The following is a 141,578-nucleotide window of genomic DNA, read 5'->3' as shown; positions in this document are numbered from 1 at the left end:
TTGAATGAGACAAAGTAAAGTATCCAACAAGATCATGTACCAAAAGATTTTCTCAGAGGGGCACCTGGGTGCTCAGTGGGTGAAGCATCTGCCTTCAGCTCAGGTCAGGATCCCGGGGTCCTGGGATGGAGTCCCTGCTGAGCAGGGAACCTGCTTCTCCTTCTCCCTCTCCCCAGTCCTGCTTACTCTCTCATGCTCTTTCTCAAATAAATAAATTTTTTAGGAATGCCTGGGTGGCTCAGCGGTTGAGCATCTGCCTTTGGGTCAGGGTGTGATCCTGGAGTCCTGGGATCGAGTCCTGCATCGGGCTCCCTGCTGGAGCCTGCTTCTGCCTCTGCCTGTGCCTCTTCCTCTCTCTGTGTGTCTCTCATGAATAAATAAATAAAATCTTTTTTTTAAAAAAAGGATTTTTTTGTATATTTTTTTATTGGAGTTCGGAATGAAGAGAGACAGAGACCACTATCTATGTCCTAATGGGGATTTTAACCTAGTTTGGAAATGAAGATGTGTGGACAAGATTATATATACTGAGAATCAATAACATAACAAGAAACCCCAGGAACTGTAAAATGAGGTAGCCGAGAAAAATGGGCACACAATCTGGAAAATAAACTGTGGGCACGTGATAAACGTTTCCATTCATTCATTCATTACAACTCAGCCCTTGAAATCTTACTGTCTTTCACGTTATTCAGTGATTTGGTGCATGTTTCTCTTCCTACCATTCTCGAAAATATTTAATGTGGGATACGGCATCTTATTGAAAATCACATTAATTTCATGAACCAAAAGTGTTGTGTAACGCCGACATGCAACAGTAAGTGGGCAGATTGCATAGAAAGACGGAGGGTTTCTGAGTCACCTGGGGTGTACAGCTTGGTCCCCTGGCTCTCCACGATCCGGATCGTGGCAGGTGCCGTGAGATGGTGAAGCTTCCAGCACATGCGGGCTCCCTGCCTTCTTGGAGCCAGCACCCTCGGCCAATGCTGCTCCATGCCTGGGTCTTGTGCATCCGCCTCGGTGGCCGTGCTGTCAGGACCAGAACTGGCAGTGCCAGGTGGCAGCAAGTCAGCAACGTGGCTGTGGGTGGGGGTCACTGACGATCACTGAGGTGTGGAGGGCAGAGCATGCCACCCCATTAGCTGTGCAAGTCCCTCAGAAGAATGGAGGATTTGATGGGTAAGAATGTATTGGACCCGAGGCCAACTCTGACACCTGTGTGTGTGCACTTGTATGTATGTGTTAATGTGTGTACTTATGTGTGTGTGTGTGGCCTGTGCATGTGTTTGTGTGTAGCTTTGAGCATGTGTGGGGATCTGTGCACACGTGTGTTCCCTGTGTGTCTGTCTGTATGCACATGTGCACCTGGGCATATGTAGACATGGGTGTTGTTTGTGGGGGTATGTGTGTGTTACGTGTACATGTGTTTGCATGTGTGCATGCCCTGGTGGGATGAGGGGAGGTAGAGGCCACTAAGCTGCCCACAGAGTCATATCAAGGGAGAACGAGACTGAGTCCAGACAGGAGATGTGGAGCACAGCTACGGCCTGCTTTGACCTTGAGGACAGACTTCCTTCCACTCAACCTGCAACCAAAGCTCTGTCCCAACACACAGTGGGGCAGGTCACATTCTACAAGCCATTCCTGCTCCAGTCTGCTCCACTCACACCCCTGTGAGCCTCCGAGGCTTCTGTGTAAAGGACACAAAGCCAACGGTATACCCCCACCCATCTGGGTGGACTAACCTTCCGTACCAGTGGTGAGAGACGAGGGCCGGTAGAGGAAGCGGTCCTCTGGCACCCCATCCTGGCACCTCAACCCTTCTCCAGGGGCCCCGATCCCCTTCCCACAGCAAGGTCATCAGGAGGACAAGTAGGGTGGTGTGGATCCCAAACGCTGGGCATCTGTGCTGGCCACCACCACACCACCAGGAGAACGGGAGGGCATGTGTGTGCACGTTCTCCAGCTCACTGAGCCCAACCTAGAGCACGCCTCAGACCCTCAATGCGATGCTGTCCACCCTCCAAACCCACACTCTCTGGTGCTTGCAGAAACGTTACAGCTTAAAGACAATTTCCTTCCTTGGGCCTCATTCTGGCTGAACAAGAGGAATTATTTTCAACTGACCATGTCACATTTGCTTGATTTGGGCTCACATATTTCTTATCTACCAATAACACTTAAAATAAAATTTTCCCCAAACGTGCGTTTCCCCACACCGTCTTCCAAGTACACTCCCACAGGGACATGTGGGTGGCTCAGTGGTTTAGCGCCTGCCTTTGGTCCCAGGATCAAGTCCCACGTCGGGCTCCCTGGATGGAGCCTGCTTCTCCCTCAGCCTACGTCTCTGCCTCTCTCTCTCTGTGTCTCTCATGAATAAATAAATAAAATCTTAAAAAAAAAAAAAACTTACCAAGCACACTCCCCGCAGTATCAACAATAACATATCTCGCATCAGATCTACACAACAGTGACAGCTCCCCTGGTGGAGACACGCGCTGGACACGCATGGGCATGAGGCTCAGAAGAGTGGCCCAGCCGGTCAGCGCAGAGGCCGGGGCTGGAACTTCGCATAGGCCAGGGGCAAAGTAAGCACTTGGGAGCCCCGAGATCTGCTCATGGTTTCTCATCACAAAGGAGGTGGAGCAAAAGCGGACAACTGTGAAGAACAGGAGATAATAAATGGAACTCTCTGGGCTGATGAGAATAATCACCAGGGTAAAACCCACGCTGCAAAGATTAGTACAGAGCACGCTAACGATGCGCACATTTGGGTTCAGAAGGCTGGACCAGCGAGCAGCAGGAATGGGGTCTCGAGTGCGGATGTGCAAGAGGCTGACTTGACTGGGAGACCAGCTCCCTCCTGCCTCTTGTCTTTCCTCCACCACCACCACCACCCTTCTCTCCTCCTCTCCCTTTCCCCCTCCTCCCCCTCCTCCCTGTCTTCCTCCTCCCTCCTCCACTTCCTTCCCCTGTCCTCCTCACCAGCACCAAACTTTCAATGCGAAAATCTCTGGCTGCCTGGTTTGTGCCAAACAGTGATGAGAACTCATGTTAGTTTAACTTTGAAATAAATAAATAAATAAATAAATAAATAAATAAATAACTTTGAAGCCCTGTTTCCTGAAAGTTGATTATCTTTTTTTAAGATTTTTTTTGGGGGGGGGGATCCCTGGGTGGCGCAGCGGTTTGGCGCCTGCCTTTGGCCCAGGGCGGGATCCTGGAGACCCGGGATCGAGTCCCACGTCGGGTTCCCGGTGCATGGAGCCTGCTTCTCCCTCTGCCTGTGTCTCTGCCTCTCTCTCTCTCTCTGTGACTATCATAAATAAATAAAAGTTAAAAAAATTTTTAAAAAAAAGATTTTTTTTTTAAACTTATGATAGTCACACAGAGAAAGAGAAAGGCAGAGACACAGGCAGAGGGAGAAGCAGGCTCCATGCAGGGAGCCCAATGCAGGACTCGATCCCGGGTCTCCAGGATCACACCCTGGGCCGAAGGTGGCGCTAAACTGCTGAGCCACCCGGGCTGCCCTTTGAAAGTTAATTATCAAGGAGAGGGCACTCACATGTGATCCTGTAGAGCAAGGCGTGCTCCCCAAGGGGCCAAGGCCTTCCTGTCTCCCACCTGTGGACGACTGCTCTGTGTCATTTGTAACTCCTGGCAATTAGATTTTTTTGAGATCTTCCCTTAACAGGCTGCTTTCAAAATTAAGGAATAAGTAGGTAAGATGGGACATTACAGTAAAGTCTGATCTTTTAAAAAATATAGGAATATCTATATCCAAGTGATAACTTTGAAAATAGACCCAGGTACTAGTTCCAAGGAACCACCTATCGTGTGACTTGTTCTTAAATTCCTAACTGCCTCCCCAGCCCCTTGTGTGTTACTAAGATCTTCTTTCTGGTAGCAAACCTTAGTCATTCCAGGGTAAATTTTATTTTGAGGAAGGTTAAGTCTTTTTAAAGGTAAGTGTGGTGAATAAGGAGAGTGATCAAAAATAAGAATTTGTGGGCTTAAAAAAATAAAACGGGCTAAAAACTGAGGTTTGCTTTCTTACATTGTTCAGAAATGGGGGATCCCTGGGTGGCTCAGCGGTTTAGCGCCTGCCTTTGGCCCAGGGCACAATCCTGGAGTCCCGGGATCGAATCTCACGTCAGGCTCCCAGCATGGAGCCTGCTTCTCCCTCTGCCTGTGTCTCTACCTCTCTCTCTCTCTCTCTCTCTCTCTTTCTCTATGTCTATCATAAATTAATTAATTAATTAATCTTAAAAAAGAAAAAAGAAATGGATGCAAACTGCGATTTATTTAAAATATGTATTGGGGTAGGGGATCCCAGGGTGGCTCAGCGGATTGGTGCCTGCCTTTGGCCCAGAGTCCTGGGATCGGGTCCTACGTCCGGCTCCCTGAATGGAGCCTGCTTCTCCCTCTGCCTATGTCTCTGCCTCCCTCTCTTTCTCTCTCCCTCTCTCTCTCATGAATAAATAAATAAAATATTTAAAATATATATATATATATGTATTGGGTATCCACTAAGTGCAAAGACTATAAGGCTGAGGGGGAGATAAAAGTGATGAACACATGGTTTCTCACTAAAATTCCTTGTGGCCTAGTATCTGTTGGGTGATGAGGGTCAGGACACCTGAGAGACAGAGCTGTGGGGACGAGCCCGGGACACATGCCGGCCTGGCTGGCAGGGAGGGAGGGTCCTGTGGAGAAGCAGACGTGTGAAGATCTGAAAGCAATGACGAGCAGCAAAGAAACAACAGAAGGAAAAGGCAACAGAGAAATAGAAACAAAGCAAACCATCTTTGTAATAAGGGCTAACATCCAAAATATGTAAGGAACTTATACAACTTACAGCTAAAACCCAATCTGGGGGCACCTGGGTGGCTCAGTGGTTGAACGTCTGCCTTTGGCTCAGGGTGTGATCCCGGGATCCTGGGTTCAAGTCCCACATCAGGCTCCCCACAGGGAGTTTGCTTCTGTCTCTGCCTCTCTCTGTGTCTCTCATGAATAAATAAATAAAATCTTTAAAATAAATAAATAAATAAAATAAATAAAAAATAAGATAAAAAATAAAACCCAATCTGATTAAAAAATGAGCGGGGGTGGCAACTGAGTTGTTTAGTCTATTAAGACCTTTGGTTCAAGGGACACCTGGATTGCTCAGTGGTTAAATGTCTACCTTTGGCTCAGGGTGTGATCCTTGAGTCCCGGGATGGAGTCCTGCCTCGGGCTCCCTGCATGGAGCCTGCTTCTCCCTCTGCCTGTGTTTCTGCCTCTCTCTCTCTCTCTTTCTCTCTGTCTCTCATGAATAATAAACAAAATCTTAAAAAAAAAAAAAAAGACCTTCAGCCCCCAGGTCATGATCCTGGGGTCCTGGGATAGAGTCCTGCATGGGGCTCCCTACTCCACAGGGAGTCTGCTTCTCCCTCTGCCCCTCGCCCCTGCTCATGTTTTCTCTCTCTCTCTCTCTCTCAAATAAAGAAATAAAATCTTTTCAAAAAAAAGGGGAAAAAAGACATTGCCTTTCATAGAGACAGAGACAGAGGTAGAGAGATATAGACAGAGATAGAGAGACATGGAGATAGACAGATGGAGACACAGAGACACAGAAACTTGAATACATATGATTACACACACAGTAATGTACATGCACATGTACACACCTACTCATGTACATGAGTGTGAGTTGGGGATGGCGTCCCAGCTTCACAGAACAGTACCAGTTGGGTTCGAGTTCTAGTGACTTCAGTGGATTGAATTTCAGCCAGCTACGAGGAGCAGGAGACAAACCAGCTGCCATTCTAGAAACCACACCTTGTGCATGTTCACAGCTGGAACAGGGTCAGTGTGTGGGCAAAACCAAAGGAGGAATGGAACCCTCAGGCCCAGAGGTCCCTGAGCCCAGGGGGCACAACCACGGCCAGCTCCTCTGCCATTCCCACCCCTGATCCAAGGACTACACTCTCTCCTCCCTGCATATCGTCTGCTATTACCACATGACTATTGAATTGACTCTGTGCTGACAGGGAGATCCATCAGGCAACAGTCAGGATATTTTATCTTGCGATGGGCTGAAGCCAAATTCAAAATGGCTTGGGTGGGACGCCTGGGTGGCTCAGTGGTTGAGCGTCTGCCTTCGGCTCAGAGCATGATCCCGGGGTCCTGGGATCGAGGCCTGCATTGGGCTTCCCTAGTGGGAGCCTGCTTCCTCCCTCTACCTGTGTCTCTGTCTCTCTCTCTCTGTGTCTCTCATGAATAAATAAAATCTTTAATAAATGGCTTAGGCTATGTAATCCCAAAGTCCAGATGTGAACATCAGGCATGGCTTGATCCAGGTGCTCAGTATCATCTGGAAATTTGTCTATCCCCTTCTTTGCTGTCTCTATGTAGGCCGTGTTTCTAAGCTGGCTTTCTTCACATGGCAGCAACAATGACCCCTCGAAGCTTGGGGCTCTCATGATGCTTTGTGAGTAGTACATCAGAAAAAGAGGGGATTTCCCTTGATAACTCCTAGCAGATTGGCCTGAAGTGGAAAAAGGAGCTCAGGGACCAGGTGTTCATCCTGTAAGCAGAGGGAAGTAGAATCTGAGAACATGGAGAGTCAGCCACGCATGTGTCCCAAGCACATGACATCCTGCACCCAGAACAATCCTCTAAGCATAGGCCCTCACCGATGCTGGACAGTAATCTTGGTGAATGAGTTTGAAGAACACTCTTGTAACACAGGATGTGTTTGGCGGGGTGGGAGTGGAGGAGTGATCTGAGGTGGGTCTCTGCCTCCCCTGCAGAAAGTGAGGGACCCTGCACCCACTTGTCCTACATATGGAGGCACCCCAGAAAGCACCGGTAAGTCACTGTCACTGCCTTCCCTGGCAACTGGAGTTTCATTTCCAGTAGGTGCACCCAGACTCTGGCCCAGCACCCCACTGCTGACCGCATTTGGGTAAAGGGACCAAAGCCGACCCCGTTGGCCACTGGGGTTCCGCTGGCAGGGAAAGTCTTCCCCAAGGAGGAGTAGATTCCACAAGGAGACCACTGTCGCAGATTCTCCCCAAGCTGAGGGCTGCGATCATAGTTTATGTCCTAGGGCCTCAGTGTCCTCACCCGTATAGTGGGATTCTGGGCTAGCCCGGGGGTCCCACGGAAGGAGAGCAGCCCTCACCTCCCTCAGCTCATGCCCAGGACACACAGAGCTCGCCAGCGACCCCACCCAAGGATGGGCCGCCCTCAGCGGAGGCTCTCAGAAAGGCGAGGATTGGTCTAGAAGCTGCAGAGTTGGCACCTTTTACCCATGTGAGAGGCCCATCTCTTAGAATGCTCATTCTGGGATCACAAGGTCTAAGATGTCCCCCATGCATTGTGTTATACAGAGAACACGCTTGTGTGGCTGAGAACACGTGCACCCCTCACGCCCTAGAACACCTCCCTCCCTACACAGTCTGGATCTCTCGCTCGAGCACCCTGCACCAAAGAAAGACACTCAGGGCTGTGCATGCTGTTCTATTTCTTTAAGCTTTAAGAATGAGGGTTTGTGGGATCCCTGGGTGGCGCAGCAGTTTGACGCCTGCCTTTGGCCCAGGGTGCGATCCTGGAGACCCGGGATCGAATCCCACATCGGGCTCCCGGTGCATGGAGCCTGCTTCTCCCTCTGCCTGTGTCTCTGCCTCTCTCTCTGTCTCTCTCTCTCTCTCTCTCTGTGACTATCATAAATAAATTTTAAAAATTTTTAAAAAAAGAATGAGGGTTTGTAATGGATGATTGTACTACTCTGGCGTTCATTCTGCATATACCACCTGACATGCCGATGTTTGCATTGTACACAAGCTTCTCTCCGCAGAACGTAACCCCGGCGCTTTCTGTGCCCAGTTGGCCCTAAAATCGCCATCCCTATTCAGGCAATGTATCCTCCTCCCACAAACATCACAACTCTCATCAGCACAGAAGAGACTTTTAAATGCAGAAGCGGGGCGAGGGGAACAAAGCTTCCTTTAAAAAATCCACAGTGGTTGGGACCCCTGGGTGGCTCAATGGTTGAGCATCTGGCTTTGGCTCAGGGCATGATCCTGGAGTCCCAGGATCGAGTCCCACATCAGGCTGCCTGCATGGAGCCTGCTTCTCCCTCTGCCTGTGTCTCTGCCTCTCTCTCTGTATCTCTCGTGAATAAATAATCTTTAAAAAATCCACAGTGGCAATGATGACATTAGAACTATTTTGTCTTTTCACCTAAGACCCCTTCAATTACCTGACACCTGCATAATTGCTAAGAAACCTTTTTTTTTAAGATTTTATTTATTTCTTCATGAGAGACACACACACAGAGATAGAGAGAGAGAGAAAGAGAGATTGAGAGAGAGAGAGAGAGAGAGGCAGAGACACAGGCAGAGGGAGAAGTCAGGCTCCATGCAGGGAGCCTGATGTGGGACTCGATCTCGATCCCAGGTCTCCAGGATCAGGCCCCAGGCTGAAGGCGGCACTAAACCACTGAGCCACATGGGCTGCCCGCTAAGAAACCTTTTAAAAATGAACCTCGGGGATCCCTGGGTGGCTCAGTGGTTTAGCGCCTGCCTTTGGCCCAGGGCATGATCCTGAAGTCCCAGGATCGAGTCCCGCATCGGGCTCCCTGCATGGAGCCTGCTTCTCCCTCTGCCTGTGTCTCTGCCTCTCTCTTTCTCTCTATGCCTATTGTGAATAAATGACTAAAATCTTAAAAAAAAATAATATAAAATAAAAAATAAAAATGAACCTCATGCCATTGCACGTTTCCTGTGGCTCAGAGCATGGATTGTTCTAGTTCTTCTTCCTCCAACTGGGCTCCCACCACATCTTGGGACCTCCTGACAGACACCACCGCTGTCCTGACCACCCATCCGCTCTGGGTTCCTCTCTTCATGCATGTCTACCACTCAGGGCCTTGTTTGACTCCCTGTTGTTCCTACAGAACCAGGCTCCAAAGCCTCAGCACACTCCCAGCCTCTTCCACACAGGCCTCTGATGGAGCCTTTTGCCAGCACCTGGTGACAGCATACATCTATCTTCTCTGGGAAGGCCCTCCTACTCCCATCTGTGTGTCTTGTCTGTGAAGACCAGACCAGCTGCTTGCTTGTCCTGGCTGGAACATGTGTGACATGTGCTCTCTCTGCTAGGCCAAGAGTGAGAATTGGCCTGGTGCCTGGCACAGCGATGTGTGGGTTTGTCTCTATTTCCTGTGTGACTTTGCCTCGGCCTCCTCGAGGCAGTTTCCACACCTGTGAAATGGAAAGGATGATGCCAGGATGATGAGATACCCGTTTCTCAGTTTGAGGACGAACCCCTCCGAGGTCACAGGTCCAGGTGAAACATGGGCAGCGTGGAATGAACGCTCTGGTTACCCACAGTTTCTCAAGACTGTGACAATGTCTCCCTTTCAAGCACCCTTTGGAGTCATGACGACTGTGTACAAAGGAAGGTGACCAACGTGCTTGCTAAGTGACAGATGGCCTTATCTTTAGGCTCCAAGAACTCCACGTTGAACCTCCAAAGGAAGCAAAGCTCTGCAAGCCCCCACGGGTCACAGGGCACAGTGCACTGGGTGCAGGGCCTTCCAACGGAGCACGCACGCTGCCTTTCCACCTTCGACAAGAGGACTTGGCCCTGCCTTGCTGCAGGTCTTCTCTGAGGGTGGAGAGGAGTCCAGGGTGGCGGAGGAAGCACCTGAGGACAGAAGAGGAGTCAAGGACTTTCTGTAAAGGCCGAACCGACTCCACAGCAGAGACAGAGCGGCTTAACCAGGACCCAGGAAGCTGGAGATGTGGGCAGAGCCCCCCACCCCACCCTGGGGCCTCTCCTGGATCCTTACCTCCTCTTCTTACCAGAAAGCCCAACCCCTGAGCACCCCTGTCACGGTCCTCCTTCCAAACGTAGTTGCCTTCTGTTGGCGGGTTAGGTCTCAGCCTATGAACTCAGTCCACAACTGTGTCCAAAAGTCTCAGCCTCTCAAAGATGAGTGTGGACGTCCATCAGCACGTGCTGACATAACAAGATGATCTTCGGTGCCCACCTGTTGATGCGCATTATCGGTAAGGTTTACAACCTGGGGGCGTCAGGTTCAGGCTGATGCTGAGTGCGGGCTGACCCATCACCCCAGGAGGGACGGACAGCTTGGCACCTGGGGGGACACCCTAGGAGCTTCCAGGTGCACCTGTGTCCTGTGCGTGTGTGTGCACGTGCATGTGTGCATATGCATACGTGTGTGTGCCCTGGATGCAGCAGTGGTGTCTGGGGAGATGCCCTAGGAGCTTCTGGGTGCACCTGCATCCTGCGCATATGTGTGCATGTGCATGCATGTGTCTGTGCCCTGGGTGCAGCAGCGGTGCCTCAGGAGACACCCTAGGAGCTTCTGGGTGCACTTGCATCCTGTGAGAGTGCATGTGCACATGTGTGTGTGAACGCATGCACTGGGCAGGTGTGTGGGCGTGTGCATGTGTGTCTGTGAGTGTGTGCACTGTGGCGCCCCAGATCAAGAAGCAGAGAGGAAGAGAGAAGCCCCAGGGGTGGAAGCTGGAATCCCTCCGTCGTTTCCGTGGATTCACCAATACACCATCACCCACACTTCCGGCTGGGGCCGTGGGCCTCACAGGCACGTCCACAGAGGACAGGGGGCCCCACAGCAGGTCGGAGCCAGGATGTGCTCAGACAACGTGCAGAAGACGGAGCCGTAGTTGGCGCACCTGTAGGAAAGGTCATGCCACCTTCAGAGCTCAGGTGTTCATTCTGCTTTCACTGCATCACATAGAGTCCCCATGTGCCACCTCCTCAGGTGTCTGCTCCTTCTTGATGCCCTGAGATCCGCCGTGAATCAGGGGCCCTGCAGCCCCTTCTGTGGGACCTGCTCCTCTGTCCGCGCTCTTCACCTGTCAGACTCTAACCTTAGGGCATCCTACTTCACCCTCGGAAGCACGGACACAGGAGCTATGTACCCTCCCGGGTACCCCCTCCTATGTACCCCTCTTGTGTGCCCCCCTTCCGGGCTCCCCTCCCATGTCCCCCACCCAGGGGCCAGACTGGATCATTATGAGCTTCCAGTGTCCCCCCTTCTGTGTACCCCCACTGTGACCCCGCCTCCCGTGTCCCCTCTCCCATGTCCCCTCTCCCCCACGCAGGGCAGGGCTGGGATGGTGGCCTGGGTGGCGAGTGGGCCCTGAGGAGGGCCTGCTGCAGCCTCACACACGACGCTGTCTGGGCCTGTGGTCCTCTGCAGACTGTCCACTGGGAGAAAACACATCTGCTCAGACCACAAGCTCCTCTGAAGTTGAACCTGAATTTCTCTCCAGAGTTTGCTTTCCAAGCCACCCTTTTGGCACGAAGTGTCACAGCTGTGCTTTTCATGCAATCTGTGCAGCCAGGGAAGCATCTGGCTGAAACCAGCCACCGCACCACATCTCTCGGCAGGGGCGACACCGAGTGCGCTGGGAAGGCTGCCCTGGACCCGGCTCGGCTCTCCCCTGGAGCAGGGACTTCAGGATGGAGTTGATCTGGGTGCAAGACGGATCAACATTTTCCTCCACAGGCTCATCAGCTTAGGCTCACAGAACAGTCCTGGACACAGCTCTGTGCTAGCAAGGTGCGGGGCGCATGGGGCACGAGGGGGTAGGAGTACCTAAGGCCTGGCCCCCGTCACTAGGTGTGTGCACCTGCAGAAGCCCGAAGCCATCTGAGACAGTGGAACGGAACGGGGTGATAGTATTTGATAACAACCATAGTAGGTGGTTCCCCAGCAGTTCAAAGAGGGGCAAACCAGGGGCCCCAAGAACCGTGGCACAAGGTAGAAATAAGAGGATTCCCGCCCATTACTAAACCCCTAGCTGGGCAGCCCCTGTGGCTCAGTGGTTTAGCGCTGCCTTCAGCCCAGGGCATGATCCTGGAGACCAAGGATCGAGTCCCACGTCGGGCCCCCTGCCTGGGGCCTGCTTCTCCCTCTGCCTGTGTCTCTGCCTCTCTCTCTGTGTCTCTCATGAATAAATAAATAAAATCTTTAAAAAATACAAAGATAAACCCCTAGCTGGCAGAGAATCTCTACATACACCAAGAAAGACTCCATAACCCCATGGCTTTGTTTTTTTTTTTTTCTTTCTCTTTGATCGGCCCATAAATATGCAGACCCACTGATCTCTGCCTAAAACCAGAACAGAAATCAGACAAAAGCCCAGCATTCCTCTCTGACGATCACACACCTCCCTCCAAACTCCACTCGCTTTCTGTGACCTCTACCGAACTGTACGTTCTCTCTGGAACTTACCCTAGCTGCTTCCAACCCCAGGGCCCTCATGAAACTGCTCGACAAAGCATCTGTCAGCTTCCCATTGGCAAAACCCCACAAAAAAAATATTTTTATTTTATTTTACTATCTATTTATTCATGAGAGACACAGAGAGAGAGAGAGACAGAGAGTTCAGTTTTCAGTTCAGGGGAACTGAAAACTGGTCAGATTTGGGATTTGGGGGAAGACAGAGTCAACAAGATTGGTGGCTGGATTCAATGTGCCACATAGAAAAGTCAGATTTGCAGAAAGTTCCTAAGGCTAGGGTCTGCGCAGGTGCGATCGATGTCTGCAGTGCTGAAGGGAGCAGGGCAGGATGTCCAGCAGGAGGGGATGCCTGGGTGGCTCAGCGGTTGAGCATCTGCTTCAGCCCAGGGCATGATCCCTGGGTCCTGGGATCAAGTCCCACATCGGACTTTCCGCATGGAGCCTGCTTCTCCCTCTGCCTATGTCTCTGCCTCTCACTGTGTGTGTTTCTCATGAATAAATAAATAAAAACTTAAAAAAAAAAAAAAAGTGAGAGATGTCCAGCAGGAGGCCCCAGACAACAGTGGAGCACCAACACATTTGTGAATCTGTCAGCATAATGTTCTATTTAAAATCTTGGGATGGGGATCCCTGGGTGGTGCAGCGGTTTAGCGCCTGCCTTTGGCCCAGGGCGCGATCCTGGAGACCCGGGATCGAATCCCACGTCGGGCTCCTGGTGCATGGAGCCTGCTTCTCCCTCTGCCTGTGTCTCTGCCTCTCTCTCTCTCTCTCTCTGTGTGTGACTATCATAAATAAATAAAAAATTTAAAAAAAAAAAAAAAAATAAAATAAAATAAAATAAAATCTTGGGATGGATGCGATCACCTGAGTAGTGAGGTATAGAGGAAGATTGTGTGTTGCAGTTCTCCAGCATTTATGGGCTGGAGTAGAGGAAGCGTCAGCCAAGGGGCTCAGGACACAGATGGAAAACCAGAGAGCTGTGGTATCTTGGAAGCCAAGTGTAAAAAATAGTTCAGAGAAAAATCATTTTATTTTTTATTTTATTTTTTTTATGAAAAATCATTTTAAAAATTGCTTTCTGGGGGATTCCCTGGGTGACTCAGCGGTTTAGCGCCTGCCTTTGGCCCAAGGCGCGATCCTGGAGTCCCCAGATCGGTCCCACATCGGGCTCCCTGCATGGAGCCTGCTTCTCCCTCTACCTGTGTCTCTGCCTCTCTCTCTCTCTCTCTGTCTCTCATGAATAAATAAAATCTTTTAAAAATAAATGAATAAATAAATTGAAATATGTGGCATTTACCTTCTTTCTCTAAAAAATTTCTACTTTCAAAAAGTGAACATGAAAAAAAGTGAACATGATATAAAAAGAAATATATTTTTTTTAATTTAAAGATTTTGGGAAAAAATAAATAAATAAATAAAGATTTTGGGCAGCCTGAGTGGCTCAGCAGTTTAACGCTGCCTTCAGCCCAGGGCGTGATTCTGGAGTCCCAGGATCAAGGCCTGTATAGGCTCCCTGCATGGAGCCTGCTTCTCCCTCTGCCTGTGTCTCTGCCTCTCTCTGTCTCTCTCTGTGTCTCTCATGAATCTTTTTTTTTTTTTTTTTTTTTTTTTTTAATGGAAAACTTGGAAACTCTTTTTGATTACCAAAGTGCACCTTTGAAGTTCCCCCAAAAGTTCCGTTTTGTTCCCTTCTCCCCCCACCCCCCCCCCCCCCGGGGGCTGAAAAGGGACACAAAGCAGACACCATGTGGCCGGCCAGCCCTCTGGGTGTGGGGCTGTTAGTGACAGGAGGCTCTCTCATGAATCTTAATCATTTATTCATGAGAGACACAGAGAGAAGAGACATAGGCAGAGGGAAAAGCAGGCTCCTTGCAGGGAGCCGGATGCAGGACTTGATCCCTGGGCTGGGATCATGCCCTGAGCTGAAGGCAGATGCTCAATCACTGAGCCACCCAGCCGTCCTGAAAAGAAATAAATTCTTACTCAACATTCAATCAGCCTGGATCATTAGACCGTAGATTACACATGACACCAAAAATCTTTCCAAAACAGCATTTGACTTGAATTAAAACAGAGCGTTGAACCAGTTTGAACAAATTTGAGGGAGTAGTGTCCTTGCTTACACATAAACACACCCAAAATGTAAATAATAATAATATATTTTTTTTTTAAATAAAATAGGGATCCCTGGGTGGCACAGCGGTTTGGCGCCTGCCTTTGGCCCAGGGCGCGATCCTGGAGACCCGGGATCGAATCCCACATCGGGCTCCCGGTGCATGGAGCCTGCACCTGTGTGCAGTGTCTCTGCCTGTGTCTCTGCCTCTCTCTCTCTCTCTTTCTGTGACTATCATAAATAAATAAAAATAAAAAATAAAAATAAAATAAAAATAAATAAATAAAGCACAGAGGAGAGAAAGAAGGGGGAAACCACCCACACATTTCTATTTATCGATAGAATGTTCTGTTAAAGGAAGGGAACATTTTACTCAAAACTTCCGTTCTTTATTATAATGGATAGTCTTTGCAGAAAGCTTCCTTTGCCTGTGGTTACAATCAAGATGCTCTACCTCTCTAACCTAAAGGAGCACCTCATCATTAGCTAAAGTCAAAATACTTAGAGCTTAAAATGTTCCATGTTATGTCTCCTTATGGAAACTCCTTCTCTGGATGTTTGTGAAGGCTTGTGTATCAATGTTCAAGAGGCACACCATCTGCCCTGTGAACAAATATGTGCTACCTCTTCAATTTGCCAGAAAACTTCAATCAAAAATCATCCCTTTAAAAAAAAAATCATCCCTTTTTTCCCCCCTAGGAATGTTGGAAAATAATTAAAATTCATAAAGATGACAAGTAAGTATATATGAGAAGATGCTCCACATCACAGTTATCAGAGAAATGCACATCCCAACGCCCAATGGGAACGGCCAAAATTCCCAGCACTGACCATCAAGTACTGGCGAGGACGTGCAGCAGCGGGAGCTCCCACTCACCGCTGGTGGGAGGTGGACTGGGGTGGCCGCTTTGGAAGACAGTTCAGTGGTTTCTCAAAAACTAAACATACTCTTAACTTACAATCCAGCAATCATGCTCTCTCCTGTTTACCCAAAGGATTTGAGAATATATCTACACAAAACCTTCAGTGGATGTTTACAACAGCTTTCTTCATAACTGTCAAAATTCGGAAGTAGCCAAGATATCCTCCAGTAGGTGAATAGATAAGTCAATGGATTCATACAGAAAACAGAATTTATTCAGCTAAAAAGAAATGAGCTATCAGGCCTTGAAAGACATGAGGAAACTTGAATGTCTATCTCCAAGTGAAAAAAGCTAATCTGGGGACACCTGGGTGGCTCAGCAGTTGAGTGCCTGCCTTTGGCCCAGGACGTGATCCTGGAGTCCTGGGATCGAGTCCCGCATCGGTCTCCCTGCGTGGAGCCTGCTTCTCTCTCTGCCTATGTCTCTGCCTCTCTCTCTCTGTGTCTTTCATGAATAAATAAAATCTTTGAAAAAAGAAAAAGAGAAAAAAGCTAATCTGGCTTCTTTACATAATAAAACAACAGATTTCTTAATACTTGTTAGATGTATACGACAGGGATGCCTGGGTGGCTCAGTGGTTGGGCGCCTGCCTTCAGCCCAGGGCGTGATCCTGGAGTCCCAGGTTCGAGTCCCACATGGGGCTCCCTACATGGAGCCTGCTTCTCCCTCTGCCTGTGTCTCTGCCTCTCTCTGTGTGTCTCTCATGAATAAATAAATATAATCTTTAAGAAATAAAAAATAAATGTGTAAGACAATGTGGTTGAAAAAAAAAACAAAAACAGAATTAAACAGAAATGACCTCAGGGGCAAATTCCAGTCAGCTGAGGGTGTGGGTGGCTCAGATTCAGCAGGACCAGCTGGGCAGGTCAGCCTTTCCCCAGGACCCAAAGAACCAGGTGCCCTAGTCCTGAATCCCTGCTGCCTCGTGATGTGGTTCCCCAGAGCACTCTCCTAAGCACCGGTCCCAGGAGAAGGGGCTCAGAGGCAGCACCCCTGAGGGACCGTCCTGCCTGTGCCCCTGGCTCCATCGGGACCGCACGCCTGCCAGGCCCACACCAAGCCCTCTGAGTTCTGCCTCTACGCCAGAGCGTGACCCCACGTGGAAGCCCGTAATAGTCTCCTCAGCTGTAACAGTCACTGAAACAGTGACTTCTCTTTCTCCTCGAGATGGGCATGTTCAAGTAAGATTCATATTCAGGCCTCAGCACTGGCACAGATGCAGGGGTGGAGCTGGGGAAGTTCTGCTCTGACCCCTGTGCTCCTTCTGCAAGCCTTCCCATCTTGGCTGGAGTCCCAGGCCTCGGCCCTCTGGCCCCAGGCTCTTTCTCGGGGTGCCTGGGGGCTGAGGCCACAGCATCTCCCAGGCCCAGCGCACCCACAGGGTCATTGTAAGGGGAGGTAGGAGGGTCTGAGTGTAAGAAAGGAGATGCGTGGGGGCAGAGTCCAGAGAAAAGAGGTAATACTGCGCAGCTAGCTGTGAAGAGGGAGTGACCACCAGCCAAGGAATCAGTCGACCCAGAAGCCCAACAACTGTCAGGAAACAGACTCTGCCCTGGAGCCTCTGATGGAATTGGCCCTCACTTTAGGTTTCTGATTTCTGGCAGTATAATAAAATCACGTTGTTTTAAGCCAGTAATATTTGTTAGGTTTTTGGGTTGTTGTTTTTTTTTAAGATTTTATTTATTTACTTGAGAAAGAGAGTGAGCCAAAGAGAGAGAAAGAGCACAAGCAGGGGGAGCAGCAGAGGGAGAGGGAGAAGCAGACTCCCCGCTGAGCAGCTGAGGCTGACCCCAGGACTCTGAGGTCTTGCCCTGAGCCTCCCAGGCTCTCCGGTTCAGTTATTTCTTTACAGCAACAACAGAAGCCTGATCCAGGGCACATGTCATTCCAAATTTTCTCACTTGGTGGGGTGTGCTGATCCCTGCGGCCCACTCTACTCTGCAGGAGGGCAGAGCTCCCACTGCAGCCCTGAAACGTTGGAGCTCAGACTTCTAGAGAACTCTGGGTACCAGAGAGTCACACTGAATCAGAATCCAGTGGGTAAAAAAAAAAAAAAAAGAATCCAGTGGGTGATGACCGTGTGCCCTAGCGTGAAGCCCGCTTCTCCACCTGACGCAGAGGAGCGCGCTCCGGGGGGGGGGGGGGGGGGGGGGGACAGGTGGACAGGACGCGCGCTCGGCCTTTCCGGTGATGGACCTGGGCGCACGGTTCCCTAGGGAGGTCAGCGTCCCTTAAGAGAAGACTTGGGATTCCCGGGTGGCTCAGGGGTTGAGCACCTGCCTTCTGCCCATGGCGTGATCCTGGGGTCCTGGGATCGAGTCCCACGTCGGGCTCCCTGCATGGAGCCTGCTTCTCCCTCTGCCTGTGTCTCTGCCTCTCTCTCTCTCTCTCTTTCATGAATAAATAAATAAAATATTTTAATAGGGTGGGGTGGGGGGTTGCTCGGGGAGATGGTGGCAGGGGCTGTCGCTGTTAATCTCCCAGGAGGAGACACCAGCCTGGTGACCACCCCCACCGGGAGATCCGAGGCCCCAGGACGCGTGCACAGGTGCGCGCAGGGGCCAGGACTGCCTTCCGCCGGCCGCTTGGTGCCCGGGAGCCGCGGTGCGCCCACCCCCACCCCCACCCCCGGGAAATTCCGGGAGCCGAACCCACTGCTGGGGGCGGGGGGGGGGGGCTTCACGGGCCCAGGGCCCTGACCCTCCTGTCCCCTCCTGTCCCCTCCTGCCCGTGTCAGAGACGCCCGAGCCAGCGGTCTTGGGGCAGTCTACACCCGCTCCGTCCAATCCCGGCCAGGAGGCTACAGACCCTCCCGCAAGCAGATGCTTCCTCCCCGCCTCCTCCCGTCCCCCCCTCCACGCACGAAGCCCCCCCCCCCCGCGGACCCTCCCCTGCAGCGAGCCCTTGTGTGGGCCCTTCCCCATGCACCGACCGTCCCACCAACCCTGTCCCATCCCCCAGCGAACCCGAGCCCCCTGCACGGATCCTACCCCTGCCCAGGTGCACGGACCCTGCCCCCCTCCAGCCGCCCAGCAGAACCCCCCCCCCCCCCCCCGCCACAGCGAGCCCTGCTGCGGACCCTACCCCCCAGCGAACCCTCCCCCGCGCAGGGACCCTACCTCCCCCTCCCAGCGAACTCTCTCCCCCTCCTCCATGCACGGACCCTAACCCCTCCTCCAGCCGCCTTCAGCGAGCCCTCCTGCAGACCCTCCCCCACAGCGAACTCCAACCCCCCCCCCCCCCCCCCCCCCGCCAGCCAACCCTCCCCTGAGCACTGACCCTCCTGCGGACTCTCTCAGGGACTTTCCCCACCACCAAGGAACTTCCCTCTCCCCTCCCCCCACTTTCCTCCCCTTCCCTCCCCCACCCTCTCGCAGACCCTTACCTGCTCACCAAGCCCCCCCACCAGCGATCGCCCCCCGCCAGTACCCTCAGGCAGGGTGAGTACCCGCGATCACAGAGCGAGGCCACCTTCTAGCCAGCTCTCCAGCCTGTGTGCAAGGACACTGGCTTCATGCCGGCTGACCTCAGGACCTCTTCTCCTCCCAAAGGACCCCCGCTGACACCGGCGCCTCCGTGGGAGTTAAGGTTTCAAGGAAGAACTTGGACACAAGGTTTCAGGTTTCCCTGGGCCTGGGAACAGCCCTGCCTGGGGTGGAGGTCACCATGGCCCTCCCCTCCCTGCTGGGAGGACCAGTGGGCCCGGCTGGGGGAGGGGGTAGGTCTCCGGAGCCCTCATGGAGAGAAAGGAGCCTCCAGCCATCCTCCTCATTTGCCCAGAAGTCGGGCATAGGGTCAGATTTCCAGGTCTACACCGGAGGTGGTCAGCCCCTGAGATGACCCCCAGGAGCGCTGCCAGTGGGAAGGTAAAAGACTGACCTTCAGGAGGGAGCAGGGCTCCCTGTGAAGGACGCATGTGTGACTTGCAGACTCACCAGACACATCAACCCATCACACCCTCCCATCCAAACAAAGAAAAAGTGTCATTTGGGCTCTTTGGGGAATCCAGAACACTGAATTTTTTTTTTTATTTTTTTTATTTTTTTATTTTTTTTTGCTCCTCTGTTGGTGTGCAACAATGATACCTAGACTTACTGGGCTAAAACAACAAGCTTTCTTTGCTTACGTTTCTGGGCCAGGCTAGCACGGGATGGCTGGTTTTGAGGAGGTGGTGTCTGCAGGGGCTGACCTGCCCAGGTGGCCCCTCCAACCGGCTGTGGGACCCTCCCAATGCGGCTGGAAGCCTCCCCGGGGCCGGGGGGGGGGGGGTTGTCTGAGGACTGGGGCTGTTCCTTTCTTCTTTCCCAAACGGTCTCTCCCTCACTCTGCCCCGTCACAGGGGTGTCAGGCCTGACAAGGGGCAAAGGAGAGGCTGCTGTCCATGACTAAGGCTTAGCCCCCACGGGAGAACCGTCGCTTCTGGCGCACCTACTGGCTAAACAGGACTCAGCAACATCACGAGGACCACAGCTGGGAGCTTTATTTAGCTAAGCAATTACTGTTAACTCTTGCTTGAGGGCAGTGCTACAATCATACTTGTAAAGCATCCCCATCCTTTAGAGATCCTCAGGGTGGATGAAAAGATGCTCTGTCGGGAATTGCCCTGATCCCCCTGGGAGAGAGGGACACGGGGTGAGGACAGACAAGATTCACCAAGCTGTGTACCTGTCAAAACTGGCTGGTGGGCACATCTTTCTCTACGTTTGCATGTGTTTGTAAATTTCCATAGTACAAATTTAAAAACCAAATGCTCCCAAAGCCTCAGATTCATTTAAATGAGAGCCATGAATGGCCTGGCCTCTCCAGGGCTTCTGTGCGCTGGAGCCACTGCAAGAGTGACCTAAGCCGGACAGGCGTCTGGCGGTGTCCGCTGTGCCGCCATCTGCGGCCTAAAGCACTCAGCGGGTAGGAGGTGGAGGGTGGGGAGGTGCTGGGTCTGGGGACAAAGCTGCAGTGGCGTGGGATGTGTGCCCTGAACTCGCGCTGCAGCCAGCCAGGCCCTGCACTGCCAGCCCTCTGCGCCTCCAACACCCCCCCCAGCTCCCCCTTGGTCACGTGGCACCAGCCTTCTGGGCTTCTCTCTGAACTGCAAAGGAGACAAACCCTCTCCCTCCACGGATCCTAGCTCTGGCTCTTCCCTCTGCCTGGAAGGTCGTGCTCACAGACCTGACGTGACTCCATTCTCTGTGTGGGGTCCGCTGATGAGACGCAGCCCCTCAGGACTCCTGGACCCCACACTCTTCATATGCTCTTCCCCTCCCCCTAAGGACTCACCGCCCTTCCCCTCCTCCTGTGTGCCCCCTGGGAACAGATGCGCCCCGCCTTCTGCTTGGGGGACAGAGCCGGGTGGGGGCAGTGCCGGTAGGAGGGTGGGGGAGCATATTCTGGAGTCAGCCCTGCTGCTGCTTCCTTAGGGCAATATTCAGTGAATTCCCCTCCTACAGGAGAGGAGAGAGTTTTCCTTTATTTTTTTTTTCCTTTTTTTTTTTCCTTTTTTTGGAGAACAAGTGTGCAAAGCCTCCATAAGCCAAGGACAGATTCTCCGGTGGATTTTTCGTGTGTGCAAGCCCTTAGAAAGTGCATCAGGGGCAGATACCAGGCAGCCTTCCCTGAGCCTCTGAGTCCATTTGTCAACAACATGAGAAAGGGGAGGTGTGCTGCTGTGGGACAGAGGCCCACTGAGTCACATCGGTGCAACAGGAGCTGAGAAGCAAACACCCCAAAAGCCCGTGGGTCACTCGCAGGCACCCCCTGGCACCTCCTAGCAGCCAGATCCGTGATCTAAGAGCATGCTCTCCCTCCTCCTGACTGTGGCTGGCTGGCAGGAGACAACCTCTCTTCTGAATCCTGGCAATATTGGACCCGAAGGGAGTCTTCACTTGGGAATATATTTAGTTTTCATGGATCAGTCACATGTGTGTTTGCTCACCAGACCCAGCTGCTTGCTGGAACTATCAAAACTGTAGAAAAACCAAGCCCAAAACTCCTGCAGTTATTTCAAGTTAACAACAACAAAAAAAATCACTGGTCTATGTGCATGCTGTTTGCTTTAAGGAAAAGCTTGCTGCCCTTGGCAGAAAAAGGTGGCTAGCTATAAATGGCAGGGTACAGCAGCCTGAGCAGCGTGGGGGGTGCGGGTCACCAGCTGCAGCTCCCCAAGACTGGAATGTGCACACCTGCAGGAGGAAGTTCTGTTGTCCTGACCTTGAGCCCAGGACGGTCAGGAGTCCCTTCTGACTGAATAATCCTTGAAACTGCTCACTGGCCTGGAAAGAATGATTTTTTTCAGGCATAATTTGCTATGATACATGACTCGAAAATGTAATTTGCTGTGTAAACAGCAGCAGATCTGCTTCCCTTGCTGGCCTGACCGCCATCTGGACTGACTGGCCTTCCAGACTCTCTTCCTGCCATGACCCCTTCTTATCCAAGGGCTGGAGAAAGATTTAAATGTTGGGGAAAGGCTGGAGTCTGCTTGCAGAATGAATCTAACCCTTATTTAACCTGGGGGGCACTTGCCTTGGGGACCCCCAGCTGACACCTAAGAAGCTCCTGCCTTTGAAAAGGAGCTGAGCATAGACATTTTTCACAACTGAATTATCTCAAGTAGTCTGCATACTTCAGCTTACTAGTTCTGAGTCTGTCCTGCTTGTTTGGATTACATTGTTTCTGGGGCGAGCATCAGGGATGTACCTGTAGAGCAGCTGGGGGCTCCCACAGGCAGCCCTCCCTGTGCCGCCTCTCCCCTGTGTGGCTCTCCGTGGGCTCTGGAGTATTTCTTCCTTCCCCTCAGCCAGGGGGGACCTGCCCTGGTCCTGGCCACAGGCTCAGCCCCAGGGAGGGATCTGAGGGAGTGGTGAGCATAGGAACACATGCTTTGGGGAGGGCCAAGCTCATCCCAGAAGGTACAAGGCTCTGTGCAGAGGGCCGGGGGTCCCATCAAGCGACCCCCACACCACATTCAGGATCCAGTCCCTGAGCTCCGTGGGGCAGAGGCAAAGGGATTTCAGGAGCAGGAAGAAACATGCACAGAGGTGGAAACTAGACCTGAGTTTGAATCCTGGGTCTGTCATCCAGCACTCTGGGGAAGACTTACTCGGCCTTAACGACCAACAATTGTTTGTCACCATCAGATCTGTTTCCTTGAAGATTTGGGGATCTTTGATCATGGGTTCTTGTGTCCTTAACCCTCATCTGTGAGGATCAAGAGTTGCTCTACTGTGTTCACCACTGCTTGGGAGAGATTATAAGTAGTAGTTTCATTTCCTATACTGCACTTCATACTATGACATTAAAGTTTTTTTTTAATTTATTTATTCATGACAGACACAAAGAGAGAGAGAAAGAGAGAGAGGCAGAGACACGGGCAGAGGGAGAAGCAGGCTCCATGCAGGGAGCCCAATGTGGGACTTGATCCCCGGACTCCAGGATCACGCCCTGGGCCAAAGGCAGGCGCTGAACTGCTGAGCCACCCAGGGATCCCCTCATACTATGACATTAAAGAATAAAATGAATTAAACACAAGAGATTTACAAGAAAATATTTTGAAACCTTAGGGCTCCATCTCCTTAAGAAATTAGGTGAAGAAATACAGAGTAGGCAATATGAGGAATTTCATTGAAAACACACACGCACACACACACACACACACTCACTCTGTCTCTGTAGCAAAGAGTTGCCCTGTCTTTCTATTTTTCTGTGGACTGGGCGGGGTGGGGTATTCATTCTTCACTAGCTGGGTTGTCCTCTTCAAGCAATTTTCACATCAGGTGCTCAGAATGGAAATGTTAACCATGGACATTAGGGAGCCCTGCCTTTTTCTACGGATTCCCCCAAAACATTGGGCTCCTGTTACCAAGACCTAGGCAGACCTGGAGAGATTATTTGTGATCTCTGGACAGATGTGGTTAGAAAGCTTTTGTTGAGATTTGTCATGAAGGATATGGGGCTGCATTTGGTCTTTCTTTAGGGTTTTTTTTTTTTTTTTTTTTAAGATTTTATTTGTTTATTCATGAGAAACACAGAGAGAGAGAGGCAGAGACACAGGCAGAGGGAGAAGCAGGCTCCCTGCAGGGAGCCTGATGTGGGACTTGGCCCCGGGGTGGGACTCTATCCTGGGTCTCCAGGATCATGCCCTGGGCCAAAGGCAGACGCTCAACCGCTGAGCCACCCAGGAATCCCTAGTGCTCCATTTGTAATAGAAACTCCAGGGATCCCTGGGTGGCGCAGCGGTTTGGCGCCTGCCTTTGGCCCAGGGCGGGATCCTGGAGTCCCAGAATCAAGTCCCACGTCGGGCTCCCGGAGCATGGAGCCTGCTTCTCCCTCTACCTGTTGTGTCTTTGCCTCTCTCTCTCTCTGTATGACTATCATAAATAAATAAATAAATAAATAAAAGTTTAAAAAAAAATAAAGAAAGAAACTCCAGGGCAGCCCCGATGGCTCAGCAGTCCTGGGATGGAGTCCCACATCAGGCTCCCTGCATGGAGCCTGCTTCTCCCTCTGCCTGTGTCTCTGCCTCTCTCTCTCTCTCTCTCTGAATAAATAAATAAATAAATAAATAAATCTTAAAAAAAAAAAAAAGAACTCCAAGGCCAAAAAAAAAAAAAAGACCTCCAAGGCTCCTCCAGTTCCCTGTTCTCTCCCTACTTGAGCTGTAGTCATGAATACTTCCCATGATTTTCAAAATTGATTCCCCTGAAAGTTCAAAGTAGACAACATCTAAAAGGTATATTAATAGTTATTAATGCTCCTATTCCCACCACAAATTTTAAAGTTTCTCCTGAGCCCATAATGTGCCTGTTAAACTGGTAAATGAGTGGAAATGAGTAAGGGACAGGCAGGCCACAGAATCAGGCTCACAAAAATCCCAAAAATGTGCAGATGAAAGTAAACCAGAGATAAATAAACCAGATCATCCAGTCCCAGGTGCCAGAGGCGGGGTCTTGTTTTAACAGCTACTTGTGACCAACAAAGACCCTGAAAAGGAAGTAAGCCATTGAGGATGTCATCACTAGTTCTTACTCAATGGTGATGTCAATAGAGATGGTAAAAGGATTTAGGTTCCTTGGTTGGCTTTCAATAAAGGACCAACCCTACAAAACCCCCATGGCATCCCTGTCAGGATCCCCTCACTCTTGATAGCTCTCTTTGTATCCTCATTTAATAAACTTCTATTGCTTTACTTACTCTCCTTTGTCCGTGAGATTCATTCTTTGACTCCATGAGACAAGAACCAAGGTCTCCTGCTTCAGAGAGAGGAGTTCACTTTTTAAGATCAGACTCCTTAACAAAAGCACCTTTGCTGGGATGCCCAGGTGGCTCAGTGGTTGAGCATCTGCCTTTGGCTCAGAGTGTGATCCTGGCGTCCTGGAATAAAGTCCCACATCATGCTCCCTGCAGGGAGCCTGCTTCTCCCTCTGCCTATGTCTCTGCCTTTCTCTGTGTGTCTCTCATGAATAAATTTTTAAAAATCTTTTTAAAAATTTTAAAAGAAAAATCTTTGGGACGCCTGGGTGGCTCAATGGTTGAGTGTCTGCCTTTAGCTCAGGTCATGATCCCGGAGTCCCAGGATCAAGTCCCACATCGGGCTCCTTGCATGGAGCCTGCTTCTCCCTCTGCCTGTGTCTCTGCCTCTCTCTGTGTGTCTCTCATGAATGGATATATAAAATCTTAAAAAAAGAAAAAAAGAAAAATCTTTGGAGGGAAACAAAAGGAGCCTTTTTCTAAGGTATCAGGGCTTTTCTTCTCAGCTTCTGAATCAGGGGAAAGTATCTGGGATTCCCTCCCTGGGGTAAGGAGAAAGCTTGAGTATGGTGCTGAGAGAGTAATCACTTCAAAACTTTCAAAACTGCCTGCATCTATGCTGAAAAGAGGAAGAGCTGTCATTGCTGAGGAAGTGCTGTCCCTGCCTAGGTAGTGGGGCTGATGATGTTGGTGCAGGGGGAACAGTGCACACAGGGCCCTCAGCAAGTGCTCAGCACGCCCAGTCCTGTGTGCAGGCATCACCCTGGTCCTGGTGATGGACCAGGCATCGGGCTCACCTGGGCTCAGTTATCACGAGCACATAGCAAGGACTGAAGAATTCCAGAAAAGCTCACTCCTCCACCCGCAATGGTGCCTCATCGCACTCTGTGCTCCAAACAAGACAAGGACAGATCTGACTTCCTACCAGTCTCGCTATGACATTTCCTCCTGTGCACAGAATGGGAAATCAGCTGCCCTCACACACACAGGGCAGGGGACCTGGGCACTTGGGTGATGTTTGCAGATATTCTGGTGGTCCTGTTGGAGAGAGGGGTGCTACTGGCATCTATTGGGTGGCTTGACCTAGTCTTCCCCAGAGAGAGGGCTGTCTGCCCAAGTGTCAAAAACGTAGAGCCAAATGCACTCTGCCCTGGATCAACATTGTCCGATAGAAATATATGCAATTTAAAATTTTCTGGAAGTACAGTAAAAAAGCAGAAAGAAAAGGGTGACCTGATTTTATGACATATTTTATATAAGGCATAGATCCAAAATATTATTCTTTCAACATCTACTCAATCTCAACATTACTTTTTAAAGTTTTTCAGAGATTTTTATTTATTCATTTGAGAGAGAGCACACACAAGCAGGGGGAGGGTCAGAGAGAGAGGGAGAAGCAGACTCCCCACTAAGCAGGGAGCCCGACTGTGGGGTTCCATACCAGAACCCTGAGATTATGACCTGAGCTGAAGGCAGACACTTAACCAACTGAGCCACCCAAGCTCCCCAATCTCAACATTATTAGTAAGATGTTTTACATTCATTATTTTTTCTTTGTTTACCAAGTCTTTGGGTTCTACTGCATATTCTATGCTGACAGTTCTTCTGGGTTCAGACCAGCTGCATTTCCAGAGCTCGGTGGCCGCCCTCTTTTCTGGACTGCTGTAGACAGCGCAGCACGTAATAAGAGAACATCGACTGTACTCTGAATTTAGCCTTCTGCAGACATGGACAAGGACACCAGCCTCAGGGTTCAGTGACTGGGACAGGGTCTGGCATCAACCCACCCACTGAAGGCCAGAGTAGAAGGAAACAGCAGGGATGGGTGAATTTGTCTCTCTATGAGCCGGACGCCCATCGAGTGCCCTTAGACGTGGCCTCCCAGTTTGCCACATCTTTTTTAAAAATCTTTTTTTTTTTTAATTTTTTATTTATTTATGATAGTCGCGGAGAGAGAGAGAGAGAGAGAGAGGCAGAGACATAGGCAGAGGGAGAAGCAGGCTCCATGCACCAGGAGCCTGATGTGGGATTCGATCCCAGGTCTCCAGGATCGCGCCCTGGGCCAAAGGCAGGCGCCAAACCGCTGCGCCACCCAGGGATCCCCCAGTTTGCCACATCTGGGAGTGGCCCTCCCACACCCCCGCACCCACTCCTGCCCCCTGGAAGTGCAGGTTGTGAACTAGTGCCAGCCTCTCTTCCTTCCCAGCCAGTGGCTTCAGGGAGCCCTTTAGGCTCTGCAGAGGGTCCTAGGGAGGCTGAGTGCTTGGCATCCCACAGCAGAGGCCAGCTCCATTTTTTCTTTGTCCTGCTTTTCTCTCCTGTCTTCCTCCCCACCCTCATCATGTGCCCAGGATCACAGGTCACAAGACCTGCAAGCAAGCTGTCATCTGGCACAGGAAGAGCGTGTGGGCCAGGCTGAGGTCAGGAGACACATCGTGGACAGACAAGTGTGCAGTGTATCAGGAGATGATAAATGCTCATAGCAAAGGGAAGGGGCGAGAGGGGCACCCTCAGGGGCCTGCACAGCCAGGGGAGTGGGCGCAGAACCTGAGGGTCTCTGGGATTGCAGTTCTCCAGGCAGAGGGGAGGCATGGGAAGGTGTCCTGAATGCATTCCCTGTGCTGGAAGCATGGGAGGGCAGGGTAGGGGGTGGGGTTAGACCCCAGAGGTCATAGGGCTACAGGTCCTAGAGGGCCAGCCTGGCTCCCAGGGACTGTGCTTTTTGTTCTGAGATGGAAGCCATGGAGGGTTTTGAGGAAAGGGGAGACATGGTGGGACCTAGTGCTTGAAGGGCGGCACTGTACGGTCACACATGCTGGAAGGTGGAGCGGGAGATCAGGACAGGTGTGCACCCAGTGAGAGCCCATGTCCTGGGCTGGTGGAGGCAGGGCCAGGTGGACCGTGGAGTCCTTGCAATTCCTTCATGGACCAAAACTGGGAGAACGAGGCCTCTGGCCTGCACGCGACCACCCAGGCCTCCCAGGTTCTCAGACTGGCAGGTGGTGGGGCCCACAGATCCAGGGTCAGGAGGACATGGTCCTCTCTGGGCTGCCCCAGAGAGCCCTGCGGACACAAGGGTGTTCCCAAGACCAGGGAAACAAGGGGTTTCAGCACATGATGGAGAGCCGGCCCCGGTCAGATGCTGGCTGTCTTCGTGGTGAAGAAGGACGACCAGGTGCCCACGAGGTCCCATCTGGGTCAGAGGTGGTCACCGTGGCTTCGTCCACACCCATTCTACGGGACTGGGCAGCCTGATTCCGTGGATTCTGAAGGAACCAAGTGACAGAAAGGGAGACCAGGTACAGACGACCATTGTGGGGACCCAGGAGGACATGTGCTGTTCTCCCAGGGATTTGACCCTCGTGCGTGGACGCAGGAATGACCCAAGAACCAGGGAACAGTGAAGCCGTGTGAACAGCACTTCCAGGCCTGCGAAGGAGCAGATGGGGCAAGATGGGAAGCGACCCCCAAGCAGGAGGGGGGCCCTGTAAACAGTGTGGTGTTTAAAACAGAAGCTGGGTGTCGGCCCAGGAGGCCCTGGGAGCCCTGGGAATCATGGGGTCAGTGACAGGAGGGGTGATAGTGTCCCCAGTCAGAGAAAGGGGCAGCAGAGCACTGTAGGGTCACCACCAATGGCCTGTCAGCGAGGAGAGCCCCCTCCAGCCGCTGGGAAGCAGGAAGGGAACTTGCGGGGTGGGCCTGAAATGTGTCCAGTCCTTGGCTACTAATGAGGTGGAAGGAAATCCATGAATTACATATAAGGGCAAGTAGCTTAGAGACCCGAGCTTTGTGGGAGAGGACAGAGGGTCCCAGAGGCCAGAAGAGCCCCTGGAGGGTGGGTAATGGGGGTCACAGGGCGTGGGCCAAAGAGTGGAGAGGCCAGGCTTTGACAGGACCCCTGGGGAGGGTGACACCCGAAGGGCGACGTTGGGAGGGTTGGTTGGAAGGGATGGCATGGCCCCTGGAGTCCTCTCTGCACACCTGCCTGACATGAGGAATTACAGCAGAAGCAACCAGAAACCTTTCCCCCAGAAGCTCAATGTTTGCTGGACATTGATGTATCCATAGTGTTTTCTCCTTCATGTGCTGTCAGCCCAGAAGGACTGACGCTCTACTGCAGGACAAGAGAAAGGAGCCGAGGGTGCATGGGTGGCTCAGTTAGTCAACTCAGGTCATGATCCTGGAGTTCCAGGATCGAGTCCCCTATCAGGCACCCTGCTCAGCAAGAGTCTGCTTCTCCCTCTACCCTCACCCTATTCGTGCTTGCTCTTTCTCTCTCTGTGTGTGTGTCTTTCAAATAAATAAATAAAATCTTTTTTAAAAAGAAAGAAAGAAAGGAGCCCAGAGGAAAGGGTCCCCGCCCAAAGGAAGGGGTCCAGAGCCCCAAGAATGGCAGCAACGGTGGGCAGACTGCGAGCTGAGTTTCTGTGCCCTAAAACCCCATGTGGGCTGCTTGTCATTGAATTACCACATGCATGGCACCCTGTAAAGGAGTCGCTGCTTCACCTCCCCTGCTAAGTCCAACACTGGCAAATCTCCAGGAGGGGGATGGAAATCACTGGCAAGCAAAATGAGATCCTGTGGAGTCAGGAATATAGTTGAGTTTGAGAAGTGCTGGGGAGAAAGGTAACTAGGCAGCCCGGGGCATCTTGCAGGTAAATCATGACTCAGCAGCGTTAAGTTCCCTTCCCAACAGATGTAATGTGTAGATGGTTCAGTAAATAACATCAGTCCAGAGGGCAGCCTCTGCATATTGTATTGGAGAGTAGTGAAAGATGAAAAAGCAAAAGATGAATTAAAGCAAAGACTTTACATTCATGTATGCAGGGCAGCCCTGGTGACTCAGCGGTTTAGCACTGCCTTCAGCCCAGGGTGTGATCCTGGAGACCCTGGATCAAGTCCCACATCGGGCTCCCTGCATGGAGCCTGCTTCTCCCTCTGCCTGTGTCTCTGCCTCTCTGTGTGTGTCTGTCATGAATAAATAAATAAACGTTTTTTTTTAAATAAATAAACTCTTAAAAAAAAAGATTCCTCAAATACTGCATTGTTTTCAAGTCACTCTGCATGTCAAAAAAAGAGCTATATCTTGTCTTTTGCATAACCTGACTTTATTGCACTAGTCTTTCAGAATGTTATTGATTGCATTTTTTTTTTCCTTAGGGAAGATGCATAAGATGGCCTTTTCCAGCAAGTTCAGCCCAAGGTTGTACAGAAGAGTGCTTCCTGAGCAGTAATTTTGAGGCTATCGTCTTGCCAACCTTTTATTTGCTCTGTGGCAGATGCCATGTGATCACTGACCTTCTTAGCTCACGTAGTGTATACAGCCCATGCCTGGGACCTCTCGTCTGGTAATATACCCAGGTGATATTGTCACCAGCACAGACTGCACCCACTGCAGGAACTGCTCCCAACACCTCTCTCCAGACCCTGACTCCCATACTGCTTCCAGTCCCTTCTAGCCCCATCCTGCCCCACCCCTCTGAGAACGGTGTGAGATTTTCTGTACACCCCTTGCCCCACACAAACACAGCTTCTTCTGTTACCAATGGATCGTACATCTGTTGAAACTATGAACCTATGGTGACATAGTGTTATCGCCCAGAATCCATGTTATTACTATATGGTTCACTGTTGGCATTGTATAGTGTATGAGTTTCAACAAATTTATATTGACATGTACAGAGCACACATTTTTCATTTTTATATGGGAGAGCTTGATTTTCGTCTCATGGAGTCAAAGAATGAATCTCGCAAACAAAGGAGAGTGAAAAAAAAAAAAAAACAAAAAACAAAGGAGAGTGAGTAAAGGGATAGAAGTTTATTAAGTGAGGATACAGAGAAAGCTCTCAGAAGCGAGAGGGGTCCCTACTGGGTTGCTGCTGGGGACTTGTACGCTTGGTCCTTTATTGAAAGCCAAGCAGGGAACCTAAGTATTTTAACTATCTATTGATATCTCCATTGAGTAAGGACTAGATAATCTTTTTTTTAAAGATTTTATTTATTTATCTTGAGGAGATGAGGAGAGGTGGGAGACTCACCTTGTTGCAGATCACTCACTCCATTGCTGTAACTTTACTTTATTCACTGTATTTATGTAAGCCTTGCAATGTGGGTGTGTGAGGTTTCTAGCTTTTTTTTTTTTTTTTTTAAGATTTTATTTATTTATTCATGAGAGACACAGGCAGAGGGAGAAGCAGGCTCCATGCAAGGAGCCCGATGCGGGACTCGATCCCAGGACTCCAGGATCAGGCAGGCCCTGGGCTGAAGGCAGGCGCTAAACCACTGAGTCACCCGGGGATCCCCAAGTTTTCTAGCTTTATTCCTCACTCATATGTTGTGTATTCTAGGTTTAGCAACTAGCTTTGCTTGCATGTTGGTTGGGGTTAAGCTGAATCTGCACATCAAATTAGGAAGAATTGTCAATTTAAGAATATGGAGTCTGTGGGTCATGAAAAACAAACATCTCTGTATTTTATCTTATATATTTTTTTAAGATTTTATTTTATTCATGTGACACACACACACACACACACACACACACACACACACAGAGGCAGAGGGAGAAGCAGGCTCCATGCAGGGAGCCCGACGTGGGACTCGTGGGACTCGACCCTGGGACTCGACCCCAGGCCTCCAGGATCACACCCTGGGCCGAAGGCAGGCGCTAAACCATTGGGCCACCCAGGCGTCCCCCTACTTGTCCGTGTTAATTCAGATTTTGTTTGCGATCTTTCAGCAGGTTTATGATGCTTCTGAATGCAGATTTTTACAGATGTTCTTAGGTTCATAACTAAGGACTTCAATTTGGGGGAGGTCAAGGGGACATCAAAAATGGCGTTTTTCAACCTTCAAATTCAATCGTTAATTACGAACGTGTGGGAAAGCAGCTGGCCCCTATAAATCGACTTTATACTTGGATTCTTGGTGTCCCCAGGCGCGGCGGTGGGAGCACGGGGCGCTGGCGGCCCTTCACGCTCCCGGCGGCCAGGAGGGGGCGCCAGGCAACCCCGAGCGGGGGGGGGGGGGCTCCGAGCTCCTGCGCTGCGCCCCGCGCTCCCACCCCCACCCCCACCCCCACCTCCGGGGCCGAGGGCAGCGCATGCGCCCTCCGCGGCGGTGCGGCGAAGGGGGGGCGTGCGGGGCCCCCGGGGGCCGAGCTCGGGCGGGGAGCGCGCAGCCTCGCTCAGGGGCGTCCCCGCGGGGGTCACCGCCTGCGCTCCCACGGGCCGGGTAGGGGCTCCTCCCGCCCACCGCTCGGGGGGCCGGAGGCGCGGGGCGGGGCGACCCCGCGGGGGCTGGGAGGAGGGTCGGGCGGGAAGGGTTGGGGCGGGGCGGGGCGGGGAGGGGAGGGAGGTCCGCGGCTGGAGGGTTAGGGGTCCCGGGGCTGGGGGCGGGCGGACACCCCGTGGCGGGGAGGGTTAGGGGGCGGGGGGGTCTGTGCAGGGGTGGGGGGACCGGGGGTGCAGGGAGGGGGGCTCCCTGCAGGGACTGGGAGGAGGGTCTAGCGGGAAGGGGTCGGGGTAGGGGGGATCCCTGCGGTCTGTGGCAGGAGGGTTAGGGGTCTGTGCAGGGGGTGGGGGGACGGGGACCGGGGGTGGGGGCGGGAGGACACCCCGTGGCGGGGAGGGTTAGGGGGCGGGGTGGGGCGGGGGAGGGTCTGTGGCTGGAGGGTTAGGGGTCTGTGCAGGGGGTGGGGGGACGGGGACCCGGGGTGGGGGAGGGGGGAATCCCTGCGTTCTGTGGCAGGAGGGTTGGGGGTTCGGGCCGGGGTGGGGGGCCCGGGGGTGCGAGGAGGGGGTTCCCTGCAGGGACCGAGAGGAGGGTCTGGCGGGAAGGGTTAGGGGTCGGGGTAGGGGGGATCCCTGCGTTCTGTGGCAGGAGGGTTGGGGGTTCGGGCCGGGGTGGGGGGCCCGGGTGTGCGAGGAGGGGGTTCCCTGCAGGGACCGGGAGGAGAGCCGGTCCCGGGAGGGCGGGAGGGCTACGGGGCGGGGGCCGGGGGAGGAGGGAGGAGGGAGGAGGGAGCGGGGCAGGGAGGAGGGGGGAGGCAGGAGGCCAGCGGAGCGGGACCTGCACCCGCGCGAGGAGAGGTCGGCGCCGTCCGAGTCCGCCGCGCTCAGGAATGTAACCTTTACCCGTGAAGGTGGAATTTCCGGGCCGGTCCTAGGAGGTCCCGACGGACCCCAGCCTCCCCTGGAGGCAACTTCGCCTAACAATGCATTCCTTGCTAATGAATTCCTTGTCTCTTTAATCCCTGGGCTCTGCCTTCTAAAACCTTTCTCTGGTTTAGCTCGGGAGAGCTCCCCTCTGCTTGCTGGGCTGGACGCTGCGCCAATCCACAAACCCGTTAATAAAGCCCATTTATCCTCGAATTTGCTGGATTGAAGGCTTTTTCAACATGTGAAAGAGAAATGGGGCGTCTGTGTATTTGCTTCTCCTGGTTCTTACGGATTCATGGTCTTACAGCTCCTAAAGTAGCTGAAAAAACGTGTACAAACATTTGAAATTCCAAAGTTGAATTTGTACCCAAAACAGAAGTATTTCCAATATCTTTTCTTTGTTGTTTCAGATTCAGAAAGAATATTCTTAAGTTTTGTAACAGTTTTAGGTGCATCTAGCCTGTTTTCAGAAGTCACTCTCTCTCCTTTGCTGTAAGGAGAGGGACAGGCCTAAACAGCACAGAACTTCATATATTACCAGAATTTCTCCCTGGAGAATTGTAGTAACTATTTCCTCTTTGTTCAAAATAACATACCAGGCTGGTAATTTGCGTTTTTTAAAAAGGCCAAAATGGTTTTGATTTCCGCAGTGTGCACTTCCTTTTTTGAGATTCACTACATTAGTACGTTTAATTTCTGTGAAAATTCTTCTGGTGGTGATGTGTAGCACAAAGCAGAAGGAAGGTAGATCCTGCAGCCCGCTGCCAAGTCTGAGAGGTGGGCTGAGAAGATCCTTCTCCAGGAAGCTCCCAGCTGTCTTACCGTTAATGCAGCGCTGGCGGGACCAACGGCCTCAGACTGACAATAACCAGGCCCCCAGGACCCTGTGAGTCGTCTTTTGCATACAAAAGCCCTTTTGGAAACTTCCCCTGTGTTTACCTTCCCCCCACTCCATGGTACATAATCAGTTTTTAATAAAACTGATGTGGTTTTGGGGTATTGGGGTCTGGAGCTGACAGCCAAGGAAATTCTTCAAAGGTCTTTGGTGCAAAAAGGTGGTTTTATTAAAGCCTGGTTGGGGCGGGGGGTGGAGCAGGACCCGTGGGCAGGAAGAGCTGCTGGCCCGAGGTTGTGAGGGTTGTGAGGGTGGCTGATGATCTCCGTGGGAGCTGGAGGGTGGAGGGGGGGGAGCGGTGAGGACAAAGGGAGGTTTCCAGAAGGCTTTCATATGTTAAGGAGGACCTAGGAGACACCGGAGGCCTGCCTATTGTCAGGCTGAGGCTGTTTGTCCCTCCAGCGAGGCATCTAAGTGAAGGCAGTTGGGAGCTTCCTGGAGGAAGGTTCTACTCTGCCGGTCTCAAGTCTTTGTCAAGGAAGGAGCTGCAGGTTTTAAGGACATTTAATTTTATTTGCATTTCCTTCTGCTTCTGTCTCCCCCACATCTTCTGTGATCTTAGGGCTCCAGGACATTGAATCTATGGGTCTCTGGAAGTCAGGCTACTGATAAGAACACTTACTCCTTGTAAATCACTAAGACTGGTCCAGTAGAGGAGATTCCTGTCCTGCAGGACGGTGATCTCTAATCACTCAGCCATTTGTTTTTCCTTCCCTTAATTTTAGGGCAGCCAGGAATGCCTGAGGAATGTCACACACATCCCCCCTGGAGGGAGGGAGGGTTGAGGGTGTCAGCTTATACTCTGTCCTCAGCCTGCCTTCTCCTTCATGAAAACCACCTTTTTGGCACTGAAATCATCTCCATTCTTTCTTGACCCCTCGCTCCTGGATCCCACATCAAATCACATCAATTGTAAAGCAGGACATGAAACTCCACAGTACTTTGAAACTGTCTAATGGTTTACAAGAAAAACACAATCCTAATCATAACCAGACCTCCAAGAACCTATAGACTCAATTTCCTGCAGCCCTAACATCACCTTCATCTCCATAGGACAAAAGACCCTATATAATCAGTCACTCCTCACAGGTTCGAATGAAGCTCTTTGCCCTCAGGTCCTGTCCCTGGGCTTTCATAAAACCACCTCTTTGCACCAAAGACATCTCAAGAAGTCTTTCTTGACCATAGCGCTCCACGATCCCACATCAAACTTCTTTATTAATATGTGCTAATTACATTTAGAAAGAATAATGGAGTTTGGGCAACAAAATGGAATTGCAGATCATAATTGTGATTTACTTTTTAAAATTTCATTTATTTATTTATTCATGAGAGACAGAGAGGCAGAGAGAGAGGCGTCCCAAGATTCCTAATGTTTTTACAAGAATGTTCTTCCTCAGTCAACGCAAAATGTATGTATATTTAATTCACTTATACAGTCCTGAGATCGAGAAAATAATCAACCCTAATGAATTGCATTAACATTCAATTTTTCATTTATTGGGACCCCTGGGTGGCTCAGTGGTTGGGCATCTGCCTTTGTCTCAGGGCGTGATCCCATGTTGCTGGGATCAAGTCCCCCTTTGGGCTGTCCGCATGGAGCCTGCTTCTCCCTCTGTCTCTGCCTCTCTCTCTCTCTCTCTCTCCTCTCTCTCTCTCTCTGTCTGTCATGGATGAATAAATAAGATCTTTAAAAAAACAAAAACAAATTCTCATTTATTAAAACACAACAGATATTATTTCCAATTTATTGATAGTTTTAATCTACTCAAAATAACTCGAATGTTTATATGCAACCCTTTCAGTTCCCACTCTTCTCCAGCAGCTGAAAGAGGGATGCAACTTTGCAAATAATGTTCACATTCAAATATGTGAGTCCTTAAATATGAGGTCTTCTTGAACTAGCTCCTGTATCTGTCTTATTCATTTAACCAACCAAAAAAGAAACATTCAATGAAAATATCCTTTGTACTAGTAGCTGCGTGTGCTCCCGGGGATGTGGAATAAGACATTTATAAAACGAAAACAAAAATACAAAAAACACATCTATCCTCCTTCAAAGACTTCAAAGATTAGTGGGGACACACAAAAAATTATAGTACCAGTGATAATTTCTACAATAAAAATATATTTGCAATTCTATGGGAAAATACAAGAGGCAATGGGCCACTTTATAACAAAAACTGATAAAGGGGAGCCTAGGCGGCTCAGCCGGCATCTGTCTTGGATTTGGATTTGATTCCAGGGTCCTGGGATGAATCTCAAGTTAGGATCCTGCTCAGGGGGGTAGTCTGCTTCAACCTGTCCCCTCTGCTCATGCTCTCTCTTGCTATCTCTCTCTCTCAAATAAATTTTAAAAATCTTTAAAGAATAATAAATAAAAATAAAAATTCCTTTTGGATTTTATTGCACAAATAAAACACAGGTCCCTTTTTATCATTAGCTACAATCTTAGCAATATCGACATTATGATGACATAGAAGTTCAACTAAATTTGGAAACACTCTAGGGTTTGTGCTTCCTTTCCTAGGTTTTGACTAATTGTGTTGCACAACTGATTCATTATCTAAATCTGAGTCTGAAGGCAAGAATACAGAAGTAAAGAAATCAGATGAGTAGAAACTGGAGGATTGGCAAGATCAATGTCAGGGCAGCTGGAAGCCTGTGGGTAACTTCACCAATGCTCCACTTAGACCGGTTGTATCTTCTTCTAAGTGTCATCTCCCTGGGGCCCGACCTGGATTTGTTGTTAAGTCTGGGTGTGTCCTCTCCCAGATGGGCACCAGGGATAGCATCTCAATGCCACTGAGCACTCCAAGTAGATACTCTGTGAATTCTGTCCCAATCAAGCGGTTATTCAACAACTGGGGGACACAACACAAATGCTAGGTGACTTTTTTTTTTTTTTTTTTTTTTAAGACAGAAAATAACAAGCGTTGGTGAGGATGTGGAGAAACTGGAATCTGTACAGTCTAGGGGGAAGGCAAAATGGTGCAGCTGATCGGGAAATAAGTTTGACAGTTCCTCAGAAACTTAACCATGGAGCTACCGTGGGGCCCAGCAATTCCACCCCCAAGTGCACACCCAGAACGAATGAAAACATAAGTCCACACAAACACGTATAAACAAATGTTTACAGCTGCATTCTTCCTGATGGTAGAAAAGTGGAAATAGCTCAAGGGTCCTTCGACTGATGAGCACAAAGGCTAAATGTGGTCTACTCGTAGACTGGAATGTTATTTGGCAATAAAATGGCTTGATGTACAGATACAAGCTACCACATGGGTAAGCCTTGAATATGTTATGCGATGTGAAAGAAGCCCGTCACAAAAGGCCAATATTGTATGGTTCTATTCCTATGAACTGTCCAGAATGGACAAATGTATGGAGGAAGAAAATGTTATGGGTCAATTGAGAGTGACCACTAATGGGTAAGGGGACTCCTTTTGAAGGTAATGAGAACATTCTGGAATTGGGTGGTGGTAACAACTGCATGACCTTGTGAGTAAACTAGAACAATTGAAATGTACACTTTTTTTTTTAAGATTCTATTCATGAGACACACACACACACACACACACACAGAGGCAGAGACACAGGCAGAAGGAGGAGCAGGCTCCATGCAGGGAGCCTGACATGGGACCTGATCCCAGAACTCCAGTATCATGCCCTGGACTGAAGGCAGGCGCTAAATACGCTGAGCCACCCTGGAATCCCAGAAATGTATACTTTAAAGGGGCATTTGGGGGACACCTGGGTGGCTCAGTGGTTGAGCATTTGCCTTCCACCAGGGCGTGATCCCAGTTCAGGGATCAAGTCCCGCACCGGACTCCCTGCGAGGAGTCTGCTTCTCCCTCTGCCTATATCTCTGCCTCTCTTTCTGTGCCTCTCATGAATAAATAAATAAGATATTAAAAGATAAATAAATAAATAAATAAATAAATAAATAAATAATAAATAAATGAGTATTTGGTATGTGCATTATATCTCAATGTAACAAAATACGAGAAAGGCCAAGTATTTTTTTTTTTTTTTTAAGGCCAAGTATTTTATCAATGCTGTCACAGCAGAAGATTCCTCAAATGACCTATATCCACCCATATACAACTGCTCAGGCCTGTCTGGTAGGATGGCTCCTCAAATATTGGGAGGTGCCATCAGGAGGCATGCCACCCCTGGTGCTGGCAGGGAAGACTCAGGAAGGATGCCTTTGGTTTGCCTGTGACTCTAGAAAAATTCGCCTGTTCCCTTGAAGGCCCTGCACCCTCTTCTGCTGACCTGGAATACCCAGAGACTACCCTTAGCCAAAAAGTCACCAAATACCTATCTAAGTCAACTAGGGGGCTCAGAAAACATCATGACTTCATGGAAAGGCTGGAGAAAACTTTAGTGCCTGCACGAGTGTCCTTAAAATTTTCTGGGTGTGCTCAGAGCCCAGCAACTATCGCTGTCAAAAATTGAGGCACAAGGGCAGCCCCGGTGGTGCAGCAGTTTAGCGCCGCCTGGAGCCCAGGGTTTGATCCTGGGGACCCTGGATCGAGTCCCATGTGAGGCTCCCTGCATGGACCCTGCTTCTCCCTCTGCCTGTGCCTCTGCCCCTCTGTGTGTGTGTGTGTGTGTGTGTGTGTGTGTGTGTGTCTCTATAAATAAATAAATAAAATCTTAAAAAAATTGAGGCACAAAACGGGATCATCAGCCCATCTGAGCTTCTGGAAACATTGAGTCCTCTTGTCCCAAGAAAGACCACAGCTGTGCTGGAAGGTGAGGGCAGCTTGCCCGCCCCTAGTTTTCTAAGTCCTTCTGGGCTCCCTGAGAGGGGTCTGCAGGCCTTTGTCACCCTCCACTGCGTCGGGTCCCCTGGAGTTCAGGGGAGTTCTCATTCCAACACTCCTGGGCCTTGGGCCTTGATATGTAATAGAGACCTCTGGGCTCCAGGAGTCTGAGTGGAATAGATGGCAGAAGGGCAAGCAGAATGGAAGGAAACATTAGATGGAAACAGAGAGGGTGACAAACCATGAGAGATGCTGAACTTTATTTTTTTTTAAAGATTTTATTTATTCATGAGAGACACAGGCAGAGGGAGAAGCTGACTCCATGCAGGGAGCCCGACATGGAACTCGATCCTGGGACTCCAGGATCATGCCCTGGGCCGGAGGCAGGCGCTAAACCACTGAGCCACCCAGGAATCCCAACACTGAACTTTAGAAACAAACTGAGGGTCGCTGCCGGGTGTGGGGGGATAACTGGGGGATGGGCATGAAGGAGAGCACATTATGGGATGAGCACTGGGTGTTATAGGCAACTGATGAATCACAGACCTCTACCCCTGGCACTAATAATACAGTATATGTTAACCAAATGGAATTTAAATTAAAAATAATAAGAAGGGCAGCGGGATGCTAAGAGGGGAGTGTGCTCCTTTCTTTTTTTTTTTTTAATTTTTATTTATTTATGATAGTTACAGAGAGAGAGAGAGAGGCAGAGACACAGGCAGAGGGAGAAGCAGGCTCCATGTACCGGGAGCCCGATGTGGGACTCGATCCCGGGTCTCCAGGATCGCGCCCTGGGCCAAAGGCAGGCGCCAAACCGCTGCGCCACCCAGGGATCCCAGTGTGCTCCTTTCTTAACGTATGTCCCAGGCACGGCTTCTGCATGCCGTGCAGATCTGACTCCTGCCTTTCTCACAGGGCACCCAGCCCCTCCATCAGCCAAAGCTCTGCAATCTGCTGGTCGTCACATGATGGGCAGTCTGAGACCAGGGTTGGAGCATCTGCCTCCACCCATCAGGCCTGTCCTCTAGGGTTCTGTGCACTTGCCAAGCTCATTCATGCCCTCCTCTTGTTTGGGTTTCTATTCCATCCAGTCTGTCATTTTTGCCTAGGGGACAATTTTCTTTGTGTAACCCTAGGAGCCTAAATCTAAAATACACCCTGAGCCCAGACATTAGTAACTACACTTCAAGAAGTCTGTTCGTCGAATCTCACATCTCCTTAGATTTACAGTTATCATCAGTAATAGTATTAGTAGTGTGCAAACTAAGTAAAGGCAAAGTCTTTGCCCTAAGATACATTCCTTTCAATAACCAGGAAGGATCTTTGAACGCTTATCCAGAGTTGGCTATCTGCTGAATCAACACTTTTGATAAGCCAGGTCATATGATTTCCCCAGTGAATCAAAGACAAAAATCAGGACGCCTGGGTGGCTCAGTGGTTGAGCGTCTGCCTTAGGGTCAGGTCATGATCTCCGTCTGGGGATCAAGTCCCGCATCGGGCTCCCTCGCCGAGAGCCTGCTTCTCCCTCTGTCTGTGTCTCTGTGTCTCTCATGAATACATACATACATACATACATACATCTTTCGGGGAAAAAAAAGACAAAAATCATCAAGATAGAAAGGCGGCTGGGTGGCTCAGTCGGGTATGCCTCTGACTCGATTGCAGCTCAGGTCACAATCTCAGGGTCCTGAGTTCAAGCCTTGTGGCAGGCTCTGTGCTGAGCACTAAATGAGGAGCCTGGTTTTTTTTTTTTTTTAATTTTTTTTTTATTTATGATAGTCACACAGAGAGAGAGAGAGAGAGAGGCAGAGACATAGGCAGAGGGAGACGCAGGCTCCATTCCCTGGGAGCCCGACATGGGATTCGATCCTGGGTCTCCCGGATCGCGCCCTGGGCCAAAGGCAGGCACTAAACCACTGCGCCACCCAGGGTTCCCAGGAGCCTGGTTAAGATTCTCTCCTTCCCTCTCTGCTCCTCCCCATTGCACCCTGCCTGCAAGCACATTTGCTCTCTCTCTCTCTCAAAATAATAATAATAATAATAATAATAATAATAATAATAATAATTCATGCACTTTGTACAACAAACGTGGGTGGATGTGGCACAGTCACTCAAGTGCTGTTCCACTGATGTAAATCAGAGAAGTTTTAGTTGTGAGGGGACATAGGTAAGAGGTGCACAGGAATTCTTAACCCAACGAAAATCAAATACAGAACACTGCTAGGCAAAAGTTTCTAGAACTGCTGAGGTCTTCCTTCTGAAGTCAGCTCTGTTCTGAGCATAAGACACATGATGTCAAAATGAATACATCAATAAAAGACTTGAAAAACGTGTTGAGTGAGTAGAGGTAGAAGCTGGGTGGAGGCTACCTACAATAATGCTCTTAGTAATGAAAGACTTGGCTCTGGAAATAATGATGCAAGTCAGCATCCTAGTGTGCCAGATCTTGCCTTCTGGATGTCTTATGTTCTTCAATTTTGAAAAATGCCAGAAGAAGTCTATTTTGGATGTATAAAAATTATATATAAAAATCTCACATCCTTGGGCAGCCCGGGTGGCTCACCGGTTTAGCACCTGCCTTCATCCCAGGGTGTGACCCTGGAGACCCCGGATCGAGTCCCGCATCGGGCTTCCTGCATGGAGCCTGCTTCTCCCTCCGCCTGTGCCTCTGCCTCTCTCTGTCTCCTCTCTGTGTACTCTCATGAATAAATAATAAAATCTTTAAAAAAAAAAATCTGACATCCTTTTCTGACATCCCTGTGTGCCAGAATGTAGCCACATTCATTTGTTTGTGTAAGCTCCAAGAAGGCGGGAGGGACTTGGTCTGTTTTTCACACTGTAATCTGTACCAAGATGCCATGTTGGTGTGGAATTAGTGGATGACTTCCATGCAGGTTTTGGGATGGCCATTCGTTGGATGGAAGCTTCAAGCTATGGTATCACACTGTAATATTCTGTATGGATTTCAGGGACAGATAATACAGATTTCCCCACAGCAAACTGATGCAAGGTGAGTAGGGACATACAGGGTGGTGGGTAGGTGCTGGTGAAGGAAGATGTGAAGAGCAGAGGTTGCTCCTGGACAAAGATTGGCCCGTGTTCCCCCTCTGGCTTTGGATCACTGAGGTCAGTGCCCTCCCCAGTGTCTTTGGGTGGGCATTTGCAAGCAGGGATCAGGACCTCCTGGGCCTGAGTTGAGCAGATTGGGTAGCATGGTATTGAGGGATGACATACTGTTGGGGGTTTAAAGTTCATGGCAGACTAGCTGCTGCACTGCAGGGATGTGGGTGTGGGTCAGGAGTCCTGAGCCCAGTAGGGTAGCTGCTGCCCTATTGCCAGCTGGACAGCAGCTGGGTTCCCAGCATGCTCTCAGCCAGCGTCCTCCCAGGAACCCTCAGCTGCACACTTGCTATACTCCTGATTTGCTTTCCCTTTCTGCTCCTTTTCCTTCACTTTGGAGGTACCAGTGACATAGGAAAGACACTAGGGTTCAAAGTTGAAAGCCGAGAAAGATGCCTTTGGTTCAAAAAGGTGGTTTTATTATTATTATTATTATTTTAAATAATTAATTTATTTATTCACAAGAGACACACACAGAGAGGCAGAGACATAGGAAGAGGGAGGAGAAGCAGGCTCCATGCAGAGAGCCCAATGCAGGACTCTATCCTGGGAATCTGGGATCACGCCCTGAGCCAAAGGCAGATGCTCAACCTCTGAGCCAGCCAGGCATCCCAAAAAGGTGCTTTTGGTTTTGTTTTTTAACGATTTTATTTATTTATTCATGAGAGACACAGAAAGAGAGAGGCAGAGACACAGGCAAAGGGAGAAGCAGGCTCCCTGCTAGGACCTGATGCGGAACTCGATCCTGGATCCTTAGCGGAAGGCAGATGCTCAACCACTGAGCCATCCAGGTGTCCCAAAAAGATGGTTTTATTAAAGCACAGGGACAGAAACTGTGGGTAGAAAGACCTGCCCTGGGGTTGTGAGGGCTGGTGATTATGTGTCTTTAAGCTGGGTGGGGGGGTCAGGGAGAGCATGAGTCTCTAAGTAATTTTGGAAGCAATGTTTCCAGGACCTTGAGGGGGCTAGCTATTGTTGGGGAAGGTCATTTGTTACCATCTAATAAAACCTGAGTCATGAGACTCTTTGGATGTACATCAGTGGGCTATATCCTTGGGCGATGATTGCCAACTCGTATCTTGGAGGGTAGAGATAAAGGAAGTTTCCAAAGGGATTTTTATATGTTAAAATAGACTCACAAGAGCCTGGGGTCTGGCTAGGACTGCCTGTTGTCCTCAGCAGAGTATCCCCACCTAGGGAGTTGAGCTCCCAGAGAAGTCACTGCTTGTCTCATGGCTTTGTCGGTGGGTTGTAGGAAGTGAGGACATTTATTTTCTCTTCTGCCTCATTTCCCACATCACCAGGGATTCCTCATAGATACTGCAGTTGGGCCCCAGACCACTGCAACAAAGCAAATACTGCAGTAAAGTGACTCTAATATAGTTTTTTTTGTTTTGTTTTCTGACATGTATAAGAGTTATATTCATACTATACTGTAGCCTATTAAGTGTACAATAGCATTATGTCTAAAAAAGCCAATGTGACTGCCTTTCATTAAAAAATACTTCAGGGGATCCCTGGGTGGCTCAGCGGTTTAGCACCTGCCTTGGGCCCGGGGTATGATCCTGGAATCCCAAGATCAAGTCCCGCTTCAGGCTCCCTGCATGGAGCCTGGTTCTCCCTCTGCCTGTGTCTCTTCTTCTCTCTCTCATGAATAAATAAATAAGATCTTTAAAAAAATACTTCATTACTAAAAAATGCTCACCCTCATGTGAGCCTTTGGTTAGCCCCTTTGCTGGTGGAGGGTCTTGCCTCCATGCTGACGGCCACCAAACCAGCAGAGTGGTGGTTGCTAAAGGTGCGGTGATTGAGGCAGTTTCTTAAGACAACAGGGAGGCCTTGCTGGCTCAGTCAGTGAAGCATCCGAGTAGGTTTCGGGGCTCCCCTCAGGTTGTGATCTCAGGGTCTTGAGATGGAGCCCCGCGCTGGACTCTGCACTCAACTCCTGATCCCACCCCTGCCAGCTCACTCTCTTTCTCTTCAAAATAAATCAATAAATCTTTAAAGTAAGACAAGGGTAAAGTTTGCCACATCCATGGATTCTTCAAGATTTTCTCTGATGCTGTTTGAGAACACTTCACCCACAGTAGAACTTCTTTCAGAATCTGAGCCAATCCTCTCAAACCCCAGGGCTGCTGAATTTATATGAGGGTCTAAATCCTTTGTAGTCATCTCACCACCTTCACGGTGTCCTCCCCAGGAGCATATTCCACCTCAAGACGTCCTGATGTGGGCACTTTGTCATTCGCTCTGGGAGGCCTGTATTTTACTCTCCCATCTTCGGAGGACCCTTCTGATGGTTTTTATTATCGTCATCATCATAAAGAATGTCCTCAATATTACTGATGTTCATCAGCATTTTTTTTTTTTAGATTTTATTTATTTATTCATGAGAGACACACAGAGAGAGGCAGAGCCATGGGCAAAGGGGGAAGCAGGCTCCAGGGAAGGAGCTTGATGCGGGACTGGATCCCAGGACTCCAGGATCATGCCCTGGGCAGAAGGCAGACGCTCAACCACTGAGCCACCCAGGCGTCCCTCATCAGCATTATTGTAATTATTGCTGTGATTATCAAACACCGCTGTTGTCATAAAACATTAAATCATGTTTCTCCAGCCAATCAGGATCTGATTTACTGGATAGGGTGACCAAGTACTCTCAACACAAACACATAGGTGCTCCCTCACTGGAGGTCATTTCTCCTGGGGAGTGCCTGGAAATTTTCAATGCCCTGTCCAGATGCCCAGACTTAAAAGGGGGAATCTTGTCCTGTCTGAGCTCCTGGAAAATACTCTAAGGTACTTGGAGTCCAGTGGGGGCTCATGGCTGCCTAAAGGTACTGGGAGGGCATCCTCAGACCTCCAGTCACTTCAGATTTCCTAAGACCCTTGGGGCACAAAATCCACGGGGGCAGGTTGGGGTCTTGAGAGAAGTATCCACCTACTGGCACCTGTACAAAATTTCCTAAGTACATCTCAGAACCTGGGAGCCATTCACGCCACCCCCAAGTCACCCGCCTCTGGCTGTGGACACTGAGGAGGATGCCTAGGCACTGGTCTCATGGTCCGTCAACAGCCCCAAACATGAGGGTGGCTAGCAGAAAGTGCAAGGCAAGTCGGCACTGAGACAGGGCTGCGGCCTCCTGTTTGCTGTAGGCAGGGCTCTGGACAGAGGCAAAGATGGATCCCAAGTCCAGCTTCCCTGGGAAACACACACACACCCCTATAGGAACCAAAGAACTGCCTGACAGGTTGTTTTCCAGATGAGTGCCCTCTCATATTATGCTAATTTCTATTTTCAGCATTTTGGAACAATAGATACATATAAATAATAACAAAATATTGCTCCTAGGACAGGAGTTGGATTATACAAGAAATACATATGAACATGTATTCTAGGATGTCCTTCTTTATTTATTATTATTATTATTATTATTATTTTTAGGATGTCCTTGATGTAAACAAGATGTGTACTAAACATATAACGTGTCACCTGGAAACCATATCTCAGGTAAACAAAATCCATGCAAGTAGTTTTTTATGTTAAATTCGATTCTTTCCATGCCTCACTTGACCTCCTTGACAAAAATCATGAGCCCTATCAAAGTGAGTTCCTGCTCCCCTGAATATGTTTCTGATGCATGATGCTACAAAAGATATGAATGTTTCCATGACTCATTACACATCACGAACATGAAAACTTTGTCCTGTTGGGATGCTCAGCGGTTGAGTGTCTACCTTCGGCTCAGGGCCTGATCTCTGGGTGCTGGGATCAAGTTCCACATCCAGCTCCCTGTGAGGAGCCTGCTTCTCCCTCTGCCTATGTCCCTGCCTCTCATGAATAAATAAAATCTTTAAAAACAAAAACAACAACAACAAAAAAAACCTTTGTCCCGTTGGTCTTTCATGTATCATATACATCATTATGATACATATATCATATATGAATCACTTCACAGGTTACTTCTTGAAAAGAAGCCTTATCTATTTCATCTTTTTATTTCCATTCTAAAAATACTGAAAGCTCACTGAAGTTGCACTCTGTGAAGGAATATTTGGAGAGGAAACACGGATATTGTGCTGTAGGTACTATGGTAAAGGCTGAATACCAAAATAGGACACTTGCTCATTGCCCTTCACTCTCATTTTGTCTTTCCAGGTCCATTAGAGCACCTGCATCCTCTATTTTAGCTCCTTTTCCTAGTGGGAAATGGGAAACGTGTGAAAACGACAGCCGGGCATTTTGGCCCATCGGAGCCAGGAAAAAAAAAAAAAAAAAGTTTAAATCGAGCAGGAAGCACTTTCGTTACCACGGACCACCAGGGACCACCAGTGAACTCCATCCGAGCTCGGACACTCACACTCGGAGGGCCCCAGGGCCAGAGCGTCGTCCCGGGCAGGCTGGAGGGGTCTGTGCCACTCCGTCCCCCCTGCCCCAACGGGAATCTTCTGGGAAGGTTTCTGGGCCGGCCTGGGTGGGATGCCCATCTGCGTGAGGTACACACCGACAAACCACTCCTGTCCTTAAGTCCTCGGGAGGGAGACCAGGCAGGAAACCCGACGGCTGAACAGTGCGGCCCACCCCACGCCTGCAGGTCACGGGGGCGAAGCAGGGGCGCGGACAAGGCCTCGGGGTGCCCGGTCCACCAGCACGCGGCTGCCGAGTAGCACAGGGCTTCCGGCACGGGGGGCCTCGGGACAGCGCTCACGGGGGGCAGTGCCTGGGGAGCTGCCCCCCGCCCCCCCCCGCCGCCTCCCGCGGTCCGGCCCAGCCCGGGCGCTCGCTGACCCCGCCGCCGCCGAGCCCACTCCGTAGGACCTCCCACTTCGCATCCTCCGAGCTGCTCCTCTCACTCCCTCCCGGGCTCCGCTCCCCTCTCCCCGCCCACTCCGCTCGCAGACCAGCGCAGATGCCGGCTGCCTGCAGAGCTGCCCAGAGCCCGCGGAGCCTCCCCGCCACCGCAGGTACGGCCGGGGGCGCCGGGGCGCGGACAGGGGAGCACGACGTGTCCGGACCCGCGGGGGCGGCGGCGGCGGCGGCGGCGGGGAGGCCCGGGAGCCGCTGCGGGGGGGCGGGAGGCCGGGCCGGGGCAGCGGGGAGCCGGCGACGACCCGGGCCGGCAGAGCCCCGGGGGGCGGGGGGCGCCGGGGAGGGGGCGCCGAGGGGCTGTGCGTGCGGGGCCAGGACCTCCGTCCCGAATGAGGACACGGGGAGGGCGGAACGCGGGCGGCCGAGCGTGCAGGCCTCGGAGCCGCCCCGAGCGGGCGGACGCCGGTTCGGGCCCAGCGCGCGGCCTCGGGCGTGTAAGGGCGACGCGGAGCCCCACGCGGGCGGGACGGGCGGGGACCGGGCTGCGGAGGGCGGCCTGGAACCACAAACACCAACGCCCACCCGCCACCGCAGGGGGACCTTCGCGCCAACAGAAGTTCTGGCGCCAGGAAATTGCGCGTGGGGGCGGAGCCGCCGGGGGCGGGGCCTGCAGAAGCCCGGGCCGCGGAGTGGGGCCGCGCCGGAGCCGCCGCGGTCGGCGTGGGGCGGGGCCAGAGCGCGGCGCGGTCGGCGTGGGGCGGGGCCAGTGCGCCGGCGCGGTCGGGGTGGGCGGGGCCAGTGCGCCGCCGCGGTCGGCGTGGGGCGGGGCCAGAGCGCGGCGGGGTCGGCGTGGGCGGGGCCAGTGCGCCGGCGCGGTCGGGGTGGGCGGGGCCAGTGCGCCGGCGCGGTCGGCGTGGAGCGGGGCCAGAGCGCGGCGCAGTCGGCGTGGGGCGGGGCCAGAGCGCGGAGCCGTCGAGGTGGGCGGGGCCAAAGCGCGGCGCAGTCGGCGTGGGCGGAGCCAGTGCGCCGGCGAGGTCGGCGTGGGGCGGGGCCAGAGCGCGGCGCAGTCGGGGGGGGCGGGGCCAGAGCGCCGGCGAGGTCGGCGTGGGGCGGGGCCAGAGCGCGGAGCCGTCGAGGTGGGCGGGGCCAAAGCGCGGCGCAGTCGGCGTGGGCGGAGCCAGTGCGCCGGCGAGGTCGGCGTGGGGCGGGGCCAGAGCGCGGCGCAGTCGGGGGGGCGGGGCCAGAGCGCCGGCGAGGTCGGCGTGGGGCGGGGCCAGAGCGCGGCGCGGTCGGCGTGGGGCGGGGCCAGTGCGGGAGCGCGCTCGGCGTGGGGTGGAGTTGGGCCAGTGCGCGGGCGCGGTCCGGCCGGGGCGGGGCCAGTGCAGCCAGCGTGGGGCGCGGTCTGGGGGGGCGGGGAGTGAGCAGAAGCCGGAGATAGGCCGTCAGCAGAGGGGCGGGGCGTGAGGAGGGAACTCGGAGCCCTGACGGGACGTCGGCGGAGGGGCGGGGCCCGGGGAGGCGACCTCGGAGCGGGGACTGGGATGTCAGCGGGGGGCGGGGGGGCGGGTCTGGGGCGCGGTCGGCGGGGGGCGGGGCCTGGGGAGGGCGAGCTTGAGCCGGGCCGGGACGCCGGCGGAGGGGCGGGGCGGGGCGGGGCCGGGGCGAGTGCGCGCGCAGCCGCGCCGGGACGTCGGCGCAGGGGCAGGGCGGGGCCGGGGCGCGGTCGGCGAGGGGCGGGGCCGGGGCCGGGGCCGGGGCGCGGCCGGCGCGGGGCGGGGCGTGGGCAGAGTGCGGACGGAGGCAGGAAGAGGCGGCCGCAGACTTTCCGGGTCGGCCCCTCGGTGTGTCCCGCGTCGGCAGGCTGGCGGCTCGCGTCGGTCCGCCGGGACTGGGCGTCCAGGGGAGCCGGCAGCTGCCGCCTGCCAGCGGGGGGCGGCGCCGGGCAGTTCCAGGTGAGACGTGGAGCCCCGAGGCCTCCCGCGCGCGCGCCGAGGTCCACCCGCCGGGGATCCGGCCGCGTCGGGCCGGCGGGGGCAGCCGGGCCGGCCGGGGCTTGGGCACCGCGCCGGTCGGGTCGGGTCGCGAAGTCTCCGGTTGCTGCAAGTTGGCGCGTGGGCGGCCGCGGCCGGGGCCGTCGGAGAAGTGCGCCGTGTTCCGATCAGTGGTTTTGTTTTGTTTCTTAGTGTTTCTTGTCGAGTTAGGGCGATGAGGCTTGCAGAGCGGCTCCTGCTTGGGAAACGTGTGGATTTCGGTTTTAGTTAATGAAAAATTAATTTTTCAGTCTCCGGGGACACGCGATACGGGTGCTTATTGTTTCCCATTGTTGACCTTAAGAGTAAGACCAGTGCAGCGGACGAGGTAACTGGGTTATGTGGACGGAGACGAGTGCGGCCCGGGACGAACGGGCTGCGGAGGGACGGCGGGCGAGGAGGGGAACAAAGGACAGGCGTGTTTTTTAAGGAGAAAAGGGGTAAGTTGGGAAGGGTTCTGTGAACTTCCAGTCCATTGGAGGAAACGGGGCGTTTGAAGTGTGCCGGCGCCTCATTGGCGGAGCTGCGGTCCCGAGCGGGGGTGGGGGTGGGGGTGGGGGTGGTTGGGAGAGGGACCTGCGGTGCCCCGGGGGCGCGGGCCGCCTGCTCCCTGCCGGGGCCCGGGGCGGGGGAAGGGGAGCCTGCTCCGGCCGCGGGGCCGGGGTCCCGCCCACGTGGGGGCCTGGCTGGGACCTGTTCGCAGCCTGAGCGTGAGAAACAATAACCAGATATTGGGTATTCAAATTTTAGGAGCTTCGTCTATGCCCTTAATAAAGTTTTTTGCATGAAGACGTAAGTTCATATTTTCTGTTTCCTTTGGAAAGTGTGACGTTTATGCCGGTTGGAATTTGTCAATACCAGAACTGCAACTGTTGATGCCAAGGAGATACCCTTCTGGCTTTCTCAGAATTTTTAAGTTATTTTTATTTAAGATTTTATTTATTTATTTATTCATGAGAGACACAGGCAGAGGGAGAAGCAGGCCCCATGCCGGGAGCCCGACGTGGGACTCGATCGCGGGTCTCTAGGATCACGCCCCGCCCAAAGGCAGGCGCTAAACCGCTGAGCCACCCGGGCTGCCCTCAAAATTTCTAAGTTAATTTAACGTTAACGTTTGAACTGAGATCAATTGAGAATTTGGAAGATACTTGTTAGGCAGTGGAACGGTCAGCACTCGAGTGCCTGTGCACAAGGGAGCGGGGGCACCTCCCAGTGTCCAGATCTTCCTCGCTCTCAGACCTGCGGGAACGGGGACTCCCCAGGAGGAGCCCGGACTCACACCGTTGGTGGTCAGGTGGCCCTGACGTTTGCAGTCTCTGTTTTACTTTTTCTTCATCCTGTCTCTGCTTACACAGCAGTGACGTGATCGTAGCCTGTGTAACCCATCCAGCCACTTCCTCCACTTTGAGTTTTTTTTTTTAAATAAAGCTTTGATTTTTTTTTTTAATTTTTACTTATTTATGATAGAGAGAGAGAGAGAGAGGCCTCTGACCTCTGAGCCACCCAGGCTGCCCCTCCACTTTGAGTTTTATATAGAATATGGACAGGGGAGGGATCCCTGAGTGGCTCAGCGGTTTAGCACCTGCCTTCAGCCCAGGGCATGATCCTGGAGTCCCGGGATCGAGTCCCACGTCAGGCTGCCTGCATGGAGCCTGCTTCTCCCTCTGCCTGTGTCTCTGCCTCTCTTGCTCTCTCTTTGTGTCTCTCGTGAATAAATAAATACAATCTTTAAAAAAAACTTAAAAAAAAAAAAGAATATGTACAGGGGAGTCTCCATCACATGGAGTGAGACCTCTTGGGTCTGTATTGGGTGCCTATCTCCCTGTGACAAACTTGAGCCCATAAGGTGGGTGTCTGAGTAAAGCACACTCTGTGTACCGTGTCTCTGAGTCTGTTTCCTTGGATCCCTTTTTCAAGAGAAAATCCATCCCTACATAAGCAGTGTTTGTTATGTGGAAATTACTCTTTGAGGTTATAAATTACTTCATATAATCATGGGAATTTTGCCTTATGCATGGGCTTTCTCGTGGGTGTCAACAGGGGACAGTGTAGGGACTTGTTATTCTCTTACTGTTTTCTGAAATGAACACTGCTTATGTTCTATCAGATAAACACCCAGTTTCCCTGGACTGCTAACTTTAAGGACAGAAGGAACCAGCAGTAGGAAGCCAACTGTCTCACACTCAATTTAAATATCTTTAATTTTTTTCCTTTAATAACTGAGAGGGGTAAATATAAGGAGCCCAGTCTCAGCAGTTTTATCTTAACACTTCCATCCATTTTCCTTTCACAAAGAAACTTCCCTATGGTCTTTTGTTTGCCAAAAAAATAAACAAACGGATTTTAATACTTGTTTGCCAGAGCTGAACAATGAACAAAAATGAGATTTAATAAATATTAAAACCTGGGTGGTTAATTGTCACCAGAGGGATGTTAACTGGGACTCTCACTGCTGCAGTACACAGACCACCTGCTAATTCCTGACAGGCTTGCCTCACCCCAGGGCATTTGCACTGGTCTCCCCAGGCCTCTTCATGAATAACTGCCAGCAGCACTTTTCAGACTACACAAATGTTGCTTTATCAGCCCTGCATTCTCTGAACACTTTTTAAAGAAATTTTTATTATTTATTTATTTTATATTTAAAGATTTTTACTTATCCATTCATAAGAAGAGAGAAAGGGATAGAGACATAGGCAGACAGAGGAGCAGGCTCCCTGTGGGGAGCCCCAGGTGGGATGTGGTACTCTAGGATCACGCTCTGAGCCAAAGGCGGACTCTCAACCGCTGAGCACCCAGCCATCCCTCGGAACACATTTTTAAAACACTTTTTCTTCCCTAACAACAAATATTTATTCAGCTCTTTGTATTTACAATTTACTTAGCTCTTTGTGCCTACAATTTATTTTTTAAATCTGTATTTTTAAAGATTTTACTTATTTATTCATTTATTACTTATTTTATTCATTTATTCATTTAAGATTCTATTTATTTATTCATGAGAGACACAAAGAGGGAGGCAGAGACACAAGCAGAGGGAGAAGCAGGCTCCATGCAGGGAGCCCGATGCTGGACTCAATCCCAGAACTCCAGGATCCACACCCTGAGCCAGAGGCAGATGCTCAACTGATGAGCCACCCAGGTCTCCCAAGTTCTGGGTCTTGAATCCATATGTCTGTGGCCTATTGCCCCTGCCATTCTACAGAGTGGATGCCATATTAGCAGGCATGAAAACAACATTCATCTCATTGTCCCATCTCCGTCAGAGCTCTTGGGTGACCAGGCACATTGTCAAGGAGTAGTAATATTTTGAAATGAATCTTCTTTTGAGCAAAATGTCTCAACACTGAACTTAAAATATTCAGTAAACCATGTCGTAGGCAGATGTACTGTCACCCAGGCTGTATTGTTCCATTTATATATAGGGCGCAGGCAGAGTAGATATAGCATTCTTCTGAAGGGCTCTAGGATTTTCAGAATGGTAGGTGGGCATTGGCTTCCACTTAAGAGTCACCAGCTGCATTAGCTCCTAACAGGAGAGTCAGCCTGTCCTTTGAAGCTTTGAAGGTAGGCGTTGACATATCTGAAAGTCCTAGATGGCATCTTCTTTGTTTGGTCTACACTAATGATCTGTTAGTTGAGTGTAGCTACCTTCCTGAATTCTCTGAGCTAGATCTTCTGGAGGACCTGCTGCAGCTTCTCCATCAGCATCTGCTGCTTCACCTTGTGCTTTCATTTTTTTTTTTTTAAGATTTTATTTATTTATTCATGAAAGACAGAGAGAGTGAGGCAGAGACATAGGCAGAGGGAGAAGCAGGCTCCATGCAGGGAGCCTGACATGGGACTCGATCCTGGGTCTTCAGGTTCAGGTCCTGGGCTGAAGGCAGTGCTAAACCACTGTGATACCAGGGCTGCCCTACCTTGTGCTTTCATGTGATGGAGGTGGCTTCTTTCCTCAGTCCTCACCAGTCACCCTCTGCTGGCTTCAGACTTTTCTTCTATAGCCTCCTCACCTCTGTCAGCCTTCACAGAACTGAATTCAGATGGGGCTTTGCTCTGGGTGAGGTTTTGACTTGGGGAATGTTGTGTTCCATCCAGACTCTTCAGACTTTCTCCATATCAACAATAAATCTGTTTCCCTTTCTTAGCATCCACCTGTTCACTGGACTAGCGCTTCTAATTTCCTCTAAAAACTCTTCCTTTGAATTCATAGCCTGGCCAGCTGTTTGGCACAAGAGGCCTAGCTTTTAGCCTGCTTTTTAATATATCTTCACTATTTTTTTTAAAAAGATTTTATTTACTTATTCAGAGAGAGAGAGAGGCAGAGACACAGGCAGAGGGAGAAGCAGTCTCCATGCAGGGAGCCCAGTCTGGGACTCGATCCCTGGTCTGCAGGATCACACCCTGGGCTGCAGGCGGCGCTAAACTACTGCGCCACCGGGGCTGCCCTTCTCCACTAAATTTAATCATTTCTAGCTTTTGCTTTAAAGTGACACACATAGGGCAGCCCAGGTGGCGCAGCGGTTTAGCGCCGCCTGCAGCCCAGGGTGTGATCCTGGAGTCCCGGGATCAGGTCCCACATCAGGCTCCCTGCATGGTGCCTGTTTCTCCCTCTGCCTGTCTCTGCCTCTCTCTTTGTGTGTGTCTCTATGAATAAATAAATAAAATCTTAAAAAAAAAAATAAAGAGACACATAGGACTCTTCACTTGAACACTTAAGAGGCCAGTGTAGGGTTATTAATTAGCCTGATGTCAATATTGTTGTGTCTCCTGGAATAGAGGCCCAAGGAGAGGGCAAGAGACGGGAGAGCAGCAGGTAGTGGAGTGGTCAGAACACATTTATTGGTCAAGTTAGCCATCTTATATGGGCACAGCTCATGGCACCCCAAAACAATGGCAGTAGTAACATCAAGGATCATGATAACAAATGTAATAATAACAAAAACATTCGAAATATTGTGAGAATTACCAGCATGTGACATATAGATGACAAAGTGAGTTAATGGTATTGGAAAATGGCAGCTGTCAACATGGCACTGCCACACACCTACGTAAAGATAACTGTGTCCAAAGTGCACTAAGTTGAGGTGTGCCTGTAGTTAGGACCTGGAGGGGAAGGAGTTCTCTGTCCTTCCAGGCCCAGGACATTGCCCTCAGTATGCCCTCCTGCTCATCTCCAGGCAGATGAAACTTATATGCAGACTCTTCTCTTCTTCCATTAGCCCTGGGCAAAGAGAAAGCCCATCCAACACAGATGTCTTTAGGTCAGATTGATTGAAATCCTAATGACTAATACTTGACATGCATCAAAATACTACACGTTCGAAGTGTAAATTATACTGTTAGTGTTATTTTTCCCATAAATAGAGTGTTTCAACTATCTTTTAATAATACAAAAATGTTTATAAGTCTCAGGACCTATCTCAATAAAAGAACAAATTACTTCTGAAGAAAATGATCAGGCAATATGTTTTCATTATAGGCAGAAGCAGTTGATTCCAGAAAGAAGTTTGTCTTTTTTTTTTTTTTTCAGTGTATTTGTATCGAATATAAAAGCAAGCCTATAATAACTGTGAGTATTGCTTTTATAGCAAGCATTTAAGGTAATGGAGGACTACTCAGTTTCCATGGTTCTCTCATATCCTCCTGTCTTGGCCAGCCTGCTCACTCTGCAGTGTTCTTGAGGCAACAGTGACCTCTCTTCGTCAGAGAGGCGTGTGTGCTGTGGGAGACTCTGAACAAGGCTTGTGCCAGACACCTAGTTATGCTAGAGGAAAAAAAGGATAAATTGTCAAGCTCCGTGTTGTTTAAAGGCTAATTTAGCAGATACAATTTAAAGAAATTAAAAAGAAAAACCTGTGTATATAATCCTAAAGGATATCCATCCTATTCTTTAAGAGAACTCTTGTGTAAAATACAGATATTTTAGTTAATTTTTTGAAAATTTATTTGAGCAAAGTCTTAATATATACTCATGGAGGGATGCCTGGGTGGCTCAGCGGTTGAGTGCCTCCCTTAAGCCCAGGGTGTGATCCTGGAGCCCTGGGATGGAGTCCCACATCAGGCTCCCTGTATGGAGCCTGCTTCTCCCTCTCTCTCTCTCTCTGTGTTTCTCATGAATACATAAATAACCCCCCCCCCCCAAAAAAAAAAAAAAGAATACATACCCATGAAGGTATGAATAAGTTTGGAGATTTTGTTTCCCCCACCCTGGTAACAACTTGTGTAAATTGCTGAGACCAGCAAAACCTTCTGTGGCCCAGGAGCTGGGAGCAGAGCACAGTCCGGTAAGCCACATGGACGAGCTAGGGCAGCATCTAGAGGATTTCGGGGCCTGAAGATTGTGGCAGGTCTCAAGGTCCTACTTCAAGGTCACTGAGAAAGCATGGAAGAAATTAGACCTGGAGAGTGTTGGAATCAATTTGTGTTTGTAAGTGAAATCAGTCCCACCCAGTCCCACTGGGGATGGGAGAGGTCGCTGCAGGTAGAGCTCTGTAAACTCTTCAACAACCAGGTTTAGAGGGTCATGCACCCCACTTCCAAGGGGACCCTACTGGACCTTACCCCATGTATCTCTTCATCTGACTGTTCATTTTTGTCCTTTTTTTTTTTTTTTTTTTAAAGATTTTATTTATTTATTCATGAGAGACACAGAGAGAGAAAGAGGCAGAGACGTAGGCAGAGGGAAAAGCAGGCTCAACGCAGGAAGCCCGATGCAGGGCTCGGTCCTATGTCCCCAGGATCACACTCTGACCCAAAGGCAGACGCTTAACTACTGAGCCACCCAGGCGTCCCCATTTTTGTCCTTTATACTGAGCTAGTAAACCTAAGGAAAGCTTTTCCTAAATTCTGTGAGCCATTCTAGAAAATTACCAAACCTAATGTGAGGGGTTATGGGAAGCCCTGGACTTGCAGTGTGCTCAGCAGAAGTGTGGGTAGCTGGGGCATTACCTTTGTGGCTGGTTTGTGGCTATTTCATCACCCTGAAATAGAGGAAAGCTTGTGGGATCTGATGCTGACTCCAGGAAGACACTATCAGAGTTGGACGCAACCCTAGGACACCCAGTTGCTGTCAGAGAATTCGTTACTGGTGTGAAAGAAAAAGGACTACTTATTCGAATTTTGGATTTTGAGAACTGTGACTGCTGTGTGTTACAGGGTATTGATCATTAAATGGGTGGAAGAAATGGATGTATTAGGGAGATAAGGCAAAACAAAATAGGATCTTTGTTACCTGATTTTTTTTAAAGATTTTATTTATTTATTTATTTATTTATTTATTTATTTATTTGAGAGAGAAAGAGAACATGAGTGCAGAGGTGGGGGGGAGAGGGAGAAGCAGGCTTCTTGCTGAGCAAGGAGTCTGATGTGTGGCTTGATTCCAGGACCCCAGGGTCATGACCTGAAACAGAGGCAGACACTTCACTGATGTAGCCACTCAGGCACCCCTGACCTCAGATATCTTTGAGTATAAGCCATATAACCAGGCATTAGGACAGTTGGGACACAATTGCATTTTCTTGTCCTAGATACATGGGAAAAGGAGTAAATGGGGATTGGAATGGACAGTAACAGTGATGGATGGCATGGGGGTGGAAGACTGCAGGTGGACTCAGCTGTGGGAGGAGTGACTCTGGTGGGAGGAGTGACTCTGAACTCAGGCTGAGAGGAGGGAAAGCAGGTATTGCTAGATGGTCTATGTGTCTTGATGTGACAGGGGCACTCCTATTCTACCTAGGAGTCATTTATACCCCTGAAGAGGACCATGTTTACAGATCGGAGCTTGGGAAGCAGACCAAAAATCAAGCACTAGCTGTATCATTCTTTAGCCATGTAATTTCATCATATTACTGAAGCTTTCTGAAACTGCATTTAATGCCATTTGTTAAATAAGTAAATGTTTTAGTTATCTTAGGCTTCTGTAACAAAATACCACAGACTTACTTGGTGGCTTAGACAACACATTAAATTTTCACAGTTCTGAATCCTGGAAAGTCCCCAGACCTAGGTGTCAGCAGATGGAGGACTTGGGGATGGGCCATTTCTAGGCTTGCAGAAGCCTGGCCCTCAGTGCCAGTGTGGCAGAGAGAGAGCTGTGCTCTGTTGCCCTGATAGTGACACCAGTTTCTTCATAGGAGCCCTGCTCCATGACCTCATCTAAACCAAATTAGCTCCCAAAGGCCTCACCTCTCCACCTACCATCATCCCGAGAATTAGGGTTTTGACAGATGGATTTGCTTGGGGCTGGAGGGGACAAGGGGGTTTAGTCCATAACAGTAAATATACCAAAATGAGCAGGGTCTAAGTATTAAGTAAGTGAATGTGCTTACATTTTCAAGCAGAGAGTCCTATTTCTTAAACTTTAATTTTGTCTTACTAATTTCCTGGACTCTAGGTATAAAGAGGGGAGTTAAATCTACTTTTGTTTGTGATATAATGTCATTTTCCCGTTTTTATACAATTAAGTACTAGCAAATTTGGTAAGAATTCAAGTTTGCCAAACTTTTATTTTATTTTATTTTATTTTATTTTATTTTATTTTATTTTATTTTATTTTATTTTATTTTATTTTATAAGATTTTACCCACTTATTCATAGACACACAGAGAGAGAGGCAGAGACACAGGCAGAGGGAGAAGCAGGCTCCATGCAAGGAGCCCAATGTGGGACTCGATTCGGGGTCTCCAGGATCACACCCCAGGCTGCAGGTGGCGCCAAACCGCTGCGCCACCAGGGCTGCCCTTTTTATTTTTTAAAAAGTTTTACTTATTTATTCATGAGAGACAGAGAGAGGCAGAGACATAGGTAGAGGGAGAAGCAGGCTCCCCGTGGGGAGCCCCATGCAGGACTCGGTCTTAGGACCCCCGCTGGATCACAACCTGAGCCAAAGGCAGATGCTCAACCACTGAACCACCAGGTGCCCCCCAAGAAACTGTTTTAAAGAGACTAAATCACTTGTCCAGGGTCCCCCTGTAGTAAATGACAGTGACCGTCTGTGAAGAACCCAAGCGTGTCTGCCTCCTGAGGGTGCCGATGGGCCAGGGCTTCATTAGCAAACAGATGGCCTTCCAAGTGGGTGACTTGCAGTGAAATTAATAAAGGGACTATTTTATCCCAGGACCCCAGGATCATGCCCTGAGCCAAAGGCAGACGCTTAACTGCTGAGCCACACAGGCATCCTTATTTATTTATTTTAAAGATTATATTTTTTTGGAAGAGAGTGCAGATGGAGGTGGGTGAGGAAGAGGAAAAGAGAGAAACAGACTCTGCTGAACCCCACGCAGGGCTGGACTCAGGAGATCATGACCTGAGCCAAAATCAGAAACTTTACGGACTGAGCCACCCAGGCACCCCCATAAAGTTTACCAGAACTTTAAAATACAGATTTATGAAATGCTGGGGTGTTGTTTGTGCTGATGATTAATGTAGGATGGTATTCTAGTTATAACTTTACTAAATGTTAGATTGAACAAATATATTTCCCTGTGAGTCCCCTGCATTCTACATTTTCTAAGCAGGGACTTTTAGGTTTGCAGTTCAGGGAAGGAATTAAATAACCCTACAAAAAAGTTTCTGGGTAACTTATAAATTCAATGATTTTCATTTCCTTGTGTGAAAATAGAAAGGAATGTTCGTATTTTATTTACTAGCATTGGTAGTCAAAGCCTTCTCACTTGAGATCCATGCAGATGTGAGAGTTCTCCCACTTGTCTGAGGGCCATGGCGTGTTCCTGAAAGGGGGTTGGGGGGTTGCATGCAGGTGCATCGGGATTTTGTGGTCAGGGTCTCTGGTAAGACTGGAGTCTCTTGGCTTCTCTCTCCTTGCCCAGCTTTTCCTCCTAACTTCTTGGACTGTCCGTGAGTGGGGAGATCCAGAGGAGGCGAGGTGGTGGCTGAATTCCTGAGAATGCAACTGCAGGTGAGTAGAGATGTGATCTTTCTGTGGATATAATACCTCTGTTGCCAGTGGACGGGAAGGCTTCTCTTGGCCTGAGACTTCTCCGTGTATCCAGGCAATGTTAGGATCTAGGCTCTACTTAATTCTCAGGACTCAGGGATACTTCTGTGTAGTCCGGGATTGATCAGGAAATCCTTTCCCTTCCAACAGTGACACTAGTATATCTCATTCTCTATTAAGAGTGTCCTTGCAGAAAAGAAATTTGCATAGTTTTTCTCTCCATTGTATAGACTTAGTTGAGAAATAGTTTACTCATTCATCATCGTCGCACATAGGCATGTGGTGGTGGGGTGACAGATGAGCAGGGGCAGGGGTTTACGGTCCGCCCACGAGGGGACAGCTGTACCTGCAGGGGAGCTGTGCCGTGGCCCAGAGAACTTGAGAAACATCTGCGGAAGAGAAGATAGAAGAAATCATTATTTCCTCTCAATACTTACTAAAGTTTTAATAATACATACTTGAATTAGTTTGGAAACTAACGGAGATGACTGTAATCTTCTCTACTACCTTATCCCTCTTACCTATGTTCCCTCTTTGTGATTAAACTTTGTTAAAATTAGAAACCCAAGAACAGTGCCCAGGGAGTAATTTTTTTTTAAAATTTTATTTATTCATTCATGAGAGACACTGAGAGAGGCAGGCAGAGACATAAGCAGAGGGGGAAGCAGGCTCTATGTCAGGGAGCCCGATGTGGGACTCGATCCTGGGACCGCGGGACCATGCCCTGAGCTGAAGGCAGACGCTCCGCCGCTGAGCCACCCAGGCGTCCCTAATTTTTAAAAATTAACTGCGCGGGATCCCTGGGTGGCGCAGCGGTTTGGCGCCTGCCTTTGGCCCAGGGCGCGATCCCGGAGATCCGGGATCGAATCCCACGTCAGGCTCCCGGTGCATGGAGCCTGCTTCTCCCTCTGCCTGTGTCTCTGCCTCTCTCTCTCTCACTGTGTGCCTATCATGAATAAAAAAAAAAAAAAAAAAAAAAAATTAACTGCGCGTTTGGCAGAATGTGTGTAGAAATTGTGGTAAAATTTAGGTCCTGAAACGATTTTTGAAGGACCAAGAGAGGTCAGAACTAATCAAGAGGATTTTATTGCCTTTGAATAGAAAAACAGGATTAACATCCAGAGAACTGCTACCACGAGAATTGGTGTTAAGAATGGAGAGCTCGCTGCCAGAGGGATCACTCTGGGGCTGTCCTTCAGAAGAGCCATCTCAGGAGTCCCACGCTCTCCTGCAGGACCTGTCTGCCTTCATAGACTCTAAAGAACAAGTGAGTTCTGTAAGATGACAGATCCTCACCCTGCTGACCGTAGGTTCTTTGTCATTGTTGTCATCCTGGAGAGTGCTGGGCATTGCTTCATGATTCTCTACCTGTTAATATGAACGGACCTATCACGAGTATGTGTTCAGTGTTTGCTGTAAAAGAAGTGTCTGCACATTAGTTCTTTGGAAATCTCAACATCACTATTGATAAATTTTTTTAAGTTGTTTTTTTCCCCATTAACTTCTACAAATGTGGGGCTCAAACTCCTGACGCTGAGATCAGGAGTCACATGCTCTTCCAACTGAGCCAGCTAGGTGCCCATTGCTACTGTTTAATCTAGGTTATAATCACTAACCACTAACTAGGAATTCAAAATTCCCAGTTTATTGGGAAATTGCCAGGTTCTTTCACATTGAGATTACTGTATAATGAAGTAATTGTGTGCTTACTGTGTATTTCTGTTTGAATGTGTCTGAAAGACACAGGGCAGACCAGCATGGGAGTTTGAACCACAAATGGAGTTTGACCTTTCTTTTCTTCTTTTTTTTTTTTTATTTTTTATTTTTTAATTTTTATTTATTTATGATAGTCACACAGAGAGAGAGAGAGAGGCAGAGACACAGGCAGAGGGAGAAGCAGGCTCCATGCACCGGGAGTCCGACGTGGGACTCGATCCCAGGTCTCCAGGATCGCGCCCTGGGCCAAAGGAAGGCGCAAAACCGCTGCGCCACCCAGGGATCCCCCTTTTTTTTTTTAATTTTTTTTTTTTAATTTATTCATGATAGTCACAGAGAGAGAGAGAGAGGCAGAGACACAGGCAGAGGGAGAAGCAGGCTCCACGCACCGGGAGCCCGATGTGGGATTCTATCCCGGGTCTCCAGGATCGCGCCCTGGGCCAAAGGCAGGCGCCAAACCGCTGCGCCACCCAGGGATCCCGAGTTTGAACTTTCTATACATAGCTCCCCCTTTGCCATAATGACTATCATGGTGACAGTTCTCCCCCAGGGATTACTAAATATGGCCCTGTTGAAACCCAGTATCTGTGATATTTTAGGACTCTGTGACCTTCAAAGATGTAGCTGTAGACTTAACCCAGGAAGAGTGGACCCTGATGGATAGGTCCCAGAGAAAGCTGTACATTGATGTAATGCTGGAGAATATCACTCATCTGGTCTCCGTAGGTGAGTCTGTCACCGTGTCTGTTTCTTAGTTTATCAACCCTGTGTCCAGGACAGCTTTCCTGCATTCTAATGGCTTTCTACTCTAACTTGTTCTTCTGTAGCACTTCTGACTAGATGGAATATGTCATTTTCTTCATTTTCATCCAGTATGTTTTTTTTTAATTCGTCAAGTATGTTAATAATATGAATTTAGGCTTCTTGGCTATAATTGTGTATCTTTCTACTGTACTTTATCCAAGACCCAGAACAGTCTTGGGAATACAATGAATATTTTTTGAATGAATAAATAAATATCTGAAATATTTTCCGCTCTGGGAATTATGGTGAAGCCTGAGCACAGGAGAAAATCTAACATCTTGTATCACCTTCCATGTAAAACTACAGAATATTCTCGTGGAGCTTATGTTTATTGTATTCCTTTGAAAATACTGTTAACCCCCTTATGAGGACGTTTCCTTCTGGATGCACACTCCGAGCCTTCTGCTGCCTTCTGGCTTGGGTGGGAGTATGAGCCGCCAGAGGTCTTTGCTGATGTGACCTGATGCTTCCACAGCACTTCTACGTGCTCCTGGTGTTTGTCCACAGTAGCTTGTACTGTCGAATGCTATGCACCGTTCTCCACGCAGAAGTACAAACTCACGTATTGTTCTCCCACTGATACAGGCTGTCAGTTCTTCCAGTCAGATATGATTGCCCAGTGGGAGCAAGGAGGGGAGCTGTGGAAGGAAGAGAGAGGACTGGCCCAAGGCTGGGGTCCAGGTGAGCTTTGGACACTCATGCTCAGTGCAAGATGGCTCGTGAATGTGTGAGTGGGATCTCACGGATGTCAGTGCACGGGTCCCTGAGTGAGTGGTAGCTTCAGAAAACCGAGTGGCCAGTGGGACTGCATTCCTCAGATTGTGTCATTATGTGTCACATGTCAGTTTCTCTTCATGTATCTGCACTTACATTTGACTTCAGGGAAGCAATGATCCTGTCCTTAATGGAAGTAAAATTTCACATTGTGGTCTTTGTCATGAGTTCTGGTCTCTCTTTTTCTAATGCTTTATATTCATATTCTCTACAATAGCCCATCATTATTTTTTTTCTTTAAATTAAACATTGACTTTTTTTCTCTAATTGATATTATTCTAAAATGTATGTCTATTCACCAGTATATTCCTCAATTTGACATTATTTGGTCATGCAGTGGTCAGTGTTTGGAACACATTTATAATGGGTCTTGTGTGCTTTTCAACACATTAATTCCCCTAATCTATTTAAAATATTTCTTAGTTTTATTTATTATCTTCAGTTATTTCAGGCTTGGAAAACAGCTATCAAAAGCAAGAAATAATATCTATGGAAGACATCTGCAGGGAGGATGCATCTAACTACAAGACAATAATAGTAAGTTTCACAAGGACACGCCTCCTATCTATATGTTAAAGGCTTGGGGGTGAGATAAGTTAACAATTCAGAATAGTTACATATTGTCACAGAATGTGGTTTCAAATTTAAATCTGGGAACAAAATTAGCTTGGATTTGAACTTCAAGTGGCTCTGCTAAAAGAATAATTGTATAACTTTGGTATATTTGCATTCATGATATCTTTAAAATACTTAGCTCTCTGTTAAAGATGCTGCCAAGGTGTTCTAAACAAAAGATTCATGGCAGCCTGTTTCAAAGGGAAAAAACACTTCCTTGATACTATAAAAATCTGATAGAAACAGAAAGAAGAGAGGGGAAATCTGTGCATAGACAAGGGTAGTAGTGAGCAGTAAAGGAGAATAGGACAGAGTTTGGTCAGATGGGGTGCTTACAGCATCCAACCCCATGAGCTGGGGAAGCCCCCTGCACACACCTGGGCTGGAGTCTCCATGGAGAGACCTGGGTGGAGCATCCTCCTCCTCAGGTGAGACTTTACCCCTGACCATCCCCACTGTGGCCATATTTATGGGGCCAGTGATGGGGTCTGAGGTTAAACAAGTGTTCCTGCAGTGCTTAGTGAGCTGCATTTGTATTGTCATGTCTTCACATCTTCAAGAAGCCCATTGCCTCCCCTCCTGGATTCTATTCTGGGCATCCAGACCAGAAGGACCAGTTCTGACCGGGTGGCCAGCTGATGGCCACTAAGCAGGTCCCCGAGGTCACTTATGTAGCATGAGTCTCACACATAACACGATTTAGCCTGCCTGTGTCCATGGAGGTCGGGATGGTGGGTTATGCAGGACACATCACAGAAACCTCCGTTGATATGATCTATTTGTTCTTTGAGTTGTCATGCATAATAAGACACCAAATGTACCCACAAGGCACTGTTTACACATCTGCAAATCCAACAATGTATTATAAGTACGATGAAGTTCATTATAAGTAAAGCATCCTTTAGATCCCTCCCTAATGGGGTAACTAGTCAAATAAACTATAGGAAGTATTGATTTGATTAATTCACAGTTGGTAGTGAAAATTGGCATTGTCACAAGCAGAGATTCCTTTTTTTTTTTTAAGCTTTTTTTTTTTTTTAAAGATTTAATTTATTTACTCATGAGAGACACCAAGAGAGGCAGAGACACAGGCAGAGGGAGAAACGGGCTCCGTGCAGGGAGCCTGACCTGGGACTCGATCCTGGGTCTCCAGGATCATGCCCTGGGCTGAAGGCGGCGTTAAACTGCTGAGCCACCTGGGCTGCCCGCAAGCAGAAATTCTTGTTTAAAACTGACATCAGTGGGAGTTTGTTTTCTCAGTTTTACACACATATGTTCACTGTCATCATTCAAGGTGATGGCCATTAATCCTACAGTGAAATTACAGTTACCTCGACAAATTTGGTCATTGTGGTTATGAAAATGTCTGATACATGTTTTGGAAGTAAATCTCATCTTCATCGTGATACCAGCATATTGGTACTACATGTAAAGAACAGTTGGTCCAACAGGACAGGATCAGTGGTTGTCCTGCTTCAGTAGAGAAGCCTCGGGTTGAGTCTTCAGGGTCCAAGGGATAGCGTGTCCAGGCAATGGGAAAGCATGGGATCCAAATTTACATCCAGAGTCACAGAGGGAAACCTATTAAAGGAATACAATACTGTTATTGTAGCATCTCCTCCTTGAACAGTTACCTTAGCGGGAGAGGGGATGTAGTTATGTGGCTTTGTAAGGTCGTCAAGCACCTGAATGAATATTCTATCATATTAATGGTGCTGGAAGGGTTTTGCATATTGCTTACTTGGAAATTAAGGGTCTTCATCTACCCTAATAGAGTTTCATTTTGACCAATATGTCTCTTGTGTAACATTTTAGCCTCAGTTAAATAACTTCCATTTTGATGAAGAGACCTCTTCTAATTTTTTAAGTTGTTATATAAGCAGTCCATTTATCTGTTTCATCAAGTCAGCCACCTGGGGTCAATAGGGAATATGATAAGTCCATTCAGTATTAGAAGAGGCAGCAAAAGCTTTTAAACTACCTATCAAGTGGGAGCTATTATCATTCTGGATCTGAATATGGACGTCATAATATAATAGTCTCTAAGATTTTGATAGTATTTTTTGGGGGGATGTGGGACAAATGGGCAAGCTATTAAATACCCGAAAAAGTGTTCACTGCCATACAAATATATTGACAACCTCGGAAGGGGGTACTGGCCCCATATGATCTATTTGCCAAATTTGGACAGGGAGTCTTCCTTTCTGTATCTGTCCTTTTTACTGTTGTGGAAATTTTTTTTTTTTTTTCTTAAAGATTTTATTTCATGAGACACAGAGAGAGGCAGAGACATAGGCAGAGGGAAAAGCAGGCTCCATGCACCGGGAGCCCAACGTGGGATTCGATCCCAGGTCTCCAGGATCGCGCCCTGGGCCAAAGGCAGGCGCTAAACCGCTGCGCCACCCAGGGATCCCCTATCCCCTACTTTTCTACATACAGAATCATTTTCATTATTTCTACCAATCTTAAGGTCTGTAATGTTTTGTGAGCTTTGGGTAAAATCTCTTTTGAAATTGCCAGAGAGGGACACCTGGGTGGCTCAGCAGTTGAGCATCTGCCTTTGGCTCAAGCGTGATCCTGGGATCTGGGATCGAGTTCTGAATCAGGCTCCCTGATGGAGCCTGCTTCTCCCTCTGCCTGTGTCTCTGCTTCTCTCTCTGTGTGTCTCTCATGAGTAAATAAATAAAATCTTAAGAAAAGAAAAAAAAAAAAGAAACTGCCACAGAGTATAGCAATGGATTTAGATGTATTCCAATGTATTCCACCTTTTTCTTAAACTTCATTTAGCACAATATCTTGTATTTGACATTTCTTCATGAGGAATTCTTTTCTCAAAGTTCTCAGAAAAACTCTTATATTCTGCCTGGTGATGCTGTAGGTGCCACCATCAGAGAGGCTGAGGCTCTCTGGGGCAAGCTTCTTTGCCATCATTGCTCCAGTCTGTACTGGTCTCATCATCATCCTAGATGTTGCCATCCACGTGTCAGTGTCCCACTTTAGGCCCAGCAGAAGCAGTAGCTGCGTGCACTTGTGTAGTGTTCCATCTTCCCTCTCCTCTTTTACTTAGACTTGGCCACCTCTGTGGTTGCTTTTTGTGCCATGTACTGGTGGGTGTGAACTTGGTCAGGATGAACATAAGTCTGACATTGAAGGATGGCCATCCTAGATTATAAATCAGATATTTTCTTTTCTAACTGTAGTTTTTCCTCCTGCACTGAGCACAGGGTTTTAGTATTATTCTCCTGTAGACTGTTAAACAGCATCCCCAGTGTGCTAGGAATGACATCATGTTTCCCAGTTACCATCCACAAAGCATCTATGAGCTGGAGAGGCCTGGGTGGAATGTCCTCTTTTCAGGTGAAACTTTACCCCCTGACCATCCCCACGAGGGCCGTATTTATGGGGCCAGTGATGGGGTCTGAGGTTAAACATGTGTTCCTGCAGTATGGAATGAGCTGCATTTCCATGTTGTCATGTCTTCACATCTTTAAGGAACCTGGATCATGTGTGCTTGCCTCCCTTCCCAGATTCCATTCTGGGGGGCCAGCCCAGCGTGGAGCAGGAGGGAATGCAAGACAGACTTATAGTCCTGGGTGTCCAGACCAGAAGGGCCAATTTTAACCGGGAAGCCAGCTGATGTCCACTAAGCAGGCTCCCGAGGTCAGTCATGTAGCACAAGTCTCACAACCTGCTTTAGCCTGCCTGTATCCATGCAGGTGGGGCTGGGTTATGCAGAACACATCACAGAAACCTCCATCCATAAAATACACAAAGGCAAAAATGTTTGTGAATGCAGGAGGTGAATATCCCATGTGCATATATGTAACCTGGTGAAGGTTTTAATTAGAGATGATGACTGAATGGTCAGCTTGAAATTCATATGTAGAGTGTTGAATGGATGAATGTTTGGGAGAAGTCCTATAACAGTCTGTCATCTCTTTCCCAACAGCAGAAATGTCACTCAGGAGAAGACCCCTTTGCACATATTGGGTATGATGGAGTTTTCACTCACCCCTACACATTGACTCAGCATGTTTTAACTCACACTGGACAGAGACCCTATAAATGGAGTGAATGTGGAAAACCTTTCAGTCATAGAAATGACCTATATAGACACCAGAAACCTTATATGGAAGGCAAACTTTATAAATGTAACGAATGTGAGAAATATTTCCATAATAGAAGAAAGCTTTGCATACACCAGAGAATTCACACGGGAGAGAAACCCTATAAATGTGATGAATGTGGAAAACATTTCAGTCGAAACTCCCACCTTCGTTCCCATAAAATAACTCACACGGGAGAGAATCCATTTGTCTGTAATCAGTGTGGGAGTCATTTCAGGTATTTTTCATCTTTAACTAGACATAAGCATATTCATTCTGGAGAGAAGCCTTATGAATGTCATCTGTGTGGAAAAGCCTTTGTTCAAAGCTCTTATCTTAAACAACACGAGAGAACTCATACTGGAGAGAAACCATATAAATGTCTCCTATGTGGAAAAGCCTTTGTTACAAGCTCCAATCTTAGAGAACATGAGAGAACCCATACGGGAGAGAAACCATATAAATGTCATCTATGTGGGAAAGCTTTTGTTCAAAGCTCTTGTTTTAGACAACATGAGAGAACCCACACTGGAGAGAAACCATATAAATGTCATCTGTGTGGGAAAGCCTTTATTACAAGCTCTTGTCTTAAAAAACACGAGAGAACCCACACTGGAGAGAAACCATATAAATGTCTCCTATGTGGAAAAGCCTTTGTTACAAGCTCCAATCTTAGAGAACATGAGAGAACCCACACTGGAGAGAAACCATATAAATGTCCTCTATGTGAAAAAGCTTTTGTTACAAGTTCTAATCTTCGAGAACATGAGAGAACTCACACTGGAGAGAAACCATATAAATGTCATCTATGTGGAAAAGCCTTTGTTACAAGCTCTTGTCTTCGAGAACATGAGAGAACTCACACTGGAGAGAAACCATATAAATGTCCTTTATGTGGAAAAGGCTTTGTTACAAGCTCTTGTCTTAGAAAACATGAGAGAACCCACACTGGAGAGAAACCATATAAATGTCCTCTATGTGGGAAAGCCTTTGTTACAAGTTCTAACCTTAGAGAACATGAGAGAACTCATACTGGAGAGAACCCATATAAATGTCCTCTATGTGGAAAAGCCTTTGTTGAGAGCCCTAATCTTAGAGAACTTGAGAGAACTCATGCTGGGGAGAACCCATATAAATGTCCTCTATGTGGAAAAGCCTTTGTTACAAGCTCTTGCCTTTGAAGACACGAAAGAACTCAACTCTAAATGCAGTAAATGAACACAGAAGAGCCTTCAGCCACAGCTCAAACCAATCCCAGAACTCCTAAATGGGGGAAATTCTATGGCCATATTTATTATGGAAGTGCTTTCATTTCTAATTTATCATTACAGAACATGAGTGAACTCCATTTGGAGGAACCTTATATTTATAATAAAGGAGGAAGAGACATTAGATGATCTCCGGATGTAGGATGCAGAAGAAAATTCACTATGAATAATCTAACCTCCCTAAAATGGGAAATTACACAATTACAGATGGAGGTCACTCTAGTAGAATAGCAAAAATTAATGCTGGAGAGCTTATTCATTGTAATATGCATGGAAAAAATCTTTATTAGTAGAAAAACTTGTAGGCATGTGAAGTTTCACACTCTGTAGAATAGAGAATGAATGGAAGTCTTCAGTGATTTTTAATTCTTTAGTCAACATGCAATTTTCTCACACTGTATATATGCCATTGCTAAAATCAGATGAAAGGTTAGAGTTTGCATCAGAAATTCCCAACTAGGAAAAACATATCAAGAATGAACAACATAAAGAACAGTTTAGACATTATAGTTTTGCCTAATGGCTTATTATAAAAGTGTAAGAAACGTGGGATTATGACATCTGGGAATTCTAAATGCAGGATTTTGTGACAATAATGGTTTTTTTTTTTTTTTTTTTTTTAACTAGTACTTAGAAATGCATATGAAGCAAAGTTGTTGCTAGAAAATCCATTACGTTGGTCAGGTCCTATTTTCCATACAGCAATAATTATGATTGGGTTCAACTAGAAATAACTTTGAATATTAACTGTAAAACAACACAGAATGATGTGTCATTACAACATATTGTTAACCCTGTATGTAGATCTTGATGAATTAAATATTGATACATGGATAGTTTGTGACTGATTTTCGCTTAAATTTTCATTTTAAAACGCTATTATTGGGATGAAGGGTATAACAGAACAATAAGGAGGGCCAGTTCAACAGCAGGACATAACATCTGTAAATATTTGCATCCAACATAGGAACACCAATATATAGTAGCACCTGGGTGACTTAGTGAGTTAAGCGCCTGGCTTTGGCTTTGGTCATGGTCTTGGGGTCCTGGGATGGAGCCCTGTATTAGGCTTTCTGCTCAGTGGGGAGCCTCCTCCCTCTCTCTCTGACCCTCCTGCACTCTTGCTCTCGCTTTTTCTCAAAATCTTTTAAATATATAAAAAAGGAACACCTATATATATGAAATATATAAATAGCTAAAGAGAGAAACAGCAATACAGTGATAGAACGGGGAATTTATTATTTATTTTTTTAGAAGGGGGACTTTAATACACGTTTTCATCAATGGATAAATCATTTAGGCAGAAAATCTGTAAGAAAACAGACTTCAGTGACACATTAGATCAGATGGACTTCACAGATGGATCCTCAAGACTCCCAAGAGCAGCGGAATGCATCCTTTTGTCAGGTGCACATGAGACATTCTCCAGGATTGAGCATATGTTAGGACCTGTCAGGACCATTGGACAGTTGCTTTCTCTCTTAACCAAGCCATGTAGCTGCCCTATTTCTCATAAAAACCCATGGCTTTCACTCTTTAGGTGGGACACTTCTGGTTATTGCTTGAGTCTGTGCTCCCCAAACTGTAATCATTAATCCCAAATAAATGCGCATCTGTCTGCCTCTCATTGCAGTGCTTGTTTTCAGGGTGGCAGAGTGGACAAGAATATTTGCCTTCCTCTCTTGGCCAGGCACTACAGTGTGAGTTCTGGAGGAGCTGACCTGGGTGCTGGAATCTCCAGCAGTTTCAGGGACTTGTTTGTAGCTCCAGAGAGTCTGCTCATGCTGTGCATGCCACAGAAGGCCCATCAACAACCACCCACGAAACTTGTGGAGATCATCTCTGTACCCTTCTAGATTCTTGGCTCTGACCACCACCACCCCTCTTCCCTTGCCCATGGGGTCAAGGCCACAGAGGGACAAAATGATGGTCGGGGATTTGAGGTGGGGAAGGAGAGGATCCCCGGACAATAACAGCTGAAAGGGGGCTCTAGGGACCAAGTGCAGACCTCATGGGTACTGGGACCTGATGGTTGGGGGGAGGAAGGATATCAGGAACTGCTGCCCTGCGGAGAACAGGTGCTGGTGTTGAGTTTAGGGGAGGGTGGAGGGGTGGGGATGGGTGAAGGAAGGCTGATGTTTGTTACCAGCAGGACCAGTTGAGGAAATGAAGGTGAGAGCATGGAAATAAAGAGGCCAAGAGAAAAGGGCCAAGGCAGGGTGAGGCAAGTAAACCAGGAAGAGCACACTCCCAGGAAACCTCAACAGTAGGATTCTGAGAGGCAGAAAAGTCACCAGATCTACCTCCTTGGGTGCCAGGTTGGGGAAGAGTGATGTGAGCAGAAAGGAGAGGACTTCCCTAGGTGAGAGTTTAGGCCAGAGGCTGTTGCTTTGTGAAGAGGCAACAAGGACTTTGGGGTCCATTATAGTAAAATTGAGCAGCAAGAAGACCCATGATCTCACATTTCTGAGGTGCTAGCGCCCAGTAGAGGAGAAAGTGGCCCAAGTCCATAGAAGCTCAAACAACTTAATTACAGTCATCTTCAGATTTTATACCTTTATGCTTTTGTAAATGCTTATATTTTAATTACATTGACTAATTGCTAACAAGTATAATTGAGTTACATGACCTTGAATTCTCTGAATGCGATACATTTAATAGCTATTTATCAGCTTTTTTTTCTGTTTATTTTTTAAAGATTTTATTCATGAGAGAGGCAGAGACCCAAGCAGAGAGAAGCAGGTTCCTTACAGGGAGCCTGATGTGGGACTCGATCCCAGGACCCCGGGATCACAACCTGAGCCACCCAGACATCCCTCTAAGCATCCCTCTATATTTGTGTAAATATAGTTGGGCTTTCTGCATACATAGTCACTTCATTTACAAACCGTCATATTTCCCAATTTTTCTAAACTTTTTATCTTTTAGAGTCCTTGCAGAGTGTAGCTACTCCACTATATGTTAGTAGACATAGAGCAGACCATTCCAAATGGCAAGAAGGGTCCTAGGGAGAGTAGACACTTGTTCTGGCCCTGATCAAACTTCGAAAGCTGTTTTTGTTTTTGTTTTTTAAGATTTTATTTATTCATGAGAGACAGAGAGAGCAAGGGAGGCAGAGACACGGGCAGAGGGAGAAGCAGGCTCCCTGCATGGAGCCTGACGTGGGACTCGATCCCAGGCCTCCAGGATCACACCCTGGGCTACAGGCGGCGCTAAACCGCTGTGCCACCGGGGCTGCCTGGAAAATTGTTTTTCAATAGGATCTATGATGTAAATGGAACGTTTTCTCATGTTTTTCCTAAATGACGATTTTCTAAAATTCATGTCCTTAGTTGTTGGTCAGGTCTCTTAGGCTGGCAGTGATGACGGGTCTTTTAAATTTTGGGAGATTATTACTTTTTTTTTTCTTTTTAAGATTTTACTGATTTTAGAGAGAGATCATGTGAGCAGGTGGAGGGGCAGGGAGAGGCACAGGCGGACTTCCCACTGAGTGCAGAGTCCGATGCAGGGGCTGAGTCCCACGACCCTGAGATGATGACCTGAACCAAAACCAAGAACCAGACATTTAACTGATGGTGGCACCCACACACTCCTATAGCAAATTTTGATTCCTGCAGGGATTTTGCCTGGTGCTCTCTATGAGCAGTGACTGTTGAGTGCACGGCACTCTCCCATCGGAGGAATGTGGTGTTCACTGGGGTAAACGGTGCTCCTGAAACCAAACCATGTAAGGATGTTTGTTTTTATCCCTTACCTGTTTGGTGACTGACCTTGAGGGACACCCATTGCTGATCCCTTAGAGGTATTCAAACTGCTGTCCCCATGATCATTTACCTTAGAAGACCTTCAAGACATAACCCCCAAACTTACAGGATTTCCACTGCATATTTCAGTATCTCAGCCCCCCAGTGTTCTCTCCAAACTCTGATGCCCACAGCTCCCACCTCTCTGGGCTGTTTAGACCCTGGATCGTAGTTTCTCGCTGGTCAGGATCTGGCCTTCCCTTCTCCAGAGTCCCTGCAAGTCTCAAATGGCTGACTCCACCATGTTGGCTTCACTTTTCCTAGGCTCCCCAGCGGGAGTGCTCTGTGGACCTTGACTGCAGTGGTGCCAGGGATAACTTGCTTTTCACCTGCTGCACCCTCTGAAACATGTCATCACACACACTCATCCACAGCAAACACGGCACACTGACCATGCATTCTCTCGGGTGACATACGAGTTCTAATGATCACACGTTGACCTTCTGCCCTGACTATATAATGGCCAACACCCTCAAAGTCAGAAAAACCAAGGAAGGGTGACTGGGTGATGGGCACTGAGGGGGGCACTTGATGGGATGAGCACTGGGTGTTAGACTATATGTTGGCAAATCAAACTCCAATAAAAAAAAATTATACAAAAGAACCCAGAAAAAACAGGGAAACAACTATGCAGATCATATGACTGTATACTCTGCAGCCGCATAGAATTGGTGATGCAGACATGTGGTCCTTGTATGGAGGGACTCTGGCTGTGCATGTGTGTTTGGATCATGAGGCATTTCCCAGTTTGACATCAACATGAAAACTCCATGCATAGAGGGGAGAGGCTTGTGGCACAGGGATAGGATGTGTGTGGACCTCCCATCAGTGCTTGGCAGTGCTTATTCTTGGCAGATGGTGTAGGATACAGGGAGCTAAGGATCTGCACACTAGGTGTTTGATACAAGCATATCAGCAAAAAGATTCATAGAAAAAATCCAGAAAATGTAACCAGGGTCCCCTGAGAATGCACTAAGGATTCAGTATGACTCCAAATTGTCAGGAGGATTTGTTGTCAGAGCAGTCCTGTTTCTCTTAAAACTTGGATATAAATGTTTCATACATAAAAAATATTAAAGTATTCTTTGCTTGAAGATATGTGAAGTAAAAGAATTGAAGTTCCTGCCATGAGTGAGTAGATTTTGTTGATCCAACCCATAAAAAGCAACAGCAAAACCTGGTTAAGTACACAAATCTTTGAAGTAAAAGATGTCTTTGAAGACATCAGTATGTAGGCTATTTTTTAAAATATATATATATATATTTTTTTAAAAAAAAGATTTTATTTATTCATGAGCAACCCAAAGAGCAGAACCAGCAAAGAGCAGAACCAGCGGCAGAGACATAGGCAGAGGGAGAAGCAGGCTCCCTGTGGGGAGCTCAATGCGGGGTGGGGGGGTGGGGAGGGTGGATTTGATCCTAGGAGCTCAGGATCACACCCTGAGCTGAAGGCAGATGCTCAATTACTGAGCACTCAGGCGCCCCTGTAGGCTGTTTAAACAGGAATTTTTAAGGCACAACGGATGGGTCTAGGGGAGTCCACAGGAAGATGATTGCCTCATCCACACTAGATTTTCTCCTGGGGCAATTGAACATTAGTAGGGAGGGAGATTGAGACCCAGAAGAAAAGTGAAGCCTTTCTGGGCTTAGGAGAAATAAGATGGAACTTTGTGCAAGCAAAATATTGGGGCTTTGCTTCCTGGTAAGTCATGGTGAGTAGAGGTGAGATAATAGTAGGAAATAAATATTCACTTCAAAGGTGTATTTGTGAAAGTTTAGGGGGTTGCGGGACCAGAAGAGAATATAAACACTAGGATTCCACATGGGTAAAAGCCCTTACTGTGAACGGTGAGGTCCCCAGGCATTTCCACACCTGAAGCACCTGTTTAGTGTGGACACTGATGATCTTGGGGAGAGACATCACTAGGGAGTGAAAACAAGTTGATGGGGTGTTTGCCGACAGAATTCCCAAACTTGGCTGCTTTTTTTTTTACAGGCAAGAAAGCTATTATAATACAGTCCCATGGTTTGGGAGGATTACTTCCAACTGCAGGAAGACATCTGCACTGACTTTTTTTTTTTTTTTTTTAAGATTTTTTTTTTTGGGGGGTGCTGAAACCTGAGAACGAACTTTTTAAAGGATTTTATTTATTGGAGAGAGCGAGAGAGCGAGCGTGCACAAGTGGAGAGCAGCAGGAGAGGAGAAGCAGATGCCCTACTGAGCAGGGAGCCAGATGTGGGGCTCAATCCCAGGACCCTGAGATCATGGTCTGAGCTGAAAGCAGATGCTTCACTGACAGCCACCCAGGTGTCCCTTACTACTTTTGAAATTTTGGTAGCAATACTACATGTCCTTTTAAAGGAGGACAATTGACATACCAGCAGACCTTACTTGATCTATTAAGAATTTCTGATGATTTTCCATAAAATAGCTTCTCCATTATGAATTCTCTTATTTTCATAGATTTTTATCTTCCTGGTGATTTCTTTTTTCACTTATTTCCTGTTTTAGCAGTTACCCTACATTAAATTTTCTTGTGCACACAGCAAGGTGGTGTTTAGCTGAATGAGCATGCAGATTGGGTACAGACATAGTTTCTGTTCTGTGGAGTTTACTTATTTCTTTGACTAGAACAAGTTTCTGGGGAACCAGGGTGACTCAGTCAGTTAAACATCTGCCTTTGGGAAAAAAAAATAAACATCTGCCTTTGGCTCAGGCCATGATCCCAGGGTCCTGGGATGGAGTCCCGCATCGGGTTTCCTGCTTAGCGGGGAGTCTGCTTCTCCCTTTCCCTATGCCTGCTGCTTTACTTGTGTGCTGTCAATTAAATAATTAAAATGTTTTTTACAGCCCCCAAGTTTCTTTTCTTTCTTTTTTTAGTCCCCAAGTTTCTGTAGAATTCTTCCAATATAGTTTTTGCATCTATGAACATGAACACATAATTTTCACATTTCTATTGATATGATTGTCTTAATGGATATCCTCAATCTGAATCACACTTGCATCCTGACATAAAGGTCACTTGATCATGGTATGATATTTCTTAAGTTGATGAATATTTACTTATATTTTGTGCAATACTTTAACATTTCTTTGCATATGTCCAATTTGTCTGACAGGTATTATATGGGCCAATCTATGGGAAGATCTATTATCAGCCTTATATTCAGTGTTTATAAAACCACTGGGAAAGATCAACTAAAGCAATACTATGAAATAATTCATTAATGGAGCTTCTCTCTCGGACTGTATGAACCTAGCTTTTGTGTGTGTGTTTCCTTTTGTTAATTCCTCCGCCCCCTTTACATATATTTGGCTTACAAGAACACAGATTCATTCTCTTTCTGTTCTGGAATAAGAACGGTAAAACCAACATGAATGTTAATGGACTAAAATCACACTGTCAGTGGGGCTGCGTTCTTTCTGAAGGCTCCAGGAGAGGATCTGTTTTCTTTCCTGGCTTCTGGAGGTTGCCTACATCTCTGGCTCACATATCCCTTCCAGGAGTCACACCACTCCAACCTCTGCCTCCATCATCACATCTGTGCCTGTGACTCTCCTGCTTCCCTGTTTCCTGTGTAAGGATCTACCTGAATAAAATTCCCTACAGTCTCCCATCTCAAAATATTAACTCAATCACATCTGTAATCTCTTCAGTCAAGTCAGGTAACATACTCAGCTTCAAGGAATTAGGATGTATCATTAGTAAAAACTAGGATGTTCTTCTGTGTAAATGGGTATAAGCATCAAACTCAGCGCATTCCCGGTGCTGGGTTAGCACCTTCTACTCCTCAGGCCCTCTTCAGGTGTGGTCAGCCGTCCCAGTCTTGTTCTGCACGGTCACCGAATCTGACCCTAAGGGTCAAGTCTCCTCCGACATCTTTAACTTGAAATAGGTCCACAGCCTTTTCTTGACTTTTACAACCTCAGCAGTTGTGAAGATTGCGGGCCAGTCACTTTCTAGATTGTTCTGCATTATAAATTTGTCCAGTGTTTATTTTTTAAAAAAGATTTTATTTATTTATTCATGAGACACACACACACACACACACACACACACACAGAGGCAGAGGCAGAGACGCAGGCAGAGAGAGAAGCAGGCTCCATGCAGGGAGCCCAACATGGGACTCGATCCCGGGTCTCCAGGATCAGGCCCCGGACTGAAGGTGGCGCTAAACCTCTGAGCCATCCAGGCTGCCCTATTTCCGCATTTTTTAAGTCAGTAATAATGTAGAAGTGATGAAGTGATGCTGTGCTTTCTTGTTCCATGGCTGATGGTTTCCACGTGGATCACTCCAATTAAGGTAGACTCTGAAAGACTTGGCTGTCGAGCCTCTCTTTTACTTGTTTCTCTTACATTGTTCAATTTAGAATCTCATCTCTGTGGAGGTAAGTGATAAGCTATATGTATACCTGTATCAAGTATAGATATTTATCCCTACTATGGATACACACAGACACATATATATTCTACATTTATATATTAAGTAACACTGAATTGCAAAGATCTGTCTCTATTTCTCTTTTTTTTTGGTCTCTATTTCTGATGCCAATATTTGACATTACGTTCTTGTGCCCATTCTGAACTGTTTTTTTTTTTTTTTTTTTTTTTCATTTTGAACTGTTGACAAATGCTCCTAACATTCCTGTGGAATCCCATTTCTCCATTCATAATAAAATGATGGTGCCACTCAGGAATTGGAGGCTTAGCAGCCAATTGGATTTCAGCATAAGAAACCTCAGGGAAGGACAACATTTCCTGAAACACACGCTTATCTTCATCTGAATCTTGAGATGAGGTCCTCCGCAGATGCTTCTGCTGAGACCCCCTTATAGGAAGAGAAGGGAAAACCTGGAAGACACTTTTCCAACTCTGACATGGTACTGAGTACTGTGCCCCTAGTGCTTCTCAGTCTCTCTCCAGCCCAGGGATCTCTGAAAATGTTTCTCCCTTTGCCTGTGTCTCTGCCACTTTCTATCTCCTATGAATAAATAAATGAAGCCATAACCTTTGTTTGGGGTTTCCTAAACAGTGAGACCAATGCCATGCTTGTGTTCACCTGATCTGTGATCTGTACGACACTGCCTGGGATGGGGAGTCGAACAGGGGGAGCCAGGACTTCTGTGGCAAAGGCTCTTGCTTGTGCCATCATATGAGTGATTATAGGATCAAAGCTTTCATTTGTGATTTGATGCTTTGTCTGCTGCTCTGACACCTGGCACCTGAGTCTCTCTCCACAAGGCCAGTGAGCTCCTGGCAGCAGAAACTGCATGGGGTGTGCACATGGGGAGATGGTGAAATGAGGTCCGTGATGTGTTTGTCGGAAGGGATGAAGAGCCCTGTGCTGGCATAGGATGTAGGCAGAAAGAACATAGACTTCTGAGACCTGGTGAGAACTGGCAGAGTGATTGGAAACACATGACAACAGACATGGGTTGTGGGCACAGGCATTGGAAATATACAGAGGAAAACATGGCATGGTGATGCTGGAGACAGACATGGTTGGGGGGCACAGGGTTTGAGAAGACAAGAGAGAACCATGGGACCCAACTAAATCAATGTCTTGTGTAAAATTATAGACTTCTGTGGACACATTAGAGTAGAAGAAAGATGAAATCCGTCACCTTTGTTTCCTTCAGGAAGCATATAGAAGTAAGGAAATAGCAAAGACAAGAGTATAAGAGAATGACTTAGAAAAAAAAAAAATAAAGAAGGGTAAAAGTTGATAGTAATACCAGCAATGAACAAGCTGAGGAACAGAAATGGAGAGCAGACCAAAGCAGTGACGTTGGAGATGCTCTGTGAGCCTGCAGACACTGATCGGATGCTGCCAGGGCTTTGGAACCGTGAGGGACACAGTCGGCCCATAACCAGCCCCCGCTCATGGCCCCAAGCTCATGGGCTCATGGCCCCCACTCATAGCCTGCTGATTCTTCCCAGGCCCGAGCCCAGGGTGCCCTGAAATGTGTGGTGAGAAGGTACATCCTTGACAAGTTCCAGATCTTGGATGGAAAGCATTTTTTTTTTTTTCCTTTTCACCACTAAGTATCCTGTTAGCTCTAGGGTTTTTGTTTGTTTGTTTGTTTTGTTTTGTTTGTTTTGTAGATGCATTTTACCAGATTAAAGAAATTCCCTTCCCTTACTGGTATCTTTGGAGTGTGCAAGATGACTGGATATTGAAATTTGTTGTTTCCCTGCATCTCTTGAGTTTTCACTGTTGTGATAATATGGTGAATTATATTCACTTAAAAAGTATTGATTCAGAAAAGAAGTACTGATTTAGCCTTTCACTCCTAAGATGATCTCTGCATTGTCTTAATGTTGCTTGTAGGTCTGTGGGTATATATGTATATTAATGTATTTATGTATACATAATATTCATATAGATTTTAACACTTTAAATAAACTTTTTACTTTTTTCAGCTTTGTTGTGTTATAATTAATAAATTGCAGTGGAGGGATCCCTGGGTGGCACAGCGGTTTGGTGCCTGCCTTTGACCCAGGGCGCGATCCTGGAGACCCGGGATCGAATCCCACATCGGGCTCCCGGTGCATGGAGCCTGCTTCTCCCTCTGCCTGTGTCTCTGCCTCTCTCTCTCTGTGTCTATCATGAATAAATAAAATCTTTAAAAAAAATAAAATGAGTCTCTTGTAGACAGCAAATAGATGGGTCTTGCTTTAAAAAAAAATTGCAGTGGAATATATTTAAATTATACAAAATGATTTTTTTTTTAAGATTCTATTTATTTATTCATGAGAAACACACAGAGAGAGGGAGAGACGTAGGTGGAGGGAGAAGAAGGCTCCTCCCAAGGAGCCTGTTTTCGGGACTTGATCCCTGGACCAGGATCACACCCTGAGCTGAAGGCAGACGCTCAACCACTAGCCACCCAGGCATCCCCATACATGATGATTTGATGTACATATATGTACATATACATTGTGGAGAATTCTCACAGTCAAGTTAATTAACACTTATATCACCAGCTGGAAATCCAAGTATAACTTTTGACTCCCCCCAAAACTGAACTACTAATGGCCTTGTGTTGTTTGGATACCTTACTGATAACATAATCAATATCACATTTTTGTACTATATTTTTACAATGAAATAAGCTAGAGAAAAGAGTTGATATTAAGAAAACATAAGGGGGAGGAACTGCCTGGTATAGCTCAGTGGTTGAGCATATGCCTTCGCCTCAGGTCCTGATCCCATGGTCCTGGGATTAAGTCCTGCATAGGGCTCCCTGCAGGGAGCCTCCTTCTCCCTTTGCTTGTGTCTCTGCCTCTTTCTCTCTATCTCCCATGAATAAATAAAATCTTAAAATTTTACTGTATCCTACTGTATTGAAAAAAAGGCATGCAGAAGTGGGCACACACAATTTAAAGTTGTGTTGTTCAAGGGTCAGCTATATGTGTATATACATACGTGTGTATGGTGTGTGTGTGTGTGTGTGTGTGTGTGTGTGTGGTGTGGCCTCCCACAGCATTCAGACAGACCTATGCTTATCTACAGAACCAAGAAGACATCTACCCTGAACCCTATTCTCACAAGTCAGCTGCTGGGAAAGAAACCTATGAGAACCATCTGCTCTATAGGGTCTCCCATTGAAAGACCTGAAGTGAGCTTTACCTCACTTCATGGACTGGAGAGAAGATAGGAAATAGCTGTCACTGACACAATGACACTGTCCAGGCACTGTGGCCCAGACCCTGCCCTCATTATCACTTTGGCAGACAACGGGCCTGAAGTCTGTTCCCATGATGTTCCCTGGGCTGCCTCTAAAACATGTGGACTGGGCCATGTCCTAATCCATCAGGCACAAATCTAGTGTCATGATGTAAACTCAAACCTGAACTCATGGCCTGCTGCGTGGACACTGGGCCAGGATTCTAAGCTCAGCCTCAAGGTATCAGGCAAAAGATCTGACCAGATGTCCATCTGGACTCCCCATAAGCCCCCAAATAAACTGAGACTCCTTCCCTTCTAGATCACCCAGGAGAGCCTCAGAGACCTGATTTGGACACTGTTCAAACTCTCCACTTTCTATCCATTACAACTGGACTTGGACCAAAGGAAAACCCCCACATGACCAGGAAGATGGCAGCTGAGGTTCTGAGCACAGACTTCATCTGAATGCCGTCTCCACCTGCACTGGTCCTCATTCTTCACCATCCAGCCATGTTCTAGGCCAATCCTTCAGAATGGTCTTCAGCACAGTAGACAGCGATTGATGAAGCTCCAGATTCATAGGAGCTCTCATTCCATCCACCTGAGAAGCATACACCTCAATTTCAGACGCCTCAGTTTTTCCAGATGCTGTCCCTATGTCCCCTTTAGTGTCCTCTGTGAAGACCTCTGGTGTCCCCCTGAGAAGAATGACTGGGAGGGAGACCCCTTGCAAGATGTGAATGTATCCTTGTCTCATGTGACTTGGAGGTTATTGCTGCATCGACAAGGACAAAGATGTAAGAGGCAGCTGTTTCTGGTTCTGCAGTGCTTCTCCAGCTTGGCATGTGTGCAGATGCTGGAATCCCAGACAGCACTTCGGGGACACATGCAGACACCACATATTTAGTTATATAAACTGAAATTGTATTTTTTTTTTAAAGATTTTATTTATTTATTCATGAGAATACACAGAGAGGAGAGAGAGAAGCAGAGACACAGGCAGAGGGAGAAGCAGGCTCCATGCAGGGAGCCTGATGTGGGACTTGACCCTGGGTCTCCAGGATCACACCCTGGGCTGAAGGCGGTGCTAAACCGCTGAGCCACCGGGGCTGCCCCTGAAATTGTATTTTTAAAAAGATTTTATTTATTTATTCATGAATGACACAGAGAGAGAGAGAGAGAGAGGCAGAGACATAGGCAGATGGAGAAGCAGGCTCCCTGCAGGGAGTCCATCTGGAACTGGATCACAGGTCCCCAGATCACGACCTGAGCTGAAGGCAGACACTCAACCACCAAGCCACCCGGGTGCTCCTGAAATTGTATTTATAATTAAAGTTTTTTTTTTTAAATTTTATTTATTTATTCATGAGAGACACAGAGAGAGAGAGGCAGAGACACAGGCAGAGAGAGAAGCAGGCTCCATGCAGGGAGCCCCACGTGGGACTCGATCCCGCGGCTCCAGGATCAGGCCCTGGGCTAAAGGCGGCGCTAAACCGCTGAGCCATCCGGGCTGCCCCTGAAATTGTATTTAAAATGGAACTTATTGGGACACTTGTGTGGCTCGGTAGTTGAGCATCTGCCTTCGGCTCAGTGTAATCCTGGTCCGGGGATCACATCCCGCATCAGGCTTCCTGGGAGGACCCTGCTTCTTCCTCTGCCTATGTCTCTCATGAATAAATAAATAAAATCTTAAAAAAAAGAAAGGAACTTATTAAACTGGAATATGAACTATTTTTAATTAGTTTTGTTAAAAAATGAGTCAAGTTGTGTGAGTAGGTTTTAAACTATAATCTAAATAGAATACTATTAATCTGCATTTGGTCTGCAAATGATTACATTTTGATAAAATCCGTGAAAGGACCCACCTATGTGGTGTGTAGTTTTTATTTATTTTTATTTTTAATTTATTTAATTAATTTATTTTAAAAAAGATTTTATTAATTTATTTATTCATGAGAGACAGAGAGATAGAGAGGCAGGGACACAGGCAGAGGAAGAAGCAGGTTCCACGCAGGAAGCCCGATGTGGGACTCGATCCTGGGGGCTCTGGGATCACACCCTGAGCCAAAGGTGGACGCTCAACCACTGAGCCATCCAGGCATCCCTGGTGTGTAGTTTTTAAAGTGTCCTCTCCAGAGATAAGAGTTTTTGGCTCTGTTGAAGTGTTTCAGTGAAAATCATCATGGGGAATAGTCTATCGTCCTGTATATTTTGGCTTTTTTTTTTCTTAAGATTTTATTTATTTATTTATTTGAGAGAGAGAGAGAGAGAGCTTGAGCAGGGAGGAGAGGCAGAGAGAGAAGCAGACTCTCCAATGAGCCGGGAGCCCCACATGGGGCTTGATCCCAGGACCCAGGGATCATGACCTGAGCTGAAGGCAGATGCTTCGCCAACTGAGCCAGCCAGATGCTGTTGTAAGTATGTCTTTTTAAAAAATTATTTCATTATTAATAAAATTCTTCCAAATTTGACATATTATGCAGGTATCTTAACTTTTAAGCATTGAAGACATTTTGTAAATTATTTTTATTCATCAAAGTTTATCTGGGAATAAAAAGGAGGTTGGTATGATCTGTACCTTATTTATTTAATTTTTTAAAAAAGATTTTATTTATTTATTCATGAGAGACACACAGAGAGAGGCAGAGATACAGGCAGAGGGAGAAGCAGGCTCCCTCCAGGGAAGCCTGTTAAGGGACTTGATCCCAGGACTCCAGGATCATGCCCTGAGCCAAAGGCAGATGCTCAACCGCTGAGCCAGCCAGGGGTCCCAGGACCTGTATCTTATTAAAAACCTGAATCTTGGGCAGCCCGGGTGGCTCAGCGGTTTAGAGCCACCTTTGGCCCAGGACGTGATCCTGGAGACCCGGGATTGATCCCACATCAGGCTCCCTGCATGGAGCCTGCTTCTCCCTCTGCCTGTGTCTCTGCCTCTCTGTGGGTTTCTCATGAATAAACAAAATCTTTAAAAAAAAAAAAAAAAACAGAAACAACACAAATCTTAGGCACAACTCAGCCCCAGCGCATCAAGATATGCATATAAACACTGTTCCTTTTTTTTTTTTTAAGATTTTATTTATTCATTCGTGACAGATACAGAGAGAGAGAGAGAGGCAAAGACATAGGCAGAGGGAGAGAGCCTGCTTCATGCCGGGAGCCTGACATGGGACCCGACCCGGGGTCTCCAGGAGCACACCCTGGGCCAAAGGCGGCGCTAAGCTGCTGGGCCACTGGGGCTGCCCATAGATGCTGTTCCTAAGTGGATCTTATGTATATTAAATTGTGGAAAGTACTGCAAACAGACTGATCCTCTGTTTTTCTCACATTGGAATCAGTTGTTGAGATTTACACAGTTTTTATTATCTAGGCCCTACCTTAAAGATACCAATTACCTGCTGTTCTTTGTTTTGAGGCCTGTGCCTTGAGCCACACCGTGTCCAGGTGGTGGTAATGGGCAGCAGAACTTGAGAACCTCGGAGTTGTTGGTGAAGAGATCACAGCATGCTCATGCGGTCCACATTTTCTAACTTTGGAAAAACTGTCACTAGCATCCACAAAAGTTGTATGGCTCCATAAGGGAAGGATTTCCTTCTGAAGAGCAAATAAGGTCTCCTTCCTCCCTGTCTAGTACTCACCTCATTGGTGCTTCTTTCTTTCGACAGGATTTTGTCCCTAAGTGCAGGGCATCTCCTGTAGAGCAAGAAAAGGTCCATGAAAAACACCGGGAAAGGAAAGGAACCCAAGGTTGGACCAGTCCTCCGATCCTCCATAGCCCATGAAATGATCTGGTCTCTGTGTCACTTGGGTCACAGGCTGGTTTTGTGTAGGACAAGGCCTGGGCTCCTGTTCTGCATCTTGCCTCATTATTCTAGCATAGCTCTTCATTTCTGGGAATATTGAAACAGTCTGGAGAAGCACAGAAAATTGCTCTCCTTTCTGGAATCTTTCAACAACCAAAGGAGTTAAAGACTCTTAGGGTCATACATAAATAGCAATTTGAGTTCTGGGGTGGAAAGCGAGCAGCAAGCTACATGTTTGAAATGCAAACAGGGATCAGAGGGTTAGGAGGCAGGCAGGCATTGTTAGAACAGTATGATGCACAGCTCCACTCCAAACACTTGAAATGATGTCCAGGATGACTGTGTTTCTTACAAAGCTCCAGGTGACCCCAGTAGGAAATCAGTATTGAGAACCATTTAGCTAAATACTGCTCTTAAACCCTTCCCTGCTTACAGATGTTTTGGAGATCCAGGGCTTGACACGAGATTTTGTTTCAAGCTGTTTGGGATGGAACCATGAATGTTCACATTCAAAGTCACTGGTGGTGGGATCCCTGGGTGGCGCAGCGGTTTAGCGCCCGCCTTTGGCCCAGGGCGCGATCCTAGAGACCCGGGATCGAATCCCACGTCGGGCTCCCGGTGCATGGAGCCTGCTTCTCCCTCTGCCTCTCTGTGTGTGTGTGTGTGTGTGACTATCATAAATAAATAAAAATTAAAAAAAAAAAGTCACTGGTGGTGCTCACATGGGCGCCCCCAGATGCCCCTCACATGCCCTATGGGGGTGAGCACAGCACACACTAGTGCCTCACAGCCATCAGTTCTCAGTACAACTGGTATCCCCTTTGACTCCCCCTGTGGTTACCTCTTTCGCTGGCTCTTATTAAACTGAGAGGTCAATAGTGTCTGAGCAAGGCAGTATTTGAGAAACACATGTGCATTCATTGGAGCAAGCTTGTTTGGGCATGTACTGTGTGCTCTCAGGTTTGCCAGGATGTGCTGTGTGCCAGGTGCTGTGCTGTGGACCCCCGCACACCCTGGCTGTCTGTGCTGCAGCCTGGTGGACCCCGTGCACAGCCACAGCGTCTGGGTTCAGGGGTGACTCTGTGCTGCCTGGGGCATGGAGGTCTGCCCGTAGATAGGACTGAGGTCTCCCGTGAAGCCAGGGCCTCTAAGGGTGTATCTACGTCTGGATGTGAGGGCCATTGGCCAATGGATTTTGCTCACATATTCACCAAGGATTGCTGTGTTTTCTTCACTTCCCATGCAGTGATTTTGGAGGACCTGTGCACGTGCTCAAGACACAGCTTGGAGAGATGAGTTTAATACTGAAAAGTAACATGGGTGCTACCCCAGGGCCTTCTACGCCATGTGCTCCTGTCCTCACAACGGGGAATGGGGGCTTCCTTTCTGTACCATCCTAACCAAACCTATGAACTGACGTGCAGCAAGTTCTCAACAGATTTCTCCTCTCAAGCTGGAGATGAGAGGTTCCCTAAGATGAGAGGACACCAGAGTCCTAACAAGGAGGAATTCTTATCCCTCACGGAATGAAGTGGACATAGGGTCCCTTCTGTGTACTGCATTGTTTTTCATTTTTGTGTCTGCATTGCATTTTAGAGAGGCCACCTCTTCATCGAGGCCATCTGAGCATTACTGTGCTTAGGTAGGGCTGAATTTTTCCTGAAAATAGGAATACTTATTTATCAGGGGGCTCTTCAAACGAATGCCTGGAAATCCTTTTTTAATTGTAATAGCAGCAAAGAAAAGCAAATAAGTTATGCTTCAGTGCCCTGTCATTTCCTTTTACTGGCCTATTTCTATTGGCTCTAACTCCAGTGAGGTAAACAGACACTCAGAGCCGAGGGGACGTCCCTTCTACCTCAGACACACACTATGTATAAATACAAACACAGGAGATGTGAGGGAGGTGGCTGGAGGCTGGAGAGTTTACACCGACAGAAGTCTTATCGCTGGACTCCAATGAAAAGAGGGAAGGAAACTTAAATTGGAGGTTTTGGAAACCTAGATTCCTTGACCATCAAGTAATGCGCAGACCTCACTCCTTTATCTGCACCTACTTTACTGCTAGTCTGAGCAGAAGGGAACTCAGTCCTGGAGCAGCAGTGGAGATGATTTCTCCTCCACTTTTTCAGTCCTACTAGTTTCTGTTCCTTTGCTTAAGAGAGAGTTATTTTCTACAATTTAAACCCAATATATTTAAAAATATAAAAAATACTCAAAAGTTGGGAGAAACTGGTATTACTTATGGAAATGTCAGAATACTGCTCAGATTTAGAGACACTCTATGAAATTGAAGCATGATGGGCACCTGAGTGGAACAGTTAGTGAAGCATTCAACTCTTGGTTGAGGTGGGGCTCTAGTGCTCAGTGGGGATTCTCAGTCCTCCTCTTCCCTCTGGACCCCCACCCCTGCACAACTGCACTCTCTCAAGTAAGTAAATAAGTAAATCTTAAAAAAAAAAAAAATAAGCAGCATGAATGACTGGGATTTGATCTTGCCAAAATCCAGGCAGCAAAAACTTAAGAATTTTTAAAGTAAATAGGGGAGTACCTGGTGGCTCAACCGGTGAAGCATCTGTCTTTGTGAGCTCCTGGGGTCCTGGGATGGGCTCCCCGCTCAGTGGAGAGCCTGCTTCTCCCTCTCTTTTTGCTCCTCTCACTGTGCTGCTAGAGCTCTGTCAAATAATTAATAAAATATATTTTTTTAAAGATTTTATTTATTTATTCATGGGGGACACAGAGACAGAGACAGAGACACAAGTAGAGGGAGAAGCAGGCTCCATGCAGAGAGCCTGATGTGGGACTCGATCCCAAGTCTCCAGGATCAGGCCCTTGGCTGAAGGAGGGGCTAAACCGCTGAGCCACCCAGGCTGCCCTAATTAATAAAATCTTAAAAAAAAAACCTGCTAAAGGTATTACTGAGGCCTCTGAAATTCGAAAATGGAGTTTTATTATTTTTCAAATATTCATGTAAAATAACAGACATCCATAACAAATATGCCTGGAAATATTGAAAAACTAATTATGGAATGCCACCCTCATTTAACCCAAAGACATCAGAATTTATTAATCATCTCTACACCTTCTGAACAGAATGAACTAAACGGAAAGAGGACTATAGGTGCAGAGCCCAGGACGGCGTCTCTAACCCCTGCGTAGTCGCGGGCCAGAAACCAGTCAGGCTCTGCGGAGTCCCCGCCCTGGCCTAGTGTGGCGACTGCCAGGCCCTGGTCCCCGGCCTCTGCAGCCCACCTGCTCCCCCGGCTCCCTGACCCTGGTGCGCCCACCGCCCTCCCCGGCCTCGCGGTCGTCGGCCACCTAAGCCGAAACCAAGAAAAAGCTTTTCTTAAAAAAAATGTTTTAACTTATTTAAGAGAGAGCATGAGCCAGCGAGAGTGACCACCAGGCGGGGTGTAGGGGGAGGCGGCAGAGAGAGAAGCAGGCTCCCCGCCAACAAGGGACCCCCCCACCCATGTGGGGCTCGACCCCAGGATCCCAGGATCCTGACCTGACTCGACCCCAGGACCCCAGGGCCCCGGGATCCTGACCTGAGCGGAAGGCAGCCCTTCACCCTGACTTCCCAGGCGCCCCTGAAAAAGCTTTTTGTGACAGAAGAAGCCCTTCCAAGGCTGGGAAGGAAACATCTCGGCGCTGACGACGCTTATTCCTCTCGGCGGTAACCTGGAAGGCGCCGAAGGACCCGCAGAACGCACGCCGCCCGGCGCACCTGCGCGGACTCTTCGAGGACTAGGACAGACCGGAAGCGTCGCGGCCTGGCGGAAGGACGTGCTGCGTCCGCTCGCACTGGCCCCGCCCTCCTCAGGTCCCGCCTCCCCGCGACCTGTGACCCGGAAGCGCTCTCCGGGGGCGCCCTTCCCGCCTGTGAGCGCGGGCTTCGGTCTCGTAGCGCAGGACGGCGCTCGCGGTGGGGGTGCGGCCCCGTCCTCCCCCTGAGCCCGGCGCTGGGAGGGTACGACCAGCGCTTCCCCGGACGCCTCCTGCCCTGCGTCCCGGATGCCATGCGGCTGGCTGTCCCTGCCGGGGTGTGCTTACGGTCCCGCCGGCAACTTCCTCCGGGACCATCTGGATTCCGTCCGTGGGAACCTGGAGGTGGCCGCGGGGCGGGGAAGGGTCGGGTGTGTGCGTGCGAAGAGGGGGTGACGGGCCGTGTGCACGTGGGGGAGGGGCGAGGAGGGGGTGACGGGCCGTGTGCACGTGGGGAGGGGCGAAGAGGGGGTGACGGGCCGTGTGCACGTGGGGAGGAGGTGGGGGCGGGGGAGCACGCTCCGACTGTGAAGGACGCAGACCCCGGAGGGAGGCCGGAGCGCAGCGGAGCAGGAGGGCGGTGACCGAAGGGCAGCTATCAGAGTCGTCATAGTTTGTTCTCATAATCTTCTGTGTTTATTGTGTCGTGCTTAGATTATGAAGCTTTCTGCTCCTTATTGTAGAAAATCTTTGGAAGTTCATCATTTTGCACTGTTTCAATGTGCATTTGTTAAGGATAGTGACCTTTATTTTTTATTTTGGGATTAACAGTCACAATTTTGTTTAACCGGTTTGTCTAATAATAGATTAATTTTTTAAAATTTTTATTTATTTTTTAATATTTTATTTATTTATTCATGAGAAACACAGAGAGACAGAGACAGAGGCAGAGGGAGAAGCAGGCTCCATGCAAGGAGCCCGACGCGGGATTCGATCCTGGGACTCGAGGATCACACCCTGGGCCGAAGGTGGCGCTAAACCGCTGAGCCACCCGGGCTGCCCTAGATTTTTTTTTTTTTAAGGTGATACTTTAACGTTGTGGGCTGTGAACTAACAGTTTCCCACTAAGGACTTGCTCCCTTTATGCCTTCGCAGCCAGGGTTGAAGGGTGAGGTGTTGTAACAAACCTGTCTGCTCAGGAGTGGGTCACGAGGAGCCGTTTACTTAGGTGGCCGTCCTTCATGATTTCCAGGGCCAGTAATGAATTCTTCCTAATTTCTGATAGTTCACTGTGATGTTTTAGAAGAGTGAGATACTTGTGATCATTATGATTAAAACCATGACAGATAAGTTGCTCTTGCTGAGGAGTCTGCAGTGTGGTCTGTCATCTTTGGACATAGGGGAGGGAAGAGAAGGGCTGACCCTAGGGCATTCAGATCACAGTGTCCCTGCAGGGGTACCAGTGGCTGCGTCCTGCTGGCTTCCGCTGGCTTTCTTGCCTGGCCCAATATATGAGAGCAGGGTTTGCAGGCAGTAGGAGAGGACAAGACGGAACACAGATGTGTCTCCCAAGAACAGGGGCTCTTGGTGAAGTGGTGACAAATCAGGAGTGGGACCCTGGGAAGATCAGGAACAGGAAAAACAAGTGTCTCTGCCCATCTTCACCCGGAGATCCTTTGCTCAGCAGGAACTACAAGTGTTTTCACTGTCTGATTTCAAGTGAAGGCCAGTCCCCTAATCACAAACCACTGCTGCCAAGTGACATGTGGCTTTAACTAGGATACAAAAACTTTCTGAAGAAATGAGCAGAAAAACCAAACTCTGGGTCTTCATGTTGGAGTTTATCATCCATGTATCTTCTGAAGAAGAGATTCAAGCAGCCAAACACTTGCAAAGATGAGAAACCACTTCCTTGATCTTATAAAAATCTAACAGAAGAGAAACAAAGAATAGAAGGGAGATCTGCACCTAGATGAGGGCAGTAGTGAGCAGTAAAGGAGAATATGACATAGTTGCATTAAGTGCTTACAGAGTCCAACCTCATCAGCTGGGGAAGCCCCCTGGACACACACCCAGGCATAACATCCTCCCCTCAGGTGAGACCTCTCCCTCAACCATCCCCACCAGGGCTGTATTATGGGGCCGGTGATGGGGTCTGAGGTTAAACATGTATGTGTTCCTGCAGTATGGAATGAGCTGCATTTCCACATTTTCATGTCTTCACATCTTCAAGGAGCCCAGGCCATGTGTGCTTGCCTCCCCTCCTGCATTCCATTCTGGGGGGCCAACCCAGCCTGGAGCAGGAGGGGATGCGAGACAAGATCTACAGTCCTGGGTGTGCAGACCAGAGCGCCAGTTCTGACTAGGAGGCCAGCTAATGTCCACTAAGCGGGCCCCCGAGGTCAGTCATGCAGCACGAGTATTACAAACCTGCTTTAGCCTGCCTATGTCCCTGCAGTTTGGGGTGGTGGGTTATGCAGGACGCATCACAGAAACTTCCATCCATACAATCCAGTGTAGGAGTCTCTGTGGGAGGTGTCCCACTATTTCAGTAGAACGCAGAGGACTCATCTCCACATGTTGAATTCCTTCCAGCGTGTATGGTTTTGACACAAGAAGGGGTATATTGATTTCCAGCCCTGAAAGGCATAGTCTCAGCACTCACAAGGGAGTTAAGAGTGATCTTGCCTTGTAAGGAAGCTCAGACAAGAAGGAAGGTGAGCAGGAGTCAGGAATGCCTTTTTCTTAGAAAAAAAAGTTATTCTCTTGGTTGTTATGTCCTCTCCCTCCTGAAATGCCTTTTTAGAGCCTGCTAATCTTCAGCTCAAGTATCCTAACACATTGTTCACAGTCACTCATGGTGTTTCCTGAACCATGATCCATCTCTCTATGAACTACTGATGTGAGAGTTGTGAAGTATTTCCATTTGGGGCTGAATCATTGGAAGGACGTCATATTCACACATGTATTGGAGCCTGGGGGGTGAGTACTGTGGTTTCAACTGGGTAAGGTAGCAGGGATTTCCTAGGGTATCAGGATGTCCTGCCAATTCTCTATGAGTAAGAGTTAAAGAAACTGAACAGGGGGAAAAAAAACTGCACAGGGAAGTTGTTGATTGGTGTGTAGGAATCTCTGGAAAATCCTGGAAGAGAAGATTGGTAATAGAAAACTTGATCCTACCTGACTGTAGCACATTCTGACCTTGGCAAAGTGCGCCTGTGTGGATCTGACCTCAAAATAATCATTACTTGGAATATAGTGGGAGAATGCAGAAACTGATCATGAAGATCAAGGTTGCATTTAATCCATGTGATAGGGTGGGTTTTATTCCACAATTGCTTTGTAAAAATGAGATCAACCTAAATGACTAAGAGCATTTTAAAAATAGCTTGCAGCACATACAAGAGACCTTGACATTACTGGATTTGTAAAGAATCTCAGTGGTTGCCTCTGAGCACAGTGGCTTCTCTGAAGATGTCTATGTGTTCCTATGCTTTGGGCAGGTTGGAGTCTGAGTGCTGGTTTGAAGTATGGTGCGTGTGTTCATGTTTAGTAGATTCTGGCAAGACAGTCCCTGCCTAGAGTTGCAGTGATATTGTCAACCCCAAAATGTGGGCTTTTCACTCAGATATAGACAAGACTTACATTCTTTCTTTTGTATATAATAAAAAATGGCTATTGTTTTCATTTATAATTCACTGATTACTGAATAAATGTTATTAACACAGTTGTATTTATAGAAATGTCAATTTTCCTACTTGGTTCATTTTTCATGTAATTTTATATAATATTTTATATTACATAGTTTTATCATGCACACACACAGTCATATACACATACATGTGTGCACTTTGATCTGTTTTAGTTATGATTTTTATATAGTGAAATGTAAATGTTTAATTCCTGCTGTTACCTTTTGTATGTTATTTTGGAAGTCTTCCTTATTCTGTCGGTATAAAATGCTCTATTCATTTTAGTCTGAGTATTACGTTGTTTAATACACTTAAACACGATGAGCTCATCTCTGTGTCCATATAGTGGTCTTGTTACTTGTTATAGCTTCTGAGTTACAGTCTGTCTTGTCTGATGTTAGTAGAGCTACCTCTGCTCTCTTAGGATTTCCACTGACCTGGAATATGTTTTCCTGTCCCACCACTTTGAGTCCATATGTGTCCTTAAAGCTGAAGCAAATCTTGTGTTGGTGGTGTATATTTGGGTATTGTTTTTTATTCAGTCAGCCACTATGCAGTCTTTTTTATTGTAGAATTTACTCACATTTGAAATAATGATTAGAGACGAGGACTTACTAATGCCATCTTATTAGTTCTTTTCTGGATGTTTTGCAGTTGTCTTGATCCTTCACTCATGTCTGTGCCTTTGTATTGATGCTTGTTGATTCCTGCCTTTTTATCTTCTCTGTATCTACAGTTGGTTTGTGGCTACTGTATGACTTCTGTAAAACATCTAGATAGAACCGTCTGAGCTGATAAGCAACTTAACCTTACTCCTCTCATGCATTATGTTTTTGATGTCATGATTTATTTCTTTTCATATTGTGTGTCCTTTAAAAATTATGGTCGCTGTAGTTATTCTCTGTTCTTTTTTCCTTTGACCTTTCTGCTGGAAGTAATCACCATACAGTAGGACTGCAGTATTCTGATTTTGGCTATATTACTACATTATATGCTTTTTTTTGGTTATTATTTGTGTTCTTTCATTTCAACTTAGAGAACTCCCCTCAGCATTTCTTATAAGGAAGTTTATTGGTGATGAATTACCTCATCTTTTGTTTATCTGGGGATGTCTTTGTCTCTCCATTTAGGAAAGAACATTGCTAGGTGAAGTATTGTTGGGGAGGTTTCTAAAAATTTTTTTTTAAGTTTGATTTATTTATTTGAAAGAGAACATGAGTGGGAGAAGGGCAGAGAGAGAGAGAGAGAGAATTGCAAGCAGACTGTCTGCTAAGCATGGAACCCAGTGTTGGGCTTGATCTCACAGCCCTGAGATCAGGACCTGAGCCAAAATTGAGAGTGGGGTGCTTAACTGAATGAGCCACCCAAGTGCACTTATGTTCTTTTAAGTTTTGTGTTTGCTGTGTCTTTTCCCATACATTTTCTGTGTATAGTCCTGTTCTGCAGTTCTTGTCTCCTCCTGTGGACATGTATGCCTTCTCTTGCTACTGCAAAGTTAGGTGCTGACAGCCTTAGTCCTGCATTCTCTCTTGTGCTGCTAAATGTTCCTGGTTTGTGTTGACTCACGGTCCTACAGGTTGGGGCAGTGTTGTTGGCATTCTCACTATCCATCTGTCAGAGTTCCCTCTGAACACAGTTGCGAGTGTATGCAGGAAGCTGGCCACAAGGTTTAGAGATGTGTGGGTGATGTGCACTGAGCATTGAGGGGTTGCCCGTGGGCCAGCTGGGGTGGGTTTCAGAGGTGCGGTGTTCCTGGCAGCTTGTGGACAGGCTTACTCCTGGAGTGGTGGTAGTGGAGTCAGTAGGATCCACATCTCTTTGATGCCCTGTAAGACCCTTCTGCTCTTCTCACAGGTGCTTCCCAGCCCCGAATCACACAGCACACCCCAGTGTTGTAGATCATGCAGGAAAGAACAGGGTTTCTCTGGCAGCCTCTCACACAGCTAGAGGAGCAGGTCACTCACTTGGATGTTCTCCCTTTCCCCATGGGAGAAAATGGGCCAGGATGGTCTCTCCTGGCACAGAGCTGTGCCATCGTGGGGGAATTGTGATACAGTTAAAGTCACGCTGTCACTCTTACCCTTTTAATGCACCCAATCTTTGATTTTTTTTTTTTTTTTTTTTTCTTTCTTGCTCCAGTAGTGTGCTGGAACTTCTCTGCGGGATTCCTGAATTTCCACAAAGGCCCTCTCATCCTGGATCTAATCAGTGTTCTTAGAGAGGAAGACAGGAAAAAATCCTTCTGGCATGTTGATGAAGTCAGTTTTCTCAGTAATATTTTATAATAACAAAATAGGGAGTCCTTTCACAGGAGGGCAAAAAAGAGGGCATGAAGGCAAGGTTTTATGTTTGATTGCATGAAAATTATGAGTAAAAGATACAGGAAAGCCTGACCTTCCTCTTCTCTTCTCTTCTCTTCTCTTCTCTTCTCTTCTCTTCTCTTCTCTTCTCTTCTCTTCTCTTCTCTTCTCTTCTCTTCTCTTCTCTTCTCTTCTCTTCTCTTCTCTTCTCTTCTCTTCTCTTCTCTTCTCTTCTCTTCTTTCTTCTTTTCTTTTTCTTTCTTTCTTTCTTTCTTTCTTTCTTTCTTTCTTTCTTTCTTTCCTTTTCTTTCTTTCTCTCTCTCTCCTTCCTTCCTTCCTTTTCTTCCTTTTCTTCCTTTCTTCCTTCCTTTCTTTTTCCTTTCTTCTCTTAATTTCTTTTCTTTTCTTTTCTTTTTTTGCCTGACATTCTTCTTTAGAAATGGCTCTATGCAGTTTATGAATCTTGTTGAGCTCACTGCTCAATAAGTCAGAAGATCACATATAGCAGAGATACTGCTGGATATTAGACTAACTGGTTATACAAGGTTTTATTAATATAAAAAATCTAATATTCTTATAAAGTACATATTGGGGGATCCCTGGGTGGCTCAGCGATTGAGCGCCTGCCTTCGGCCCAGGGCGTGATCCTGGAGTCCCAGGATCGAGTCCCGCATCGGGTTCCCTGCATGGAGCCTGCTTCTCCCTCTGCCTGTGTCTCTGCCCCACCCCCTCTCTGTGTCTCTCATGAATAAATAAAATCTTAAAAAAAAAAATACATATTATGTAAAATTATTTAACATAGATTGAGGAATATTTTCAGGTCTTGTGACAATAAATTTTGAGTGGGAAGTAATTTAGAAAAATTTTAAAATGTAATAATTATGACATTTGCCCTTCCTTTATGCCCTATGCTGTTCTTAAGGCCTACTTCTGTTCTGTCCTTCATCTCTCATGGTCCAACATTTTTTTTCCAACTTCTGTTTTCATTTATCCCACTGAATCTTGTCTAGATCACTCGTAATTTGCTGCTATTTGGTCTTTATGAGCCCATTGGACCCACTCCCCCATCCTTTATTGTACTCTTTCATTCTACCTCACTTTCTCTGCTTCATTCTGTCTTTTTCTTCCTCTGAATTGTTCTTTCCTCCATATGCCCACATCCAACATCCACATCCATATGGATGTGCTAACGGTGCTGTCCTCCTAGGAAGAGCTGACTTTCCAGCAAAACACTGGGAATGTAAACACCATGCCAGACACAGCAAGGAAGGTAAAATTTGGAATAAGAGGAGAGGTTGCCTGTACCAGGATGGCCGAGTGGTTAAGGCGTTGGACTTAAGAGGAGAGGTTGTTGACCCCCCCATCTCCACCCCACCTCCCGACTTCCCTGAGGTTAGATGGAAGCAAAAGCATGAGAAACAGTAGGTGCAGTTCCCAGGAGAACAGAAATAGTGTCTCAGGAGAGGCCTGGGGTCTGCAGAATGCTAGGACCAGGAATGGCATGGTGCCTGGGGGATGGTCTTAAGGGCCAACTTGGTTGATGATGGCGAAGGGCAGTAATCCACTTCCTAATTATGATTTGTCATGATGTTGAGACAAGAGACCGTGAAGAACCCAAAGGCAGAAAGTCCAGACAAGGATAGCTTTCCAACCAGAAACAAAATAAGTTAGACGTGGCAGGAGAATGACCAGTGTCCTGAGCCACTCAGGGTGATGAGGGTCTCTTTGCTGACAGTATGGGCAGGTGTGGAGAACGGGTGGGGCAGGAGGTACCAATGAATGTAGGATTTGAGTCTCAAAGAAAGCAGCACCTGGTCCACTTAGGTGGTACCTTTACTCCAGGAAATTTGCTTCTAGCTCAACAGACTATAGGGCATGTAGTGTTGGTCAAAGAGGAGTGTGATCAGAGGGGCCTCCTGGGAAGGGGCAGGGGCAGTGAGGCTTGGTTCAGATGTGCTGGGCCTTGAGAGACATGTAGCCAGTGTGAGCAGTCTATGCCTCACCTACCCAGGTGCTTGTGCACCTGCCCCTCCTTCCTCCAACAGTATGCATCACCCCACATTTTGGAGTTGCCTCAAAGTACCTTTGGTCCTTTCCCTTGGTGGAGAATTTAGGATCCTTGATCCCCCAACCTACAGACTTTCCACCACATAGCTCTGTAACTCACTCCCCAACATTCTGTCCAAACTTAACAGCTCTCCCACTCAGAGCCCCCATCACTGGTGCCCACAGTTCCCATTTCTCTGAGTCATTCAGACCCTGGATCATAGTTTCCCACTGGTCAGCATCTGGCTTTCCCTTCTCCAGAGCCCCAGCAAGTCCCACAGGCCTGACTCCACCACGTTGGCTTCACTTTTCCCAGTCTCCCCCATGGGAGTGCTCTGTGAGCCTTGACTGGTGAACTGGTACCAGGGAGACCTTACTTTCCACCTGCTGCACCCTCTGAAGCATGTCATCATACACACTCATGCCATAGGAACCTGGGAACCTGGTTTAATTATCTGCACTTTAATTTTTTTTAAAGACAAATTATTTATTCATGAGAGACAGAGAGGCAGAGACACAGGCAGAGGGAGAAGCAGGCTCCCTGCAAGGGGTCTGATGTGGGACTTGATCCTGGATCCCGGGATCATGCCCTGAGCCAAAGGCAGATGCTCAACTGCTGAGCTACCCAGGCATCCCTAACGTACTTTGAACACAGTACCCTGAACATACACAAACCCTAACATATGCATGTGCATGCACACACAAGGTATGATTAAAGCATGTATATGTTCTTAGAATCATGAATGCACTTTCCACGTTGATCACATACTCTGACACCATGATGTTCTAAGTCACAGAAGCACCAAGGAAACTGGACTGTGTGGAAATCTTATAATTACCATATGCCCTCTGACCATAGACAACTGCTGACAAACACCCTGTGCCTGTGTTGCCTAGATAATGGGGTATTTCACCCTTGGACATCAACAGGGCTGAGGAGGCCCAGGTATTTGGTACAGGGATGAAATGTGTGCTGACCTCCCATCACAACCCAGCAGAACTGGTCTGTATGGTGGCGTATGTTAAAAGAGATGAAGACAAAGGGTTGATATTTAGGTGTTTGATAACATTCTCCAGAAATTAAGTTAGTAGGGATGCCTGGGTGGCTCAGCAGTTGAGCATGCCTTTGGCTCAGGTCATGATCCTGGAGTCCCGAGATCAACTCCCACATCGGGCTTCCTGCATGGAGCCTGCCTCTCTCTCTCTGTATCTCTCATGAATAAAAACAAAAACAAAAACAAAAAACATGAAATTAGGAAAGTGCAGATAATTAAAACATTCCCATGAGAAAGTTTTAATGTGATTCCAAGTTATAAACTGAGGAATTTTTCCTATATAAACAGTGTTTTCAAAATTGTGACAAATATCTGTATTAAAAATAGAGATAAATCATTCTTTGCTTTAAAATGTCTCCAGGTGAATTATTTCCATTTTGTCCCTGAGTAGCTTTATTGGACCAATTGACCAATGATAGCAATGAAACTGTACTAATACACACAAAGCAACTGCTCAAAATAACTGAAGTGTAGCGTGTTCAGACGACTTGATAAAATCAGAAAAGGGAAGCTCATACTCAGAGTGACTTTCTACTGGAGCATTTGGAAAGGAACACCATGAAAGGGCAGTCCAGATAAAATAGGCCACTTTTTTGGACTGCTAATAAAATCAGTTGGAAATTCGTTCAAACAAATTTTGAGGCTTCTTCCAGGTTAAGTTGTGTGAATAGAGATAAGACAGACAACAGAAAATTAAAGATTCAAATAAAAATGTATTGTTTTAAATTCAGATATTTGTGGAACCAGAGAAGATTGTAATAACCATGAAGAGGCCATCTGATTTCCACATCTGGGGGAATCTGCTTAGTATAGACACTGAAAATCATAGGCTAAAGTATACTACCAGGGAATAATAAGTAGATGGGTTTATGAACCTGTGGACTGGCACAGGCTGACTGAAATACAGAGATCTCAAATACTGGGATCCTTTTCCCCATCAGTTTTTAGGTGGGGATGGACAGAGAGGAAAAAAAAGTTTTATCTTCTCAGTTTATTGTACTTTGGAAGGTGTCTTCAATAAATCTAGAGGAATAGAGGAAGGACCTGAAAGGCATGAATGAATGAATGAATGAATGAATGAATGAAATCAAAGCTGCAATCTGGCCTGAGTGTATTTTAATTCCTGGATGGAAGAAGTGATGTCCTCTCACTAAGACAATAATAAACTTGTCTGGGTAAAACATCAACTCAGCTTCTTCCTTTTTTTTAAGATAACGTGTGAAATTAAAAAATACAAAAACATCTTTGCAAAGCAGCAGGAAAGCTGATAAAAAAAAGACACAATGAACAGATCCACATGTATCTTTAGACTGGAGTTAGGAAAATTTATATTACTATACAAAATAGAAAAAGTTATAAGAAACATGACAAGATGGAGAACTTCAATAGTTCAAGGTTTGGGAAACTATATCCTGTTAGTGACATTAGTGGGTGACTTTAATAGAGGTTCCACATGGAAAACATCAGTTTGAGGACACATCAATCATATTCAACTCTGTGGGAGAGAGGACTGTTTCTGATTCTTTCTTTTGAGGTGAGGTTTTCCTTCTAGTCATTTTGCTCAGTGCAGAGTGGCCAAAAGCAAGTTGTATTGGGAAAAAGAGAAAAAGAGAGGAGAGAAAGAAGGAAAGAAAAGAGAAAGAGAAAAAAAAGGGAAGAGAAAAAAAACGAAAGAAAAAAAAAAGAAGAAAAAGAAAGAAAAAGAAAGGAGAAAAAAAGGGGGGGTGGGGGAGGAAACATCAAAAAGCAAAACAAAACAAAAAAACAAAACAACAACAACAACAACAACAAAAAAAAAAAGAACCACCGGGGAGTATCTTCTGATTCTGTGTTCTTTAAGTCCCTTGGCTTCTCCTGGAAGTTGTCAGTCTAGCTGGTGTTCTGGGGGAGGGGCCTGTTGTGCTGATTTTCAGGTGTTAGCAGTTGGGGGAGCTGCTGTGCCCCTGCCTGGTGCAGGGCTCAGTGGGGGTTGTTTACCCCGTGAGGCCGCAGGAGGAACAGCCCCAGTGGCGGGGCAGCTCTGGAAACCTGGATTCAGCTCCGGCAGGAACTCCGTCTGCAGGGCCTGGAGGCTCCGGGCGGGGCCGCTGATCTGCTCAGCTGGGGCAGGAGCGTCCTTGCTGTCCTGGGCCCTCCCGGCCTCTGCCTGTCCCGGGGGAGGCGGGATCCTGGGCTGTGTCCCGGCGCCCTGTGCTCCGGCGCCTGCGCTGGTGGATTCGCGCTCCCGGGCCGCGCAACCCCCTCCGCGGAGCCGCCCCCGAGCCCCCCGAGCTGCTCCTGGAACCGCGCAGGCCCCTCTGCACGGAGCCTCTTCCTCTGCCCGAGCCCGGCCGAGCTGCTCCCGGGGCCGCGCAGCCCCCTCCGCGGAGCCGCCGCCCGAGCCCCCCGAGCTGCTCCGGGTCCCGCCGTGCGCGCTGCAGCCTTTAGGGAGCTCGGCGCACTCTCCTGGGCGCGGAGTTGCTGTTACTGTCCCGGGGAGCCCGAGGGCATCCCCTCCCTCCTGGGTCCTGCTCCAACTCCCTGCGAGCCCCTTTCCGCCCGGGAAGGTCGGTGCAGCTCCTGCTCCTCCGGGACGGGGCTCTCCTGTCCTGGGGACACTCGCCCCGGCCTCAGCCCGGCTCCTCGCGGGGCCCCTCCCCCTTGGAGGCCTTTGTTTCTTTATTTCTTTTTCCCCGTCTTCCTACCTTGATAGAAGCGCGAACTCTTCTCACTGTTGCATTCCAGCTGGTCTCTCTTTAAATCTCAGGCCGAATTCATAGATTTTCAGGATAATTTGAAGGTTTTCTAGGTAGTTTGGTGGAGACAGGTGATTTGGAGACCCTACTCTTCCGCCATCTTGCTCCTCCCCCCATCAATCATATTCAAACGAAAGGACAAATCAAGGATTGAAAAGGGCATTGCATATTCCCTCACGACATTTAATAAAATAAAGATTTGCATCTTTGTTTTTGCCACTTGTGAAACACGATTACTTATTAATGTTCAAAAGAGTACCAACGAACGACTCAGCCTTTTGTTGTCCTGGCAGAAGAGAAGTGTTAACTGCTCTTCTAGCTTTCTGTATTTGCATGTTGGAGGAGCTGGGACTCCTAGGTATCCTCAGTTGGGTGAATTGTGGATTTGTAGCTGTTGTGACAAGGATATGGGGCAAGGTCAGGTTGTCTTTGCTTCTACTTTTAGTTTTGCCAAATAGTGTATCACTACTAGAGGCAGTGCTTTGTCACTGCAGAAATTAGTGGAAGTATATTAGGCATCCTGGAAATAGGATACTCCAACTGTCTTCAATCTTTTTCATGTCCTAGTTCTTGTTGAACACAACCCTTTGGCCACAACATTCTCTTGTCTTCCTACTAATGATTGTTTCCCACTTATTTATCGCTTTAGCACATTTCTTCTGCATGCCAGATGTGTTGCTAAATTGAATGAGTGCACAATGATTACAGATCTAGAATCTCTCCTGCACAATTTATTTAAAGGATAAATGAAGGTATTTCTACAATGATTACACAGATTTTCTCTGACATGTGACTTCATTTTTTTTTAATTTTTTATTTATTTATGATAGTCACAGAGAGAGAGAGAGAGAGGCAGAGACACAGGCAGAGGGAGAAGCAGGCTCCATGCACTGGGAGCCCAACATGGGATTCGATCCCGGGTCTCCAGGATCGCGCCCTGGGCCAAAGGCAGGTGCTAAACCGCTGCGCCACTCAGGGATCCCGACTTCATTTTTTAAAAAGAGAACTATGTATGGAAATTCTTCCACATTCACTTCATTTACATTCTTTCATGTACATTATTTGGAGGTTTTATCATATAGATGGACCACATATGGATTCTCTCCACTTTGAATTAATCTAAGTTGAGTGAAGTAATAAGGATGAATAAATGCTCTCCCATACTGATTACAAACAGCATTTCTTGAGTATTTGAACCCTCAAGAGTGTTTATAGTTTGAAGCTATAGGTGGTGAATTTTCCACATTTATTACCTTTATATGTGTTTTCTCATGTTGTCTAAGGTTAAAATATTTACTGAAGGCTTTCCCACATATATAACATTTATATGGTTTCTCTCCAGTGTGGATTCTCTTATGCAATCTAAAGTTATAGCTTCTGTTGAAGGCTTTTCCACATACATTACATTCATATGGTTTCTCACCAGTGTGAGTTCTCTCATGTCGCCTAAGGACAGAAGAGTGATTGAAAGCTTTCCCACATAGGTGGCATTCATAAGGTTTCTCTCCAGTGTGAGTTCTTTCATGTCGTTTAAGGACAGAAGAATCAGTAAAGGCTTTCCAACACAGAGGACATTCATACGGTTTCTCTCCAGTGTGGGTTCTCTCATGTCGTCTAAGTACAGAAGATTCAGTGAAAGCTTTCCCACACAGATGACATTCGTATGGTTTCTCTCCAGTGTGAGTTCTCTCATGTTTTCTAAGGTGAGAACAGTGAGTGAATGCCTTCCCACAGAGATGACACTCATATGGTTTCTCTCCATTATGAGTTCGCTCATGTTGTCTAAGGTAAGAAGTTTTACTGAATGTCTTCCCACATAGATTGCATTCATATGGTTTCTCTCCAAAGTGAGTTCTTTCATGTTTGTTAAGGTCAGAACATTGAGTGTAGGCTTTCCCACATAGATGACATTCATGCATCTTTTTCCTAGTGTGAATCCTCTCGTGGCGCCTAAGGTTATAACTTTTACTGAAGGCTTTCCCGCATAGATGACATCCGTATGATTTCTCTCCAGTGTGTATTCTCTCATGTTTTCTAAGGTCGGAACAGTGAGTGAAGGCTTTCCCACATAGATGACATCCATGTGGTTTCACTCCAGTGTGAATCATCTCATGTCGTCTAAGGTTAGAACTTTTTCCAAAGGCTTTCCCACATTCATGACATTCAAATGTTTTCTCTCCATTTTGAGTATTATTGGGTTGTCTAAGGGCAGAGCTTTGAATAAAACCTTTCTCACGATGACATTCATATGATTTATTTACAGTATGACTCTGCTTATGTATATTAAAAGATGTCAAATAACTGCTGTCTTTTCCACATTTTTTGCTGATAAAGGGATTCTTTCCTATTTTAGGTACCACATATTGAGTCCATGTTAGTATTTCAGTAAAATTTTCTCCCAGATCACTGCATTCAAAAGGATCCTCTTGAGTGTGAGATTTCTGCTTTTTGAGAGGAAATGAGAGACTGTTAAAACTTTGCTCACATTTATTCCTCCCTTCCTTAACCTGCATATGAATTCTATAGTCATCATTCAGCGATAGACTCGTACAAAATTGTTTGCATGTTATTTACATAAACATGGGGTATTTGTCTCTGGCAAGCATAGAGATTTTCTTTCTTGTAGTATCCCAAATGTAGAGATACCTGATGAAAGACATTAGTATGTTTCAAATGTTAAGTATATAATAAGTCATAATCATGCAGCTGTTTATAAGACCTCAGATTATGGTTTTGACTTCACATTAATTTCTTCCTTAAAATTAAATTAAGCAAAACTTCCTGCTGTGAAAACCCTGGATTCCAGCTTAAACTATGATTGGGCAATTGTGCCCAATTCCTTACTTACTAAATACCCAGATCATTTGGAAGCACAGGTTCACACCCTTAAAGCTTACCATTGCACTGATTAATGCTGTGTCCTTCTTGCAGATATGCTGCATGAATATCATTTCTTGTTTTTTAGGACCATCTTCTTTATCTGAAATGATTGGGGAAATAATTCCCATAGTGATATTGAGGGAATTAAAATGTTGAAGACACTAAATGGTCATTTGAGTATGTTTCACATAATAACATGAGAAAGTGTCAAATTAAGGAATATAACATGAGAATAAACATGACATCAAGAGTTGACATTTTTAGGACTGCAATATAAGGAAAATAAGATGGAGATGGCAAGCTGGGGAGGAAAAGAGGGAAAATCTTCATAGAGGAGAACCCCGAAAAGTGCTACTGTGTATATTTTAACTCCAGTAAGTAAGTACATAACTATTACCTTCCCAAAGACAGAATAGAAATTGTCACCTGTAAAGTGTAATACAATATCTGAAGAAGTTTTCCCCTATCATATTGTCTTTTAAAAAAGTCACTAAATTTCGTTTGATGATTCTTAGGGCCTACCTCACTTAGTTCTTCCTATAGCTCACCTAGACTCTGGCATTGCAGCAAACTTATCCCTTCTTTTGAAAGTTGCACTCCTGGTTCCAAGTGGGAAATTGTGTCTGATTTGTAGAGCTGTTTGCCTGTTCATAGAAAAGAAATAATTGAATTTTGACTTTTGTGCTTATAACAGTGCATGATTATCAGTATAGGGCCCACTAATGAGAAAGAATAAGGTAACCTCAGAATTTAATCCCAGGGAAGAGTATGTTGAAAACAACATGGATAGTCCTTCACCAACAGAATTTTAATTCTTAAATTTTCTCAAAGACATCAAGGAGCTATCATTGTTGATGCCTAACTAAGTTCAAAGACAAATCGCAATCTTCAGTATTTTAATACAATGATACAAGTATTCACAGTGTGAATATTATATCTTAAATGAACCCAATAAATACAATTCCATCAGAAAAATCTAGGTTTTACATGGAAAACCGTATATCTGTTTTTTGTTTTCAAAGATGTTATTTATTTATTCATGAGAGACCCAGAGAGAGAGGCAGAGACACAGGCAGAGGGAGAAGCAGGCTTTCTGTTGAGAGCCCGATGCAGGACTCCATTCCAGGACCCAGGACCATGACCTGAGCCTAAGGCAGATGTTCAACCACTGAGCCACCAGGTACCCTACACCCCCTCTTTTAAAATATTAATTTGAGGGGGAGAGTGCCAGGGAGAGGAGCCAAAGAAGTGCGAGAGAAAAACTTAAGCAGACTCTGCATTGAGCATGGAGCCCAACGCAGGGCTCAATCCCACGACCCTGAGATCACAAACTTAAACCAAAAGTTGGATGCTCAACTGATAGCATCTCCCAGGTGCCCCTGGTTAGTTTTTCTTTTTCTTTTTTTTTTTTTTTTTTTTTAGTTTTTCTTTTTCTTATTATTTTTTATTGCTTTATCTTTTAAAAGGTTTAATTTATTTATTCATGAGAGACAGAGAGAGAGACAGAGACACAGGCAGAGGGAGAGGCAGGCTCCACGCAGGGAGCCTGACATGGGACTCAATCCCGGGTCCCAGGACCACACTCTGGACCGAAGGCGGCACTAAACCACTGAGCCACCGGGGCTGCCCCTCTTTTTGTTTTATTTTTATTTTTATTTTTTTATTTTTGTTTTATTTTTATTTTTATTTTTTTTAATTTTTATTTATTTATGATAGTCACAGAGAGAGAGAGAGAGAGAGAGAGAGAGGCAGAGACATAGGCAGAAGAAGCAGGCTCCATGCACCGGGAGCCTGACGTGGGATTCGATCCCGGGTCTCCAGGATCGCGCCCTGGGCCAAAGGCAGGCGCCAAACCGCTGTGCCACCCAGGGATCCCTTTATTTTTGTTTTAATACTGTGGTTGGTCAGTACCTACACGAAAAAAATGTATTTTTTTAAAAGTCAATATATTTACTTACCAATTCAAAAATAATGATTTCCCACCACTGTTTGGGTGTTGTGGAGATTGAGTAGCATGAAAGACATGAAATTGTGTGAGAAGATTTGCCTTCTAGTGGATGACAAAAGTAAAATGTGAAGAAGATTGTGATAAAGTAGTTTTGAAAATTAAGAATCAAGACAGTCTTCAGTGAGAAATGAGGAATCTTTTCTATACAGCTGTTGAATGAATGAGTGAATGGATATATACATACATAATATAAGAGACTCACCAGTTGAGACCAGGTGACTGATATTCTCCAGCATCACATCTCTGAAGAGTTGTCTCTGGGACCTGTCTAGCAGGGTCCACTCTTCTTGAGTAAAGTCTACAGCTACATCTGCAAAGGTCACGGATTCCTAGAAGATTATGGATGTTGTTTTCAGACAGGAACATCTCTGCCAATAGTCAGAGGAGGATGGTACAGGTGACAGCACTAAGGAAGCATGAGGCATGCATGTACGCATAGCTCAAACAGGATGTTGGGTTTGGTCATTATTTACAGTGCACACCTGGGTATCTGGCTTTAAGATATACCCAGACACACATTGTAAACACATAAATTTCATTATAAAGAGATCGAATGAGATGTATAATCTGGATTTCCCGATAAACTTGTAATTAAGACTGCCAGAGGATGAGTATAAAAGTTTCTTTTGAAAACTTTAAAACACTTTTCTCCACAAAACACACACACAAAAAACAAACAAACAAAAAACACTTTTCTCCAATTTCAAGTCAATCTATGGGCTCATTACACACTCTTCCACTTTGTAAGTACTAGGATTAGATTGTTCCCCTTTATGACCTCAGTTTTGTTATCCACAAGTGTACTGACCTTTTATGACTTCTTAAAGATCCAATGATGTAGTAAATACTAACTAGCATTTTTAAAAACTATTTTATTTATTTATTCATGAGAGACACACACAGAGAGAGAGGCACAGACACAGGCAGAGGGAGAAGCAGGCTCCATGCAGGCAGCCTGACATGGGACTCCATCCTGGGTCTCCAGGATCATGCCCTGGGCCACCCAGGGATCCCCTAGCAAACATTTCTTAAATACAATTTCTAGTTTTATTCAATAAATGTCAGAGAGTACTGAAGCAATGTCCATAGTTCTGCAAAACTTAACCATTTGTACAGGATAGGAGATCAATAGCACATCCTTTTACCTTCACATAATTTATTTTTTTTAAAAGATTTTACTTATTAATGAGAAAGAGAGAGAGAGAGAGAGAGAGAGAGAGAGACAGGCAGAAGGAGAAGCAGGCTCCTTGTAGAGAGCCCGACATGGGACTCGATCCCAGGTCTCCAGGATCACACTCTGGGCTGAAGGCAGTGCTAAACCACGGAGCCACCCGGGCCACCCAATTTAAGCGTTTATTATAAAATATAAGGCTAAATGATTCATGAGCATATTTCAGAGGCTCTGAGACTTTTGTAATGAAGGATAGTATTATCCTGACCCTTCCTGTGGCCTGCGGCCTTCCACATATCAGTTATCATTATGCTTTTATCTGGTCTCTGTTCAAGCTTACTTAAATCCACTTTATTGTTCTTGTCTCTCCAGCTCATCAAAAATTTCTAAGGGGGGATCCCTGGGTGGCGCAGCGGTTTAGTGCCTGCCTTTGGCCCAGAGCGCGATCCTGGAGACCCGGGATCGAATCCCACGTCGGGCTCCCGGTGCATGGAGCCTGCTTCTCCCTCTGCCTGTGTCTCTGCCTCTCTCTCTCTCTCTCTGTGACTGTCATAAATAAAAAAAAAAAAAAAAAAAAAAAAAAAAAAAAAAAAAAAAAAAACTAAGGGTCCTTAATTTTTTTTTTTTTTTAGATTTATTTATTTATTCATGAGAGAAAGAGACCGAGACACAGGCAGAGGGGAAAGCATGAAGCATGTTCCATGCAGGGAGCCTGATGTGGGACTCCATCCCAGTTCTCCAGGATCACACCCTAGGCCGAAGACGGCGCTAAACTGCTGAGCCACCAGGGCTGCTCGGGTCCCTAAGTTTTATTTTACCTCCTATACTCCTTCTCCTGAATTACAGTAAAAATTAAGGAAACTATACCTCCCTATACATTGTTTCCAGCTACCAAATTTGAACAAAGGTAAATTACAATGAGGGGGTTAAATATGGATTTGGGACGAAGAAGTAATGAGTTAGTTTTCTTTTATAAGTTTCAAAAAGTACAAATACATTCTATCAAATTTAGGTTTAAATTTGGAGGAAAAAAAAAAGAATGACAACTCATTGGCTTCTCTGGCATGACCATTATTCATTTTTCCCTTAATATTAATTAGCACTCCCTTCCCTGCCCAGCACATATAATACTGGATTGACTGAGCTCACATGTAAGAACATCTGCTTTCCTACAGGGCTGTGAAGTTTTGCTCCTTATTCATCTTTATCACCTGCATTGACCTGAATCCTAAGTCCTTACAGTCAATAAAATGGTTAATGAGTGAATTTTTGGCACCAACTAGGGCATGTGATGGATATGAAAAAAACAAACAGACAAAAAACTTTCTCTCTTGGAAATACAGGGCATTAACTGGGGCTGAGATGTGTTAACATAACATTGGGAGATGATGAGCATTCCAGTTCTTGGAAAGTTGAGTGTACTTAGAACATGAATGATTATATGTCCACCAGATGGTGACAGACATGCTATTTCAGTAGAAAGAAGAACTCCCTACTCACTTGTGATTCCATCCTTAGTTGCTCCGTTGCCATGTCTCTTCGGAGTTGTCACTCGTACACAGTGTCAGCAACGGGTGGCAAAGCTGAGGAAGGGGAAAGGAGCCATGAAACTCTCGCTGCCCACTTGTTACGAGGTCCAGTCCTTCACCTGGAACTAATCCCCAGCAGAACCGATAGGAACATGCCCTGTGCTCCAAAGAAAGTGGGGAGGGAGACAGCTCTCCAAAGTTGAGGCTCTGACTATGGTTGCTTGGAGAGATGGTAGAAGGACCCTCAATTTAGGAAGAATATGAAAAGCCAATTCCCTCCCGATTCCTAAACAGGATTTCTGGCACCTGCCACTCATGGAAGCATTGTGAAAGTTCTCAGAATTGGGTATCTGTTCATGTACTATTTCCCCAACTTCTCAGCCCTCTGAATACACGTATCAGCATCGTCTTCTCCAAGAAGGGTCTCCAGCAGTATCACTCCAACGCTGACCTTTAGATTTGTTTTGAATGGGTTTTGTTATGAAACATGATTAGTAAGAATGCACTTTATGGGGGTGTCTGGGTGGCTGAGTTGGTTGTCTTCGTCAGGTGCCCTGCTCAGTGGGGAGTCTGCTTCTCCCTCTGCCCTTCCCCTGCTCATGCTCTAATGAATAAATAAAAAAATCTCTAAGAAAAGAATGCATTTTATGGTAAAATTAATTTAGTGACTTCATTTTGAGGGTTCAAGGACATCCATCTTACAAATTTACCCCTTAAAATTCCCTGCATCAGAGAATCACAGGAATATGTGGGTTAGAGCCTACTGTCATGTCCATCAATCTTTACAGAGTAGTACTTCCAGAAATTACAGAATGAAAGGATTTTAGGACATTTATTTACTCCAGCTAAAGTTTTTAGCAAATTGTATTAGCTGCAACTTCCCTGAATTTCATTGTTTGATTTTGTATTTGTATCTTTGAAAGCATAAATTGTAAATCCTCCCTTAAAACATCCATAGTAAGTAAGTATATTTCTAATGAGTCATAAACAGAAGGTTTAACTCACCCATTTGTATCTCATGTCAAGAACAGATAACAAGATTTTATTTTATGTGACTGTGCTTGGGAGATACACATACATTTGTTCATTTTGCTTCAAAAGAATTCTAATTAAGATTTCGTTATTAGGGATCCCTGGGTGGTGCAGCGGTTTGGCGCCTGCCTTTGGCCCAGGGCGCGATCCTGGAGACCCGGGATCGAGTCCCATGTCGGGCTCCCTGCATGGAGCCTGCTTCTCCCTCTGCCTGTGTCTCTGCCTCTCTCTCTCCCTCTCTCTGTGACTATCACAAATAAATTAATTAAAAAAAAAAGATTTCGTTATTAATTTAGTAAGTGCCATCATCATAGGTTCAAGCAACTTTAGTAACATGACAAAGCTTCATGCATACCAGCATACAGTGGCACATAAGCATACATTAGAAAAGTGTTACAGGTAAAGTTTGAATTTTCCTTTGCCTGCCTCCTAATCTCAAATTTTAAAGGTTCCACATCATACCTGGATTTTACCTGGAAGAGTATCCCTAACATTACAGAGGCCCCTCTCTGTTTTTACAACCTACTGTCCATGCTTTTTCACAAAATTAGCTCCTGTGTCCATGTTTTCTATTTCACGGAAACACAGCATTGCCCCAATTCCCAAATGTCAGTCTCCAGCCCTCGTCATTTTAACGGACCAGTTTAATTTACTCATTTCAATAGATGTTTACTAATGTTATTTGTCTCTTTACTATGTCTGCTGACCAAGGCTTCAACAGAAAGTGACTCCAAATACCTGCCTATTCCATGACTGTATGTGGCAACACAGGATGAAAATATTGCCTCCCCCCCACCTTTTTTTTTTTTTTTAAGATTTTATTTATTTATTCATGAGAGACAGAGAGAGAGAGAGAGAGAGAGAGAGGCAAAGACACAGGCAGAGGGAGAAGCAGGCTCCATGCAGGGAGCCCGATGTGGGACTCTATCCCCGGGTCACCCACACCGACACCCTGGGCTGAAGGCAGCGCTAAACTGCTGAGCCACCCAGGCTGCCCTTGCCTCTCTTTTATATGTAAAGTCACAACTCATAGTGACCTCCAAGTATATCTGGTAACATCATTCTTATTTGGTGACTAATCTTCCATCTTCTTAAACATTTCAAACCTTCTTCATGCCTTTAAACTCGCACATTGATTTATTTCTCCCTTCACTTTCTAAAAATGAGATTTTTTCCTACTAAGTAAAGGAATTATATAGCTTGACAGGTTATTTCCAGAGTGAATGATCACTAAGCATTGATCTTACTATAAATAGGACATTTTTCCATTTTATTCTTTTTGTAGTAAAACATTTACCATTCTAATCTTTTAAGATTTTATTTTAAAAAATTTGTTTTAAAAAGACTTTATATGTGTTTGAGAGAGAGCAAGCCCAAGCCAGGGGGAGGGACAGAGGGAGAACAGACTCTCTGCTGGCAGGGAGCCCAACATGGGGCTGGATCCCAGGACCCGGGGATCATGACCCGAGGCAAAGGTAGCTGCCTAACCAAATGAGCCACTTAGGCACCCTCAGATTTTATTTTTTAAGTGATCTCTACATCCAACATGGGGCTTGAACTTAACAACCCTAAGATCAAGAGTTGCATGCTCAACTGACTGGGCCCACCAGGCACCCCAATCCTCATCATTTTTAAGTGTACAGTCCAATGATGTTGATACATTCATCATGTGCAATTGTCACCACTATCTCCAGAACTCTTTCCATCTTTTAAATCTGAAACTTGTGCCTAAACAACTCCCATTCCTCTTCACCATCTCACCCTCTGATAACCATGGAATTTTTTTTTTTTAAAGATCATGGACTTTTTTTTTTTAGATTTATTTATTTATTCATAGAGACACAGAGAGAGAGAGAGAGAGAGAGAGAGAGAGAGAGAGGCAGAGACACAGGTAGAGGGAGAAGCAGGCTCCATGCAGGGAGCCTGACATGGGAATCGATCCCGGGTCTCCAGATCATGCCCCAGGTGGCAGGCGGCGCTAAACCGCTGCGCCACTGGGGCTGCCCAACCATGGAATTTTTACTTTCTCTAAATAGTGTTCTGTTTTAAACTGATGGTAAAAGAATATAAATTTTAAAATCTTAAGACATTTCTTTACAGAATATATTATTTTTGAAGAAGAATCATGCAATATATTTTCCTTTTAGGTAGGATGCATTAAGAAATGCTTTGTCATTTTCTTTAATAATATTTCAATCTTCTGACAGTAAAAGATCGTATGTTTATTTTAGTTGATGAACTTTTTGATTTTCATGTACCTTTGACATGTTGTCTTTTTAATCTACTTACTACAACCTTTGAGTCATTTGAGAACAAGTAATGATCTCCTTTTGTCATTAATAAATAAAAATTTCAAGTCAACTCAGAGAAAAGACTGTACCAGACAGTGAAATCCATGGATGAATAAATGAGAGAGATCATCTGCCCTTGTGGAATTAAGTCTAGTTTAGAAGAGATTATTTAAAGAAATAATGACAAAGATATTCAAATACTAAAGCATTTCATTTGTGTTTCATTTGGGGAAATACTATTAAAATGTATGTATAATTTATCTGACACCTTAAAAATTTAAAGGGGAAAGCCTCAGAAAGTTTAGTAAAGACAGGAAGCAAGTAGAACACTGTGGACACAAGCAGAACCTGCTGTGCCCCAGGAAGAGAAAACACACTGGAAGGTAATGGAGTAATGGGATGAACTTGACATGGTGGCAAACAAGCAGATTTCAGGAACCAAGGTCATTGTAATTAGATTGGTTTTTAACTTTTTTTTTTTTTTTTTTTTAAGATTTTATTTATTTAGGGGATCCCTGGGTGGCTCAGTGGTTTGGTGCCTGCCTTTGGACCAGGGCGTGATCCTGGAGTCCCGGGATCGAGTCCCGCGTTGGGCTCCCGGCATGGAGCCTGCTTCTCCCTCTGCCTGTGTCTCTGCCTCTCTCTCCTCTCTGTGTATTCCCATGAATAAATAAAATCTTATAAAATAATTTTTAGGGATCCCTGGTTGGCGCAGCGGTTTGGCGCCTGCCTTTGGCCCAGGGCGCGATCCTGGAGACCCGGGATCGAATCCCACGTCGGGCTCCCGGTGCATGGAGCCTGCTTCTCCCTCTGCCTATATCTCTGCCTCTCTCTCTCTCTCTCTCTCTGTGACTATCATAAAAAAAAAAAAAAAAAAAAATTTAAAGGTAATGGGGATCTACTGGAGAATTGAAAGCAAGAAACAGGAATAGATTAGATTTGTGTTAGTAAATGAGTCTTTTGCTGAGGAATGCAGTAAAACAAGAAGGGTTTGATTAATTTTAAAAAGAAGATACTTGCCTGGCATAAGGTGTTGACAGTGAAACTGGTGAGGCAGATGTAAGTGTGTGAGAGCAAAAGAAAAGCATAAACATAATAACAAATTTAAAAATTTATCAGTTATTTTTATTTTTAAAAAGATTATTTATTTATTCATGAGAGTCCCAGAGAGAGAAGCAGAAACGTAGGCACAGGGAGAAGTAGGCTCCATTACAGGGAGCCTGACACAGGACTCCGGGATCACAACCTGAGCCAAAGGCAGAGATGCTCAACCACTGAGCCACCTAGGTGTCACTTCAGTAAAAAAATTTAAATACCCCAATAATTAGATCACATCAGCAGACCCTTAGTAAAACATCTGACCTTTCAAAATAATTAGAAATATTTAAAATTCATGTTAAATACTGGGGAATATTTCTTGTTAATCCAGAGAAACTTAGTAAGCATACTCAGTGGCAGACAAAGAAGCAGTCCCACTAAAGTTAAGGCTGTGGACAGGGGCTGGTTAGGGCTGCTGCTATGGCCCAGGATGCCTGTGTCAGAAACAGCCAGTAAAGAAATGGAACGGTAGCTATTCTCAGAAGACAGGATTTCAAATTCTAACAAACAGGAGAATCCTTTTTAATGGTCATACCTAATAAAAATATTTTAAGAAGTGGACAAATCTATGCTTAATATACTGAAATCAATACTTTCTTTAGTTACAGTAGTTTAAAAATTAGACACATTAAAAAAAGTCTCTACTTACAATAGCAAAATATTATGGCTTCCATCTGAAATCATATGGTAGACCTGTGTAAAAATATTTTTAAAACTTTTGAGGACAAAAAATGACAAGAATGAAGCCTACCCAACCAATCCTTAAACTAGAGGACACTATGACATAAAAACCTTGGGGACTATAGAAATTTGGTGCAATCCAGATTTAAAAGTAACACATGGTATTTCACATAAAAACTGAGAATTATCTTAAAAGTCATTTTTGTGTCAAATTTGATTTTGGGTCAGGATATAGCCAAAACAATTTGGAGCAGAAAAAAAAAATAAGCTTGGTGAAATTATATCTGAAGATACATTATCTCAAACTTAACACAATTAAAATTAAGTAGTTACACAATATTTAGTGATACAATATTAGAACTAAATGGAATGCCATCACTTTTTATTTTTTATTTTTATTTTTTTAAAAGATTTTATTTATTCATTCATGAGAGATACAGCGGCAGAGACACAGGCAGAGGGAGAAGCAGGCTCCATGCAGGGAGCCTGACATGGGACTCGATCCCGGGACTCCAGGATCACGCTCTGGGCCAAAGGCAGACGCTCAACCACTTAGCCACTCAGGCGTCCCTGCCATCACTTTTTAATGTGAAATAGGGGATGCCTTCCACAGGAAAAATAAGAAGCAAAGGGCATAAAGAAAGGATTTTGGTTTCACTGCATTAAAATTATAAGAACAAAGTATGTGCCTGTGTATACATGAGCTACAAAAATAAAAACAGTATGTAAATGTACATCAAAAATGAATTAGAAAAACATTTAATACATGTTTATAAAAATAAAATATATTCAGTCTCTTACGTATTTAGTAAAATGGTAATAAAGACTTGTCATTTCATCCAAATCTATACGTATGTATGTATGTATATTATGAAATCCTGGCTTCTGCAGGGGGAACCTCATGAGTTGGTCATGGATAAAGATTTTTTTGCAATTTGGGGGGACAATGAGACTGGCATATATCACAACATGAAAGGTGACATCTCGTGGCCCAGCAAACTCCACCTTACCCTCAGATATCTGCAGGAGAGTCGATTCTTTACAGATCCACGAACACTAATGTCTTGTTGGGAGCGTTGTGCTGTGAACAATTTTAAAATCCTCTTTATGTTAAACATTTAGGTTGATTTTAAATAGCAATTAGTGAATAAAATACTCATTGTGTGTTAAGGTACCACCTCAATTTCTCACAGTTCTGTTTATTATCTCTCCCTTCTACTGCAAATTATGACTATTTCTAGGTCAGATGCACACATTTACTTTGTGAAGCCATTTCCCTTTACTGGTATTCTTCTCCAGGATTTTTTAGGTATTTCTGAGATTCACAACAGTACATCCAGATTTGGCCCTCAGACGGTACCTACTGGCAAACATTATTGATACCATGGTGCCCAGTCCTGGTCCCTAATCTGAGTCCGGGCATGAAGCACTTCCCGTAAAGGTCCCCTAAACGCAGCCACTTCACAAGTTCCATGTCGTGGTTCAGAGATGGAACTGGTTTGGAGGCCGGAGAGTAGGAGAGAAGCCAGGGTGAGTGAGGAAATGTGTCAGGCAAGACAGCTGAGACCCCGAGAGTAGTAGAGGAGCATCATCAACAGATAAATGAACTTTTGCAGAGAAAGAGACCTTCCTGTGTCATCACCTTCCTTCCGCTCTGTGCAACTCTCGGCACCATCAGTCCTGAGATGCCACTGCCTGGTTTGGAGAAATGTGCCATTGCTAGGCTACAGGCACGCACATGGGGAGGAGATGAGCGTGTGGCATCTGTATCCTCCGCTGGCTACTCAACCACCAGGGGATAATATACCTGCAGACAGAGGGGAACCCCGGGAAGCTGCGTGTCCCCTGGCATTCAGGATGAGGGAGTGTATGTGACCCCCACCTTGCAGTCTCCCAGTGTATGCCGAACAGAGGATTGCTGGAGGGAGGATGCCCTCCTCTCTGGTCTGCCCACTAATACGCCGCCCTCGCTGAGACAAGTCTTATTCCTTGGCGGACAGATGCATTTGTTCTGCACTTATTTCAACAATTCTGGGTCTTCCCCTTTCCAGCTGCCTTGTGCTGTGTGTTTGGGGCCAGGCAGAGATGTGAAAGGAGAGGCTCCTGGAGTCCACCATCCTGCTTTGCACGTGAGGTGGTTTCAATCCTGGTGAGGCCCGCCCTTCTCACCCCTGCTCCTGAAGACTCCAGCCCACAGTGCATCCTCTTGAGCAACTGGCGCGCCTCTATCTCATGGTTTTACTCACACTGATCAAAAGCTTTTGTCTTTTTTTTTCCCCCCCAAAACATCACATCAGTACATCAAAAAATTTCCTGTTGAGATTATTGGCAGGGGAAAACAGACCCTATTATTGGCAGGGGAAAACAGACAAAATCAGGAACGGAAGTACCTTTCAGCAACGTATTTATTAGGATCAGATGAGACACGTTAGGACAAAGTTCCACAACAACCCGGGGCGGGACAGAAGAAATCTGAAGAAATCATAAACTTAGCCGGAAACTTCAGCTTTCAGATCCTATTAGCAAAAGATCACATAAAAGGGCGCGGTTGGGCGGCTCAGGTCAGGCCAGGGTCCCGGGGTCGAGCCCCGGCTCAGGCCACAATCCCCGGGGGTCCCGGGGTCGAGCGCCACAGGGGCTCCCTGCTCAGCGGGGTCCGCTTCGCCCTTGCTCCTCCTCCCGATCATGCGCGCGCTCGCTCCCTCTCTCCAATGTTTTTAAAAAAATCACATAAAAGTAGGAGAGGGTTTAAACTTGGTTTTGAGTGGAAGACAAGAGCACGCCCAACACCGCACACAGGGTATTACAGGCCGTTACTTATCCATCCACAGGGAAACGCACGGGGACCCGGCCGTGACCCCGGCGGTGACCCCGCCGTCGCAGCGCCCGGCCCCCTGGCCGCCCGCCCCTCACCGGGCCGCGGTGACCGCCGCCGCCCGCCCCCCCACACCCCGCCCCACAGCGCGGGGGCAGGAACCGGCCGCTCTCCTCCCCCAGTCCGGGGACCACCGCGACACCGTGTCCGGAGCGGACCGGGGGCTAGGGAGGGCCTGCGGGCGACTCCGGGACCCGCGCCCCGAGCGTCTCCCCGCGGGCGTGACGGCCGGGCGCGGGGCCTGTGACCCCCGCAGGGACCCTCGGGCCTCGGGCGAAGAACGGAGCCGGGAAGGGGCACAGGAGCCCGGCTTTAAACCTCAAAGACCAGAATTCACTTACCAGAGCGCGACCTTCGCTTCCGGAAATCTCCTTCCGGGTTAGTAGGAAGTTACGTAAGAGGGCGGGGCCTTTGTCCGTGAGTGGCGAGGCCAACGTGGGGCGGGGCCTGGGGAGGGCGAGCTAGGACGGGGCGGCAGCGGAGGGGCGGGGCCTAGACGCCCACGGGTTGCGGGGCCTGGACGTCAGCGGAGAGGCGGGGCCGGGGCCGGGACGTCACCGTGGGGGCGGGGCCGGCCGGGGCTGTGGCGCCAGTTGGGAACAGGGCCGAGGCCGCGACGCTAGCGGAGGGGCGGGGCCAGGGTTGGAGGCCAGCGGAGGGGCGGGGCCGAGGCTCGGACGCCAGCGGAGGGGCGGGGCCGAGGCTGGAGGCCAGCGGAGGGGCGGGGCCGGGGCCCGGACGCCAGCGGAGGGGCGGGGCCAGGGTTGGAGGCCAGCGGAGGGGCGGGGCCGAGGCTGGAGGCCAGCGGAGGGGCGGGGCCGGGGCCCGGACGCCAGCGGGGGCGGGGCCGGGGCCTGGACTAGGGGGCGGGGCCCTCGGGAAGGGCGTCCGGGAGCCCGGTTAGGTCGTGAAGTCTCGAATTACTGCAGCTTTGCGTGTTCCGACGTCGGCGCCGGGCCCAACTGTGTATGGTTTAGGAGAAAGGAATAATGCCGCGTGCTGAAGCCTAGTTGGGGATGCTTCATTCAGGGAATGGGGCCCTTCCACGGCTGCCGTAGGGACGGCGATGGGATTTTGCAGTGGACTGTGCTGGGAGTGGGGTGGCAGCTGGGGGCCCCGGGAAGAGCAGCGCCCAGGAGGAACTATGAGGAATGCCCAGAGCGGAAGGAGCTGAAGGATTGGTTCTTTTAACTTGGCTTTATAGTGACTGATGTTTTTGATAGAGGGCTTCAGTAGATTTTCTGGCTCTAAATAGGAGGACCGAGTCATTCAGCTCGCAAGAGAAGGGTCATTTCCTCTTTCTGGACTAACAGCGCTTCCAGGAGGCCTCCAAGGACAGACGCCGGGGAAGCCCAGGGGCCCATGGGGTCAGAGCCCAAGGGGATGGGCAGCCCTTCGTGTCACAAGAAGCCTCATGAGGCTGTTCAGAGTGTGGGTCCCCGCACCCTGACCTCCCCGCAGCCCGGGGCCTGCTTCCCGGGTGTGGACTGTGCACGGGTGGGTGAGGACCCGGACCTGGGCACCATCTGGCCAGGCTGCGTGACAGGAGGAAATTGTTGGGGAGGGCGGTTCACGGCATCTGCCTTTTTCCAAGGCTTAACCTACATAGTCCAGCCTCTCCCTCCTTAGGGCAACCGGGAAGAGCGAATGGCCATGCAAGCCCAGGGCCCGCCCCCTGGACGGGTGGAATGCGGCCGAGAGCCTCAAGTCCGGGGAAAGCCTGGACCCTGTGGTGTAGCCTGTCTGAAGGGCGAGTGACTGTTTCAACTGCCAGTTGAAGGTTGCCACCGCAGAATGATTTTCAGTGGACTTCCAGCTGGATGTTGTACACATAGACGAGGAGTATTAATGTGGAAGTGTTTCAGGACTGTCCCCCAAATCTGCCCAAGTCATATTACTGTGTTAGAAAAACTTATGTATTTCCCCCTAGAATGTCGTGCTAAAGCTATGCGGACTGCCTTTTCTTTCTTTCTTTTTTTTTTCCAAAGATTTTATTTATTTATTCATGGAGACACAGAGAGAGAGGCAGAGACATAGGCAGAGGGAGGAAGAGGCTCCCCGTGAGCAGCCTGATGTGGGACTCGATCTGGGATCTCAGGATCACGACCTGAGCCAAAGGCAGATACTCAACCACTGAGCCCCCTGGGAGTCCCTGGACTGCCTTTTCTGCACAGGACTGTGTGGCTGCTAAGGTGTTCTTCACTAGGACAACTGGGAGACTTGATTCCCTGTAAGCCCGGGACCCTATAAGAAGCCACTCAGTGGAAGTGAGGATTGAGGGACGCCTGGGTGGCTCAGCGGTTGAGTGTCTGCCTTTGGCTCAGTGGGTGATCCTGGGATCCCCGGATGGAGTCCTGTGTTGGGCTCCCCACAGGGAGCCTGCTTCTGCCTCTGCCTGTGTCTCTGCCTCTCTCTGTGTCTCTCATGAATAAATTAATAAAAGTCATTAAAAAAATGAAATGAGGATTGACACCTAAGAAGTACTTTGGGATGTGAAGGCTCCTTCTGCCCTGGAGGGTGTTGGGGTGGCCACAGAGCCAGGCATGTGCCAGTGACCTGGAGGTGGAAGACATAGCAGACTCTATATCCATGAGCAGAGCCAGCCCTGTGGCACAAGGCAGCTGTAGAGAGTGGCCCGCTAGGAGCAGGAGGTTATCTGCCTCATTTCATCAGTGATCAGGACCATGGAACATATTTGCTCTAAGGGAAGAGCTGGATGATTCCAGTCAGCCCTGCTGGGGGTGGTGTGGCCTGTTCTGGGGAAACCTCCAAATACGCACCTCTGGGAGCCTTGGGTGTTGGAGGATCCTGGGCTCAGTGGGGCATCCAGTCCTACAGGGGTCTGTCTGTGGCCAGCTTCAAGCTGCCACATTTGATAGCATCTCAGGGAGAACCCACTTGCCCCTGGTGGGACCCAGTATACATGCACAGCCAGAGGCTGGCTGAGAGGTGTCTCACTGGGCACGGACAGGCAGCCCAGGCCTGAGGAATGTGTGGAAAGGAAGAATTGAGTAGGAGGGTTGGAGATTCTGGGCCCTGGAGCAGGCTATGGATGGACCCCTCTGACCTCAACACAGACCCCAGGGAGCACGGGTTGTTTGAAAAGCCCTGGAACTCGTGAAGCTGCTGCCTTTGAAAGAGTTTCAGGGAGAAACCACTCTGCACCCTGGAGGGGAGGGGGCGCAGTGCAGTTTGGAGCATTGGCCTGCACCCAACATTCCATGGAGGGCTTGGCCAACAAAGTTGGGGGGGGTGGATGAGGAGGGCTGACTGCACATGCCCAGGCTGCTCAGGCCTGAGGGGAGGCCTGGACTTGACACGGGAGACCATAGGTAGAGAGCCCCAGCCCTGGTGCATCCTTCTAAGAAACTGGTTTGACCCCAACAGACTCCAGCCATGGCCGTGATTGGCAAGGTGGTTTGGCCACTACCAAGCACGCATGCACAGTGGGAGGCCGCTGATGGGGGTCTGACTGCCCATGACCTGGCTGCCACAGGCCCCGGATGGTCTGGACCTTAAAGAAACTGCCATAAGCAGAGCCTAGGCCTGGGCGCAAGCTCCTGGTGGTACGTGGCATGTGCAGAATCGAGGCTATATTCCACAGAATTGTACATGGCATCCCTGAAGGCTGGGCTGGAGGAATCTGGGCTGACTTGGCAGGGAGGGTCTGGTGGGACACTCAGGCTGCCCTCTAGAAGGACCCTTGGGAGCCTCCTTTGTTGGGGAAGCCTGGGACCCCTCAAGCAGCCAGTCCATCTGGGGATGACTGCCACCAGGTTCAACCTGCTGCATCAGAAAGATTGTTTGGGCTCCCTCCACCCTAATGCCATTCTGATGCTCTGGGGTCAATGTGGAGCTCCACAGGACTGGAGGCCAAGCTGGGCTGGCAGGGTGCACACGGTGCATCCACAGGCCGTGCCGGTCGGGGCAGCCAGGGACCTGGAACAGGGCGGTTATAGGAAGAGGCCGTGTCATGGGGAAGTCTTGGCTGACACAGATGCACGTATTTCCACGGGAGGCCGAGCTGGAAACAGTTGGACTCCTGTGTCAGCACTGGCCGAGAGGCCACCTGGCTGGTGTGTCCTCCCACAAAAGAGCCCTGGGAGCCTTGAGTGCTGATGAAGCTGGGTACCCCATCAGCCAGGTGGGCTGGATGGGGACTGCCGGCCCCGCTTTCAAACTGCCCGCTCTGAGACATTTTTTGGGGGTGGGATCCCTCTGTCCTAGAGGCCCCATGGGTCGTTGGGGTGTGAGCAGAGCTCTGCCAGCAGGGAGAGACAGGTGAGGGCGTAGCTAGGCATACGGTTGCAGGCAGCCAGGGACCAGAAGAGGATGCAAGATCCAGTGGATCTTTGGCTGTCCAAGTCCTCTGCCTAATTCCCAGCTCTGTGCTACACAGATAAGCCCATGTTTCCCCCAGAGGTAAAGCTGGAGGAGTGGGGACTGCTGTGGCCAAACAGGACCTATGTGGCTGTCGGGGTATCCATTCCTAAGAGACACCTGGGGAGCCTGCGACCCCTTCAGGTGGGTAGCCAGTTGTGTTGGGGATTGAATGTTGACTCAGAAACATTTTGTAGGGGAGGGTACCTTCTGCCCTGGAGGGTGTCTAGGTGGTTTGAGATCCATTCGAGGTCCCCGAGGCCTGGGGGCCCTGGTTGGCTCTGTTGCCCTCGGGCAGTAGAAGTGGTGGGTGATGAGAGAGTTGTGCAACACGGACCCAGAGACCTAGGGCTAAGGCAGGTGTTGTGAGCGGGTGGTTGAGGGTATGAAGTCTCTGCCTCATTATCATCATTGGATCTTGGTCTGAGGGCAGAGTGGGAGGAATCCGGTCAGCCCCCCTGGATGGGCCTTTGTGGGATTGTGTGGGGGACCCACCAAACACAGACCCCTGGGAGTCTTGGGTGTTGGAGCATCCCTGGGCCCAGTGAGGCCTGTAGCCCAAGAGGAGTCTGTCTCTGGCCAGTTTCAAGCTGCCATCTTTGAGAGAATTTGGGGGAGTAGGTGGTCTTGACCTTGGGATGTGTAGGTCCAGGGGAGCCAGCCCGAGCCCAACAGGCCAAGAGGAAATCCGTAGACTTCCGGGTGTCTTTCACGTTCGGGCCTGCTGGGCCTCACTCTCCTGCCCGCGTGGGTTTTTAAGAGACTGGGCCAACTTGGGCCTTTTCTTTTTTATTTTTATTTTTTTATTTTGATTTTTATTTAAAAAATTTTTTTTTTTAATTTATTTATGATAGGCACGCAGTGAGAGAGAGAGAGAGGCAGAGACACAGGCAGAGGGAGAGGCAGGCTCCATGCACCTGGAGCCCGACGTGGGGTTCGATCCCGGGTCTCCAGGATCGCGCCCTGGGCCAAAGGCAGGCGCCAAACCACTGCGCCACCCAGGGATCCCCCTTTTTTTTTTTTTTTAAAGATATTATTTATTTATTCATGAAAGACACAGAGTGAGATGCAGAGACAAAGGCAGAGGGAGGAGCAAGCTCCTTGCAGGGAGCCCGATGAGGGACTCAATCCCCAGACCTGGGATTATGCCCTGAGCCTGAGGCAGATGCTCAACAACTGAGCCACCCAGGTGTCCGGACTTGGGCTTTTTGTAGGGGCTGGTTTAAGTAGAACTCTCTTCTTTTCTGAGCAATGTTATCTGTTATCTTAGAGTGAAGGGCAGATGGTGCCCCCAAAGAGTGATGGGTCCATGTCCTGACCCCAGGACCTTTGCAGATGTAAGTAGGTAACATGAGTCATTAGGGTGACCCTAATCCTGCATGACTTGTGACCTTGTAGAAAGAAGAGAGACACAGACATGGGAAAAGCCATGATGGAAGAGACACAGCCAAACCCAGGGGATCCCTGAAGCCTCCAGAAACCGAAGGAATCAGGAAGGACCCTCCTCTGGAGTCTCAGCACTTTCAAAGTGGGGAGCTGCCACGGTGGGGGCAGGGCTGTGGTCCCTGAGGGCTCCGTGTCCCCTGCGTGGTGGCTGGGAGCCGCTCCCACAGGATGCTCACCAGCATGCTGGCTTATAGAAGACTGCGCGGCACTGGACACCCATGCTTGCTCTACCATCACAACCTTCTCTTGGGTTCCAGTCAGCATAGGGTGTCTCTGGGGCCAAGGGGAGCTGGGTTTTCAGCCTCTATGGGGGGCCTTTGGGTGCTGATTAAGAGTGCAAGTTAGGGACACCTGGGTGGCTCAGTGGTTGAGTGTCTTCAGCTTAGGGTGTGATCCTAGAATTCTGGGATCGAGTCCTGCATCGGGCTCCCCACAGGGAGCCTGTTTCTCCCTCTGCCTGGGTCTCTGCCTCTCTGTATCTCTCACGAATAAATAAATAAAATCTTTTTTTTTTAAATTTATTTATGATAGTCACAGAGAGAGAGAGAGAGGCAGAGACACAGGCAGAGGGAGAAGCAGGCTCCTTGCACCGGGAACCTGACGTGGGATTCGATCCCGGGTCTCCAGGATCGCGCCCTGGGCCAAAGGCAGGCGCCAAACCGCTGCGCCACCCAGGGATCCCGAATAAATAAATAAAATCTTAAAAAAAAAAAGTGCAAGTTATCCTGCCAGAGTGGCCGAAGGCAAACTTCCCGGCAGCTGTCTGGAATGGGGGCTGGAGTCACAGTTACTAGTTAGAAGTGGTGAGAGGGAGTATTATTCAGCGATAAACAGGAGCAAAGCCCCGATGCCACCGTGTAGATGACCCCGGAAAACACGAGAGAAGCCAGATCCAAGGGGAGGGTATGATTCCGTGCATGCAAAATGTGCAGGGCAGGCAAATGCATGGACAGAAGGCGAGTCCGTGGCTCCTGGGGGACGGGGGCCACCAAAGGGTTGGGTTTTGAGGGCTTTCTAAAACAGATGTGGGGGTGGTTGTAGCGTTCTTGAGTACACAAGACAGCACTGAGGTTTATTTTATTTATTTTATTTTTAAAAAAGATTTCATTTATTTATTCATGAGAGACCCAGAGAGAGAGAGAGAGAGAGAGGCAGAGACACAGGCAGAGGGAGAAGCAGGCTCCATGCAGGGAGCCCGACACGGGACTCGACCCCGGGTCTCCAGGATCAGGCCCTGGGCCGAAGGGGGCGCTAAACCGCTGAGCCACCCGGGCTGCCCTGGATGCAATTTTTAATATAATTTTTATAAAGTGTAATAATGTAAGACTGCTTCCTCTTTTTTTTTTTTTTTTTTAAGAAAATAGTTGCGGGAAAATAAACATAGCAAAGAATGTGCCATGTTAGCTGTTTTTAAGTACACTGTGGAGTGACATCCAGCACATTCACAGTGGAGTGCACCTACCCTTACCATCCTCTCCAGAGCCTTTTTCTGTTTTGTAAAACTGGAACTTTGTCCCCATTAAACACTAGCTCCCCCTCCCCATCCGCAGTCCCAGCATCCACCGCCCTCCTTCCTGTGTCTCTCGATTTGTGTACGCGGTGGAATCACACAGCGTCTGCCTTCTTGGGAGCGCAGCATCCTCAAGGCTCCTCCATGTGGTGGCAGGATGGACTGCAGTGTGCTGATCCACTCATCCATCAATAGATGCAATATCTGCATTAATTCCTCACATCTTTTTTTTTAAGATTTTATTTATTTATTCATGAGAGACAGAGAGAGAGAGAGAGAGAGAGAGAGAGAGAGAGAGAGTCAGAGACACAGGCAGAGGGAAACACAGGTTCCATGCAGGGAGCCTGATGTGAGACTCAATCCTGAATCTCCAGGATCACGCCTTGAGCCGAAGGCGGTGCTAAACCGCTGAGCCACCTGGGCTGCCCCAATTCCTCGCATCTTAAAATATTTATGGTATCAAGATGCCTGGGTGGCTCAGTGGTTGGGTGCCTTTGGCTTAGGTTGTGATCCTGGGATCCAGAATCGAGGATCAGGCTTCCTGCGAGGAGCCTGCTTCTCCCTCTGCCTGTGTCTCTGCCTCTCTCTCTCAGTCTGTGTCTCTCATGAATAAATAAATAAATTTAAAAAATATTGAGCAGCCCGGGTGGCTCAGCGGTTTAGGCCACCTTCAGCCCAGCGTGTGATCCTGGCGACCCAGGATCGAGTCCCATGTCGGGCTCCCTGCATGGAGCCTGCTTCTCCCTCTGCCTGTGTCTCTGCCTCTCTCTCTGTGTCTCTCATGAATAAATAAAATCTTTAAAAAAATATTTATGGTATCTCTTCAGAAAGTCCCATGAATCAAGTCATTTACCATTAACTTTTTAACTTTTTTCTTTAACTTTTTATTTTGAAAAAGTGAAACTTAGGAAAAAGGAGAATTCAGAAACTTGACGTGTGTTCAGCAGTTAATGGTCTGCTGTGTTCACTTTATTCTGTGCATACGTGTGCTGTACACCAGCGTCTGTGCAGCTGGGTGTGTGCATGTGTGTGTATATGCATGTGTGCAGCTCTGCATGCATAGGTGTGTATGTAGCTGCATGTGTGCATAGGTGTGTGCTCAGCTGTGTGTGCAGCGGCATGTGTTCACCAGAAACACTTGCAGGCTGGCTGCACGTGGAGTTGCACCCTTGTTGTATCTGCACCCACTCTTGCCAACGCTGCTGTGTGACCGCATCACAGTCTTTGCTCTGGGACACTTGAAGTGGTTGGAGGATGATGTCCTTGAGAAGAGTCTGTGCACATGGTCATGCGTGTCTCAGGAATGTCCTCCATGCTTTATCTTCCATTCAGGGTCCAGCTGAGGACCCCATGTGCCATTTAGCCTTCCAGTGCCTGGTTCCCTTTAAGCAAGAAGGTTGGCAACTTGGGGAGCCCGGGCCCGCAGTCATGGAGGCACCCCTGCTTTGTCTCTGGCTTCCATATCCTTGGACTTTGCTTCTTCTTTGGGGTCACTCAGCGTGGCCCTGACTCGGATTGGGCCTCTTTCCTTGGGGTGCCCCCGTTGCCCGTTTGGGGTCCCCTTCAGTTTCCCCCCACCTCAGCCCCCCAGCCCATCTCCCTCAGGGGAGACTGTGTTCTCAGATAGCAGGTACCTGGACACATCAGGGCGACAGTGTCATGGAGCAGGTCCCACAGCGGCAGGGTGACACGCTCGGAGAAGGGGGTCATGAGGAGCTCAAACACTCCTGCTCCTCTGCTCAGAACGGCGTCTGTGCTGTGTCTTTGCCCTGCCCTCGCCTCCAAAGACATCGCCGCGCACATTCCAGGTGTCAGCCCGTGTACATGAAGGGCCTGTGCGCCGCACACGCAGTCTGTCCCCACCCCACCCGAGGACACGGACATGAAGGTGGATGCGGCCTCCTGCAGGAGAGGCAGGCTGTGCGTGCTGTCGGCTGCCCTGAAGCAGCCCCCCCTCTGCCCACGGGGCTTGGCCCCTCGGGGAGGACGGACACCAGCTCCCAGCACCCGGTGCTGCCCCAGTCTGTCCTAGCGGGGCTCCTCCGGGTGCCCGGGAACCCCTGACATCACCACTTCTCATCCATCCTTGCTGGAGAGCGGGCTGTACTACAAGAAGTTTCTGGTTGGCCCCTGGAGCCTGACCATCAGGTGGCCACAGGCATTGGTAACACTTGTGTCACATTTCGAAATGCTTAAAAACGGGATGGTTCGAGTAGTTTCCTGGCAAGGGTGACATGTGGAGCCCGATGTTGATGTAACCTCAGTGTGGCTGATGTCCTACTTCCTGGCACACGGCGAGCTCCTGGGCGTAGGAGACCAAACAGGTGCATGTGAGATGCTCCTGGGGACAGCAGTGCAAAGCTGGCGGACCTGACCACGTTCTGCAGACACAGTAGATCTAGGGCTCCCTGCGTCCTGTCTATAGGGAGTGGATCGCCCCCCTGTCCTGTCTACACTGAGCGCATGAGTGCTTCTGAGTCTAGTCTACCCTGGGACATCTACCTGACTATGCTCGGTCTACACTGAGTGTGTTTAGATCCGACAGGGTTCTGTTTCAAATGAAAACATTTAAACCACACAGGGTCTGTCTACAATGGGACAATTAGACCTCACAAGTTCTGCAGAAGTGAGTTTATTTAGACCTGTTATTGTTCTGTCCTCACTTGGCACATTAATATCTTGCCTTGTTCTGTTTACATGGGGATGTTTAGATCTGACTGTTTTGTCTATACTGGGACACTTAGACTTGATTGTGTTCTGTCTATACTGGGATATTTATTTTTTATTTTATTTTTTTATTTTTTTTTATTTTTTTTATACTGGGATATTTAGACCTGACCCTTTTTTGTCTACACTGGGACATTTAGACTTGACTATGTTCTGTCTATACTGGGATATTTAGACCTGAGTCTGTTTTGTCTACACCGAGTTATTTATTATTTATTTTTAAAAAAGATTTTATTTATTAATTCGTGAGGGAGAGAGAGAGAGGCAGAAACACAGGCAGAGGGAGAAGCAGGCTCCATGCAGGGAGCCCAACGTGGGACTCGATCCCGGGTTTCCAGGATCATGCCCTGGGCTGGAGGCAGGTGCTAAACCGCTGAGCCACCCAGGGATCCCTTACACCGAAATATTTAGACCTGACTCTGTTTTGTAGACACTGGGATATTTAGACCTGACCCTGTTCTGTCTACACTGAGATATTTAGACCCAACCATGTTGTCTACCCTGGCACCTTCACGTCTGACCGTGTGCTGTGTACCCTGCTTTAACTCTAAATGTTTTTTTAATGCTCACAGTTGAAATGACCCCAACCAGTCAGGGTTTCTCCAGCCTTTTGCATCCTGTGTGGACATGAGTTGGAACAGGGCCTGTTCTAGGGCACTGGATGGCTGGCCTCCAGTGCAACAGCTTGCAGGTGTTGTGGAGGCCGTGCTTCTCTAGGTGTTCCTCATGCTGTTAATTCCTTAACATCTCACCAGTCCAAACCAGGTGACATGTCCAGCTTGACAGTGAAGGTGTGGACTGTCCTCACAAAATATGGTGGGAGTCTGGAGCCTGAGGACAGAGCTGGAAACTTGATGAGAGACCCTCCTGCCTGGCCTCAGTCCTGGGAGTTTCAGGATAGACCTCAGAGGCCTAGTCTGAGTGTGGGGAGCTGTGCAACCACAGCCAGGGTCCAGATGTCAGTGCTTTGAGGTCTGGGGTGTATGGCCAAGGTCGCCCGGTGTGGGTAACCATGTGAAGACCCCATGTGTGTCACCAGTCTTGGCAAGGGTGTGAGGTGCTCCTGGCAGGGATTGGGAGCAAAGTGAGGTGCAGGGGATGTGGCCATGGGGTCCTGGTGTCTGGGGAGGGCTGTGGGGCATGGGGGTCTCTGTGTATAGTCTGGGGGTCGGTGTTTATGACAGCAGTTTATCAAGGTGGGGACTTGAAGCAGGGGCACCGAGGGCTGTGCATGGGGGTGTGGGCATTGGGGGGCTAGCAGAGCACATGGAGCACAATGCTGGCTGAGTACCTGCCCCCAAACATCACCTGGGCACCCTGGGCCTGCAAGCTGCCCTGAGCTTCCATCTGCAACCTTGACCCCTGTAGGGTTCATCTCCCCTTGGGGTCTCCTGCAGACTTTGTGACACAGCAGGACCTGGTCCATTCCATCTGCTCTGGGGGGAGGTCTACGCAACTGTTCCTGGGACTGTCCTGGCTTCTCTCACATTCCTGACAAAGGGGACTTGAATTGGAGTCGCCATTAGCAAATCATCATTTTAACAATTTACTTACTTTTTAAGTATAATTGTAATAAAATGCACATCTCACCTGCCACCTTTAGGCGCACAGCTCCACAGCCTTAGGCATATTCACCTGTGTGTGCAGCCATCAGCACTGTCTGCAGAAACGTTTTCATCTTGCAAAGCTGAAGTTCCACACCCCCTGAACATTCAGTCCCCACCTGCCTCCCCAGCTGCTGGTGTCACCACCCACTTTGTATCTCTGAACTTGGGAGTCCAGGCTTCCCATATAAGTGGAGCCCTGTGGCATTTAGCAACCAGGCATTTGGAAGTGTAGACTCAGTCTTTTTTTTTTTTTTTTAAGATTTTATTTATTTATTAGAGACAGAGAGAGAGACAGACAGACAGACAGAGAAACAGAGACACAGGCAGAGGGAGAAGCAGGCTCCACACAGCCTGATGTGGGACTTGATCCTGGGTCTCCAGGATCACGCCCTGGGCTGAAGGCAGCGCTAAACCACTGGGCCACCGGGACTGCCCTAGACTCAGTCTTAAAGCAATGCATGTTTTATGTGTGAAGAACCTCAGTGTAGTGAGGGTGTGAACACGAAGCAGGTGCCTGAGCACCTGACCTGCCCATCAGCCCTGTGCTCCCTGGGTCCTTGTCTCTACCTCACAGGTGTTTGACCTGGGAACACTGGTTTCTACATGGAGATTCACTTGGGGACTTCCTGCTATTTGGGGGAGGGGGCTTCTTGTTGGACCATCTCTGCTGCCTGAAATAGGATCCTGTGTACTGCAGACCCCCTGGAGTGGGTTCCTGAGAAGGCGGAAAGCCCGCAGGGGACACAGCGTCAGGGCTGTGACAGTCCCGTGGAGCAATCACCTCACTGAGGCTGATGATGTGTGGGGTGTTCCCAAGGACCAGGTTCAGGAGGACATGGTGACATTGCCTGGGACACTTGTTGACAAGCAGAGCTACATAAGGGTGATTCTGGGATGGGCGCAGGGCCTGTGTGGCACCTCAGGACATCTCCCTGTGTTCTATCTTTATTTATTTTTTTAAAGATTTATTTATTTATTCATGAAAGACACGCAGAGAGAGAGAGGGGGGCGGGCAGAGACACAGGCAGAGGGAGAAGCAGGCTCCATGCAGGGACCCTGATGCGGGACTTGATCCCGGGACTCCAGGATCAGGCCCTGGGCATAAACCGCTAAACCGCTGAGCCACCCGGGCTGCTCATGTGTTCTGTCTTTAAATGCAGCAAAATGACTTTGACCCCGTGGTCAGGTGAGGACCCCTCCGGAAGAGGTTTGGGGCCGATTTCTGAAAGCTCACAGCACTGCTCCTGCAGCACATGCACTCTCCAGTGCTGTGAGGCACCTCAGGGACCTTGATCGACGTGCTCAGCGGGCTCAGCGACTTGGCCATGTACAGCCTGCGGCGCACCAGCTCCCTGGCAGGTGACAGCCGGCTGCTCAGGGCCCACGCGGTGGCATCCACATGGCGTGCTGCCACAGCATGTGGCCTGTAGGGGGCAGAGACCAGGCCTCCTGGTGGAGAGGGAGAGCAGATGGGCAGGAAGAAGCCACAAAGGGACATGTGCGGGTGGAAGACCCCTGCTAATGGGTGGTGAGGAAGCCCAGATTTGGACCTGTTCATCCTCCACTAGAAAAGGAGAGGGCCAGTGAGGGGCTGGACAGACGGTGCCAGCTGACATTTGAGAGAGCACGGGCTATCCAGACTCACCAGGGTGTATACTCTGTCCCCAGGCTGGCTCTCCTGCACATCTCCTGTCCTTTTACCCACATAAATGTTACCTGAGCTGGCTCACTTGAGCCTGTCTGATTCCTCTGTCCCCACAAAATGGCCCAGCAGGGTTACTTGGACATGTCCTATTTCCAGGACAGGAAGTAGGATGTCTTCTGGTTCCCGTGACGGGCCCTGAGCTGGCTCACCTGGGTGTGTCCTGTTGTTACCTGGTGTATCTCATGCCCCTCTGTTGCCCCCTCATGAGCAGGTGTGGCCTGAACCACCTTGCTTCCCTCCTCCACTTCGCCTTTTGTTGACACATTTCGGGTTCTGGAATCACTGGTGATCAAGGCCCCATTCCTGTGGGGTTATCTTTTCTAACTGATTGTAAATTCTGTGAAGCAGGTCATGGATGTTCTGTGGCTACCCAGGATCAGCTGAATAGTCACTGCTTGATTCACAGGAACTTGGTTAAGAAGAGCTCCTTCTTCACAAATTCTGGAAGCGTAGAATCCTTTTATTTTTATTTTTTGAGATTTTATTTATTTATTCATGATAGAAAGAGAGAGAGAGAGAGAGAGAGAGAGAGAGGCAGAGACATAGGCAGAAAGAGAAGCAGGCTCCATGCACCGGGGGCCCGACGTGGGACTCGATCCCTGGTCTCTAGGATCGCGTCCTGGGCCAAAGGCAGGTGCTAAACCCCTGCACCACCCAGGGATCCCCTGGAAGTGTAGAATCCTTTTGGAAGGTGCAGTTTCTCTTGATATCAAATGCTCTACAGGATAGTTATCAAATGAGAATGCTTCTTTTTTTTTTTTTAATTTAAATTCAATTAACATATAGTGTATTAGTTTCAGGGCTAGGGTTTAGTGATTTTTTTTTTTTTTTGGTGGCTGAGTAATATTCCATTATATGATATACTACATCTTTATCCATTCATCTGTCCATGGACATCTAGGCACTTTCCACAGTTTGGCTATTGTTAACATTGCTGCTATGAACATTGGGGTGCAGGTGTCCCATTCAGATCACTGCATCTGTATCTTTGGGGTAAATACCCAGTAGTGCAGTTGCTGGGTTGTAGGGCAGCTTTATTTTTAACTTCTGAGAAATCTCCACACTGTTTTCCACAGTAGCTGCACGAGCTTGCATTCCCACCAACAGTGCAAGAGGGTTCCCCTTTCTCCCCATCCTCATCAATACCTGTTGTTTCTTGTGTTGTTAATCTTAGTCATTCTGACAGGTGTGAGGTGGTCTCTCATTGTGGTTTTGATTTGTATTTGCCTGATGTCAAGTGATATGGAGCATCTTTTCATGTATCTGTTACCCATTTATATGACTTTTTTTGGATAAATGTCTGTTCATGTCTTCTGCCCATTTCTTGACTGGATTGTTTGTTTTTTGGGTGTTGAGTTTGATAAAATCTTTATAGATCTTGGATACTAGCCCTTTACTAATAAAACATATGCAAGTATCTTCTCCCATCTGTAGGTTGTCTTTTTTTTAAAAAGATTTTATTTATTTATTCATGAGAGACAGAGAGAGGCAGAAACATAGGCAGAAGGGGAAGCAGGCTTCCTCAGGGGAGCCTGATGCGGGACTCGACCCCACAACCCCAGGATCACAAGCCAAAGCCAAACACCCAACCACTGAGCCACCCAGGTGCCTCTGTAGGTCATCTTTTGGTTTTGTCGACTGTTTCTGTTGCTGTGTAGAAGTTTTTATCCTGATGAATTCCCAGTAGTTCATTTTTGTTTTTGTTTCCCTTGCCTCTAGCAACATCTCTAATAAGAAGAGCTATAGCCAAAGTCAGGGGGTTTCAGCCTGTGTTCTCTATGATTTTGATGGGTTCCTGTCTCACATTTAGGTCTTTCATTTTAAATTTATTTTTGTGTATGATGTAAGAGAGTGGTCAAGTTTCATTCTTCTGTATGTGGCTGTCCAATTTTCCCAACAGCATTTGTTGCGGAGACTGTCCTTTTTTCCATTGCATATTCATTCTGCTGTGTTGAAGATTAGATGATTATAGAGTTGAATTTCTGGTTTCTCTAATCTGTTCCATTGATCTATGTGTCAGTTTTTGTGCCAGTACCGTACTGTCTTGATGACTACAGCTTGTAATATAACCTGAAGTCCAGCATTGTTATGCCTCCAGCTTTAGTTTTCTTTTTCAACATTCCTTTGGTTATTTAGGGTCTTTTTTGGCTCCATGCATATTTTAGGATCATTCGTTCGGTGTGAAAAATGCTGTGGTATTTTGATAGGGATTTTGTTAAATGTATAGATTGTTTTGGATAGCATAGATAGTTTAACAGTATTTCTTCTTCCAGTCAATGAGCTTGGAATGCTTTTCCATTTTTTTTTTTAACAACAGTTCTTTTTTTTTTTTAAGATTTTAATTTATTTATTCATGAGACACTGAGAGAGAGAGAGAGAGAGAGAGAGAGAGAGAGGCAAAGACACAGGCAGAGGGAGAAGCAGGCTCCATGCAGGGAGCCTGACATGGGACTCGATCCTGGGTCTCCAGGATCACGCCCTGGGGGCTGACAGCGGTGCTAAACTGCTGAGCCCGCCAGGCTGCCCTGCTTTTCCATTTCTTTTTTTTTTTTTTTTTTTGCTTTTCCATTTCTTTTGTGTCCTCTTCACATTCTTTCATGAGTGTTCTATAGTTTTCAGAATATAAATCTTTTATCTCTATAGTTAGGCTTATTTCTAGATATCTTGTAGTTTTGGGTGCAATTGCAAATGAGATGAGTTCCTTTATATCTTTTTCTGCTCTTTGTTATTGGTGTATAGAAATGCAACAGATTTCAGCACATTGATTTTATATCCTGCAACTTTTCCAAATTCATGTTTCAATTCTAGCAATTTTTTTGTCGAGTCTTTTGGGTTTTCTACATAGAATATTATGTTGTCTGCAAATAGTGAAAGTTTGACTTCTTCCTTGTCAGTTTGGATCCCTTTTATTTCTTTTTGTTGTCTGATTACTGAAGCTGAAACTTCCAGTACTATGTTAAATAGGAATGGTGAGCATGGACATCCTTGTCTTGTTCCTGACTGTTGGGGAAAGACTCTCAGTTTTCCCCTACTGAGCATGATATTAGCTGTGGGTCTTTGGTATATGGCCTTTATGATGCTGAGGTATGTTCCTTCTATCCCTACTTTGCTGAGAGGTTTTTATTTATTTTTTTAATCAGGGAAAGATGCTGTATTTTGTCAAATGCTTTTTCTGCATCTATTAACAGATCATATGGTTCTTACCCTTTCTTTTATTAACGTAGTGTATCACGTTGATTGATTTGTGAATGTTGAACCACCCTTGCAGCCCAGGAATAAATCCCACTTGATTGCAGTGAATAGTTCTTTTAATGTACTGCTGAATTTGATTTGCTAGTATTTTACTGAGAAATTTTGCATCCATGTTCATCAGGGGTATTGGTCTGTAATTCTTTTAAGTGGGGTCTTTGTCTGGTTTTGGGATAAAGGTAATGCTGGATTTATAGAATGAGCTTAGAAGTTTTCCTTCCTTTTCTATTTTCTGGAAAAGTTTGAGAAGAATAGGTATTCACTCTTCTTTAAATGTCTGGTATTATTGCCCTGGGAAGCCATCTGGCCCTGGACTTTCATTTGTTAGGAGATTTTTGATTGCTGATTCAATTTTTAAAAAAGATTTTATTTGTTTATTCATGAGAGACACAGAGAGAGCCAGAGATGTAGGTAGAGGGAGAAGCAGACTTCTTATAGGGAGCGTGATACAGGACTCCATCCCAGAACCCCAGGATCATGACCTGAGCCAAAGGCAGACACTCCACCACTGGGACACCCAGGTGCTCCACTGATTCAATTTCTTTGCTAGTCATGAGTCTCTTCACATTTTCTATTTCTTCCTGTTTCAGTTTTAGTAATTTGTAGGTGTCTAGGGATTTGTACATTTATTCAGGTTTCCCAGTTTTTGGCATATACCTTTTCATAGTATTGTCTTATAATTGTTTTATGTTGTGGTGTTGATTGTGATCTCTCCTCTTTCATTTGTGATTTTATTTATTTGGGTCTTTTTTCTTTTTGATAAATCTGTCTAGGGGTTTATCAATTTTATTAATTATTTTGAAGAACCTGCTCTTAGTTTTGTTATTTCATTATATTGTTTTTTGTTGTTTTTATATCATTTACTTCTGCTCTAATCTTTATTATTTTCCTTCTTCTGCAGGCTTTAGGCTTTATTTATTTATTTATTTATTTAAATTTTTATTTATTTATGATAGTCACAGAGAGAGAGAGAGAGAGAGAGAGGCAGAGACATAGGCAGAGGGAGAAGCAGGCTCCATGCACCGGGCGCCCGACGTGGGATTCGATCCCGGGTCTCCAGGATCGCGCCCTGGGCCAAAGGCAGGCGCCAAACCGCTGCGCTACCCAGGGATCCCCGGCTTTAGGCTTTATTTGCTGTTCCTTTTCTAGCTCCTTTAGGTGTAAGGTTAAGTTGTGTATTTGAGACTTTTCTTGTTTCTTGAGGTAGGCCTGTATTGATATGTACTTCCCTCTTAGGACTGCCTTTGCTGCATCTCAGAGGTTTGGACAAACATGTTTTCATTTTCATTTGTTTTCATATATTTATTTTTTATTTTTTTATTTTTGTTTGTTTTCATATATTTAAAAAATTTCTTTTTTAATTTCCTGGTTACCCCATTCATTCTGTAGTAGGATATTCTTTAACCTCCATGTATTTGTGGTCTTTCCAAACTTTTTTCTTGGGGTTGACTTCAAGATTCATAGTGTTGTGGTTTGAAAATGTACATGGTGTGACCTCAATTTTCTTTTACCTCTTGAGGGCTGATTTTTGACCCATTATGTGATCTGTTCTGGAGAATGTCCCATGTGCACTTGAAAGGGACGTGTATTCTGCTGCTTTAGGATGAAATGTTGTGAATATATCTGTTGAGTCCATCTGTTCCAGTTGTGTCAATCCAAGCCATTGTTTCCCTGTTGATTTTCTTAGATGACCTGTCTGATGCTGTAATGGGTGTTAAAATCCCCTACTATGATTGTATTATTATCAATGAGTTTCTGTACATTTGTTATTAATTAATTGGTTTATATATTTAGGTACTCCCAAGTTGAGGGCATAAATATTTACAATTCTTTGATCTTCTTGACGGATGGTCTTCTTACTTTTTTTCCCTAAGATTTTATTTATTTATTCATGAGAGACACAGGGAAAGAGAGAGAGAGTGGCAGAGACACAGGCAGAGGGAGAAGCAGGTTCCATGCAAGGAGTCCGATATGGGACTTGATCCCAGGACTTCAGGGTCACGCTCTGGACTGAAGGCAGACACCCAACTGCTGAGCCACCCAGGTGTCCCACCCTTCTTCATCTCTTGTTACAGTCTCTGGTTTCAAATCTAGTTTGTCTGGGGGCACCTGGGTGGCTCAGTGGTTGAGCATCTGTCTTTGGCTCAGGTTGTGATCCTGGGGTCCTGGGATCAGGTCCCACCTTGGCTCCCCAAGGGGAGCCTGCTTCTCCCTCTGCCTATGTCTCTGCCTCTCTCTGTGTCTTTCATGAACAAATAAATAAAATATTAAAACAAAAAAAAATCTAGTGGGGATCCCTGGGTGGCTCAGCAGTTTAGTGCCTGCCTTCGGCCCAGGGTGTGATCCTGGAGTCCCGGGATCGAGTCCCACATCAGGCTCCTTGCATGGAGCCTGCTGCTCCCTCTGCCTATGTCCCTGCCCCTCTCTCTCTCCCTCTGTGTCTCATGAATAAATAAATAAACTCTTTTAAAAAAATCTAGGGATCCCTGGGTGGCGCAGCGGTTTGGCGCCTGCCTTTGGCCCAGGGCGCGATCCTGGTAGACCCGGGATCGAATCCCGCATCGGGCTCCGGGGAATGGAGCCTGCTTCTCCCTCTGCCTGTGTCTCTGCGCCTCTCTCTCTCTCTGTGACTATCATAAATAAATAAAAATTTAAAAAAATCTAGTTTGTCTAATATAAACAGACAAAGCTGGCTCCTCCAGCTTTCTTTTTTTTTAAGATTTTATTTATTTTCCTCCAGCTTTCTTTTGATGTCCATTAGCATGAGAGATGATTTTCCATCCTCTGATGTTTAATCTGCTAGTCGCTGTATGACTAAAATGAGTTTCTTGTAGGCAGCATATATGTGGATCTTATTATGTAATCCATTCTGATACCCCATATGTTTTGATTGGAACATTTAGTTCATGTACATTCAGAGTGATTATTGAAAGATATGAATTTAGTGCCTTTGTGTTACCAGTAGAGCTGGTGTTTCTGGTGATGTTCTCTGGTCCTTTCTAGTCTTTGTTGCTTTTGGTCTCTTTTGTCTCCACTAAAAGAGTTCCCTTTAAAATTTCTTGCTGGGCTGGTTTAGTGGTCATGAACTCCTTTATTTTTTGTCTGATTGGGCAACTCTTTATCTCTCCTTCTATTCTGAATGACAGCCTTGCTGGATAAAGAATTCTTGGCTGCCTGTTTTTCCCATTCAGCATATTGAATATTTCTTTCCACTCTTTTCTGGCCTGCCAAGTCTCTCTGGACAGATCTGCTGTGAACCAGATCCGTCTTCCCTTGTAGTTAAGGACTCCCACCCCCACCCCCGCACCCAGCTGCTTTCAGGATTCTTGTGTGTGTATTTTGTGGATTTGACTATGATGTGCCTTGGCGATGGTCGGCTTCTGCTGAATTTAGTGGAAGTTCTCTGTGCTCTTGGTTTCTTTTTTTTTTTTAATAAATTAATTTTTTATTGGTGTTCAATTTACCAACATGCAGAATAACACCCAGTGCTCATCCCGTCAAGTGTCCCCCTCAGTGCCCATCACCCATTCACCGCCACCCCCCGCCCTCCTCCCCTTCCACCACCCCTAGTTCATTTCCCAGAGTTAGGAGTCTTTAAGTTCTGTCTCCCTTTCTGATATTTCCCACACATTTCTTCTCCCTTCCCTTATATTCCCTTTCACTATTATTTATATTCCCCAAATGAATGAAAACATACACTGTTTGTCCTCCGATTGACTTACTTCACTCAGCATAATACCCTCCAGTTCCATCCACATCGAAGCAAATGGTGGGTATTTGTCGTTTCTAATGGCTGAGGAATATTCCATTGTATACATAAACCACATCTTCTTTATCCATTCATCTTTCGATGGACACCGAGGCTCCTTCCACAGTTTGGCTATTGTGGACATTGCTGCTAGAAACATTGGGGTGCAGGTGTCCCGGTGTTTCATTGCATCTGTATCTTTGGGGTAAATCCCCATCAGTGCAATTGCTGGGTCGTAGGGCAGGTCTATTTTTAACTCTTTGAGGAACCTCCACACAGTTTTCCAGAGTGGCTGCACCAGTTCACATTCCCACCAACAGTGTAAGAGGGTTCCCTTTTCTCCGCATCCTCTCCAACAAATATTGTTTCCTGTCCTGTTAATTTTCCCCATTCTCACTGGTGTGAGGTGGTATCTCATTGTGGTTTTGATTTGTATTTCCCTGATGGCAAGTGATGCAGAGCATTTTCTCATGTGCATGTTGGCCATGTCTATGTCTTCCTCTGTGAGATTTCTGTTCATGTCTTTTGCCCATTTCATGATTGGATTGTTTGTTTCTTTGGTGTTGAGTTTAATAAGTTCTTTATAGATTTTGGAAACTAGCCCTTTATCTGATACATCATTTGCAAATATCTTCTCCCATTCTGTAGGTTGTCTTTTAGTTTTGTTGACTGTATCCTTTGCTGTGCAAAAGCTTCTTATCTTGATGAAGTCCCAATAGTTCATTTTTGCTTTTGTTTCTTTTGCCTTCATGGATGTATCTTGCAAGAAGTTACTGTGGCCGAGTTCAAAAAGGGTGTTGCCTGTGTTCTCCTCTAGGATTTTGATGGAATCTTGTCTCACATTTAGATCTTTCATCCATTTTGAGTTTATCTTTGTGTCTGGTGCAAGAGAGTGGTCTAGTTTCATTCTTCTGCATGTGGATGTCCAATTTTCCCAGCACCATTTATTGAAGAGACTGTCTTTCTTCCAATGGATTGTCTTTCCTCCTTTATCGAATATTAGTTGACCATAAAGTTCAGGGTCCACTTCTGGGTTCTCTATTCTGTTCCATTGATCTATGTGTCTGTTTTTGTGCCAGTACCACACTGTCTTGATGACCACAGCTTTGTAGTACAACCTGAAATCTGGCATTGTGATGCCCCCAGATATGGTTTTCTTTTTTAAAATTCCCCTGGCTATTCGGGGTCTTTTCTGATTCCACACAAATCTTAAAATAATTTGTTCTAACTCTCTGAAGAAAGTCCATGGTATTTTGATAGGGATTGCATTAAACGTGTAAATTGCCCTGGGTAGCATTGACATTTTCACAATATTAATTCTGCCAATCCATGAGCATGGAATATTTTTCCATCTCTTTGTGTCTTCCTCAATTTCTTTCAGAAGTGTTCTATAGTTTTGTGGGTATAGATCCTTTACATCTTTGGTTAGGTTTATTCCTAGGTATCTTATGCTTTTGGGTGCAATTGTAAATGGGATGGACTCCTTAATTTCTCTTTCTTCAGTCTCATTGTTAGTGTATAGAAATGCCACTGACTTCTGGGCATTGATTTTGTATCCTGCCACGCTACCGAATTGCTGTATGAGTTCTAGCAATCTTGGGGTGGAGGCTTTTGGGTTTTCTAGGTAGAGTATCATGTCATCAGCGAAGAGGGAGAGTTTGACTTCTTTGCCAATTTGAATGCCTTTCATGTCTTTTTGTTGTTTGATTGCTGAGGCTAGGACTTCCAGTACTACGTTGAATAGCAGTGGTGAGAGTGGACATCCCTGTCTTGTTCCTGATCTTAGGGGAAAGGCTCCCAGTGCTTCCCCATTGAGAATGATATTTGCTGTGGGCTTTTCGTAGATGGCTTTTAAGATGTTGAGGAATGTTCCCTCTATCCCTACACTCCGAAGAGTTTTGATCAGGAATGGATGCTGTATTTTGTCAAATGCTTTCTCTGCATCTAATGAGAGGATCATATGGTTCTTGGTTTTTCTCTTGCTAATATGATGAATCACATTGATTGTTTTACGAGTGTTGAACCAGCCTTGTGTCCCGGGGATAAATCCTACTTGGTCATGGTGAATAATTTTCTTAATGTGTTATTGGATCCTATTGGCTAGTATCTTGTTGAGAATTTTTGCATCCATGTTCATCAGGGATATTGGTCTGTAATTCTCCTTTTTGGTGGGGTCTTTGTCTGGTTTTGGAATTAAGGTGATGCTGGCCTCATAGAACGAATTTGGAAGTACTCCATCTCTTTCTATCTTTCCTAACAGCTTTAGTAGATAGGTATGATTTCTTCTTTAAACGTTTGATAGAATTCCCCTGGGAAGCCATCTGGCCCTGGACTCTTGTGTCTTGGGAGGTTTTTGATGACTGCTTCAATTTCCTCCCTGATTATTGGCCTGTTCAGGTTTTCTATTTCTTCCTGTTCCAGTTTTGGTAGTTTGTGGCTTTCCAGGAATGCGTCCATTTCTTCTAGATTGCCTAATTTATTGGCGTATAGCTGTTCATAATATGTTTTTAAAATCGTTTGTATTTCCTTGGTGTTGGTAGTGATCTCTCCTTTCTCGTTCATGATTTTATTAATTTGAGTCGCCTCTCTCTTCTTTTTAATAAGGTTGGCTAATGGTTTATCTATCTTATTAATTCTTTCAAAGAACCAACTCCTGGTTCTGTTGATCTGTTCTACAGTTCTTCTGGTCTCGATTTTGTTGAGTTCTGCTTGAATTTTAATTAACTCTCTTCTTCTGCTGGGCGTAGGGTCCATCTGCTGTTTTTTCTCTAGCTCCTTTATGTGTAAGGTTAGCTTTTGTATTTGAGTTCTTTCCAGTTTTTGAATGGATGCTTGTATTGCGATGTATTTCCCCCTCAGGACTGCTTTTGCTGCATCCCAAAGATTTTGAACGGTTGTATCTTCATTCTCATTAGTTTCCATGAATCTTTTTAATTCTTCCTTAATTTCCTGGTTGACCCTTTCATCTTTTAGCAGGATGGTCCTTAACCTCCACGTGTTTGAGGTCCTTCCAAACTTCTTGTTGTGATTTAGTTCTAATTTCAAGGCATTATGGTCTGAGAATATGCAGGGGACGATCCCAATCTTTTGGTATCGGTTCAGACCCGATTTGTGACCCAGTATGTGGTCTATTCTGGAGAAAGTTCCATGTTGTGCTCTTGGTTTCAATGTCTGTGTCCTTCCTCAGATTAGACAACTTTAATAATTTGTTCAAATAAAACTTCTGCCCACTTTTCACTCTTTTCATCTTCTGGGACTCCTATGATATGAATGTTGTTGTTTAGTAAGTTACTGAGTTCCCTAAGTCTGCCTCTGTGATCCATTACCTTTCTTGTTTTTATGGCTTCCCCTTGGGACTGCATCTCAGTTATAGCATTTTTAATGTCGTCCTGACTATATTTTAATTCTTTTATCTCTACAGGAAGGGATTCTCTAGTGTCTTCTGTCCTTTTTTCCAGCCCAGCTACTATCCTTATAATCATTGTTTTCAATTCTAACTCAGGCATCTTACTTATATCTGTATTGATTAACTCCCTAGTTGTGAGTACTACCTTGTGTTCTCTTTTGGGAGTGAATTTCTCCATCTCGTTATTTTGTCCAGAAAAGAAAGAAGAATGCACAAGAAAAACAATAACAATAACAAGAACCCCCCAATCTAGTGTGTTTTGTCCTGCTTGTTGAAAGAATCTAGATCCCAAAATAAGAAAGAAAAAAAGAAAGTACAATGAAAATAAACAAAAAAGGCATACACATAAAAAATAAAATTAAAAATTTAATAAAAAAGAATTGAGGAAAATAAATGAATAAATAATAAAGAATAAAAGTATAAAGGAAACTAGATCCTACTTTCCCCCTAGAGCTGAAGCTTTGTAGCCCTCTGTGATCAGTAAGCTGGGTGGGAGCGAGTTGTCTGCGTGGGTCTTCTGGGGGAGGGCCTGTTGCTCTGATCATAAGGGGCCCCCGTCTTAGTGGAAATGCACCTGCAGCACCCAGAGGCAGAGTGTAAGAGCCTCCAGCCGCAACGAGGCAGCACTGTCGTGCTCCCTGAAGACTCAATGCGGACAGGCAAGATGAATATGGGGGTACCTGCTTCTGTGGCCCTGGAGCTCATCATCCCGCCTCCCAGTCTGCAGTGAGCCTTCACAGAAGAGCCATCAAGCACTCTTGTCTCCACAGTTTCTGTCAGAACCCTGCATTCACCCTGCCTGTGTCTGAGCTTTTTTTTTTTTTAATTTTTATTTATTTATGATAGTCACAGAGAGAGAGAGAGAGAGAGAGAGAGGCAGAGACACAGGCAGAGGGAGAAGCAGGCTCCACGCACCGGGAGCCCGACGTGGGATTCGATCCCGGGTCTCCAGGATCGCGCCCTGGGCCAAAGGCAGGCGCTAAACCGCTGCGCCACCCAGGGATCCCTGAGCTTTTATTTATTTATTGTTTTTATCTCAGACAAGTGACTGAGTTTCAAAACTCCCAATTTTAGGGACTCCAGTGGTGGAGGCCGGTGCTCTTCCTCCCAGGGAGGGTCTCCTCCCATTTCTGCCCTTTACTGGTCTGTCCCAGGAAAGCGGTGCCGTGACTGCCCAGGGGTTTGCAGTTTATGGCAACACAGAGCAGAAAGCTGGCCCCTAGAGCCGCTGCTCTCAGCTTGTTTCCCCACTCCTGTGCCTGGGAAGAGTTGGTGCCACTGTTCTTGTGACCCTGGGGGTTCCTGAGCCCACCCTGTCGCTCCTGGGGCTCCCCCTGACTGCGCCACCCAAGCACCGTTAAGGCAGGTGTGTCCCCCACTCTAGCAGACTTCTGAAAGTTCCTATTTTGTGCTCTGCTGCTTATGCTACTGTGCGTAGACCCCATAAGCTAGCTCCCTGGCCCTGCGTGATGTGGGGCTGTATTTCCCCCAGATCAACTGATTGATTTTTTTTAAAGACCTTGTTTCTCTGTAATCTCTACACTCAAGGTGGGGCTTGAACTCACTACCCCAAGATCAAGAGGTGCATGCTCTTACCAACCACACTAAGCCAGCCAGGCTACCTTTGAGATATATATATATATATATATATATATATATATATATATATATATATATATATATATATATATAAATTGAACCAGCCATGCAGCATGTTTCAGGGCAGAAATTGAGCCCAACTTTGAAGTTTTATGGAGTCATTTAGACCTTGATAAATGTTAAAGAAAGCATATCGTGCACAGGAGCCCAGGGAGCAGGGCCCACACACATTAAAAGTTGACAATTTCCTTTAACAGTGTTTATTTAACTGATGATTAATTAAAGTGCTATTCAGTGGCAAACGTTGTTCTCAGATTGGGATATAGTAAGAACGTTCTATGATTTGGAGATAGCTAAAGCTCCCCCCTCATGGATTTAATGTTCTAGTTGGACTCAGAGATAGACAAGCAAGCAAAGAGATATAAAACATGGCATTGGGGCATCTGGCTGGCTTGGTCGGTTGAGTGTGCAACTCTTGAGCTCGGGGTTGTGAGTTTGAGCCCCATGCTGGGTATAGAGATTACATAAAAATAAAATATTTAAAAAATAATAAATGGATAAACAAATAAGACATGGCATCAAAGGTAAGTGCTTGCTTCAGAAAAAAAAAAAAGTGAAACGGAATATGTCTAACCTGCAACCTATGCTTTATCAGCCCTGCTTTCACTACTTTGCCCAGATGATGTTGTCCATAAATGACGGTCCCACCTGAGTGGAGTGGGCTTCTTTCATTGTAAGGCCCATGTTCCCCCTTGTTCTGCAGGGAGAGAAGAGCTCTGAAGGCATGAGTTAGGTGGATCACTATAAATCTAGGCAATTATCATTCCTGAAACCAGTAGCCAAAGCTCTGCCTCCTTTTAGGACCCAATGTCTTTATTTATTTTTTAAAAAATTTTATGTATTTATTCATGAGAGACAGAGAGACACAGAGACACATGCAGAGGGAGAAGCAGGCTCCATGTAGGGAGCCTGATGTGGGACTCGAGCCCAGGATCCCGGGATCAGGTCCTGAGCCTCAACCGCTGAGCCACCCAGGTGTCCTCCAATGTCTTTAAAAAGCCTGTATTGGGGATCCCTGGGTGGCGCAGCGGTTTGGCACCTGCCTTTGGCCCAGGGCACGATCCTGGAGACCCGGGATCGAATCCCACGTCGGGCTCCCGGTGCATGGAGCCTGCTTCTCCCTCTGCCTGTGTCTCTGCCTCTCTCTCTCTCTGTGACTATCATAAAATAAATTAAAAAAAAAATTAAAAAAAATTAAAAAAAAATAAAAAAAATAAAAAAAATAAAAAGCCTGTATTGGGAATGTGAACTGGTGCAGCCACTCTGGAAAACTGTGTGGAGGTTCCTCAAAGAGTTAAAAATAGATCTGCCCTACGACCCAGCAATTGCACTGCTGGGGATTTACCCCAAAGATACAGATGCAGTGAAACGCCGGGACTCCTGCACCCCGATGTTTCTAGCAGCAATGTCCACAATAGCCAAACTGTGGAAGGAGCCTCGGTGTCCATCGAAAGATGAATGGATAAAGAAGATGTGGTCTATGTATACAATGGAATATTCCTCAGCTATTAGAAACGACAAATACCCACCATTTGCTTCGATGTGGATGGAACTGGAGGGTGTTATGCTGAGTGAAGTAAGTCAATCGGAGAAGGACAAACATTATATGGTCTCATTCATTTGGGGAATATAAATAATAGTGAAAGGGAATAGAGGGGGAGGGAGAAGAAATGGGTAGGAAATATCAGAAAGGGCGACAGAACATGAAGACTCCTAACTCTGGGAAATGAACTAGGGGTGGTGGAAGGGGAGGAGGGCAGGGGGTGGGGGTGACTGGGTGGCGGGCACTGAGGGGGGCACTTGATGGGATGAGCACTGGGTGTTATTCTGTATGTTGGCAAATTGAATGCCAATAAAAAATTTATTATTAAAAAAAAAGCCTGTATTGTCATTGGCTTGAATGAAGGGAAGAGGCTGAGTTAGAATTATGAAGAACAAAGTAGGGGGAAAAACAGCAGTTGAGAGAATGACAGATTTCACCATCTGTAGCCTTCGAAATGATCGTGTCCTTTCCTAAGAGAGAGCCCCACCTCTGTAAAATGTTTCCTACCGCTCTTCACTAATTGTCGGAACCCAGCAAGCACATTCCCACGCCCCAGCACCCCTCTGCAGTCGTAAATTGTAGCATCTCTGATCTATTCTATTGTGTGATTAGAACATTGTGTATTTAACCA

The 141,578-nt window shown here is 47.2% G+C and overlaps 2 protein-coding genes and 5 long non-coding RNA genes across 27 annotated transcripts; 4 read left to right on the top strand and 3 right to left on the bottom strand.

The window, feature by feature from the left end:
- Positions 1–462: 462 nt before the first annotated feature.
- LOC140616076 (uncharacterized) lies at positions 463–19,184 on the bottom strand. 2 transcript variants are annotated; one of them, XR_012016583.1, is made up of 4 exons: positions 18,774–19,177; positions 9,842–10,712; positions 8,750–9,696; positions 463–2,659 (listed from the first exon to the last, which is right to left on the bottom strand). It is a non-coding gene; the product is annotated as an uncharacterized lncRNA (long non-coding RNA). The 2 variants fall into 2 exon arrangements; XR_012016582.1 differs by lacking the exon at positions 463–2,659 and having other exon boundaries at positions 8,684–9,696; positions 18,774–19,184.
- A 13,420-nt stretch (positions 19,185–32,604) lies between these two features.
- On the top strand, positions 32,605–37,498 carry LOC140616075 (uncharacterized). Of its 4 annotated transcripts, none has more exons than XR_012016581.1 (4): positions 32,605–33,610; positions 34,959–35,031; positions 36,150–36,283; positions 36,543–37,498. It is a non-coding gene; the product is annotated as an uncharacterized lncRNA (long non-coding RNA). The 4 variants fall into 4 exon arrangements; XR_012016580.1 differs by having other exon boundaries at positions 36,539–37,498; XR_012016578.1 differs by having other exon boundaries at positions 36,150–36,287; positions 36,539–37,498.
- An 8,822-nt stretch (positions 37,499–46,320) lies between these two features.
- LOC140616073 (uncharacterized) lies at positions 46,321–68,426 on the top strand. The gene is made up of 7 exons (XM_072796412.1): positions 46,321–46,476; positions 58,182–58,270; positions 59,411–59,576; positions 60,625–60,751; positions 61,415–61,510; positions 62,046–62,140; positions 66,168–68,426. Exons 3-7 carry the CDS (start codon positions 59,463–59,465, stop codon positions 67,503–67,505), a joined length of 1,770 nt encoding a protein of 589 aa, XP_072652513.1. The 5' UTR covers positions 46,321–46,476; positions 58,182–58,270; positions 59,411–59,462; the 3' UTR covers positions 67,506–68,426.
- On the bottom strand, positions 56,941–86,673 carry LOC140616074 (uncharacterized). Of its 7 annotated transcripts, XR_012016573.1 has the most exons (5): positions 86,418–86,673; positions 85,421–85,544; positions 82,705–82,759; positions 63,550–63,799; positions 56,941–58,698 (listed from the first exon to the last, which is right to left on the bottom strand). It is a non-coding gene; the product is annotated as an uncharacterized lncRNA (long non-coding RNA). The 7 variants fall into 7 exon arrangements; XR_012016572.1 differs by lacking the exon at positions 56,941–58,698 and having other exon boundaries at positions 62,058–63,799; positions 86,418–86,671; XR_012016576.1 differs by lacking the exons at positions 56,941–58,698; positions 63,550–63,799; positions 82,705–82,759 and adding exons at positions 75,131–75,777; positions 79,526–79,670 and having other exon boundaries at positions 86,418–86,672.
- Positions 86,674–92,921: 6,248 nt separating this feature from the next.
- Positions 92,922–97,190, top strand: LOC140616072 (uncharacterized). The gene is made up of 2 exons (XR_012016570.1): positions 92,922–93,860; positions 93,914–97,190. It is a non-coding gene; the product is annotated as an uncharacterized lncRNA (long non-coding RNA).
- On the bottom strand, positions 95,079–114,440 carry ZNF596 (zinc finger protein 596). Of its 11 annotated transcripts, none has more exons than XM_072796410.1 (9): positions 114,309–114,392; positions 113,483–113,608; positions 112,103–112,173; positions 111,061–111,104; positions 105,962–106,044; positions 103,493–103,658; positions 101,831–101,926; positions 101,300–101,382; positions 95,079–100,846 (listed from the first exon to the last, which is right to left on the bottom strand). In XM_072796410.1, exons 6-9 carry the CDS (start codon positions 103,524–103,526, stop codon positions 99,602–99,604), a joined length of 1,458 nt encoding a protein of 485 aa, XP_072652511.1. In that variant the 5' UTR covers positions 103,527–103,658; positions 105,962–106,044; positions 111,061–111,104; positions 112,103–112,173; positions 113,483–113,608; positions 114,309–114,392; the 3' UTR covers positions 95,079–99,601. The 11 variants fall into 11 exon arrangements, with proteins under 11 accessions (XP_072652511.1, XP_072652503.1, XP_072652506.1 ...); XM_072796402.1 differs by having other exon boundaries at positions 103,493–103,619; XM_072796405.1 differs by lacking the exon at positions 111,061–111,104 and having other exon boundaries at positions 103,493–103,619.
- On the top strand, positions 114,064–120,257 carry LOC140616070 (uncharacterized). Its single transcript, XR_012016569.1, has 3 exons — positions 114,064–114,345; positions 118,367–118,491; positions 119,746–120,257. It is a non-coding gene; the product is annotated as an uncharacterized lncRNA (long non-coding RNA).
- Positions 120,258–141,578: the final 21,321 nt, after the last annotated feature.

This window comes from Canis lupus, chromosome 24, assembly GCF_048164855.1.
Source record: "Canis lupus baileyi chromosome 24, mCanLup2.hap1, whole genome shotgun sequence".
NCBI classification, from domain to species: Eukaryota; Metazoa; Chordata; class Mammalia; order Carnivora; family Canidae; genus Canis; species Canis lupus.
The sequence above is the reverse complement of the archived record's forward strand: the minus strand, read 5'-3'. Positions and strand labels throughout refer to the sequence as shown.

Excerpts from the sequence above, each read along its gene's own strand:
- LOC140616073 (XM_072796412.1), top strand. The coding sequence starts at position 59,463 with ATGGAGAGCTCGCTGCCAGAGGGATCACTCTGGGGCTGTCCTTCAGAA. Across the intron at positions 59,577-60,624 it reads TCATAGACTCTAAAGAACAA|GACTCTGTGACCTTCAAAGA; the intron begins GTGAGTTCTGTA and ends GTGATATTTTAG. Across the intron at positions 62,141-66,167 it reads CTAACTACAAGACAATAATA|CAGAAATGTCACTCAGGAGA; the intron begins GTAAGTTTCACA and ends CTTTCCCAACAG.
- ZNF596 (XM_072796401.1), bottom strand. The coding sequence starts at position 105,994 with ATGGCAACGGAGCAACTAAGGATGGAATCACAA. Across the intron at positions 101,383-101,830 it reads GCTGCAATGCCAGAGTCTAG|ATAAAGAAGATGGTCCTAAA; the intron begins GTGAGCTATAGG and ends CAATCATTTCAG. Across the intron at positions 100,847-101,299 it reads CAGCATTAATCAGTGCAATG|CAGAAATCTCACACTCAAGA; the intron begins GTAAGCTTTAAG and ends CCTCTCAAAAAG.